Below are 132630 nucleotides of genomic sequence, written 5' to 3' on the forward strand. Positions count from 1 at the left end.
GAATATTGTCAGTGCTGAATAAAATTCAAAAGAAAAATGTGGGGTCATGTTTGATGCAAGAAAAATATTTTCAGTCAAACATACAAACTGCAAAATCAGCTGAAACATGAGACCCCAAATTGTAGTGGTGGTGTATGACCTAAGTATCCATGACAAATTCTTTTATGTTACTAGTATCATTTTATTATCAAAAGCTACCTACATGTCAAGCATAGGTCTGCCATGTCATTTCAGAAAGAAATGCAAAGAAAATAAGGAAAATAGCTGTGACATAGCAAAGCAACTCAAAAAAAATCTTAGGACTATTTGAATCCGCCATTTATTTTATACGACTACCATTTCTTCGCGCCATTTTCCAATTCAGTCTCTGTTTGCTATTTAGCTATTCCACTTAAGTTAAACTGAAATTGCTTAAATATTATGATCATGTTTAATTCAGTTAAACCAATGAGACAAAAGTTAACATGGACTTACAATCCCGCCTAAATTCATTCGGATGTACTTTATATCTATGCAGACAACAATAATTCTTTAAAAATTACATGCATTATAATAAAAATAAAAAAAATGAAAAACATACATATATTTGTTGCTGACATAGTGATAGTGTATGTAATGAGGTTTCTGTGTCTAAACACACGTTTGAGCCCAGTATTGGTCCTAACATGCGTATTAGTTTTTATCAGAAAACTGATCAGATATTGACCGAATGACCTCCAGGTTTTCATTTAAATTGAGTTAAATATACATTTCAGTAAAAAAGAAAAGCTTGGAATTTTCATGAGTTTTTTTACCAGTCCATATACCATATTAAAGAATATGGCTCTTCCTTAAAGTTTTAAAATTAAAGAAAATACAATATCTGAGTTCTTGTCTTCACATCGTGTTAATATACACCTTCAATACAAAGTTTACCGACAAGTTTGTGGGCGAATGACTTTAGTATAGTCTAAACATCTGTGATAAAACTGACAACTACATGAACTGGACCATCTGAAATTACAGTCAAACATTATTAAACTTCTAAACAAATGAGGTAGAAATAAATGTTTTACCAAAATTAAATAAATGATTACTCTGCCAAAGATATAGTTACTCAATTATCAAAAACTGTATTTAACTTCATTAGGTCTTTAACTAGTTATAAATAAATAGTATGGTGCACAAAAAGGCCTAAGATGCTTGTCTGAGGAGGATATTGACCCCAGTACCTTGCTTTGGAACAAGTTCAGAGAATCTACATCAAGCGAATTTACATCAAGCGGTTCGTGAAGAGGTCATTAAAAGTATTTCTAGTTTTAGATTTGGAGGCTCCTAACTGTTTAAACTATTTAAAAGTTCATACAAGGATGCTTCTGACTAAGTTTTGTGAACTTCCAGCATGCAGTTCATGAGAAGGTAATGTGTTTTACTTCTGGTGACCCGTATACCAATACAAAAGGATTAAAGGACGCATATGGCATATTTAATCAATATCACTAGTTCACTTTGAACACCTAGTTTAAATAAGCTAAAAATAATACCGAGCAGTTCAAACGAAACATGGTATAATGGTTTTCACCACGGAGATTTTCATGGCTGCCATCCATGTTAAAAAATAAGTGACATATTGCGGTGGCAATACAAAAGTCCGCTACTGGTGGAAAACTTTGTAAGTGTTCATCCCTTGTGACTGTTGGCAACAGATAATTATACTGTTTGAGTAGTTGCTGGATCCACTGCGGCCAGACAGGTGGACGGATGAAAAGACAGATGGACAGACTGTCTCATCATGGGGAACATCCATCAATGCATAATGGAGCTTAAAATATTTTTTCTTGACCTTCAATAGTGACCATGACCTATGACCTAAATGCGTAAGTCATGTACATGCATAATCTACATATTGCTTTCTATTCACATAGATCTACCAAGTTTATGAACGTACAGAACTACCTGAAATGTATTTTGTAATATTCAAAAATACAGAGTAACTTAATTCGATTGATGGATATAAATAATTCATACACAGTAATATTTTTGTAGAGTTGTAGAGTTTTGTTAACGTCTTGATATCCTAAAATCGAATGATTTCCTAAATTCGATTGATATCACAAAAGCAACTTATTAAAAGATATCCTTTATCCTATGGAATTATATCGTAAATTCAGCGACTTATTAAAAAATACATTTATGGAAATCTTACATTGGAATTAACGATATCCTTAATTGTTTAAGTATATTATAAAATAAAACTGATTTTAAGATATCTAATAATAGAATTACAGTAATCCATAAGTCATTTTGTGATATCTGTGAATGCATTTTGTCCAAAGGTAATTAACCTTCTTTCACTGGTGACTTGTGCCTTTTTCTGACATGCACATACCGGAGGGCTGGAGCGGATTGTGTGATGTGTTGGTAGATATAGGTAAAGATTATATCATGGTCTGACCTGAGGGTCCGGAAACTATGCTCGGTATATCACAGTAAAATACTATCAATGAATAGGACGGTAACCTAATAATATTGTTTCTAAATATTGTTACTTAAAATATTGTGGATTTTCTATTATTCAAACGCACATGGACTACTACTGCATAATCTGTGTCATAAACGGACTTCCATAGATAAAACGGAGGATACCGTTCCGTTTGCAGTTCTATGTAAGTTTTAGCTGTTTTATAAAATATCTAGTTTAATTGTTCAATTCAGTTACCCACATGCCGACAAAATCCGTCTTGCATCTAAGTCAGTTGTTTTCATATAAATGCATTCCTTTTCAACAGAAAATTTCAACGGATACATTTGTTTAAAGATTCATCATTTATGCTAAAAACAGGTAAATCAAGTAGTACCAAGTAGATGTACATGTAATACGTACTGACATGGTTAGAAAAGCACTACTTTTAATATTGTACATGAACTGTGATAGAGCCATAAAGGGAGATGATATAAAAACGACAGATTCAATAAAACATTCTGAAGTAGATGTATGTTCAGCAATATTCAAACTTTGACAAACGTTAATGAAAGTATATAATCATAAGAAATAGGATTTAACAAGAAATTAGCCACTGTAGGCCTATTTTATGTTCATAACGGAAAATCTGGCACGGAAAAAATTGATACAAAGTCATAAACTATTACGGACAGTTTTTAGTGAACATTAACTGCACATTCAAACGTATTTTTTTTCATATAAAGGGATGTAATATTTTATACAGGTAAGAGATTTTACGTATTAATACAATAAACAAATCTGCAGTTATACTAGTAGTTAGTAAACAGGTTCACCTTGGTGTATTATTTGATAATTTCTTGAATATAGATCTAATAGGTTTTTTTCAACAGCTCTGCTCTTTGAATTTTGCCACAAGCCAGCATGATAATAGTGATTGTGAAACAATTGTTTATCTGGTTGCATTTATATACATAGGCGTAGGAGCGACTTCAACTTTGGGGGGGGGGGGGGGGGGCAAACCATTGGGGGGCGCGGGGGGGGGGGGGGCAAACCATTGCGGGGCGGGGCAAGAGATCCTCATTCATGACAAAGCCTTGTCCAGGGGAAAAATGGGCCATAGGCTCCCTCAAGCCTCTGTGTTTTAGCAATCATTGAGTTATCTGCAACTTGTAACTTAATCGGGCAAAATATGTATTGTTCTTATCAAGCGTGCCACTTTTTACATTCTTCTGTTGAAGCCCTGGACATGCAATAAAATAGCGCTTATTTGTCTAATTGTGATATAATGTTGTGGAAGTATCATTTCCCTTGAATGGACAATGAAAAACGTAAATGCATAACGTTTACATACGTAAACAGGTTAAATGCGTACTTCGTTTTTGCAGACGCTCAAACCGGAACTGTAGTGATTGCGCTCAATATTATATTCTTTTTATAAAATGTAATCAAACAATCCTCGGCTCGTATAGGTTTTCAATACACATCTTATGGAAAGAGAGAAGTCAGTCTGAATGCAAGGAAAGGCCAAATGCAAATCAGAAATAAGGTTGAAAACAATTATATGATACAAAGTAAATGTTATAGGCCTAATAGACTGCAAGTTATATCTCCAAAATATTGGAGGGGCCAAACTATAGTTCGCCCCCCCATCCTAGCTTTGGGGGTGGGGGGGGGGCTGGCCCCCGCTGCCCCCCCCCCCCGGCTCCTACGCCTATGATATATATGTTTAAATGTTATATACTTTGTGGTATTATAATAAGTCTATTCTGAGAACACATATGAATTGTTCATAAAACCACAGGTGTTCGAAGCTTTATCAATAAAATATAATATGCAGTTTAGATCGTAGATCTCTGAAAGTGATCCAGTGTGGCAACTTCACGCCTCGGTTCGAGTTTTTGAACGGTGATTTTGAAGACAAATGATTAGATCTACGGATTATTATTGATCAGTTAAACACCATTTCAAAGACGGAAATTTTCCTTTTAAAGCGAAACATAATTTCAATTAAAATATACATATTTTAGACAAAAAATAGATCTAGACATATTGAAATGAAGAAAGGGACTGAGTGCAGAATAGGCCTACAGAATTAGCACATGTCATATAGTAGATCTAGATCTACAATTATGCTAGATCTAGATCTTATTGTGATATTAACCTGTCCCGCCGCAATCAAACTTTGACACATTTTAATACACATCTTTTTATTTGGAACCCCATAGGATAAGCTTTTAGTTTCAGCGTCTGATCATGAAAATAGAGCGTGCCAAGGAGGTCGAAAAATATTTAGACGATCAGCCACTGTAACACAACCTCATCAATCATCTACAAGTAATGACGTCACAAATTTTACGTCACTATTCTCAAGCAGGCCTAATCGAGACTGTATTTGCAGGTAGTCTTTATAGGGCTTATTGTTATTGTTCAATCACGTTTGTCATTTGGTAAAAATTGTTAATGATGGATTTATGTTTGTTTTCAAAAATGATTTAGATCTATTTCGGATTTTATAACCGGATGGCGGACTTCCAATGCGGTGGACTGGTCTATTGGTAGTGTCAGTGAACTGTTAAAATCATCGGCTTTAGTATTCTTCTTGCAAGCTCTGCTCTGTGTAACATGAGATGAATATTTTTACTTTCTTCCGAAATGGTTTTATTTTTACATTGATTACTGAATTTCTGTTCGTGTACCCAACGGTAAAAATGACTAAAAATACCGTGATTTAGATCTACTTGCCAACCATAGATTTCATAGATCTAATTAGTATCTATAGATCTATTAGGTGGCTTGGATAATTGTTTGTTTCGGTTTAACGCCGTTTTTCAACAGTATGTCAGTCATGTAACGGCGGGCAGTCAACCTAACAAGAGTCAAGCATAGGAACGCCCGACCGTAAATTGCACGTACGCAGGCATTTACCTTGTTTTCAGTATTCTTGTAAACAGAATGAGAAAATAGGTAGCCTGTAGTAGATTTAATAATACCCTAATAATCTATCTATGCCTAAATATTTCGCTCTCGCATTTAGACTGAGATTAAGGTTATTAATTGGTATTGTCGTTTTCCTAAGCTTAATACATCGGATTTAAACTCTCGATTTCGAGTATTAAGTCTGATGCATTCGATGCTAAGATAGTTACATTTTTCGGCGACGCCGTCTAAATTCGTTTTCGTTACCTATGCCACGTGACTTCAGTTTGCAAATCAAACTACTTGATAACGCATTATAGATAATTTATCAAAATGGAAGATTTATACAACACTCTGCCTGATTGGACGAGAGTGTCAATTTCTTTCACTCTGTTGATTGTGCTACGCTGAGTGAAATGTAGACAAAGCGTTTATCCTAAACGACGCTGTTCACAGTTTTAAAGCTAACTTTGGCTCAGTATATTTAGCAAGAATATTGATACATCTCAAAATGATAAGTAAGTTTAATAAACATGATAAAAACCTGTTCTAATACCAACATATATCAAATTAAAGAAAGAGTTGAATACGCTCTGCGTATCACATGAATAAGGGTGTAATAAGAGTCTTTTATGTAGAGAAGTGCTTTTTAAAAGATTTTCCTTGTTACAATTGTCGTCTGTATATGAAAAGGTTTCTTGCTTTTGTGACTTATTCAGATTGCATATTAAAATGAGTACTTGTTTGCTTTGATATATTTGTTATAAATTATTTAACTGATTTATTATATATGAATATTTTTCTTTAGTATGGTATGCAAATATTGAATTGAGTTGAAATCTGTTTTATTATGTATATGCTATATAAAGACAGAATCTCATTACACTGAAATGAAGGTACACTGCATACAGTTTATCTATGTGATATGACTACGGTCAAACTTTGCTTATGAAACAGAAATATTGAAATAATTACAGTTGTATGTTTTGCTTGACCTTCACCTTTTTATAGGTGTGACGTCATTGTCCAAAAATTCATGAATAGCGAATATGCATTTGTTAAAGCGGGATCAGTTGGCCTATTTTAGAAATAAATAAAAATAATAAATAAAAAAAATCCTTTAATTGATTTTTTTCTCATGTATTCTAATCAAACGTGATTTGTAGCATCTTTATTAGGCCCGCAGCCAACTTTGTTCAGCTGGGACATTTGACCCCTTTTAGGGGCTGCTAGAGCTAAAAATAGAAATGCCTTTATACAGCGTCTCATGAACAGCTTGGTGGATCTTTGTCATACTTGGTCTGGAGCATCATTATAAGGTCCTCTTCCAGATGTATTTATATAGGAACTTGGGCCCTATTAGGGACCACTATAGCTAAAAATAGATATGCCTTTCTTCGCATCAACCACTAAAATGTAATGGATTTTTATCAAACTCGATGTGTAACAATATCGTAAGGTCTCCTGCTATTTTGTTACAAATGGGGATAGGGACCAATTCAGCTAAAAATATAAACACGTTTAATGACCTCTTCTCATGAACCGCTTCATGAATCTTCATCAAACTACTGCTGTAATTATTCGTCTAAGGATAAACGAAACAAAATTGCAACCCTACGAAACCTTTGCGAAAAATTAAAAGGGAACCATTTAAATTGTTAAAGTGCGGTGTTTAGTTCTGCAATTTGAAAAATGTTAGATGAAAGATGAATGTTAGATGAAAATTCATAAACTTCTTTCCTTATTACAATTCGCCGACCATCATTTTTAAAGATATTTCTTGTTTGTTCTATGGTTGAAATTATTCTGTACTTTTCTAAAACGAAAATGTAAGAAAGAATCAATAACTTTAATTTACATGTATACCATTGTTTACAGTATATATATGTCGAGGTTCATGCATATATGGTTCTTTTGATTTACATTTACCTTGTATATATCGAGGATTGAACGCAATATTGTCGTAAGTCCTTCTTTATTTTATAGGAGTTACTACAGTATTGCGTTCAACCCTCGATATGTTATGCTCTTCTGAATGGGAGGAAACAACAGTTAAACATCTTTTCCTATAACAGCAAAGAGCAGCTTTGGTCAACACTACTCAATAATTTTTGCATAAGCTATATACTGAACTAATACAGATGCAGCCAGATAAACCATTGTTTCACATGCTATCTAGCAGTGTGCGACATTAACTTTTTAACACCGTAGCCAATGGGGCTACGGACTTCCAATTTTTTGTAGCCCGACAGAATTTTTCGTAGCCCCACTAATTTTTCGCTCAAGAATGAACAAGACTTTCATTCTAGTAATATTTAATTTCTTTCAATATACTGCTGTAGGTTGGTGAATATTGATATATTTCAGAAATTTGTATGAGTTTTTCAGAACTGATTTCAAAATCTGAAACAGTGTTCACAAAATTGTGCAGAAAGTCAAAGACACAGAGTCATGAAAAGAGATCTAAACAGCTTTGTAGACATGGTAGACAAGAAATAGCTTGGTAGTAGACTGACCAGGGGTCTCGCTAGGCCCATTATTTTTTGGGAGAAGTCAATTATCCCTCAAACTGATTTAAGGAGAAGTGGGGAGACTTTAGGGGGAAGTTGGAAGACTCCATTAATTTTTATATTTCTACCTCGACGCTGTGAATTGATTCAATGACCATTCATTTTCTTAGTTACATCATTTTACCATACACATTTATACCCAGTCACCATTTGTGTGAACAGTTTCTCATTCGAATAAAACTGAAAGTAAACTGTGTCAAACCTAGAAATACATACCGGTATTCAAATCAATTCATCCATCAAAGTTAGTTTTACGAAGTTAATACTTTACATGTCGTTCTTTTACCATGGATACCAAATAATTGTGTCGATAATTCCAATTTATCGCATATGTAATTGACAATTCTTTAGAAAACGACTCGCACGTGTTGACAATTAAATGCTAAGTGTCAAAGACGTAACCGCGGCGCTGATTGGCCTATTACAATTGTCTCTGGTGAAACCGATAATTTGATTTGCTTTCACACTTCTCGCGAAAATCTCACAAGTACCTGAAGTAGGCGGAGCTTAAATTATGCTATCGGCGAGTGTGTATGTGTATTCAACGCACATTTTGACATGGTGCAAATTGTCAAAAGATTAGCGGGTGCGCATCCAAAAAAAAATTCGGACGACTTGAATTCGCTTTGAGATTGGATTAGAGCGAAGTTTGAAGCTTCAAAGCAACTATTTTGCTCCCACGTTTGCATTGATCTTTTTGGTAAATGTATTCGTCAGAATTTTTCATAGCCCGACGGGCTACGGTCTGCCGATTTTCTGTCGCCCGAGCCGAATTTTCGTAGCCATTGGCGATCGGGCTACCGTTAATGTCGCACACTGTCTAGTATGTCTAGCTTTTTGTCCAACACAGAATCAATGAATCAGTAAAACATTCTGGTATTAGATCTAGACTTTATTAGACTTTATATGTACTTGAAGTTGAATGACCACGTTCTTTAATTATTTAATTTAAGTACATTGATAGTAACTGTCTCCCACGATGGAGTGTTGTACACGAATCTCATACGTACATATATTTCTGCCATTGCCTTTTTCATTCCCTATCAAACTTACGTTTCGTTTCGGCGTACACAGTATACAGTATTTCTGTATACAATGTGACGTATATTGCATATATTTATGTGCTATACACTCCCCCAATGATATCTATCTGTTATTATTAGATATTGAAATTGTGTGTCCCTTTTCAGATTTCAAGAATTCATTTGCGTTTATCCTAAAAATTAAAGAGAAATCAGTCAAGTTAATACAATTCTTGTTTTGGTTCCAATTTTATATTTATATATAAAGTATGTAACTGAAATTTGTTAAGTATTTTGAAATATATCGTAAAGTAGGCCTATATATTTAAGAAATGATAAGTTCCCAAACGTGGTTTATCGTAGAATAACCCGAGTTTTTCGTTCTTATGCGTAAGAATATATCACGAAGGCCATAGGCCTGAGTGATATATTGTTTCGTATAAGAACGAAAAACTCGGGTTATTCTATGATAAATGACACTTGGGAACTTATTATTTCGATTCTAACACGACATACTAGTATTAACAGTGTTAGAAAAAAATGGTAACTACTTTTTACGACCGCGCTACGCACCGGAATCGGATGACGTCATTGCACGCGAGAGGTATATTGCAGAATAACCCGAGATAGATTTTGCTCTACAAGTATGTAGGTTATTTGCTGGTCGTGTTAGAATAAACTGTAAATCGCTTGAAATATATCATAAATTTATTATACGTAGACACATATTGAATTAGAGCCGTAATTACACTCGGCAATGTCCGTATGATTTCGTACGTTTATTGTAAAACTCGGCATTTTTCGGAGGTAAATGTAGCTAAAGGTCATATGACTTTCCGTGAAAACCGAAGATTGGCGATATCGCATACGGAGCGTAAGTGACGATTATCAGAACGGATACACTGCCTTAAGACGTCTTAATCGGGCATTATTCACTCTGTATACTTTAAAATCGGATTTTAAATCGACTTATCATATTCTTTGTTGTGGATTTTCAGTCACATCGAAAAAAAAGAGAGTAGAATCTGTGAGGTTTTCAGATTGTATATTCGAACAATGATTTTGTCGTTGAATTAGATCGCAAATTAAATTATAGTTCAGATGCGAATCAAGGATTGATCTACATCTTTGACGACATCTACTAGCTATTTCCTGTTTTGTAGGCTATGTTTTCTTTCCCGTCGCCGCCACAACATTTGAGCGCTATGACATAATAATAGTGACGTAAATCCGAGTGATTTCACTGTATTATAAAATCACCCTTGTAATCTTCTTACATATATGGAAATAACAGACATGTGGACATGGAAGGATTAAAAGCAGGCCCGGATCCAGACATATTTTACTGGGGGGAGGGGGGGGGGGGGGGGCTGTCTAGAATGAGGATGTCACCGCTCATTTTTTCAAATACAGGTATGAAACGGTGGCCTCTGGTGCAATTACTGGTAGGGGTACACTCCTCATTTTAGGGGTGTCAGGGAGTCTCCCCTGGAAAATTTGATGGCATTACATGGGGGCTCTAGTGCATCTTATTTAAGGTCTAAGTTTTGAGATATCAAATTGGGGATTACTCTCCTCTTTATGGGCTCTGGTGCGTTTCTGGGTCCAAACTTTAAGTAAATATTCCTTTACCAAAATTGCATTATGCATCTTTGATGAATATAGGTCACTTCTCAGCCAACTGGATGTGTGTGGGGGGGGGGGGGGGGGGGGGGGGGGGGAAGGCACGAGCCGGGCCTGAAATGACTAACTGTTGTACATTGTTGTTATTTTAAACTCCCACTGTCTTAGAGGTTCAATGTTAGAATAAATTTACTAACTATGGTTTGAGTAAACATAGGCATTGCAACATCAATATCTATCATCGGCCTTTACTCTATCTGTTGCCTCCCCTGTGATCGATTTTTATTGTAAGAAAATATTCAGCTTTTATGCTAACTAAAATATCATGAAATCTTAAACATTTTGATTAATAAACGAATAAACTGAAAATTGAATGTTTAATAAATAATTTTAGAGACAAATGAATCTCATATTTACAATAGAAAGTACCCCATGCCCAATTCAAACCATGTTTCTTGAAAATTAATATTTGAAAAGAGATCATGTTGCCAACCTCGGAGTTATTCATACTAATGTATAAAATTTATGGTATAGAAATTAGGGAAACACTTGTTACGGAAAATCTGGATCAGACAGTAGATTAAGCGCTAATACTATTTATCAAAAATATTTAGTAAAAAGCTTAAAATTTAGCACGCATAACGTTCTGTGTTTACAATTCTTGTTTCAATATTCGGATTAATGTAAAGTCAAAAATATTTAATACGTTACACTAATTTGATTGTTTGCTTGTGTTACGGCATAGCCAGTTGTTTAATAAATAAATAAATATGAGTTGAATTGTTTAGGATCAAATTACAGGACGTGAATATTTTATTCAAGTTCCGGGTATTAAGCTGTCAAATTGAACAATTAGTTTTAAAAAAACAACACATAGAGCTATCACGCAAAATATTGTGCGGGCTGAGTTGTGAATATGAGATGAATTGTGATCTTCTTGGATAGTGAAATCAGAAAAAAAATGTCAGAGAAAAATGTGAGAGAATTAGATATAGCATTTTGACAAAGTATTAAAGGACTGAATTATATACGTTTTTTCTTCCTTGTGTTATACTGTTCCGGATAAACTAGAAAAACGAGAAGTATTTGTGAGCTCAATTTTGGATATTAAAAAAAGGAAACAACAGAAAAATGACGCAGTTAAAGTTTTGACTGACTACAGAGCTACATTGTAAGGTAAAGACGTTAAAATTGCCTGTTCAGTAGTTTAACATATGGGGTAACAACTGGCATGCATGCTTGTCACTGCAGTTGAGAGAAATTTGACACACATGAGAAAGGGCATATTTTGTAGTTTTAAGTTTAAACAGCGCTAAGCAGCGACCGCAGTATGGGAAGGTTGGACCACTTCTGACTGGGATTTCAGGAGAATTGTTTTGAGGGAGGGGCTCCGCCTTGTTGATTTTGCACACAAGGGCCAGTATCAAACTTTTTGGGGGTAAAAATGGACAATAGTATAACATAAGCCGGGGGGGGGGGGGGGGGGGGGGGGGGGGGGGTGTAAAAATGGCCTATACATACTGTTAAGTATTGAAAATAGTACATAACTGGGACCAGTATCAAACAATTTTTTGGATGAAAAGGTCTATACCTTTCATCAAAATTTTGATATGGTCCAGTTATTATATTTCAATACTTACATATGTATAGGATTTTAATCCACCCCCCTCACCCCCTAAAAAATAAGAGTTTATACTGCTTATGTATACTATATATATATATATCACATGTATTGCAGTATAACTTGTATACACTATTTTTATATATAAAAAATGTCCGTACGGACGGACAACACCAAAACTATATCCACCCCCCGTCCGGCGGGGGATGATAAGTATAGACCGTGCACTTCCGTCTTCTGTTTTGTCATCTATCTATTTTGATTCTATGATACATAGCGTGTAAATTCTTTCTTGTGTCTCCATCCAAGCGCTTAGTATACATGCATTGTAAGTATCTTTACCCAACAGTATATGACTATCAGATGTCAGGTATTCTTAAATACACTATCTTTTAACGAAAGAAAAAATCATTAAAGTTGTTTTTATGGATACGCTGAGGATTACTGATTTCAACTTCTGTGTGGATACATATGATATAACAGTGTCAATCGATGAAAAATAGTTCAGTTACAAACACTTCTCTTCGATAGTTCCTGTACTCATCAGAATTGTGTTTTACAAAAATCTAAAAAAGGCTATCAGGTTAGTAAATGCGAGACAAATTACGTCTGCAGTATTTTACATCTCGACAAAACGTCCTATTCAAAAGCTTTTAGGCTCGAAAATGTAATTTCGACGATTTTCTTTCATCAATATTTGAGATTGTGTTCTAGCTGCATTAACCCGTTAGCATAGACGGAGTATGAGTGTAATATTTCACATGTCAATCAAATAGTAGGATACTGCAATAAATTGCAAAAATGTACCTTTGCGTAGCAATTGGGGCATTACTCTGTACTAACGCAGTACACATTGATCCGAATAGAGACCACATTGTTTCAGAATTCCCCGTAAGATACTAAAATCGGCTTAAGCAAATATCGACAATAAAAGGTTGTTGCACTTGTGCTATGCAGGCGTAAGTAAGAATTAATATTTCTACAGCCTTGGCTATCATAAATTTGGACGAACTTGCACTGATCTTTTTTTTTTTACAAAAATCGTTGGAAAAGTTGACTTGAGCATGACTTGAACTAAACCGTTCAATAACATTTTTACGGCGCTAGGTACAGACTTGGGGTAAATTGTCGGGAGGAGATAAGGTGGCATGGTGCACTTCGAATTTTGGTCCCCTCAATATTTGTTATAATTAGAACTTCGTGATTTGGATGTCTGTAAATTAAGGTGAGAGATTGTTAATTCTTTAGAAAATTTAAACAGCCGATACATGTAGAATTCTGATGTAAGTTGTAAAACTAACTGCTGCTAGCTTTGTATGAATCGGCGAGTCACCTTGGCGCGGGAAATTCAAATCATGGAAGGGTTCCGTGCTTGTTGATTGATACTCAGGAACTTTTTCGCTATTTTGTGAAAAAAAAAAAAAAAAAAAAAACAAGCTGGATGGGTCCCCACTCCGTTTATATTCTGAAGTTCAGTAGGGACTATTAAACTGAGAAATGCAATAAAATTGGGCATTGTTCCTGCAGCGGGATCATTGCAGGCTGTTCAAAAAGTGCAAAATTGAGGATTTTGGCAAGCTATTTTTAATGGATTGTGTAAAACTTTTGTTTTGATAACTTTCTGTATTCTTGTATGAGAGTCCTGATCTTGTCATTAACTAAAAGCACAAAACATGCACGCAATTTATAAAATGGCCACCCTGATTCTGCTCATTAGGGAAGTGCAATATTGCGACTCGCTACATGTAAGACTGGCCGTGCCCAAAATTTTCGAATCTAAATGTACCCTGCTACCTAAATAGCGCGGTCGCAGAATGCACGCATGGAATGTTTCCAAAGTATAAGAAAAACTCACATACTTGGCAAAATTTTCGCCCTAGGGCGATGAACCCGATAAACACAATTTTCTCACTATTAAACGCCCTACCCCATCTTATAAAACAATTCAATCTGCTTTTAGTTTTGCTTGGTTTAAGATCCTGACCCCAATTTCACGAAAAATAAAACTTAAGTTATTACTTAGTTAAGTCTGTTATTTTAAAATCATGCTATTTCTTAAGTTTTGTTAATTAATATTGATATTTTCTATATAAATGTTTTTTTTATAGCTAAATTAAACTATGGTTAGTAGTATTTGTCTGCAGTACTTATTCCAGTCACGCAAATATGACATTTCTATTAAAGCACGATATAACGAACTTAAGTATTTGCTTAAGTATACTTCTTATTTTTATACTTCATTTTCTGTAAAATTCAGAATTGTTGTGCTTTGATCTAAGAAATAGTCATGTACGGGTCAGATATAGATGAAAAAGTCAACATTGAAGACGCATAAAGGGAAAAAAAGCATTTGAAATAACAGACTTAGCTAAGCAACAACTTAAGTTTTTTTCGTGAAATTGGGGTCAGTTTATCCTCTTGATTCAAAGTTCCTGCCAAGGTGTTTTGTCAATATGCCCACTCCACACTAGAAATGTATTGTACAGGAATTTTAATTTTGGGTATTTCTGGGAATTCCATATTGTAACTGCTCAAAATTGACAGCTACAACTGACTCAAAGTGTTAATGAACGTAACATTCTGAAAATACATGCAAAAATACATGTATTCGTTCATTAGCACGATATAGGCTACTGGTAAATAAGCCCTAAAGGAACTAATTAATCATAGGACGCATGGCGCAGTTTTGAGTGACTACAGCTTTTATGTCACTGACCTCAGTCAATACCACGCTTCTCGTGTATATAAAAAAAGCTGTAGTCACTCAAAACTCTGTCGATTATAACATAATATTCTATTGCTATAAGAGTAATAACATTTTTGTGCCGTTAGCGCCTATTTACCAGTAGCCCATATGAATGTATGCATGTTAGTTTGCAAAAATTCTGTGTTCTCCAAATACCAGATTTACTAAAACTTGACGTTCATATACACTTTGAGTCAGTTGCAGTCGTTTGTGATGAACACTTAGTATTGTTTAATGGTAATTAAATGCAAATTATCAACTTTAAGTAAAAACCACTTTTAACCGGTATCTTAAATTACTAAATTCCTGCATTTTACTAATCGGCGTAAAACGACAAAATACTTGTTATGTGGTTCTATCGATGATTGTTCTTGGGCATAGTTCAAGCCATTCAAACAGAACCCAGTGTCGGTGTGAAGATGTTATAACACGAAAAGAACATGCGCTAACACTATTCTAGAATAAAACTGGTAAAAACCCAGTAAATGAATATATTGTCCTCAACGTCATTAAATTTTCATGAAATGCGCTGCAAAGTCTACGTTGTTCACGTTGACTTTAAGTTTGATGTCACATTTGCACTTGGCTGTACCTTATTTCTGATGTTAGTCCACTGTCTTTCCCGAAAGGGATTATTTTACCTCCCCCCCCCCCCCCCCCCCCACCCAAACGACTAAATAACGGCCGGCATTAAATCTCCCGCATCCAGTGTACGCACGCATTGAATATCCACAATTAAGCCTATGTTAAACCTAACCCTAACCGTTATACAGTCTGTATTGTGCGCTCAGTACGTGCTAGTCCGTTTGTTTTCTTTTTTTAAATGGCGAACTTACAAGTTTATTTCGTTGTTTTTATTCATGATCGACAGGTAAAATCTTTTTTTCTCGTCATTTTCAACGTTCTTGTTTCTTTTGAAAATAGATGAACGCTACATCACGAATCTCGACATCTCGAAATGTAACTATACTGATTTAAATAGTTTAAATAGTTAACCCGCTTGTGATTGTTTTGGTCAGTACCAAACGTGGTGGAGTTACAAATGTTGATTGGTTCTTGGTGTTACTAACTAATATTAAGTTGATGATATTGTTTGATATTCATTTTTGCTATAAGTTTTTTTGTGTGTTTTTTTTGACATTGTCCGCAGACATATATGTCTAATGTTAAGTGAACATAAAAAATACAAAAGTGCAATATGTTAGATATAGAACGTTCTTAAGTTATTCTGTGTGAAGTGCTAATGACTTTCTATGACGGATAAGACTTTGCAAGTAAGCTACATAAACGGTATCCACTTGATTGCGTTGCATAGCGACCCACTCGAAACTGCGTTGCGTTAGGTTTTCGGCCGATTTTTCTAAAACAAACCCGAATAATTCTATGAAAATACACATGCTATGTTTTAAGAGGTAGCCCTTTAGAATGAAGTGTTTCAATAATTACTTGTTCCCGATAAGCATTATGTATGATGCGATAATTTCCTTCATCCGCCGAACTGTACAGAAGTGTTTGAATAAACGGCACACATCTCAGCTAAATGGACAAATGTGCTAAGAAACGGAGACATTTGTGCTCCAGGTGCACCCATCATTTTCATTTATTTCATTATATTACGGGTAGAAATTCCTTTGAATCAAACTTACAAAGACCGGAAATTTATAAAATCGGCCATATTTCACCATCTGATCTGCATAAAATTCACCGCTTGGAACCACTTGATCTGACAAAACTATGGCCAGTGTGATAGACGTATACGCTGATCTTCGTTTTAAACCCATACATAACTGGTGTCATTTTACCCATTGTTAGTATAATTGACATGAAACTCCAAGGTTGTATATGAAATATAGACTTGGCGATTTGTCGTGTTCTGAATCACCGTGTCCAACGTATACGTCGCATTTACGGTGGGTACGCTGCATACATGGTATATTGTACGATCCATTACCGGCATTTCCTGTTGATTTTGTCAACATCCCGTATAGTGAGGTAAGAAAAACTACTTATTTTCATTAAAGTTCAACGTGTTCAAAGAAGCGATATATTCAGTACGAGCTGCAGATCATTCAAGCTCCCCATGGTAATGTGATTTTGGTCAGTAATTCTCTAGTTTCTTCAAACATTCGAGTAAACCGACGTGTGAAGTCGGTTTTGAACTCGGATGTTCACTTTCAGGTTCATTTTCTGTCTCTTAAAATCATTCTGTTGACTTTTCATTGGTTTAACGCGAGAATAGTATCATAAGCTACAATTTGAAATATTTATCATGGCGTAAATTCATGTTTTAGGGGAGCTTTATGCCAAAATTAGCGATGTACGCCCTATAAAACGGTGCGTCTACAGAAGTACGCCACATAAAAAGGCCGTTATCTTTATCTAAAATGCAACAGTTACTGTCATTACTGTAAGGAATTTCCGGGGAGGATAACTAAACCCCACCTCTGTGTACTATGATAAATTCCTAGCAAAAAAGTATCTTTAAAATATTAATTTTGATGTCGAATGTTATCAAATAAACTTGACTAAATATATGAAATAACTGTGTTTGTAGAGTTACATTCACAATTAGATATCATGTATAATAATTTTCAGTCAGTTGTCCATAAGCATTTACCTGGCACTCATTAATCTTCGCCAATATTTTCGGGCGTTTACGTTAGCTTACGAAAGAATCGTATCCTGAAAATAATTACATATGTAGAAAAACACATTATACAATGGCGTAGTGGTGTCTCAGTATTACACAATGTTATTCTTATATTATTTCACGTGCATGTAACATATTTTACGAATTTTAATTGTTTTCATTTGTAAATTTGAGCCGCAACATCAGAAAACAAACATGCAGTGGCTTTGCGACAAGCATGGATACAGACAGCCTGCGCATGCGCACATTCTGGTCAGGATCCATGCTATTCGCTTATGGTTTCTCTAATTGCAATAGGCTTTGAAAGCGAACAGTATGGATCCTGACCAGACTGCGCGGATATGCAAGCTGGTCTGGATCCATGCTGAAAGCCAATATGTTGGTTGGCTCATTTTTACTTTCTGGAATCACTTACAACAGGAAATATGTCTTTCTTTCTTCTTAGATACTTTAAAAGAAAAATCGACAAGTTCTTCCACGGTTATCTTGGAAACAAGTGTTTTTCATTCAGGAAATGAACAAGAAATGATGATTATTAGTTTGATCAGATAAGTAGGGGAGAACTCTGTTGAATGTGCCACGGGTTGGTTGTGCCACACGTGACTTATAATATTTATTGAAGAGCTTATAGAAGTCATTTGCAAATATTTTAAAAAAGCCATTTTTTCAAATACTCTTCTTGGAAAGCACAAGCATTGTAAACAAAAGGACAACGAAACTGTGTTTGAAATACCGATTTTGAAAGCTATAAGTAATTTTTGACGTATTACACATTTGTGTTCTGACAGTTCGTTATCATGTAGATATATCGACATAAGATATATTATGAAATTCAGCATTTCCCTAAGGTTAAATGCCATGTACTTTCATACTGCTATACCATACTGAAAGGTAAGGGTGTACCCCGCACAGTGTACCCCGCACACTGTCACAACCTACCCCAGACGCGGGGCAGGTTGTGAAGTTACAGTCCATGTTCACACTAGCAGTATTCGTTTTGTCCGCACTCTACCTGAAAATACGACATTATGTTACTTGTGAAATACATTTTCAGTACTGTACATTTTCAGTTTTTAATTCGTTTTAGGTTCCGACAACGAAGATTACTTTACGAAAATTTATGGAATGTTCATGATTTCCAAGTAAAAACTTTAACGGGCAATTCTATACCGGACTGTTTATACAAAACAAGCATGTTTATTTTATCTTTCGAATAATTAATATTACTGTTACTACATTATGTAATTCCAAAACCGTTTATAATTGTTAAAAAGTGTAAATAAAATGAAAGAATAGATGCGAGTGAAGACATACGTAATCAGTTGCTATAAATATAACGGCCTTTTTATGTGGCGTACTTCTGTAGACGCGCCGATTTATGGGGCGTACATCGCTAATTTTGGCATAAAGCTCCCCTAAAACATGAATTTACGCCATATTTTTATTTGTAACTTGTTATACTATTCTCGCGTTAAACAGATGAAAAAGCAATAGAATGATTTTAAGAGACAGAAAATGAACCTGAAAGTGAACGTCCGAGTTCGAAACCGACTTCACACGCCAGTTTACTCGAATGTTTGAAGAAACTAGAGAATTACTGACCAAAATCACATTACCATGGGGAGCTTGAATGATCTGCAGCTCGTACTGAATATATCGCTTCCTTGAACACGTTGAATTTCGATGAAAATGAGTAGTTTTTTTTTACCGCACCACATAGGATGTTGACAAAATCAACAGGAAATGCCGGTAATGGAACGTGCAATGTACCATGTATGCAGCGTACTCGCCGTAAATGCAACGGTATACGTTGGACACGGTGTGAATGCAAACTGAAATTAACGTAATCAATATGCGAGAAAAAATAGGTGATATTGGCAAAATGTCCTATTCAAAAGCTTTTTGGATTAAAAACACAACTTTGCTGATTTTCTCAACCAACATTTTAACAATTATAATTGAGTGTAGAAATTTGCTTTTTTAAACCGTCAGGATAGACGGCGTATGATTTTAATGTACACATGTTCAGGATTATTACAAAATAAGCAATTAACTAGTGGGATAATGAAATAAGTTGCAACAATATATATTTTATGAAACTAAAAAGACAAGTGGTGACAATCAATGCTAGTTAAGGTTCATCAAAAGTGTTTGGAGACCACCCCTAGGGGGAATTTTAATTTTGGAAATTTGTACCTCATAAACCATTATCATGATTATGATTTTTAATAAATATACTGAATTGTTCAGATGAAGTAGGAAATACTTTATACAAAGGTAAGCGTTTTTAGAATATGCATTTTACATAATATTACATGTACTTTGACTGAAATGTTCTATTTTGTAGAAATTATCAAATTCCTTTTTCGAAAGTATTCTTATATTTTCTACTTATTTTGAACAGTTTGGTATACATTTTATGAAAAACTAAAGTCTATGAGCAAAACACTTTACATATATAACGCCATCCGAAGACTATAATCGTCTCAATGTTTGCCAGATGTGCACGGGTTTTTCATACAGTAAAAATGTCATGTCCTCATTGCTGGCAAACGTATTTACAGGTGCGTAGCAGGTTGGGCATATAATACAACAACGTTTTTACAAAATTAACCCGAAACCAATCTGGGTTATCTGAAGGAGCACGTCTGTTATTCTCGAAATAGGTGTGTATTGTGCATTGTGTCTGTCTTCGTCCGTCCTTCACAATTTTACTTTTAAGAGTTAGGCCCATGTTTCGGAGAAAAAAGTTCGAACATCATCAACTCATAGAAAGAAAGCATTGTTGTACATAAAAAATTAACAGCATATAAAAATTTATATTATTCTACAAAACCATTGTCAATTTAATGAATTTACTTATTTATGTTTTGAATTCCTGAAAGGGACTGCATGAAGGGGCCAAGCTTCTGGACAGTCCAGCACCTTTAAAAACCCACCATTTTTAAAAGCTGTTACATGTCTTCGTTTTGATGCAGTTGCAACAACGTACTAGTGTTTGAACTTAACATAACTGGGTAAAACATCGTTTTTGACAATTGTTTACATTTGTTTCTTTACAAATGGCATTCTTTTTAAAGGGGGACAACTCCTTTAGAATATTTTAAGTATCCAACTCTATGGGACAGAGCAGTAAAACATGTATTGGACAGATAAATTGTTTGTCAAGATTTTGTTTGTTTACTAAAATATTATGTTGTTTTGTGATATACTGCTAAACCTTAACCCTCATGAGCTAACAATTTTAGCTTAATTGTCATGAATTTTTGTCAGAATGTTTGCGTTAAGAAATTGTCAGCAGATTTTGAAGTTGTATCATTTTGATTCAAACACAAGGTGACAGGCCAAATCACAGAAAACATGCTAACACTCTAGATTCGTTTTTACAAAACCTGGTCAAAATGTTTGTCTTTATAAAAATAAAGTCTACATTAAACTTGAATCTGGATCATTTAGGGTAAAAAATGAAGGCCATCAGGTTAAGTTATAGAAAAAGAAACCAGAGGCGTTAATTGAAATCGATCTTTCTAAAACCTGGTTTGAATAATTGAAGTTATAACATTCAGATCTAGTCTGAAACTGGATTATCTTGAATTAAAAACTGGGTCATAAAAGAAAAAAAAAACATTGTTCACAGTCTGGAAGAAATACTTTCTACTGGATCTTAAAATCCATGGTCAGAATATTTGCCGTTATCAAAGGTAGGTTAACTTTGAAACTGGGTCCAAACCTAGGTCACTAAGACAAATAATTCAAAAGCCTTGTTAACACTCTAGAGACTAAATTGTTCACCTGATCCTTATGAAACATATCCGTAATGCTTGTCTTAATCAAATCTATAGATAACGTTTGAAACTTGGTCATCTGGTTCATTGGTAGATAAGTAAGTTAAATCATAGAAAAACATTTTTAACACTTTAGATGACATATTTTCTACATCAAACTTAGTCAGAACATTTCTCTTTATATATAGTTAAACAAATTTAAAATAGGGTTATCTGGAATATAAAGATAGGTCACTAGGTCTTATCATAGAAAAAAAAACATTCTTAACCGTGACTCTTAATGCATATTCTACCTGATATACATAGAAATTGGTAAGAAAGTTTGTCTTTCTATAAAATTGTCATTATAGAATTTATAGAGGCAATATTTTCTGATTGATCTTTGTGCAATTTAGTAAGAATATTTGTATACATGCAGCCTATGTTAATTTAAATACTGCGTTATCTAGAATTGAAAACTAGGTAACTATGTTTAATCACAGAAAAACTTTGTTACCAATCTAGATATTTAGCGGCCTGCTCTTGACCCAGTTTCAAACTCATCCGACAGTTTGTTAAAACAAACATTCTGACAAAGTCGCAATACAATTAGCCCACAATTGTGATCACTTGAGTGTTCAAAGCACACCAATTTACGTTGGCTGACGTACGAGTACACAGTGCGATCACACTAGGTCACTCCTACTACTTTGTTTTACATGTAAAACTTCTAATGTTGAAAATTATTTCTGTAAAGTGTAATGACGATAGGTGAAATACGTTTGGCGATATGCGTAACACATCTTTCCTCTGAATTAAAAACCGACGGACGGACAGACAAAGCCAAATTTATATCCAACCACAGCAAAGTGCATAATAAGTCAAATATTATCACTATTATGGACATGTTTTCCTACAGCACATAATGTAATTAAATCAGGTTCACATGGTCCCCTTGAAATATATGATTGATTGTCCTAGGTGTCCTCAGTCCACTGCGTTTTAATTCGCGAATATCTAATACGGTGAGTAATACCCCGTCTGTGTGACCATCAAATCGAGAGTTTGAGAAGAAAATCAAATCTACATGTAAATGAAATATTTCAACACTCACAAACATTAACTGCAAATTATTATTATTATATGTCCACACTAAACCTTCGCGGTACCTGTCAAAATTTCTGAAAGTAACATCATTGTTTGTTTTCAGTGCCAATGGAACCGAACCGGGCTTTAATGTGCTCTCGTTTTACTTAAGTGGCATGGTGATGCCCGTTCACAAATAACAGAACATGGTCCTGAAAATAATCAAATACTTCAGAAGTAAGTCATATTGCATTAACCTTTTTCTTCACTTCTTTGGTTAATAAATGAACATTCTTCTAAATTGACTAATTTGGAATACTAGATAGTTTGGCCATTATTCAGTGTTCATAAAGTGCGAGTTTTCTATATGATCAACGATGTGAACGCCTTTCCTAACGGAATGAAATTCCAAAACAGGGAAAAATACAGTACTTAATGAACTGTAAAGTTAAACCATTTTACGTAAATGACTTTTGATTCATTTTTATATTTTACGGAGACGTTCAACCGGGTAATTGCCGGGGATCGCTTTTTTTAAATTCTGTAATTGCTGTTTAAATAGTGTCTATGAGTTTTGGATGGAATTATACGTGTCTTTTACTTTATTTCAGGGAAGCTTGGATATAATGTACTGTTGGTATTTCTGACAGCAGCCTTTGTGTACGCAGTCCTGTGGAATTGTAAGTCCATACTATCTGCTTTCTCCCTAGACTGGTTACTATCTGCTTTCTCCCTAGACTGGTTACTGGTTACTATCTGCTTTCTCCCTAGACTGGTTTCTATCTGCTTTCTCCCTAGACTGGTTACTATCTGCTTTCTCCCTAGACTGGTTACTATCTGCTTTCTCCCTAGACTGGTTTCTACGTAATATTATTGCATGTCCTTATAGAACCTTTCAATCAGCATTATCCTTGTCTTGAAGTGTGTCTACATGTACATATACTTAAAATTGCAAAAAAAAAAAAAAAAAAAAAAAAAAACGAATTGAGGTAGATTGTTTTGCAGGAAAACCATGGTGACACAGACACAGGATGATACTAATATCTGAAACCGATTACTTACTCGGCACGTCCGCAGAGGTTCCCCTTCAGACATGTTCGCCAATAAAAATTGTAACTGGCATTGAAACGGGGGAAAGATACTACATGTATATAGAAATGAGAGAGTGGATCCGTATTTCTTATTTGACTAACTGTTGTCCTGACGCAATTTCGGCATTTTCAGTTAGGTACTGAAATCTCTGCGCTTGTTACCTCCGAATATTGCCGAGGTAGGTTAGGGATAATACGTGTCCACTATCTTAATATGGACTATGCACATTCAACTAAACCTCTGTTACCTTACACCAGGAAAGCCTAATACGTATCAATCGTTCCAGCGTACACCGCTTTCTACTTTATTGCTTAGCAAGTTTACGAATGTAGGCCTACATGTAACCCGTGTTGAGAAATATGTATATTGAAAGATTTGGCGATTAATGTTGTTATGATTATATTGTCTTAATTTTCAGCGATTCTCGAGCGGCCGGATGTGGCGGTAAATGGACAACTGTACTATTTAGATAAAAGGAATGGAACGCGCCGCATACAGGAAGATGGCCGCGAAGGGGTTTCGTACAATTCCACGACAGCCATGAGACATGCTAATAGTAAGTAGAGACCCTATGCTTCCGGAATATTTTCATCACATATTAAACGCCATTTTATAAAGAAACGAGATCTACAACTAATTTTTTTATTTCTTTAATTGTTCAAATTTAGCATGGTTTGTTAATCCCAAAATATTTTTGAACTATGTAAAGAAAAAAGCTTAAGATAATATAACTTTAAGTGGAACATTCATAAATGGGATAGCATCACATTGCGGTACAGCACCGCTGCATAGCAAACTAGTAATTTATGTTATGTGTTTAATTATGCTTAGACTACTAACATATGTTTGTTAATAAAGCTGGCTCAAATTGCTATAATGTCAGCATAAACTTTACTTTTTACGAGTTACAAATATCATATCATTGCCCGCACCGTTTATTTCACAAAAATCACAAAACACACAACTGCTCCTTCTCGCCACACAAATGATTTTAGATTGTGCGATGCCGCTACTGTTATGCTTAAATGTCTTTTTTTTTCGGTTAGAAGTTGACACTATTCAGAACAAATAATTATTATATTAAAGGGTGACGTTAATACAACAGCACTAGATTGAAAAGTGAATTAAATACACTACGTTAAATGCTTGTTTTTGCACTTTTTCATCAGAATCACATTTTTACTAACCGTGACTTAGTGAATATAGATCTACTTTGTTTTAAACAGTAATCACATGGCATGTTCTTCTTTTGTGCTCCTTTTAGAGAAGCAAAGACCTTTAGCATATTTTGCACCCATTGATTTTGGGATGAAAATACTGGCCAATGCAAATTTCGGCAAAAATCTCGGAAAACTATTTTGTCCGCCACGAACTTATGCATACGGGAAAGATGCCTCATTGTTTGAACTTCTAAAAGTTGTAAATGCACATATTTGCCAGCTTTTTATTTAAGAAATAATTTATAGCAAAAGAGCGCTTAAACACTATTTATGCACAATGGGCAGTTATACGTCTGGCGTAATAATTTCACGAGGGTAGTCCGAGTGAAATTATTTGTAAGACGTATTACCACCCGAGTATATAAAAAGTGTTAAAACACGGTTTTGCTATAAATTACCTCAATTCTAATTAATCTAAAACAGTAAATGAAATATAGTAGCGCTCTTTCTTAATCGCAACAAAAACGTTGACGTCACCGCACGTTAACGTGACGTTATTCTAGCGTAAGTGTGTTTTAAAAGAGGCAAGCATATTAGAATTGTTAATACGAGTGCATTGCTGTTTGCACAGGCTACATAACTAGCATATAACTGCTTCTGCATCAACAACGATTTAGATCTAACGCAAAAGCAAGTTGCAACGTTTGATCCAGTACATACATCACGACATAGAGGCCCTATACAAATGTTACCGGGTATAACCTGGAAACATGCCAGCGATATAAGAAACATCGTTGCAAGGTTTCAGAGGACTTGACTAACTACGAAAATATGTAACATTGGACAATCTTAATTATTGTAGCCCGTATAGGTAGTTATATTATGAACTTTACTTTTGGGTTAAATCTGTGTTTAAAGTGCTCGGATTTACGAGTCTACTGTAGACTTCACTCTTAGGAACCGGCCATTATGATGCACGATAGTACGTGTCTGTTTCAATAGTTGCCTAAGTCGAATAGTGTGTCGATAAGAAAAAGTATACAATCCTGGATGTTAAAAGACACTTTCAACGATCTGGCTAACATTGCCCTGCTAAATCATTAGAATTCGATGAAATATTAATTACAGTCTAGGAATATGATCTGTTTGATTTATAATAATCTATAACTTACTCAGTTGATAATCCAGAAAGTAGTTTTGTTATCATTCGCCGAAAATTAAATATTTAGAAGCTTGGAGGAAACAAAAGATATTATTATTTCACGCGCCTACAGTTACACAAAATCGAACAATAAATAGTATTCATATGATCTATGCAATAACATGATATAACCAATATTAATATAGTGTGTAATCTGATAGACTTAAAAGTTTTTGCTTTGTGATGTTTTTAGAAAAATGCACAAAATATTGTGAGCAAGAATGTTTGGGAAATACAAGTTTTACGATGTTATGTTCTGCGTATCTGAATATACATATAGGCTCCCTACAAACAATATGAAAAGTTAATATTGTTATTTAAAACGAAAATCACCTATACGAATATTTAAATTGTCTTAGGGAACATGTTTCCCAAACATGCACATTTTAACAGTCAAAGTGACTTTGACTTGACTTTATTTTGAACTGAGTGTTCTCCTTTGAACTACTAAAATTAATAATGGTCAGATTGAAATTTTCAGTGTATTCATTTCCACCAAGTTTGGCATAGAATGTAAATAAAACGCTGAAAAATGATAAAGTCGCTGAAAATAAAGTTACATCTTGGTTAAAATGCAAGTAAAATGTATTTTTTGCATTATTTCAAAAGCGTTTAAACGGTTTACTACCTTTTGCACAATATTTTTGGATATTCTTTGAATATCTTAAGTCAATAAATTTGCGCCAATACTCACCTTCATAATACATGTACTCATTTTATACGGATTTACTGAGAAAATACTTTTCGCCTAAAATGTGTGGGTTAGTCCCTTTAATTGTACTTTTATTGCTAATAGTGGCATATGTAAATGTTGAATTCTGCTGTGCTCAGCGTGGACGATAGCATTGATTTCCACTAACGACAATGAACAAGCTGTATCAAACGGAGCCATGCAATAACTGTAGGTACCTAAAACGGAGCCATGCAATAACTGCAGGTACCTAAAACGGAGCCATGAAATAACTGCAGGTACCTAAAACGGAACCATGCAATAACTGCAGGTACCTTAAACGGAGCCATGCAATAACTGCAGGTACCTAAAACGGTGCCATGCAATAACTGCAGGTACCTAAAACGGAGCCATGCAATAACTGCAGGTACCTAAAACGGAACCAAGCAATAACTGCCGGTACCTTAAGTTTGTCATGAAGAGCATTTATCTATTTATCTCGAAGACACAGAGCTGAAGGACAACTGTATTGAAGCCAGTAGCCTTAACGTCCCGGCCACGAAGGCTATTTTAGATATATCAATAGTTATATTCTACGTAAAATATAGGCAAGAAATAAGCTGTATAGCCAGTAAGTTCTTTAAAAAAAGAGATTGCATTCAAACCTCATTGTTCGATAGAAGTTCCCATATCCACCAATACTGGTTGATAAAACATCAGACATTACTTATTAAAAAGTATAAAGGTGTTTCCGACAGTTAGTCTAGATACTAGAAGAAATACTAGACTAGTACTTGAGTAATGCACAAAACATGTAAAGCTTTATCGTAGTGCTAAAGCAATCTTTTAGCACCGCAACATTTTTTGGCCAGCACCAAAACATTTTTGGCCAGAAGAAATCCCATTTACGGGATCTTAAGCCGAGGGATTGTCTTTGCCCTTTTGGATCAGTAGTTAACTACTGTTGCTTTAGAAGCCAGTGGGTCAAATGTCCAGGTCACAGTGACATTAAAAGTGAGACGTTTTAGATCATTTCTCTACTTTTTTATGTTATGTGGTATTGTTTGAATTGGCCCCCGTGGCTAAGTGGCTTATAAAAGTCTAAGTGGTTTATAAAAATCACTGACTTCGAATCATTTGCCCCTTACCACTGTGGGTTCGGTACCTCGCATAATGGGGAAGAAGCCACCCAGTTAACTTACAAAAGATTGATAGTTATACCCGGGAGCCCACCCATACCTGAAAAATGCTCGCAGGCTCACCTTGGGACTTCCTCCTTCACCACGGAAAGCTATGATCTATGACTATGTCAGTGTGCCCTTAAACCCAACAAAAAGTCGTTTAACTTTTCTGTTTTGCCTGTCTTCAAGCACACGTTGTGATATTGCACGATATTGCATACCATTTTCAATTTCCATTAAATGACATTTACATTAAATGAAGAGTTATGGGGACAGACACGCGAATTTTCAAAAAAAAAAAAGGAAAATCCCATCCTAGATTATCGGTTTGTTGTTACTTTGGCGTGCATCAAATTTGTAGTTTACCAACTATCCATTCACTGTATGCCATCAGACTTCATTTTAATGCCACAGAATTATCTTTTTGCTGGCAGTTATTTTGGCTCCTCTATATTATATTGATAAATGGAGTTGAATTTACACATTTTTGTATAAGGTAGCTTATGAAATTTGGGAACAGAATGTTTTGTAAACCAACTTTTGTAATAAAACAGCCATTCTAGCATAAAACTGTTGTTATTGTCACTTTTCGGGGGTATTTTAACAGGAGAGAAAACGTGTGTTAACAAGGAGATTCTCGCGCTCGCGTGCTGTTATAACACCTTTTTATATGTGCGTTCCGTGGCAAAGCGTAAACGCCATTCGGCCCCAAAACAGATAATTCAAAACGAAATGACGTCAACGTAAAAAACAACTCGGATATTCCCGCGCATTTCGTGGAAATTTAATGACGTTGAGTGACATTGTATTCATTTATCAGTTTCTTTTACGCATTTTATGCTAGAATAGCGTTAGCGCATGTTCTTTTCGTGTTATAACATCTTCAGAATCCCTCGGGAATCGTTGGTACCCTCGCCCTTACGGGCTCGGGCACCAACCAATGCCTCGGGATTCTGCAGATGTTATAACACGAAAAACATGTGTTATCCCTACATTGCATTCACTGTCGCTATTTTGCGATTCTCCGAGGAGCATGTTGTGTTTTGTTTACACATTACCCCGTATATTGCAGAAAGTGTCGACAAACATGGATGCGAAGAATGGTTCGAAGATTCGCTTGAGGAGAACTTAAAACATATTGCACGGTATCCACGTGGATCTGCCGACGACTACATGCATAAAATTGCTGAAAATTTGAACAAACCAAAGAGTTTACTGGAAACGTTTCCTGTTATTGCAACAGCGGCTAATTCCGGATTTTATGGCGTTTCCCAAGGCCTCATCAAGTCTGTGTATGAAATTCTATTGCCGAAATACCAAAATATAACAATTGTTTATTATGACATGGGACTTACTGTATACCAAAGAAAACAAGTAAGTTTTTTTTTTAAATTTCATTTTATAATACTATGGTCCTTTACCTTTACAATGTTTACCAAAACTTCCTAAAAGTTTTTTTTCAGGAACAAATACATTTTAATTCTCCATATTATACATCATATATTTACTAACAACAGAAACAAGAGGCCCAAATGGGCCTTAATCGCTCACCTGAAGAGGACATTAATCATCTGGCCCTATAAGGAGCCAAACACCCTAAACTGAACAAAACTATAAGAGGAACTTATATTGATGCCACAGACCAGGTTTGATTAAGATCCACGATAGGTAGTCATTAAAATGTTGTTTTACTTTTAGTCCTGGCAATCCCTAAAAGGGACCAACTGTCCCCATTTGAGAGAGGACCTTATAAAGCTCCTTCAAGACAAATTGTTTAAAGGTATTTCTAGTTTTAGCTATAGCAGCCCTTAAAATGGGGAAGGTGTCCCAGTTGAACAAACTTAGGAGAGGACTTTATAATGATGCTATAGACCAAGCTTGATGAAAATCTGTGTAGCCATTCATTAGATGAAATTGTTTAAATGTATTTCTAGTTTTAGCTATAGCAGCCCTTAAAATGGTGCTGGTGTCCCAATTGAACAAACTTGTGACAGGACTTTATAATGATGCTACAGACCAAGTTTAATGAAGATCCACCAAGCGGTTCATGAGAAGAAGTTTATTGAAAGGTTTTTCTATTTTTAGTTCGGGTTGCCTCTAAAAGAGGCCAAGGTAAACTATTTGAACAAACTTGTTGGAGGGCAATTCCAGGATGCTACTGATCAAGTTTTTGTAATTCTAACCGGAACTTTCAGAGGAGAAGATGTTTAAGTTAAAATTTGGACGACGAACCACGAACCTATATTAATAACTTAACCTGAACCTTTGGTTCAGGTGCGCTAAAAAGTTTCATTAAAATCTATTTTGTACAAAAAGTTGTATGCGCTAAAAATGTTTTCAAAACTATTTTTCCAATGTGACCTTTTTTTCAAATCAGTCCAGCGACAGATTAAACATCTAACATATATTTGCCAAATTTTCTAAGTACATTCTAAAGTTTTAAAAATTTAATCAAATTCTATAATGTAGAAAAAAATGGATCCCATTGTGCAAAACTACCTTAATGTTTGATTAGCAGGACCGAAATGATGACATAATTTCTTTTAGCAGCAAAACCAAGGAAAATGCCTCATTGTTGTTATACAGGTAATACAAAATATTGCCAGGAAATTAATATACTAATATCCCAATGCCATGTATTGTTACACAGTCAGATATTGTCTTTCTGAAGTTAACTTTTTACCACAGAAGTCGATGGAGAATTGAGTGGGGACACATATATTCAAATTAGTCCAACAAAAAGTGAAGCACAAGACTATCTTTTTCATTGATCGGATTTCCTTTTGATTCAACGATGCTTTGAAAGAAGTATGTCAATAAAATACATGCTGAACTACCGAGCATTTATACCTCTGTCAATGATTGTAAATATTTTATATGTTACATACAAATTTCTACGAGTACAGATATTTTGCTTTATCATATAGTTATTCATGTTTCTGTTGTGCTTGTGATAAATCAATAAGCTAAACAAAACAGTTAAGCTTGAATCTACCATGAATATTATATAAACATTATGTCAAACAATATAATGAATAGTGAATTCTTAATAATGTGAACAAGGCTACTATTAAATCCCAATATAAAGGTTATCTACAGTAGTCTCTGTCTGTCACCAGACTCAGTTAAGAGACACTTGTCTTGAACACTTCAAGATGAAATATAACTAACAATAAAATCTGTAAAAAGATCCTTTGGAAGCAAGGAATGCAACCAAGCAGAATAATAGCAGACTCGGTTTGATTGAGTCAACAATCATAAACAAATTTCTTGCAAAATTATTACAAAATTAATATAGTGTAGTATATTGCGTAAAATAAAATATTGCAGTATTTCAACCTGTTCATAACAAACAAGAATACAAGCGTGTGTTAGATAAATGGGTTTGACCACTGGCACCAGATCAGAAAGAAAATGCCTCCGTACGTGTTATACCCTACCCCTAGGTATTCTATAAGAACCATGGTCGTGAACGGGAAAATATACTAACCCATTTCAATCGCGTATTTCATACCTAGAACACGCAGTTCAGTAAATGTGTACTATTGATATTAAACAAGCGGTAATTTATCTTCCGTTGTGTACCGGTCACATTTCTTCAATACTTCTTATCTTAGAAAAACAACGTGTAGTTTACAGTTTTTTTAAAGTACACAAAAAACTTGCTTGAACTTCCCTGGTGAAGTTCCGTTCTAGATTACAGACACACTCTGATTGGCTGATGTGAAGATGTATGTCAGTCGTCATTTTACTACACGTGTACGCTAAAATGTTTATACGCAGCATAAATGTGCAAAATGAATTAAATAAACAGAATAGATGTATACCAATGTATGATTTCAAGTTCAAAATCATATACAAGATGAATTCCATTCATCATTTCGAGTCTTATCGTAAAACTGTGAATATATTGCATTCTGTTTTAGTTTGTTTACATTTCGTTTAACATGTGCACACTGCCGTGACCTCTAGAGCGGATGTTTATTAGGGGAGTTCACGCAAGTTTTTTCTGTAACGTTGACTAAAGCATAAAATATATGGAGCATCTCTGCAATATGGAATATTGAGACAATGTGACTGGTGCACGATGGAAGATAACTTATCGCTTGTTTAATATCAATAGTACACATTTACTGAACTGCGTGTTTTAGGTATGAAATACGCGATTGAAATGGGTTAGTATATTTTCTCGTTCATGACCATGGTTCTTATAGAATACCTAGGGGTAGGGTATAACACGTACGGAGGCATTTTCTTTCTGATCTGGTGCCAGTGGGTTTGACAGTAGGTTATTTTCTGTTGTTGTAAAGGTTAGTATTGAACAAAACTAATGAACAGCTAAATCACTCTTTGAAACTATACAAAATGACGGTTTAACAATAGAAACTGCTGATTCATCCGGAAGAGTGTTTTGTTGTTGTTTTTTTTTCAGTGGAAAGATAATTATAGATAATCTAATTCTAGAAGTTCCCCTGGGTTTTAAGTGCACCATGTGTTAAGCGTCAAAAGACTGTATTCTTATTCAAAAGAATGTGCATAAATTTTGTTGAAGGGACTTGAGATCAAACCTTTTTTGTAGGGGATAATGTTTTATTACAGATAAGTTCAGTGGCTTTTCAGAGTCTACATTAACATCATATAAAGAAACTACATGTATTCATTATTCAATGTAATGTACATTTTGCAAATTTTGAAGGATGCAGATTCATTACCCCCCCCCCCCCCCCCCCCCCCCACACACACACCCCTCCATCCCACTTCGGTGCAGAAGGGAGAAAAGAAAAGGCATGATAAATATTACATATATTGTGAAAACAATAAAGAATGTTACAGATTTTCGCATTACTGTAAAATGTTGGTAGGTTTTTTGGGTATATATATATATATATTTGGTTTTATATCCGCTGTGCAATATCCCGTGTTATTTAGTTTGAAAAAATACCATTCAAATGTAGTTAAGATAAAAAGTATGCCTGAAAGATTTTATACGCCCTTCCGCAAGGGACGTGTTATGTTATGACGCCGGTGCCCGTCTGCCTGCTCGTCCATCTGTCCACCAGTTTCGTGTCCGCTCTGTAACTCTTGAACCCCTTGAAGGATTTCAAAGAAACTTGACACAAATGTTCACCACATCAAGACGACGTGCTGAGCGCATGTGTTGCACGCTTCAAGGTCAAGGCCACACTTAAGGGTCAAAGGTCTTGTGACTTTGTTTAGTGTCCGCTCTGTGACTGCTTGAAGGATTTTAAAGAAACTTGGCACAATTTTCACCACATGAAGACAACGCGCAGAGCGCATGTTACGGGCGGCTCGCTTTAAGGTCAAGGTCAGACTTAGGGGTCAAAGGTCGTACCTTCGGGCGTATATTGCTCCGCATTGCAGTGCTCTTGTTTCTGCTAGTACGACCTGCAAGGTGAACTAAATAGGTTTTATTATAAGAACAAGAACTTGAGCGATCGACTTACCATCTCTAGCGCACGACACAATATCTCGAGCGCACGACATTCTTTCTCGAGCGAACGACATCTTATTTTGGTCACACAACATTGATCTCGAGCGCAATACATACTATGTTGAGCGCTTGAGATATTTCAATCTAAATAAAAAGTATGCTCTAAACATACCGCCGTAAATTTTTGTTATTCAGTCAAAGAAAAGAAAGGAAGTTTTCGTTCTGCAATGATAGAAAAAAACTAGTTTCTGTGATTTAGTGATAGAAAACAACTAGTCTCACTAATGCACAAGCTTGTTTCTGAGGTCCAGTTCATTTATTTCGTTAAAGAACAAAAACCGTTTTAACTATTTCATTTAAAGAAATTCTGTCTTTTTGTTTCAGTTAAAGCAATACTGCACTATTTGCGAGGTGAGGATATTTCCATTTGACGACTTCCCAGAGCACGTGAGAAAACTCAAAACATACGCATGGAAACCAATTATAGTCAAGGTAAAAGACTAATTCGCCTATTTTTTCTTCTTTGTATGAAATGTAACCATATTAGGAAATTAAAAACGTACTCATGAAATCGAATCATATACTATGTATTCTGGTTTATTTGAAATGGTAAATTTTAAGAAACAGTGTGACAGAACAGTTTACATGTTAAGGCAGTACAACGTTAATCCATGCTTAAAATGCGGTTATAAGTTTTAGGATATTAAGCATTATAATCTTTATCAAATTATTGTATATTAGGGATATTATTAGAGGATAAGTACTGTAAAGAGATTTAAAAAGTCTATAAGGTGGTTATACGACCGTTCTATAACTGTTAACATGCTGAACTCCAACAGATCCAAGGCACACCAACAAGTTTTTCTTAATTCTTCAGTTAATGCAAGTATTCAGGTAATAAAAATTGTAGGGGTTTGTCAGCGGAAGTTTTTTTTCTACAAGGTGTAGCCTAGCTAAGAAAGGTGCAGATAGAAATAATGCCTTTCTAGATCTGTATTCTGTAAAAAATGAAACTTAGTGATGTTTTCGGTACTTTTTCGACCCACATGTCCCTCACAACTGATGGTACGAAACCTCGCTTTGGATGACTTTAGATAATTTTATCACACGAGGAAACCAGGAAGGTCGGTGGTTCTGAACAGGTGTTGGGGCGCCTGGGGTCTTGTTCCCTCATCAAAAGCTGGGAAAGTCACCATTTGACCTATAATTATGCCACTGTGATGTTAAATTCAACCACAGAATAGAGCCATTATCCACAATATTGTGTTCTAAATAAAAAAGTAAGCGGTGTTAGAATAGTCTGCTGTTTCAGTTCTTCAGTTAGTTTCATGTGAACCGTATTTACTCTGAGTTATAGCAACTCATTAAAACCGTATAGTAGAATAATAGCCAAATTGGCAATATATGCTTAGCATCTTTAATGCATATTCATTTTTTTACAGACTTTGTTGCTGGAATTCGGATGGGTATGGTGGATGGACAGTTCTGTTCGTTTTATTACCAACGACCTAGATCGTGGTCTAAAATACAGTCAAGATAATTCTATTCTATTTTTTACCTATGGTGTCGTGTTCGCTGTCGCAAGACACACAGACATTCAGACTATGCAGTACTTTGGAGAGGACCGATGCAAATTCCGCCATTTTGGTGAGGTGGAAGCCACGTTTGTACTTTTCCATTTTGATGACGTCACAAACATTTTAGTTGACCAGTGGGCTGCGTGCGCACTCAGTAACGATTGTATTGCCCCTGACGGGACGGACAAGAAGTTGTCATGTCGAATCAGTAATCGCTATGACGGTCGATGTCACAGATTCGACCAGGCCGTTCTCAGCATTTTATTACGAAGGCTGTACCACGAGAAAAATGATTACCCTTTGGTGCCTACACCGTTCCATATTCACGAAATAAAACGAGGAAACGCAATTTCCTACTTCCCTAAATGAGGAGAAGTGAAAAATATGCGATAAATATGGTGCTTGTTGAGTTTGAGATTTTCAGAGATAACATTGGAGTGTAATGTCTAATAACCAGGAATGGAGACAGTTATTTCCCGGAAATGAGACAGATAATTCTCGGAGTGGAGACAGTTAATTACCGGAGTGTAGACTTTTGTTTTCCCGGAACATACACCATTATTATGCCACTGTTTATAGTATGTCCTAGAAGATAAACAGTTCAAAAGAGTAAAATTTATTTCAGACACAACGCGGATATATTCAGGAATGAATTTTTACCGGAATGAAGATGATTACATCTTGGAGAAAAGACAAGGATTTGACGATTGAGTATCATTATCTGCCGAAATGGAGATTTCTTTCAAATAGTACTGCATTCCAGGGTGACATTTTTCCTTATGTTGGGAAAATATATTTTCTTGTAGTGGAGAAAGTTTTCTGATTAAATATTAAAGTTTCCATATTAATTTATATTATGTCGCACTAGGTAGCGCTGTTCACACTGTTGGCCAACCCATTTGCCATTTTCGTAGGTATGTTTTATATACTGAACAAAACAGCTAAATTGGCCGCCATTTGCTATCTACCTATTTAATATTAAGCATGCATATAGATTAACATGTTGTTATAAAAATCAAACATGGCACGTTCAAATATAATTCTTTAATGAGAATACAGAGTTGTATGTCTTTATTTTACTAGAAAATGGTTAATATCATACAAACATCTAATGTTCGTTTCTATAGGGTTATTGATATGTGAAAAGACGGCTGGAATCTGCAACTCCTTTTTTACCTTTACTCCAAAGTATAAGAAAATGAAGAAATATTTTAATTTGTAGGTAATACATTTAGCTCATGAACAGAATTATTCTTTAGAATGTTCTAGAGTCCATATAAACAGCTATTACATGCATGCATGAACGTACAGCTTTTAGCACAATGTAAAGTAGTTCTAGTGCTCGGTTTGTCAACCGAAAGTTTATCACGGGTATTCGTGAAAAGACAAGCACAAGGAAATAAATATATGAGCCGCCCCATGAGAAAACCAACATAATGCATTTGCGACCAGCATCCGCGCAGTCTAGTTCAGGATCCATGTTGTTCGCTTCCAAAGCCTTTTGCAATTAGAGAAACTGTTAACAGGCTGGTCTTGATCCATGCTGGTCGCAAATGCACTATGTTGGTTTTCCCATGGTGCGGCTCATACACGTATAGCAAATGTTGCCAGCGGATGTTAGGTCCTTGTGAAAATACAATTTCTATTGAGCTATATTAATTTAGAATTGTGCTCCCCATTGACTGAGTGACGTCTACAATGGTGAAAAGCAATGCGATAATACAATGTGTGTTTTCACCACGTACTGCAAAGTGATCAGTGACATTGCATATCGTTTTATACAAAACCAAGCTCTACGGAAAATTTTCTATTTGGAAATGCTTTTCTGTTCGAAATTAGATAACCTATGTGCTAACAATCATTTCTGGGAGACTGAAGAAACACTGAAAATTCTGGAATTCCACAGCCCTGTCAACATTTCACCATATTGAAACTAGCTAATTATACTATAGTTTATAGTCGTATCCGTTTACTAGAAGCAGTTCAATTCTACAAATGTTATACTATAGTTACAATAGTAAGCGATCAAACCAGTCCATTGTCTATAGTGATATAATCTCTAAACATTGTAGATTTAAAAGCTATGCTGGACACTTTACAAATTTGATCTCGAAGCATACTTCTTTTCAGTACGAATCAACAATAGCAATTTCACTTTTTAATGAAAAAGAATATAAACTAAGTTCTGTATTTAAAGAATCACTAATACAAAACTCAGGTTTCAAGGCTGGAACTACTGTTTCATTTATTTTTTTTCCGTATAACAAGAGATTTCCCTGATCTCATGAGCCATTCATATATAAGTCATCAGAATATGGAATTTTTATTCATCAATGTAATAATAAGCGTGAACTGAAACTGAAATGATCAAAACTGCGACAGCTCTTGCGCTAAACAAAATAAAGCACGAGCTCTCACTCAAGTTACCAGCAAAGGTAAAAGTACATGTATAAAATCTAAACATGTATATATCTATCACTGCAAAGTACTATAATTCAAAGGAAAACAAGGTATTGTCAAACACTACTAATCACTGTTAAAAAAAGAAGATATTTTACCTGTGGAAAAGGCTTCCTGTAAAACATTGTTTTTATCACTACACTTGATTGAATACGTTATGTCATAATGTTCGTGTGACCTCACTGTTGTCATGAGATTCTTCTTTTGTTTGTTTGTCTTGGATTTTTCAACAGTATTTCAGTTATGGAACGGTGGACAGTTGACCAAACAGTCTTCCTGGATTCTGTACCAGTACAAACATGTTCTCCGCTTAGTAACTGCCAACTTCCCCCCATGAATCGGAGGTGGAGGACGAATGATTTGTGGAGGACGAATGATTTCAGACACTGTCTTTTATCATATCGTCACGGAGAAGGTACGCCTCGCTCAGGGCTCGAACTCACGAATCCGCAGATCTGCGCTTTCACTACCGAGCGAAGCGGGCGGGCGGGCTCGAGATCCTTCTTTAACGTTCTTCAGCTTTTACATTCTTAAGCTATTAAAATTTTCAAACAATTTTCTTTTCGTAAAAAATTAAAAATCGGTATATTTATAAATGACTTTGATTGCCTACATGACGGCACATTTTTGCCAGATTTAACAAGATCTGGAAACAGAATTTTTATGAAATTCATTCACGAAATATTTTTATTATAAAACAATTAAGAATTGAGAAAAATGAAGTACATTTATAGGGGAACATTCAGTTCATACACGCCTTTTTAAGTATAGAGATTATTCTTACGAAACCATACCCGCGTTTTATCTAAGAACGTACTTTTACGTCACATTTTGTTCGTCGGATAGGGGACACAATCAGTGATTAAAAAGAATACTAGAAGGTAAAAGTTCTCAATTTTTTAAAATTTTATTAAACATAATTTATGTTAAATATATAAAATTTTGGCAAAAAAATTTCGAGCCGTTTTCCCGTTAATTTAACGAGTATGCGATTTTTCAATAAAACTAAAATTTTGAGAATGTCGTTTTAGTTCATTTTTTCCATCGTGTTGAAAACAAAAGTGACAACTACTATCCAGCGCCGTAGACCTTTGTATGATAACACACATAAAGATGTAATTCCAGTGCCGTAAATTGAAAAATAAACAAATGAGAGAAAATAAACCGATTTTTTATCGCTTTTTAACGTGGCGCCAAAACAGACGTGCATGGTGACGTCATAGCTAAAAAGTTTCACTAATAACCAAGAAAACAGTTGCACATGCATGCCGGGGATAACTTCTACTTTAATATGATATCAAAATCGTATGCGGGTTGTAAAAAAATTACAAAGTGCTATTCAATCTTAACGCTACGCTTTGGTATATGAAAGTCAGATTACGATCAATGCAAACTACGGTCGGTGCATATTCGCCAGAAATGGTGGATGAAACGGAAGAGTTTTCAAAACGAGGCTGTGAGCAAGTTGCAAAATACTAATTATTTCCTTCTTTATTTCTTATAAATAATTCTATCTACAGACATCATTTTCTGTACTTAAGGGCATTTCAGTGATAGAAAAACCATAAATCAGCCTTAAGATGATGTTTACACACCAAATATCTAAAAACTACTATGTAAACTAAAATACTATGGAATATCAATGAAATTTTACCAAAATCAAAACTCCTGAACAGCCTTAATCAGGGCATTAAAGATATCATTAACCAAAATTAACACAGATATCAATGTTACGAACTGACAAATTGAATATATAATGAGAACTTGTAAAAAATGTTTAACAAAGTATTTTATTGATACCATATTGGCTGACCAATGATAACACAGAACGACATATAAATATTCTATACTTTAAAAACTTATGAGGACTACCCGGTATGACATCACTAAAGTATTAGACTATTTTCCTTAACTGACAGACCACATTTTACCACACTGTTTAGTGATTGGAATACAAATTTCTCTCAACTGTTTGTACACGAACAATGACTAGACGGACAAAAACCTCGCAAACAATTATTGCAGCACCATGTGGCCATACCAGGTACACTCGAGTAGGGAGCCACTGCTATACAGGACAGATTCGACGAACAAGTTAAAATCGTGTGTCCGTTTGACGTTGTTGTTGTTGATGATGATGATGATATGACGGATGATAGCGATGATGTTTGAGAGCTGGTACTTGATGAAGATGATTCTGTGCTTGCTGCTGATGAGGTAGTTAGTAAGCTTGTTGAAGACGTTGTAGCCGGGGTTGTTGAAGCTGTTTTCGGTGCAGATGTAGTTTTTGTCGAACTGAAAGCAAACCAAAAGGAAAATTTGCCATCTGAGCAGTTACAATATTTTCAATTTACAAATGGTCAATGAAATATAAATCAGTCTGAAAAGACTTTTTTGACATTTATGATAAATCTTTGCTCATTTGTGATTAAAATTAATTAAGTATTTCAACTTTATGTGAACCAAAACATGTCAAGTGAACAATAACGTGATACAATAAAGTCTTACTTTGTTGAAAATGACGTGGTCGATTTTACCGATGATGTTAATGCGGTCATAGTAGCTGATTGGCTGGCGGACGAACTCCTTTCTGTTGTGGACTGTACGTCAGAAATTTTAATATCTGCGCAATTGACGAAGTTCTCTTGCCTTCCGCAGCCGATACAGCAACCTTTAGACTCACAACCCCAACTGTTTCCTGTATATGACAAATAAACAACATCCAAATTAGTAACAATTTATGGTGGCAAATTCTGCCGTCACCTTTTAAGGTACGCGAACAGATTCGGGTTAAACACTAGAAAAAAAATCAAGAAACTTAACTAGATAGGCTGATCACTACCGAATCAAATGTAAGCATACACAGGTCACAAGTAGTTCAAATATAAATAGTCCTGTATTTGTTCACCTTCCTGGTGCCCTTTTTGAACAGCATTATTTTTTTTATTTTACTCTACAGTGTTTCAATATGTATTGATATCGTTCTATGGAAATCTGCATTCTCCTATCACATACCGTTGATAAAATTGCGGCGTAAGAATTTTATGTCTTGAAAGGAGACATAGACCAAAGCGAAAAGGAGTAAAGAATAAAGAGAGTTGTATTTAGTTAACACCCCTTTTTCGTTTTCCTTTTCTATAGTAGAAATGAGCCGCACCATGAGAAAACCAACACAGTGCATTTGCGGCCAGCACGGATCCAGACCAGCCTGCGCGGTCAGGATCCATACTGTTCGCTAACGGTTTCTCTAATTGCAATAAGGTTTGAAAGCGAACAGCATGGATCCTGATCAGACTGCACGGATGCGCAGGCTGGTCTGGATCCATGCTGGTCTCAAATGCGCTATGTTGGTTTTCTCATGGTGCGACTCAAATATAGTTCTTCACGGAAATATCAACTAGTTGGGGTGCTCTATACTTTGCCTTTAGTGAGGTCATAGGCAACTGAACGCCTGTTATTTTTCCGTGACTGCATTGATTTTATTTCTTTAAAAAACGGTAAAAGAAACTTTACCAGTATTATACTTCCACTGCAGCACGCATCTTTCACACGTTATAGTGGGAGGCAACTGAAGGTTGATGTTATATACTTCCACTCCAGATCCGACTTTAACATCATCTAAAATTATCCTGGAAGTGTTCGAATTTTCTACCTTAAGTAAAGTCTGGTTCAAACATTCCTGTGTCACCTTAGTGTTTGGTGTCGCCAAAGGACAAAGTCTGGAAAATATAATCAGTTCAATCTGGTAAATACACCAGAGTATAAGACTATTATTATTTGGTGTTGTTTTACTTATTTTATGGCTTACTCATTGCTCAACACATTGTAAGCCCACCAGTTCTGAACAAAGCAGAGCGGGAGTCTTTTAGTCTTGTAATGTAATGGCAGAAAGGTTTTTTAACATTATGATGGCTACATATGTCAAACTTATAGCTTAGCATTGCTATTATTTCTTTGCGGATGTACACCTGACATTTTGGTAGGAAAACAATGAGAGAGAATGTTGTATTTGTTGTAAAGAAAACTCAATTTCTGTATAAGTAGTAATACAAGATCACAGCAGCGTGGTCTTTATGTGATTTTACATCGCGAAATATGGATGGAAAAATCTCTCTAAGAAGATATATGTCCCCTACCTTTAAATTTTTGTTATGTCGATTTAAGGACATATTTTTCGAAATGATTTAAAGAATTTTACTCTGAAATGGACCAAGCTATGTGTGATGTGTCAGTTTGATATAGCGTCTATACGGAATAATATTTAGGTATGTACAAACAGTAAACATACAAAATGGCACGTTATCTGTCGGCTATGAACAGAAAAGTGTGTTATAAATATTTGTATTATATATGATGAATGACTTAAATATCATTTATGAATGAAGATATAGGCTCTATAATGTCCTCTTTCCTTGAAATTTAATGTATTTCTGTTATGTAATACTTTTTTGCTTTTTCAAAGCTGTTCATCGCCTTAACTTCTTGAGTGAATTTTAAATCTGCGTGATTTATATACCGCGAACAGATTCGCATCAAATAAATTAAACTTCATCTAAACCTCGAGATCTGTTCATGTTATATTGACTCCCGCATGTACAGACACCACGTTGTAGTACCCTGAACATTAGAGAATGCAATTTCAACAAGACATTTTTGGCTCTTTAAATATGCATTTTTCTGCTTAGTATGATTTGCTTTTCTTGAGGTTCACTGTTAAATGAAAAGAACTTATTGGATGGGAAAGGTTTACTGTATGGCTTCTTGAGCCTCTGAGAGCTACATGTTAAACATCTCAAATTAGATCATTTGTTTTGTCACTTATGCTTGATGTCATTAATGTTATTTGCACTTTTTCAAAATTTTTAGTTAACTGTGAATTTAAATCATTGTGTTGTATTAATAGAAACAAATCTATGATAGTAAACTTTGTAATAATTCTTATCTCTATATCTTTTTATAAGGACTCAAACCAGTGATTGGTATGTGTATTATACCTAAATTCGAACCAGCCCCTATGATAAGCAGTGATGTCAACCTTTGTGTTTAAAACGTCCCCTTTGACGTAACTTCCGGTGATGACGCCATTTTTGACGTATGTGCCATTTATATCTTCATTCGGTTTAACTGCGGCGTTAAAAGGATCCCCACACACACCGCAGCGACCATTATTTTCAGAGTTCCATTGTACCTGAAAAGGAAACAAGTTTCTGTTGCTTTGTATGTCCTACGTAGCTATAACTTGAAAATGTCGATCAGATATGCAACAGAATATATAGAATCTATACATTTTATTTCTGTAAGTAGATCTACAAACAGTTTTTCTCAGAATATGTAGTTCTGGTTACCTTTACCTTTAACAGATTTGACTTTGTGAAGACAGCGCAATTAGTGTTCGATTAATCATTTTTAAAAAAATATATTTATCGTAATTTACTTTAACACAATGATTAAAGCAGATGAAATAAGTAAGAACGAGAAAACTATGTCGAATTTATTTTGATATTTTATCAGTGTCATATCCTACTGTTATACTGATCTTTGACCTGTTCAATTATATGCAAGATGGTATCTCGTGCAAAACGCCCGCAGTTAGTGGTCACTGATATATATATATAGTACCTTTAGCATAGTTTCTCGAGATAATAACTTAATTTCATTTTATATACAAATGAAGGTGAATTACTCTGGTACATGTCTGCATGAATGCACCGATTGACATATATTTAGCAAAGTTTTGTCAAATCTTTCCATGAGATCCAAAAACAATAAAATATTATCTTAAAAAATGTTGAAGACACTTCTTTTTCTGTTTTGTTTAAAAACTTCTTTACTTGTCATAAACTCCGAAAAAACCATATTCTGATATTTGAGCCGTGCCATGAGAAAACCAACATAGTGGGTTTGCGACCAGCATGGAACCAGACCAGACTGCGCATCCGCGCAGTCTGGTCAGGCTCCATGCTGTTCGCTTTTAAAGCCTATTGGAACTGGAGAAACTGTTAGCGAACAGCATGGATCCTGACCAGACTGCGCGGATGCGCAGGCTGATCTGGATCCATGCTGGTCGCATACCCACTATGTTGGTTTTCCCATGGCATGGCTCATTTATTGTTACAAACTTACCTTTACTGTATTGCCCTCAGACTACTAGCTTAAAAGATAACGCAGCAGAAAAACGAACGCATCTCGTTCAAAGCCATCAAATTATGCATTTTGAAAATAATGTTTTATTTTTGGTACTTTTTAATAATCATAAAGAATTGATCTGTAAATTTTTTGTTCTTCTACTTATATATACTTTTGAAGAAAATGAAATACAGTTATGAAAATTTTCTCGGGATCACACTAAAATTTGTCTTTCGCCGAAATGAATTACTTATGAACTAAGTTAGAGACGGTCTGTAATTTTATGTGTAAATTTAAATGAAAACCATAAAATTGTCAACTTTCAGTTCCCCGAAAGCTGAATTATAGTTATTTCATTTTGTACGATTAACTGTCCCCAGGAAAAATAACTTTTCTATGCTTAAAAAAACCCACATATTGTTGAAACTTTTTGCTTTGTTTTGTCATGTTGTTACCATGTTGTAACCTGACTGAAAATAAAAGTATTTGTTGTTGTTGTTGTTGTAAAATTTTTGTTCTTCTGCTGAACTTATATATACTTTTGGAGAAAATGAAATACAGTTATGAAAAGTTTCTCGGCATCACGCTAAAATTTGTCTTTCGCCGACAAAATGGAGTCAAAAAGTTTTATTGTTCTTTTTAAACAATTTAAACAAATCAGTGAACTTACCCCAGCCCCTCCACAGAACAGCTCATTGTCGTTGTAGTTTATGGGGTTATCATATCCGAATCTCCACGCAGACGACCTCTGTGCCGGCTGAATCAAGCGTCCATGTGATGTCACGTGACCTGTCTGGGACAAAAGCGCCGCGATTCCAATCCAAACAGCTCGCAAAGAAAACATTTTTTTGTTTTATCTTTTTTCTATGTTTTTATTTATTTCTTCTTAATTTTCGTTTTACCCAGAGAGTTGTAGGTTTTAAACCGTATACGAATTGTATTCGATATTATTCTGTTGACTGTATTCTTTGATCTACAGAGTTAATCTAATTTTACGGCGATTGCCCCAGCCATTTTATACGCGACTTACACTGTCTGTACTCCATAATACTTGTTGACGAACCCAAAAAGTTAGTCAATACCCGGATAATAAAAAAGATAAAATTGTACGTCAGATGCTTTAAAGATAGATTATAAATATCAGAGTATTGTCGTAAAGACCAGTCATTGGTAGATAAATATTTAGGTTCAGTGACATAATATAGGTGGGTCTTAAGAGCACACCAAATTTGACAAATACACACTGTGGCAATAAATAACTTTACAGTATAGATCTACAAAAAAAAAGCGTGATTTAGAATCTCCAAAACCATTGTCTAAGATTTAAATTATAATATTATGATTATAATGTCGAACTAGAAGATCATAAAAAATCAACTTATAGGAATGAAAGCACAGTACATTTTCAGTATACATAGACACCTGAGCCAACTTGACAACAGTTTTTAAGTTGAATATAGACCTCGTTAATATATTGGAAAAGAACTAATTTTTTTTTTCATGTGTTTACAAAAAAAAAACTGCTTGCTTTACAAGTGAGTATCTTTCAGTATTATTCATCAACATTGAAAACTTGATATAGTATTTGGATTGGTAACAAAATCTTTCGAAATGTATTTTTTCTTACTATCTTCGAATAGTAAAGATTGTTCAGTGTTTCGTCATCAGTTGCCGTATGTCATCACCTTTTGCGACAATGCAAGCAAATGTTTGTCGATGTTATGTAGGGCCTACAGTTGTAGAGCATGGCCAGATCTATATGTTCTATGCATTTGATTTCCCAAAAGTAAACGTAACGATTTATCTAACAATTTTTCATTTCGCACACTGCTATTTGGGCAAGAAAAATAATTACAAAGGCAGTTTGCAAAAAAAAAAAAAAAAGAACAAAAACAAACAAACATAACATAAAAATAAATAAACAAATAAATAAATATTTGTTCGGGTGTGACAAGTGGTATATTTTCGCACTAATAATTCGTAAATCATAAAGGAGATGCCACTTCAAAAGAGTCAAGTGCGCGTGCGTAAACACTATTCGCGTTCTAATCTGTATCTTGAAGATGTACTGTCAATTTCAAGTGTTTCCGATTAAATTCCTAAGTTATAGTTACGCATTATTATGACGTCAGGAGGAAGTCCAGTTCGCACTTTAATTAAAAGCTGTGCACTTAATAGTCTCATAATTTTAGTAATTAGATATCAACAAGAGGGTCATGATGACCCTGGATCGCTTACCTGAGTTATATGAGCTACATAGACAGGTGTAAGAGATCAGTTAAGAAAATCAAACTATAAGTAAACATTGAAATCTTTTTCCAGTTGTGTGAACATGTTTCAAATGTAAAATATTTACGCTCTGTGAATCTCGGTTTAAGAGAAGAACATTTTTCCCCTATAGAACTCTATGTAAATTCAAGGGTTTCAGAGAAAATTTTTGAAATTTACAATACAGTCATATAGAGAAAATATGCCATGTTTTTTTACCGAAATAAAATAGCTTAAGCAGATTTGGTAGGTAGTGACCTAGAGAGCATTTCTACAAAATAGTTTTGAAATTCGGCTAAAAGTTTCTGAGAAGAAGCTTTTTTAAGAGTTTCCTTTCGGTTGCCATGACCACCACAGTTCTCAATGAATTCCAATTCTTTGTGCAATTTCGAAAGGGGGTCACCCAAGGATAATTTCTGTAAAGTTTGGTGTAAATCTGCCCAATTGTTTTGAAGAAGAAGATTTTTGAAATTTACAATATAGCCATTGAGGGATAATAAGCCCGGACCCTGGCGGCCATGTTTATTTTACCGAAATTGGGCGGCTTAAGCGATTTTGATAGAGGGTCACCTAGAGATCATTTCTACAAAATAATTTTGAAATCCGGCTAACAGTTTCTGAGAAGAAGATTTTTACAGATTTTCCTTTTGGTTGCCATGGCAACCACCGTTCTCAATGTATTCATTTCTTTGGGTAATTTTGAAAGGAGGCCACCAAAGGATCATTCCTGTGAAGTTTGGTGTAAATCTGTCCAGCAGTTTTGAAGAAGAAGAATTTTTTTTAGAAATTGCAGACGGACGGACGATGGACATCAAGCGGTCACCAAAGCTAATATCAATTTTCAGGTATTCAACACGACTTTATACTGTATTGCATATGTTCGATTTATTCAGCTTGCTAGTAAATACATGTACATTATATTTGAAATTACAGTAGCATTAGCGATGTCCTTATATGTAAAGAGCTGTTAGTGAAGTTAATGGCTTAGATAATAATAGCAAATATTTGAAATGAAATAGAAAGTATAGATAATAATTAGAAAAGAATGAACTCTGCATAAATATTTCTGGAGAAATATGGGTCTACTTTTCTCGAACCTTTTGTCCATATCATAAAAGCAAAGGTTTTGAAATACTTATGTCTCTGCATGAACGAATTCGGGGTTTTAATGAACCCGAATATTATATTGTGTAGCTCTTTGAAAGAAATTACTGTAGTAATCAAACCTTAAAAAACAAGAAATCAGATGCTGGATAATGTGGTTCTAAATGTGAGCTGGACATATATGACACCCTCTATTTTTAAATGTGTGGTTATTTTTTAAACTTGATACTCACATCACTCATGGAAGTGTGGTTATATCAAGCCAAACTAGTATAACAAGGCGGTGATCCAAACAAACCATTTTATCAAATAAGCATAAAAGAGATGCCTTGTTTGAATAAGCTGTCAATAGTGTCTCAATAGTGTCTCCACCCTTACCCTGCTAAATTTCTGTAATATAGTTTGAAGGGGTGTTTACTGAAAATGTACTAACTGAATAGCGAACAGTGCAGGCTGATCATGGTCTACACTGGTTGCAAAGGCAGAATCAATCGTGTCCATCATAGTTAGGGTTAAATAACGGTCTCCAAAAACACATTGATTCCAACAAAATTGTTTAAACAAACCAAAACTGCTATAAAAAGATCTGTGTAAAAAAAACTGAAGAGAAAAACGTCAGTCGTGTATGGCTAGAAAATGGTTATAAAAGACCTATTATCACCCTAAATCAGATGTGAGGAGAACTGACATGCAACTCCCTCATAGACGTACAATTTAAAAAAAATAAAAAACATTGAAGGATAAAACAAAGGCAATAGACATTTAAGAACGAACACAAGAAGCATAATAGGCTGTTTAAATGATACAAGAAGTTGTGACGGGAACGTAGGCAAGCACATTGAAAGCAATAGATAAAAAGAACATTAATCAACCAAATAATAATGATTTATTGCATTAGCATAGAGCACACAAAAACAAATCAGCAAATAAATGAGAAAAATGCCAGGAAAATAATGCACAAAAAAATAAAGAAGGTCACAACGACAAAAATCTACACTGAAATACCGGTATTGGCAGCAACCCTAGCTTGTGCTGTGTCTCTCCTTATGAACATGCAACACACTTACAATCAGTTCCCGTCCACGAGGACACCAACTGCTTGAACTGATTGAAGTTTGCCGCAGTTCTGTAATAGCGTCTGGTAAAGAGTTCCACAGCACCGGGGGATGGTAGAGGGGGGTGGGGGTGCAGCATACCTTAAGCAATTCTTACCATAGGTTGTTGTTTTTACTCTTGGAACCTGCAAAATATTTGAATATCTGAAGTTGAAAGATGAATTCCTTTTTATAACAAGACCTGGAAGTACAACTGGATAAATTTCATTTAGGATTCTATATGTTTCCATCACCATTATTCTCATTCTTCTAATATGTAAAGTTGGTAAATTTATTTTTGTTACGAGATCTTTATAACAGGAATAGTAGTCATTGTATACAAATCTTAATGCCCTTTCTTGCAGTTATTTCATTTTTTTAGTATTGTATTCTGAGTAAAAATGCCATGCCATTGTACAGAAATTAAAGTTCGAAAGTATAAAAGTATGAAATATTGTAAATTTTTTAAGCTTATTCAAGTTATTTCCAAGTCTTTGAAGAATATTTAATTGCCTACTTGCTTTTTTGCAAATATTGCCAATATGGAAGTTAAGGTTTAGCTTAAAGTCAATATCAATACCTAACAATTTAACTGTTTCTTCACAAGTAATGCTACTCGAACCAATTTTAAAGACCGATTTTTTTGCAAAAGTTTTTTTTTTCACCAACTGCTATTGATTGAATTTCATCAGGATTTGCTTGCATCTTATTAAAATTAGCCCAATCTATGAGGATATTACTTTCACTTTGTGAAGTATCGATTAAATTGTCCAAATGTGGTGAATGAAAAGATAGGGTATTATCGTCTGCATAGTTATATAATGTGCTTTTATCTATAAAGTAGAAAATATCATTTACAAAAATGTTAAATAGCAAAGGTCCTAATATAGAGCCCTGGGGCACCCCCTTATTTATTTTTGCCCATGAACTGACAATGTTTCCAATTTTAATTTGTTATTTTCTGTTACTAAGATAAGACTGTAGGAGAGTGTAGGCAGACCCTGACAACCCATATGCCGCTAACTTTGAAAAAAGTATATCATGTGAAAGGCAGTCAAAGGCTTTAGATAAATCCATTGATATGGCCGCTACATGGTCATTGTTGTCAAGAGCCTGCCTCCAGTCCTCTAACAGTCTAAGAAGAATTGTCTGGCAACCATGACATTTTCTAAATACACACAGAAAGTTATCAAACATGTTTTCAAAATATGCAGTAAGTTGTTCTGCTAGCACTTTTTCAAAGATTTTGGATGGTACTGGTAAAATACTAACAGGTCTATAATTTGATTTTGTTAAAGCATCGCCTTTCTTAAATAGCGGGTAACTTATTGCTTAAGCCTAACAGGAAATATGCCGGTTGTTATTGAGTAATTTATTAAATATGTAATGGGTTTCAAGAGAGAATGCTTGCAATACTTCATTAGTTTGACTGAAATTCTATCAGCACCTGTAGCCTTTTTACTATTAAACTTTACTATTATTTTTTGACACTGTATTTTGGCTAGTATACATAAATTCAAAATTATTTTACTGGAATTGTTTAACTTTATTATTTTCCAAACTGGGGTGATTTTACTTAAATAAATGCACTCAAATTCTAAGCCCTCGCAGATGTACATCCTCTTTGTTGTGTATTAAAGTCGTTAAAACACGATTTTTTATAAACTATTTCTTCATTCATGCACTGTTTACTTCCAAGAACAATTCGTCTGTGGAATACCCGCCCAAGTAATCTACAGTGCAACCCCAGCCTTGGTCTATTTATTGAAAGACAGGCTACTGTATCACTTATTTAAGGTCTTTATTTTGTTTAACCATAACACTGTAGTCTTATTATTATTTTCACCTTTATGATTCGTGAGATCTTTCCCACTTTCACAACTCGTCTACATCTACAGGTTACTCCCCAACAATCAACAAAGATTATGACTGGGAGGTGCTAGTCAGGGAAAGTTGTTAGTCTAAAATAAAATAGTTAAGTGCATTGGTTAAAAGATAATAAGATAAAAGGAGAGTGCAAAGTTAGAATTAAAATGGAGATAGTGCACTAGAGATTGACCGTCGCCAGCCTCTCTGTAAAGATATTGAGGCTGGGACTAGCTTGGATGTGACCTGGGAGAGTATTCCAATAGCGGATAGCTCTAGGAAAGAAAGAGTTGAGATGGTACTGTGTTCAAGACTGGGGTATGAGGAAATTCAGGTTTCTAGTGTGGGTCAGGTGATCATGATCGACAAAAACTAACTGGTGTTGTATTTTGTAGAGGAATGTTACTGAGTTATGGACCCTTCTTTGGTATAATGTTTTCCAATATAGTTCTTCTAACACCTGAGTAACACTGCTCGTGAAGTCATAATTGTTACAGACGTACCTGGCCGCAGCTCTCTGTACACTTTCTACCTTATTGGCAAGATGTTTCTGCCAGGGGTGCCAAACAATTGAACAATATTCCAGCTGGGGTCTAACGTAAGTAGTGTAGGCAGCCTCCTTAACCTTTTTGTTTGTTGTTTTGATGTTACGTTTAATAAATCTAAGTGACTTGTTTGCTTTGGATGTGATGTTATCTATATGCTGTGACCAGTTTAAATCTTTTGAAATGGTAACCCCAAGGTATTTTGCCGAGTCAGTTGCTTTGAGTACTGTGCTGTGCTAGGTATAAGGGAATATTAATGGTTGTTTTTACCTAGTAATTCGAAGGACCTCACACTTGTCAGGATTAAACTCCATAGCCCAGTCTCGTTCCAAGTCTTCTAGTTTGTAAAGGTCATTTTGTAGGGTATTTGCGTCGGTCTGTGTGCTGATTGTTAAGTAAACTATAGTATCATCAGCAAATAGGCGGGCCTTACTCTTGATGGATTCAGGAAGATCATTAATGTATGTTAAGAAGAGACAAGGACCAATAACCGAGTCCTGTGGGACACCTGATAGTACTGGGAGTTCCTCAGATAAGTGACCATCAACCGCTACTCTTTGAGAGCGGTTGTGTAGAAATGACCTAATCCAATTGACATTTTCTGAGTTAACACCATATCTGTGAAGTTTATGGATAAGCTTATGGTGGTCTACTTTGTCGAAGGCTTTTGAAAAATCCATGACTATCACGTCTGTTTGTTGACCTTTTTCTAAGCTATCAAATACTTCTTGTGTAAAGCTGACTAGTTGTGTCTCACAGCTGCGTTTTGACCTAAATCCATGTTGGAATGGACTAAGAATGTTATTGCTATCAAAGTAGTTCATCAAGCTGGAGACTATTATATGTTCCATGAGTTTGGAAGCAATACAGGTCTGTGAAATAGGCCTGTAATTGCTGGGCTTTGACTTTGGGCCTTTCTTATTGTCAGGATACTGATTATATGACCCAGGGAAGTGCCTACGCCTTTAGTATCTTGAACAATGGTTTGTGTCCAATCGCTAAGGTGACTATGTCTTAGACTAGCTGACAAACGAAATAGAATGTCCTTTGTTAAAACGTATAGCTCGTGAGACCAAATATCTCATATATAGAATTTTCCTCTGGCTACCTGCCTAAATGATTCGTGTACCAATGATTCGCAAATGATTTCTATTATGAGCTAGACAATTTCAGGGATCAGGCAAATCACTAAATGTTTCAAACTAACAATCTTCAATTAAAAATGATTAGCTCAAACTCCTGGAGTTTGGAGACTCTATACTTGACTGGTCTTTTTGTTGAAGTTCCCGTCAGACAATGTCTTTGAATCAACAACATACGAGTCCTATCGCATAGATGCTCGGCCTCTGTCCTCTCAAACTCTATATGATTGCCCTGACACCTGGATGCTCAGCGCCTATATGCTATCATATGTATCATTCAACTACCATATAAGTATATCCCGATGCCTTGGCTGTACTTTGCCAGTAATGCTGAACCGTCTATAAGCTGGAACTCTCTTACTATCTCAGTAGATTACCAAACTCTGGGTCTCTGTCTCAGCTTCCCGATGCTCAGCCTATATATGCTATCGTATATAGCATTCAACTACCATTAAGGTAAAACTTCTATGCGCTGGCCCTATAGCTCGAAACCTGGTTGAAATTCTGTAACTCTTCTTTAGTCTACGAACTTCCAAAGTCTTCTTTTTAATAATTATCCGCCCCGACAGGGTAACTGCAATAGTCTCCTTATCAAGGTACTGGGATAAATTACTAGCTGAATCCTTGATGTTTCTTCTTCCACCGCTGGATACCGAATGAGCTCTCTGTCATCCATTTACCTATTTATACCCCAGCAGACGTGCTATTTTTAGAACTTGTTTCTGACTGGTCCAAATTTTAATATAACGTTTTTACAACGAGTACTTGCTCTATCAAATATCTGGTTCCCTTTAACTTTTGTATATGACATAAAGTGCGAAGCTGGGACCCAGGCATCCATATAATGAACCCAAATCAGCCATAAATGACCCAAATTCTATTATTAACAGCAATTCAACAATGATTATAGCAATGACTAGTCTGTTACATTGATCTGTCTTATCGGATACAGAGTCAGTTACAAGCCGATTGAAAACGTACAGATTTCTGTACGAATACCATAATCCACCGCGCGAATGCTAATCTAAAAATAGCCAAGCTTTCCCAAAGAGAAATGTGTAGCTCAGGCCATGTAGGTTAAACCTTGGTATTTAATGCATATAGTACATGTACATTGTCTTATTAATCCTGAAAGGATTGTTCAATCACCTAACATAACAAGTTAAACCTACAACTATGAAGGTTTAGACAATACACAACTGATAAGCGCTTCCAGTCAGCTATATTTTCCATGTTGTAGAATAGGTACAGAAATCTAGATCTACTGGTAACGTACTGTAAATCATTCTCTTTCTACGCAGGTATCTATAGTATTGATAATGGAATTGTAATAAGGTATAACTAATTGAAATATTCTGCAAAACTTCATAAATTAATGACTTTCCATATCCAGTGGGTCAAATTACTAATGTATCTCCATCATTTGTTTTTTCTAACACATTCAACTTTTTGGCTTTAAGGATAGTGAATGGTGTGTTACTTTCTTTATTTTTATTTATTTATTTTTTTGTTTACAGAAATATCTAATGTTTTTGTAAATTCCATCTTGCAGCTGACACAAAAAAGATCTAAAATAAAAGGGAGCTCTGCGTGACGTTTACATCGATATATACACTCAGCCAATCAGCGATTGCTATCTTTCACTAATTTTATACCTGGCGCGTCATAGTTCTTGGGTTGTTACAGTCGTTAATATGTAATATCTAACGCGTGGAAGAGTCTAAGCAATGACAACCTGAAAAGGGAGTCAAGCACTATCTGTGCTTATGTGTTACGCTATCAATATATTAGATATACAAATTATTCTGACACTTATAGACAGGGGCTATTGTTGCCTTTTTCCAATCCTGAGGGACAATACCAGTGCGAAGAGAAAAATTGAAAAATTCACAGAGGATGGGAGCAATTTCAGAGTGCAATTCTTTGAGGACTCTTGGTGAAATTTTATCAGGGCCATTTGCTTTATTTGGCGAGAGAGCACATAGTAACTTATCTATACCTTCAACAGTAATAGCAACTGGGGGCATGTGACCTCTGTTCACGTCACTATAGCTCCTTCACCATACAACAGCTACAGAATAATGTTGATGTAAATCTGGGTATTTTACCAATGACTACTATGAAAATAACATATAATGCAAATATTCAAAACTCAGTGAAAAGTCCATTTTTGTCCGGTAGCTGCAAATATATTTAGTGGTTTTATACCTAAACTGTTTAAGTTAATCACAATCTGAGATTTTCTCAGACACCGATTCTACAACCGGTGTTACCTCGTCTCGATTATCCTTATTGCGTCAAATGCTAAGAAAATTGCAAAATTGTCTTTCATAGCCCAAAAATATGTTTAACCGTAAAGTTGTGGGTGTTTCTGTGGGTTTTAGTAGTTGTTTAGCAGCAGGCGTAGGTCTCAATTTCTTTAAAAAGAACTCAAAACTGGACAATAACGAAAAAGGCACCCAGAAAACTGAAGCAGAAAAGCGCAAAATTTTGCTGGATGGGTATGAACTGAAACAAGTTCAGGTCATAATCAGGCATGGAGCAAGAACCCCTATTCACACTATGCTTAATACAGAGCAGGTAAATTTGTAATAATGTCTTGACTGACTAAGGTTCTTGTCAAGTCTTTTGAAATTACACCCCCCCCCCCGATTAACTTTTGATTTAGATTTTTTTTACAGTTACACCACATATACCTTTGTTTATCATATACAATATACCAAACTATTCAAAATAAGTAGAAGAAACTTTCAAGATGAGTTATATCTTATTGAACAGCACATTTTGTCCTATATTACGTGTACTTTGACTGTTCATGTTCAGTTTTGAAGAAGATATCAAGCTTCTTTTTAAAAAGTTTTTCGTCATTACTTTCATGATTATTGTGTGTCAAACATATCTCCCCAGGTACTCTGGGAGTTTAAAGTGTTACAAACAATGTACATTTTAAAAAAAATACAAAAGTTGCAAAATGAAAGTGAAAGTAGAGCTGTCAAAATGACCAAAAACTGCAAGTTTAATAATGAGACTATAACGTCTTCCGTGCACAGCCCATCTACCACAACCACTTACCATTCAAAACAATGCGGAAAGTTTTTCTCATATATGTAATTTTTTTTCATATGTGTAATAACCAGTGCACCAAATAACGTTAACTTTGGAGGCTTCAGATACATATTTCAACCCAATTTTTCACACTATAATTTATAAAATACATGTCTGGAAAGCTCATTCCATATACAATCATCATGATCATTATACTTTATATATCAATTACCAGGATATACATATTACCATGAAAGTCCTGTTTTGACACTTAACATGATAATTGCTTTACTTTTTTTTTCTCTCATTATGTTAATTAATGTGCAGATATTAAAGGAAAGATTTTTTTTTTGAATATTTTTACTGCAGTTATGGCTTTTGATAGACTAGTTTTTACTATACAGAGGATGGCACAGTATGTGGAAGCGTCCCTGTCATATGGACAATTTAGTTCTTATATAAATGTGAAGCTGCTAAGGGAGAATAACTGAAATTTTGAAAAGCAGTATGACTAAGTGATATATGAGCCGCGCCATGAGAAAACCAACATAGTGGGTTTGCGATCAGCATGGATCCAGACCAGCCTGTGCATCCGCGCAGTCTGGTCAGGATCCATGCTGTTCGCTTTCAAAGCATATTGCAATTATAGAAACCGTTAGCGAACAGCATGGATCCTGACCAGACTGCGCAGATGCGCAGGCTGGTCGCAAACCCATTATGTTGGTTTTTTCATGACATGGCTCATATGTCTGTTGTTTTCTAGGTTGACTACAGTAATCAGATGTTTATAGGCGACCTACCATACACAGTATACAAATACCAGGCTGTGAATTTAGATGGTGGCCCGAGACCTATCTCTACATACGATGCACATTACAGCAAACCAGAAAGGTTATTGAAGGTAACTGTGTTGATTTAGATAAATACATTTGGAAAGCACATTCTATTAAAACAGAAAAGCCATTAAAGATAATGTGCTGCTTTGTTTTATATAGTGTATAATTTATTCACATTGCTTTATAACTGAAAGACTCTGAAAGCAGGCTGTCTAGCATCCCTAAAATTCCTACTTTCTCCTATTTTTTTTCAATTTGGCTAAAGTTCCTATTTTTTTTTTTAAAAATCAAAGGAAATTCCTAAAAAGGCCCTATTTTTTCACAAAGATTCCTAATTTTTTAACTTTTTTGCAATGATCAAAAAGAGAAAATGTTTTAAATGTTGTTTAAAAGTTCTTCTAATTCAGAAAAAAACAATTTAGCACAGTTCAAAACAGTGGAAAGCTAGGAGACGTCTTTTCTGTAAATAAAGCACTATTTCTGAGTTACTTTTATGTCAATCACATAAAGGTAAGCACATTACATGGTCTTTAAGGTCCGTATTTTGATTTGAAAATTCCTAAATTTAGCCCTAAAATTTCCTTAAAATTGTACCAAATTCGTAATTTTAGCCCTATTTTTTTGTACAAATTGCCCTAAAATTAGCCCTAATTTTTTGTCGGGGTATGCTAGACAGCCTGTGAAAGGTAGAAAATACGATTGCCAGAAACTGGCATAGTACTTAGTTTTATCCATTTTGAGCAAAAGGAAACTGTGGATATGTATGGCTACCATGGTCTCAGAGGAGCAGTTACTGTAGAGGGCCACCATGGCCTCAGGTGAACATTAAAGGCCAACATGGCCTCATATTAACAGGAAAGGACCATCATGGCCTCAGATGACCTCATGGTTAAGATGAGCAGTAAATGGTTGTCATGTTCTCAGAGGAAAGATAAATGGCCATTGTGGCATTATCTTAGGGGAGTGATAAATGGCCATCATGGCATTATCTTAGGGGAGTGATAAATGGCCATCATGGCATTATCTTGTTCTTAAGGGAGTGATAAACGGCCATCATGGCATTATCTTGTTTTCAGTAGAGTGATAAATGGCTATCATGGCATTATCTGTCCTCAGGGGAGTGATAAATGGCCATCATGGCATTATCTTATTCTCAGAGGAGTGATAAATGGCCATCATGGTATTATCTTGTTCTCTGTTGCAGGGTGGAGCAAAACGAGGATGGCTCACAAAACTCGGACAAGATCAAATGTATCAAATTGGTCGGTTGCTACGGAAACAATACATACAGGAAGCTAAGATGATAGACAGTGAATTTAATCCAACCCAAATATAGTAGGTTACTTATGTTTTATTCTTTGGTCCAAACTTTGGGAGACAGATAATTGTAATTTATTCATAACTCAAGTCTTTAACAGAAAATATTCCTCATAAACTTACTTGTTCAACAGTTCTTTTTTGTGAAGAAATCTAAAAGTATCTAATCAGTTAAAGGACAAGGGTAGAGAGGGAATTTCTCCTAGATTGCTAAGATGAGGCATGTAATTAATATTAACCCCCCAAGTCAATAAAATGGACATTAACACTCAGCAGTGGGGCTATAAATTACAACAGTGGTCAATTCTGGACAATGTGTGCAATGATAAGAAGGAATGTGTAAAACAAAAAACTACACATGTATATGGCAACAGCACCGACTCTTTTTAAGTCCACAGTTTTGATGGCTTAGTTTTCTATTTCTAGTCTCAATATTTCAATGTTGCATAATTTTATTAATGTATAAAATGCAGTGAGATACATTTTTCTATCAAAAATGTGTGCTCAGCTCAGCTATGTTCACAATGTAACTGTATACAACAAAAGCATTGATTTGTTTTTATTATTAATGAAAATCACACGGCTCTTTTTCAACAAGTTCAGTGTCTGATTTCCTGAATTATTCCTTTGAATTTACATGTTTGTGGAGGTAAATATCATTTACTACACTTAGCTGAGAGTTATTCCTTGCACTGAAAGCAGTCTTCTCATCTTTAGATGGACAACTGCTACACACTTGGTCATTGTATGGTCAACAGACTTTTATTTACCAAACTTCACATAAGAGTTATGTTTTGCACTGAAAAGTAGTCTCATTTTTATCAGTCATCCATGAAAGTCATTGTGAGTTAAGGTATGTTTTTCTGCATTACTGTCATAGTCATTCTGGATTTATTCTGAATTAATGTCACTATCATTGTAGTTACTTGATTTAAAGTCATTCTGAATAAAGGTCACAGTTATTCTGACTTGTGATCGCAGTCATTTTGACCTAAGGGCATAGGCATTCTGAACTTAATTCTAAGTCATTCTGAATAAAGGTCACAGTTATTTTGACTTGTGATCGCAGTCATTTTGACCTAAGGGCATAGGCATTCTGAAATTGATTCAAAGACATTCTGAATAAAGGTCACAGTTATTCTGACTTGTGATCGCAGTCATTTTGACTTAACGGCATAGGCATTCTGAACTTGATTCAAAGTCATTCTGAATAAAGGTCACAGTTATTCTGACTTGTGATCACAGTCATTTGACTTAAGGGCATAGGCATTCCGAACTTGATTCAAAGACATTCTGAATAAAGGTCACAGTTATTCTGACTTGCGATCGCAGTCATTTTGACCTAAGGGCATAGGCATTCCGAACTTGATTCAAAGTCATTCTGAATAAAGGTCACAGTTATTCTGACTTGCGATCGCAGTCATTTTGACCTAAGGGCATAGGCATTCCGAACTTGATTCAAAGTCATTCTGAATAAAGGTCACAGTTATTCTGACTTGTGATCGCAGTCATTTTGACTTAACGGCATAGGCATTCCGAACTTGATTCAAAGTCATTCTGAATAAAGGTCACAGTTATTCTGACTTGTGATCGCAGTGACATTCTGAATAAAGGTCACAGTTATTCTGACTTGCGATCGCAGTCATTTTGACCTAAGGGCATAGGCATTCCGAACTTGATTCAAAGACATTCTGAATAAAGGTCACAGTTATTCTGACTTGCGATCGCAGTCATTTTGACCTAACGGCATAGGCATTCCGAACTTGATTCAAAGACATTCTGAATAAAGGTCACAGTTATTCTGACTTGTGATCGCAGTCATTTTGACCTAAGGGCATAGGCATTCCGAACTTGATTCAAAGACATTCTGAATAAAGGTCACAGTTATTCTGACTTGCGATCGCAGTCATTTTGACCTAAGGGCATAGGCATTCCGAACTTGATTCAAAGACATTCTGAGTAAAGGTCACAGTTATTCTGACTTGCGATCGCAGTCATTTTGGCTTAAGGGCATAGGCATTCTGAACTTGATTCAAAGACATTCTGAATAAAGGTCACAGTTATTCTGACTTGTGATCGCAGTCATTTTGACTTAAGGGCATAGGCATTCTGAACTTGATTCAAAGTCATTCTGAATAAAGGTCAAAGTTATTCTGACTTGTGATCGCTGTCATTTTGACTTAAGGCGTAGGCATTCTGAACTTGATTCAAAGTCATTCTGAATAAAGGTCACAGTTATTCTGACTTTAGATTGCTGTCATTTTGACTTAAGGCGTAGGCATTCTGAACTTGATTCAAAGTCATTCTGAATAAAGGTCACAGTTATTCTGACTTGTGATCACAGTCATTTTGACTTAAGGGTGTAGGCATCCTGAACTTGATTCAAAGTCATTCTGAATAAAGGTCACAGTTATTCTGACTTGTGATCGCAGTTATTCTGGCTTAAGGGCATAGGCATTCTGAACTTGATTCAAAGACATTCTGAATAAAGGTCACAGTTATTCTGACTTGTGATTGCAGTCATTTTGACTTAAGGGCATGGGCATTCTGAACTTGATTCAAAGTCATTCTGAAGAAAGGTCACAGTCATTCTGACTTGTTATCACAGTCATTTTAACATAAGGGCATATGCATTCTGAACTTGATTTAAAGACATTCTGAATAAAGGTCAAAGTTATTCTGACTTGTGATTGCAGTCATTTTTACTTAAGGGCATAGGCATTCTTAACTTGATTCAAAGACATTCTGAATAAAAGTCACAGTCATTCTGACTTGTGATCGCATCATTTTAACTTAAGGGCATAGGCATTCTGAAATTATTAGTCCCAGTTATTCTGAATAAACGTCAAACAATCTGACTGAAGGTCTTTCAGGCATTCTGACTTAAGATCGTAATCATTGACTTAAGAGCATAGGTATTATGAATTATTGTCAGGTAGAGTCACTAAAAAGTAATATTCTGTAAGTAAATTTGAAAGACCTTTAAATATTTACTTATTGTACATAATGTTAAAATATAAATTGAATATTAAAGTACTTATGGTATTTCTTCATTAAATGTACACACAGTTTTATAGAAAAAACTGGAAATATATGTGTGTACTAAATAAACATTGGCATATTTAATTTTGGAAAGAGGCAGTGCAAAAAATATATCAATATTATACACTGGCCATGCATTCCCTTTCCAGTGTTTTAGTCTGCAGCATCGATGATTTAAACACCGGAAAGGTTACAAAATGCGCCAAAACGCATCATTTGCATTTAGAAATTAACTAAGAATGCAAAAATTTTCATCTAGAACAATTGCTTACACTTCTATTTTGGCCCAGCTACACTGACACGGGTGTACTTTCTTTGAGGTACAGTATTTGCCCCCCCCCCCCCCCCACCTACACTTCATTAGGAAAAATGTTGAAGTCCTGATATACACCAAACCTGCACCACTTTGTATGTATAATGTAAGAATTCTACAGGGAGCATGCTTCCAAACACTCCTTGTACAGTGGCTTACACTTCCATTTTGGCCTAGCTACGCCCCTGAATTATGAATTTTGCCTAAAAGCACCATATTTTGCATTTAGAATGTAAAAATCTTCCGGGGGAGCATGACTGCCAACTCCCCCACTAAACACCCTAAAACAGTGGCTTACACTTCCATTTTGGCCCTGCTACCCACTTGAAACTGGTGTACTTTCTATATGGTACAGTAGTTCCCCCGGGCCTACACTTCATGAAAAAGTTTAAAGGTCCAGATATACACGAAAAACGCACCAATTTGTATCTTTAATGTGCAATTTTTCCTGACCCGGTCACCCCCTAGGACAGTGGCCTACACTTCCATTTTGGCCTTGCTAAAATCCGGAATTATAAATTTTGCTAAAATACTCCATTTTGCATCTAATTTGTGCAATTTTTATAGGGGAGCATGCCCAAGAGGCATATACTTCCATTTTAGCCTAGCAAAGCACTTGAATTATGAATTTCGTTAAAACGCATCCTGTTTTATCTGGAATGCATTTTTTTCTGGGGAAACATCCCCCCTATCACCCTTAGAACAGTGACTTTTACTTCCATAACGGTCCAGCTACGCCTTTGACACTGGTGTACATTCTAAATTGTACAATAGCTATCCCGGGTCTACACTTCATTTTGAAAAATGAAAAACATAAAAGTCCAGATATAAACCAAAAAGCACCATTTTGCATCTATAATGTGAACATTTCTGTGGAAGCATGCCATACCCTCCTTTGACAGTGGCCTACAATTCCATTTTAGCCGAACTACACCCCTGAATTATAAATTTCAAGCTTTAGGTCTTGTAATTCAAAGTTGCATTCATATTATAGTATTATAAAACATTGCCATTTACAATGTAAATTATATTTTATCACACGCTACAATATAAAATGATTATATTGTTTATTCTTAATTTCGTTAAAACAGTTTCAGTACAGATTTTTAATAAAACACATCTCAAAATAAAACAACTATTGAGTTATCACATTCATTCTTGTTGTGAGACACAAAATTTAAAATTGACTGAAGTTTTACAATCATTAAACATGTTCTAAAATTCTCAAACCACCATTAGAACAGATTTCAAGCTTATCAAATTGGTCAGTGCCATTAATTCACTTTATCTGATTCTTAATGGGACATCATGCTGACAAGACAACAAGCCTGAAAGTTCCAAATCAAAATTGATTCTCCAGCTACCCCTTGTCCTATAACTGTAATAGCATTTTACTTTTTTATAATATATCTATTATCATTGTTACAGGATTTTTAAAAGTTGTCATCATTAGAGAAATTTTCACATAATGGCAAATATTATGAAAATGGACCAAACTGTAAAAGAAACACAAAAGAGTTAGAAATTAGGAACATGTACCTTTATAATTTCATACTGAGGATTGAATTTAATACTGTCATAACTCATGTTAAATGAAAAAGAAAACAGTTGCATTCTACCCTTATTATGCCCCCAGATACAAGATATATGGGGGCTGGATTGGATTCATCTGATTCCATCTGTTGGTCCATCTATCTGTCATTTATGTTTGCTCCATATCTTCTTAACCTCTAAGAAGGTTTTCATAAAACTAGCATTAACTAATATGAAATAAGGCTCTGCCTCAGTTGGGAATCAATCCGACTTCAACTCACCCCATAAGATTTGAAAAGAACTGTCTAATGACAGCACGGAAGGACACATTTTTTTAATTCGATAGTAAATATCTCATTCGGTATATCGCATGTTGCCGTAAAGGGATTGGTTCCGTATCATTTTAAAGGTAGATTTTGGAATAAAAACAACACTGCCTATATTTGTACTGATGTACAATATGTTGCGGTTCGGACAAGTTATGTGGAAGCTTATTATGCACAAGGAAAAAGCTTATTCTTCCGAAAAATCCGAAGTTAGACGCTCTGTGCATGTGCCGGAAGGACACTTTCAATAGTATATATCTCATTTGGTATATTGCATGTTACCATAGCTCACGACCTGGTCAATCTTGTTTGCCCCATATCTTCTTAACCAGTAGAAAGATTTTTGTAAAATTTGCATCAATTATTAACCTCATTGAGACAACATGCAGAGTGCACAACCCAGGTCTTAAAATCCAAGGTCAAGGTCACACTTAGAGGAGAAAAATCAGATAGTGTAAATTTGTGTCTGCTCCATATTGTCTTAACCCTTTAAATATTCTCATAAAATTAGCATTAATTGTTAACCTCATCGAGATGACATGCAGAGTGCACAACCCATGTCCTATGGTCCAAGGTCAAGTTCACACTTAGAGGTCAAAAATCAAATAGTGTGAATTTGTGTTAGCTCTGTGTCTTCTTAACCACTAGAAGGTTTTTTTTGTAAAATTAGCATCAGTTTTAAATCTCATCAAGAAGACTTGCAAAGTGTACAACCCAGGACACTAGGACCAAGGTCCAGGTCACTCTTTAAAGTCAAAGGTCTTGTTGACAACATTTTACTTTCAGTGTATCAAAGCAGCATCTAGGGGTAATAATAGCATTTAGTGGTAGCTCTAGTTTAGGTAGCGAACCCATAATGACACTTATGATTATGTATTATTATTTGGTAATTTGACATAAATGTAGCTCAGTGCGCATATGTGTAAAAAAACAGTGGATGCCAAAATCACATAATTTGGAGAATAACACAAGTTGTTGATTGTCATAAAGAGTCCGCTATTTTAATTACACAAATTTTAAATCGCACAGATGTATTTATATTAACAATTATCATTATACAGTAGACTAACAATTTTCCATTGTCAAAATTGAAAGTTGTTGGATTAAAAGAATGTTATGTCAAAAACAATTCATGGCATGAGCATGAAAATTAGACTTATTTTGCCTGGTATATTTAACTTGACAGTGTACGATCAACCAATACTGACCGGACTGTCGGAACAGCAAGATGTCTCGTTGCGGGGATGTTTGGAGCAGAAGCCCTCAGTAAACTACAAGGTACATGTCATCAGTTGTCTTTCGAAGACTCAGCTTTCCTGAAGACTTTTGAGCACGCTTGTTTGTTTTTTAGATTTGATTTTTTTCTCTACATTGCTGTAGAAATACAGTGGAGCTACTTTTCTCTTCTCAAGATATCAGAAACAGAGAGTTACCCACAATGCAGTAGTTTGACACTCTCTATTAAAGGGACATGCTTCCAGATGAACGTAGATATTTTAAATAAATTAAAAAAGATGTCAACATAAATTTGACATAAAAAGATAAAAATCTTGGTCATTTGTTTACCTTGACTTTTCAAAGAAAAGGTAAAGCTATTGCACTCCCAGTTTGTTAACGTCCCGTTTGGTTAAATTTTTGTTTGTTAGTAGTTAGTTAGTTTGTATGGTATCTCAGTTCCTACATTTGGGAATGGATTGGAACTTCACAGACTTTTTCACTGTGATGATCTGACATGCAGTGTTCAAGTTTCATAACTCTACTTTGCATTTTTACAAAAATATGCCGCATTTTCGACTTGGCAATTTTTATGTTTTAATATGTAAGCTGGTATTTCAGTATCCACTAATGGGAATGTATTGAAACTCCACAACCTTATTTACTGTGATGATCTGACATGCATTGCAGTGGTTTCATACTCTACTTTTTGACCAAATTTTGCCGTTTTTTATGCCCCGAAATCACACTGACCGTCCATGTGTATGTCAGTGCGTCCATGTAAATTCTTGTTCAGGCTGTAACTCTGCCATCCATTAACGGATTTTGAAATAACTTGGCATAAATGTTCACCATAATGAGATGACTTGTCATGCGCAAGACCAAGACCCTTAGTTCTTAGGTCAAGTCACACTTAAAGGTCAAAGGTTAACAGGGTCTGTTTTGTGTCTGGTCCATAACTCTGCCATCCATGAAAGGATTTTGAAATAATTTGGCATAAATGTTCCATAATGAGACATTGTGTCATGTGCAAGACCCAGCCCATAACTCCAAGTTCAAGGTCACACTTAGAAGTCAAAGGTTAACAGGGTCTGTTTCATGTCTGGTTCATAACTCTGGCATGCTTCAAGGGATTTTGAAATTACCTGACATAAATGTTCCCCATAGAGACAACATGTCATGTGCAAGATCCAGACCCCTAGCTCTAAGGTCAAGGTTATACTTAGAGGTTAAAGGTTAACATGGTCTATTTCTTGTCCAGTCCATAACTCTGCCATTGATGAAAGGATTTTAAAATTTCTTGGCATAAATGTTCCCTATAATGAGGTGACATGTCATGCGCAAGACCCAGACCCCTAGCTTCACGGACAAGGTCACACTTAGAAGTCAAATGTTCACAAGGTCTGTTTCTTGTCTGGTCTATAACTCTGCCATTTATCAAGGGATCTGAAAATAATTTGACACAAATGTTAACCATATTGAGAAGATGTGTCGTGCTTATGACCCAGGTCTCTCAGGTTAAGGTCACAAAATGATTCATCCCTAAACTATTCTGGCATATTTTGCACAGACAACTATAGCATTCTTGGGCTCGCTTCAGGGGCATTTATCACTAATAGTGACAGCTCTTGTTTGACCTTTGTATTCATTCAGTTGACAAGGCTGTTGAATAGTCGACCATTCTTGTCCTCTAACAGCTCTTGTAAGTTGATTGATATTTGATTGATATTAATATGATTCATAGTATAAAGAGTAGCTTTTAATTGTGACTAAATTTTTTGTTTTGAGATCCTTTCTACAAACAAGAGGACCATGATGGTCCTGAATCGCTCACCTGTCCCCACATGACCCAGTTTTAAACCGAGTATGATGTCGTTTTTTTCTATTATTTGATATTGTGACCTAGTTTTTGAGCTCATGTGACCCAGTGTTGAATCTGATCTAGATATCATCAAGATAAAAATTCTAACCAATTTTCATGAAGATCCACTGAAAAATATGGCCTCTAGAGAGGTCACAAGATTTTTTATTATTTGACCTACTGACTTAGTTATTGAAGGCACGTGACCCAGTTTCGAACAAGACCTAGATATCATCAAGGTGAACATTCTGACCAATTTTCATGAAGATCCATTCAAAAGTATGGCCTCTAGAGAGGTCACAAGGTTTTTCTATTTTTAGCTCACCTGTCACAAAGTGACAAGGTGAGCTTTTGTGATCGCGCGGTGTCCGTCGTCCGTCGTCCGTCCGTGCGTCCGTGCGTCCGTGCGTCCGTGCGTCCGTAAACTTTTGCTTGTGACCACTCTAGAGGTCACATTTTTCATGGGATCTTTATGAAAATTGGTCAGAATGTTCATCTTGATGATATCTAGGTCAAGTTCGAAACTGGGTCACGTGCCATCAAAAACTAGGTCAGTAGGTCTAAAAATAGAAAAACCTTGTGACCTCTCTAGAGGCCATATATTTCATAAGAGCTTCATGAAAATTGGTCAGAATGTTCACCTTGATGATATCTAGGTCAAGTTCGAAACTGGGTCACGTGGGTTCAAAAACTAGGTCAGTAGGTCTAAAAATAGAAAAACCTTGTGACCTCTCTAGAGGCCATATTTTTCATGAGATCTTCATGAGTATTGGTCAGATTGTTTACCTTGATGATATCTAGGTCAAGTTCGAAACTGGGTCACGTAGGGTCAAAAACTAGGTCATTAGGTCTAAAAATAGAAAAACCTTGTGACCTCTCTAGAGGCCATATTTCTCAATGGATCTTCATGAAAATTGGTCAGAATGTTCACCTTGATGATATCTAGGTCAAGTTCGAAACTGGGTCACGTGGGGTTAAAAACTAGGTCAGTAGATCTAAAAATAGAAAAACCTTGTGACCTCTCTAGAGGCCATATTTTTCATGAGATCTTCATGAAAATTGGTCAGAATGTTCACCTTGATGATATCTAGGTCAAGTTCGAAACTGGGTCACGTGGGTTCAAAAACTAGGTCAGTAGGTCTAAAAATAGAAAAACCTTGTGACCTCTCTAGAGGCCATATTTTTCATGAGATCTTCATGAATATTGGTCAGAATGTTTACCTTGATGATATCTAGGTCAAGTTCGAAACTGGGTCACGTAGGGTCAAAAACTAGGTCATTAGGTCTAAAAATAGAAAAACCTTGTGACCTCTCTAGAGGCCATATTTCTCAATGGATCTTCATGAAAATTGGTCAGAATGTTCACCTTGATGATATCTAGGTCAAGTTCGAAACTGGGTCACGTGGGGTTAAAAACTAGGTCAGTAGATCTAAAAATAGAAAAACCTTGTGACCTCTCTAGAGGCCATATTTTTCATGAGATCTTCATGAATATTGGTCAGAATGTTCACCTTGATGATATCTAGGTCAAGTTCGAAACTGGGTCACGTGGGGTCAAAAACTAGGTCAGTAGATCTAAAAATAGAAAAACCTTGTGACCTCTCTAGAGGCCATATTTCTCAATGGATCTTCATGAAAATTGGTCAGAATGTTCACCTTGATGATATCTAGGTCAAGTTCGAAACTGGGTCACGTTGGGTCAAAAACTAGGTCAGTAGATCTAAAAATAGAAAAACCTTGTGACCTCTCTAGAGGCCGTATTTCTCAATGGATCTTCATGAAAATTGGTCAGAATGTTCACCTTGATGATATCTAGGTCAAGTTTGTAACTGGGTCACGTGCGGTCAAAAACTAGGTCAGTAGGTCTAAAAATAGGAAAACCTTGTGACCTCTCTAGAGGCGATATTTTTCAATGGATCTTCATGAAAATTGGTCAGAGTGTTTAACTTGAAGATATCTAGGTCAAGTTCGAAACTGGGTCACGTGGGGTTAAAAACTAGGTCAGTAGATCTAAAAATAGAAAAACCTTGTGACCTCTCTAGAGGCCATATTTTTCATGAGATCTTCATGATTATTGGTCAGAATGTTCACCTTGATGATATCTAAGTCAAGTTCGAAACTGGGTCACGTGGGGTTAAAAACTAGGTCAGTAGGTCTAAAAATAGAAAAAACCTTGTGACCTCTCTGGAGGCCATATTTCTCAACGGATCTTCATGAAAATTGGTGAGAATGTTCAGCTTGATGATATCTAGGTCAGGTTTGTAACTGGGTCATGTGCAGTCAAAAACTAGGTCAGTAGGTCGAAAAATAGAAAAACCTTGTGACCTCTCTAGAAGCCATATTTTTCACGAGATCTTCATGAAAATTGGTGAGAATGTTCACCTTGATGATATCTAGGTCAAGTTTAAAAGTGGGTCACGTGCCTTCAAAAACTAGGCCATTAGGTCAAATAATAGAAAAACCTTGTGACCTCTCTAGAGGCCATATTTTTCAATGGATCTTCATGAAAATTGGTCAGAATTTTTTATCTTGATGATATCTAGGTCACATGTGCTCAAAAACTAGGTCACTATGTCAAATAATAGAAATAATGACGTCATACTCAGTTCAACACTGGGTCATGTGGGGATAGGTGAGCGATTCAGGACCATCATGGTCCTCTTGTTAGACCTACTGACCTAGTTTTTGACCGCAGTTGACCCAGTTTCAAACCTGACCTAGATATCATCAAGATGAACATTCAGACCAATTTTCATATAGTTCCCATGAAAAATATGGCCTCTAGAGAGGTCACAAGGCTTTTTAGTTATTTGACCTACTGACCTAGTTATTAAAAACACGTGACCAAGTTTCGAACAAGACCTAGATATCATCAAGGTGAACATTCTGACTTATTTTCATGAAGATCCGTTGAAAAGTATGGCCTCTAGAGAGGTCACAAGGTTTTTCTATTTTTAGACCTACTGACCTAGTTTTTGACCGCAGTTGAACAAGTTTCGAACTTGACCTAGATATCATCAAGATAAAAATTCTGACCAATTTTCATACAGATCCCATGAAAAATATGGCCTCTAGAAAGGTCACAAGGTTTTTTTGTTATTTGACCTACTGACCTAGTTATTGAAGGCACGTGACCCAGTTTCGAAACTGACCTAGATATCATCAAGGTGAACATTCTGACCAATTTTCATGAAGATCCATTCACAAGTATGGCCTCTAGAGAGGTCACAAGGTTTTTCTATTTTTAGACCTACTGACCTAGTTTTTGACCGCAGTTGACCCAGTTTCGAACTTGACCTAGATATCATCAAGATGAACATTCTGACCAACTTTCATACAGATCCCATGAAAAATATGGCCTCTAGAGAGGTCACAATGTTTTTTTATTATTTGACCTACTGACCTAGTTTTTGATTGCACGTGACCCAGTTTAGAACTTGACCTAGATATCATCAAGATGAACATTCTGAATAACTTTCGTGAAGATCCCATGAAAAATATGGCCTCTAGAGAGGTCACAAGGTTTTTTTATTATTTGACCTACTGACCTACTTTTTGTCCGCAGTTGACCCAGTTTCGAACTTGACCTAGATATCATCAAGATGAACATTCTGACCAACTTTCGTACAGATCCCATGAAAAATATGGCCTCTAGAGAGGTCACAAGGTTTTTTTATTATTTGACCTACTGACCTAGTTTTTGATCGCAGTTGACCCAGTTTCGAACTTGACCTAGATATCATCAAGATAAACATTCTGACCAACTTTCATACAGATCCCATGAAAAATATGGCCTCTAGAGAGGTCACAAGGTTTTTTTATTATTTGACCTACTGACCTCGTTTTTGATCGCAGTTGACCCAGTTTCGAACTTGACCTAGATATCATCAAGATAAACATTCTGACCAACTTTCATAAAGATCCCATGAAAAATGTGACCTCTAGAGTGGTCACAAGCAAAAGTTTACGCACGCACGGACGCACGCACGGACGCACGCACGCACGGACGACGGACGACGGACGCTGCGTGATCACAAAAGCTCACATTGTCACTTTGTGACATGTGAGCTAAAAATGAAACATTCGCTTGCTTGAGCATCAGGGCTCACTCAAGCATCCAGGCTTGCTGAAGCATCTGGGTTCACTCAGTCATCTGGACTCACTCAAGCATCTGGTCTAACTCAAGCATTTGGGCACTCTCAAATCTCAGGGCTCACTCAAACATCTGGGCTCACTCGAGCATTTGGGCACTCTCAAGCCTCAGGGCTCACTCAACCATCTGGGCTCACTCAAGCATTTGGGCACTCTCAAGCCTCAGGGCTCTCTCAAGCATCTGGGCTCTCTCAAGCATCTAGGCTCTTTCAAGCATCCAGGTTCACTCAAGCATCTGGGTTCACTCAAGCATCAGGCTGAATCAAGCATATGGGCTTTCTCAAGAATCAGAGCTCGCTCAAGAATCAGGGCTCTTTCAAGCATCTGGGCTTACTCAAGATTAGGGCTTACTCAAGAATCAGGTCTTGCTCAAACATCTGGGCTGACTCAAGAATTAGGGCTTACTCAAGAATTGGGGCTTGCTCAAGCATCTGGGCCCAATCAAGAATTAGGACTCACTCAAGAATCAAGGCTCACTCAAGCATCAGGGCTCATTCAAGCATCTGGGCTCACTCAAGAATTAAGGCTCACTCAAGAATCAGGGTCTAGGCTCACTCAAGCATCAGGGTTCACTCAAGCATCTGGGCTCACTGAACATCTGGGCTCACTCCAGCAATTCATATGGTCCCAAGCCATTTTCTCTGTTTGGATCGCTGGAAACCCTAGATATCTCTCCCATAGTGACCACAAGCTATTGGTATTTTACTTTATTTTACATAAAGTAGCAGACTACATTCTTGAGTTTATGAATAAATATTGTGTAGAACTCTGACACTGAATCCTTGTATTTACATCTTATATTTACAATTACTTACTAATGAAAGCACTGGACGTATGCCCCTTTGATAAAGGGAGTTAATGGTGTTTGTGTATACTGATTATATTGTAAATACAGGTACAGTTTTTACCCGTCTACTGTGAAATCATTAATTTTCGTGGATTTCAGGGTTGAGTAAATCCATGAAATTTAATCCCAACGAACAAGTAAAATTCCCATTCATTTTATGTTCAAAAGTTGAAATCATGAATTCATATCCCCATGAAATTGCTGTTTCGGCCAAAACCACGAAATTAAATGATTTTACAGTTATAAAACAGTTTTTGTGTAAGACAGGTTCTTTAATTACTTCGACACTGGCAGTATCTTACAGATTTTTTATATGACAAGGCAACACACTAGATCTGATTTCCAAAAGTTTTGTCTTATAGGCGAGTAAATATGGTACCTTGTTTCTGCTTCACATGTTCTTGCCCCTAGGTCCACATTCTGAGTGGTGGCCTGTGCATATTAATGAAATGGAAATCCTTTTAACAAATATTGCAAGTTAGATGGATGTATGCAAAGTAATTATGATGTATACTTTTAATTCTATGATTTCAGTTGTGCTGGACAAACAAAGACATCTGTTAACTTTTTAGCTCACCAGAGCCAAAGGCTCAGAGTGAGCTATTCTGATCACTCACCGTCTGTCGTCCGTTGTCCGTCGTCCGTAAACTTTTACTTTAAACGACATCTCCTCATAAACCGCTAGGCCAGTTTCATCCAAACTTACAGGAATGTTCCTTGGGTGAAGTTCTACAAAAATTATTCAAAGAATTGAATTCCATATAGAACTCTGGTTACCATGGCAACCGAAAGAAAAACTTTAAAAATCTTCTTCTCAAAAACCAGAAGCTCTAGAGCTTAGATATTTGGTGTGAAGCATTGCCTAGTGGACCTCTACCAAATTTGTTCAAATCATGACCCCGGGATCAGAATTGACCCTGCCCCATGGGGTCACTTGATTTTACATAGTAAAATCTTCAGAAATCTTCTTCTCAAAAACCAGAAGCCCTAGAGCTTAGATATTTGACATGTAGCATTGCCTAGTGGACCTCTACAAAATTTGTTCAAATCATGACCTCGGGATTAAACTTGACCCCGCCCCAGGGGTCACTTTATTTAACATTGGAAAATCTTCAAAAAATTTCTAAAAATAAACCAGAAGGCCTAGAGCTTAGGCAAAGAATTGAATTCCATGTAGAACTCTGGTTGCCATGGCAACCGAAAGAAAAAATTTAAAAATCTTCTTCTCAAAAACCAGAAGCCCTAGAGCTTAGATATTTGGTGTGAAGCATTGCCTAGTAGACCTCTACCCCGTTTGTTCAAATCATGACCCCGGGATCAAAATTGACCCCGCCCCATGGGGGTAACTTGATTTTACATAGTGAAATCTTCAAAAAATTTCTAAAAATAACTCAGAAGGCCTAGAGCTTAGATATTTCACATGTAGCATTGCCTGGTGGACCTCTACAAAATTTGTTCAAATCATGACCCCCGGGATCAAAATTGACCCCGCCCCAAGAGTCACTTGATTTTACATTGGAAAATCTTCAAAAAATTTCTAAAAATAAACCAGAAGGCCTAGAGCTTAGATATTTCACATGTAGCATTGCCTAGTAGACCTCTACAAAATTTGTTCAAATCATGACCCCCCCCAGGGTCAAAATTGACCCCACCCCAGGGGTCACTTGATTTTACATAGGAAAATCTTCAAAAATTTTCTAAAAATAAACCAGAAGGCCTACATGTAGATCTTAGATATTTCACATGTAGCATTGCCTAGTAGACTTCTACAAAATTTGTTCAAATCATGACCCCTGGGGTCAAATTGCCCCGCCCTATGGGGTTATTTGATTGTACATAGAAAAATCTTCAAAATTTTCTAAAAATAAACCAGAAGACCTAGAGCTTAGATATTTGACATGTAGCATTGCCTAGTGAAACTCAAAATTTGTTCAAATCATGACCCAAGGGGTCAAAATTGACCCTGCCGAGGGGTCACTTGATTTTACATAGGAAGATCTTCAAAAATTTTCTAAAAATAAACCAGAAGGCCTAGAGCTTAGATATTTGACATGTAGCATTTTCTAGTGAACCTTTACAAAATTTGTTCAAATCTTGACCCCTGGTATCAAACTTGACCCTGCCCCAGGGGTCACTTGATTTTACATAGGAAAATCTTCAAAAATTATCTAAAAATAAACCAGAAGGCCTAGATCTTAGATATTTGACCTGTAGCATTGCCTAGTAGACTTCTACAAAAATTTTTCAAATCGTGACCCCTGGGGTCAAATTGACCCGGCCCCATGGGGTTACTTGATTGTACATAGAAAAATCTTCAAAACTTTCTAAAAATAAACCAGAAGACCTAGAGCTTAGATATTTCACATGTAGCATTGCCTATTGGACCTATACAAAATTTGTTCAGATATTGATCCCCCAGGGTCAAATTGACCCAGCCCCAGGAGTTACTTGATTGTACATAGGGAAATCTTCATAAATTTGCTTAAAATAAACCAGAAGGCCTAGATCTTAGATATTTGATCTGTAACATTGCTTTGTAGACTTCTACAAACTTTCAAATCATGACCCCCGGGGTAAAATTGGCCCCGCCCCAGGGGTTACTTGATTGTACATCGGAAAATCTTCCAAAAAATTTCTAAAAATCATCAGTTTGACATTTGAAACATGTAGCTCATATTACTCAGGTGAGCGATCCAGGGTCATCATGACCCTCTTGTTCTTTTAATTCTGATTGCCACAGTGTGCTCCATTGTGTTATGTACTTTGTGCTGGTGTGTTGCAGCTTATATTCAGCAAACATATGTCATGTTGTTGCAAAAGCACACTTTATTGTAATGTGAGTTACAGCATACGTACAACAAAAATTGCAGAAAAAAATTGTCACAGCACGCTGCTTTGTAATGCAATATGTTTGTATATTACAGCATACGGTCAACAAATATTGGCAGAACAATTGCCACAGCACGCTGTATTGTTGGCGGCATGTTTGGCTATCAAAATTTAAATAAGTTACCAGGTAAATTAAGTGTGAACCAAATAACTTACCCAGAAAAATGACTTAGGCTGTCAATTTTTGTGCCCCTAGAATTTTTGGGGCACACTTAACCCTTACCCTGCTAAATTTCTATAATGAACTTGTCAGTCTTTCAATTTGGTCAGTACCATTAAATGTTAAAGGGGTTGCATACCAAAAAGATACTGACTGAAAGGCAAACAGTGCAGATCATGATCAGACTGCATGGATATGCAGGCTGATCAAGATCTACACTATTAGCAAAGGCAGAATCAGTCGTTCCAGCATGATAAGGGTTAAATATGCTTTTGTCTGTCTGTCTGTCCATCCGTCCATGCAAACAATGAGTAGTTATGTGGCTAGGACAATAGACAACAGTAAATCTGTTTATTCCAGTGGGTTTATGTAGCTAGAACAAGACAGCAGGGAGAACTAAAGAGTAGCCACATAAAAAGACGGTTTGTAGAGACGTCCTTTCGTCTGCAGTCAATTACTCTGTGTCATGCATAGTTCAAAAAGTATTTGACCTACAGACATCAAACATAAGATTCTTATTCAGCATTTGACATTGCCAAATATACATGTTTTTGCACTTAAACAGTTTGTATAAATTGGTAAAAACAATTGAAAAGACGTGAAATAAAAAGAAAATTTGTTTGTTTTACATCGGAAAAGCTTCCACCTGAACACAAGATGTTAAATTCATATTGCATCTAATATGCAGTCATTGAAAGATGTTTCAATCTTACACTGAAAAAAGAAACAAATGTCCTCTATACATGTATGAGTGTAGTTTGAACACATAAGGCTGAATTTTTTCCAAAAATTGTAATGTTCTGAATTTTGGCATCTTATCTGTGTCTTGAAATAAAGACTGAATCCTACGTATACATGTACCCACATACATTTGAAATCACAGTCTCTCTCATGTCATAATCAGTAGAAGCTATAAGATTTATATAAAAATATGTAACATGAGAAATTGAATTGAAATAATGTAAATATTGAAAATATAAATAGAAGTGAAGTATGATATATACATGTTTATCACATGTTTGACGTCGCGGGAGTGTTATAAAGCTATTAAATAAAAATGATAATACACTAGTGTAATAAAGCTTTGACGTCGACGTCATTTATTGTATAAGCGACGTCTTGTTTATGTAGTAAAGGAAAGTCGAATCTTTGATGTTTCGACAAGAAAGGCTAACATGTGATAAAAAGAATATTACATTTGTGACGTTCAACATTGAATTTATTCAACTCCTTGAATAAAATTGATAAAATGCTCGGCAGAGCCTCGCATTTTATCATTTTGTTCAACTCGTTTAATAAAATCAATATGAAAAGACACTCATGTAATATCCTCTATATATATGAGCCACGCCATGAGAAAACCAACATAGTGGGTTGGTGACCAGCATGGATCCAGACCAGCCTGCGCATCTGCGCAGTCTGGTCAGGAACCATGCTGTTCACTTACAGTTTCTCTAATTGCTATAGGCTCTGAAAGTGAACAGCATGGATCCTGACCAGACTGTGCGGATGGGCAGGCTGGTCTGGATCCATGCTGGTCGCAAAGCCACTTTGTTGGTTTTCTCATGGCACGGCTCATATATCTTGTAACAATTCGATTTCATAAAAAACTATCTTGTTCTTGATGCATATGTATATACTGCTGTTCACAATATTTTCATAAAAAAGGTGACTTTTTGTAATTGAAGAAAACCAAAAATTTGCCTTTATTTCAGAACCTGTAAAAATCCATGTTCGTCAACAAAGCGAGGATGAGTTGCTGCCGCGGACGGGGGTATGTCGCGTGTTACGTCAGATTAATCATTATGCTATGATACATGGCGGGGACTTATCAGGATTGAGAGAAAACAGACTTCTCATAGAGGATTTACTTGGTATGTGTTAATTTTGTTGGAATGCCTAAAGGCCTCCGTGTTTTGATGGTTAAGGCCCTAGATATTGAATCATTTAAGTGTGATTGTTGTGGGTTTGTGCCTCATCAACTTGTGTGCTATGGGGCAGCCATCCAGGTGACTTGCTAAACATCACCTCTGCTCTAGTTCCTACCTGAGATTGAAAAAAAAAGACTTGAGTTGCATATGATATTTAAGGTAATGGAATTCCCCAACCGATTAAAGTATTCCTGAACCACTTAAGGTATTCATCAACCACCAAAACGTATTTCCCAGTTATTCCTCGCAAGTTACTCCCCAACCACCAAAACGTATTTCCCAGTTATTCCCCAACCACTAAAAGATATTTCCCAGTTATTCCCCAACCACCAAAAGGTATTTCCGAGTTATTCCCCAACCACCAAAAGGTATTTCCGAGTTATTCCCCAACCACCAAAAGGTATTTCCCAGTTATTCCCCAACCACCAAAAGATATTTCCCAGTTATTCCCCAACCACCAAAAGGTATTTCCCAGTTATTCCCCAACCACTAAAAGATATTTCCCAGTTATTCCCCAACCACTAAAACTGGAAAGGTACTGTAAGACCTTAGTTGCCAATGTTTCATAAAACTGAATGAACTAGTTTTAAATATTGGATGAATACTATGAAATTGGATATTTTCATGAGGCTAAAAGTCTACTTTTTTAAAAATGAGAACTAGTTTACAAGTGCTTTAAATTGACCATTTTCCTAAATTTCTCAGTTTTTGTGCCTTCTAAAATATTTATGGGTACACTTTAGATTTTTTATGGGCACAGATTTACCCTTGTCAATCCAAATTTGTGTTGCGTATATCTCTTAAAGAATCTGATCTAGAGACATCATTCAGACATCAATGGATTGTTATTCAGCACATGCACCTGGGGCTTTGTTTGGAATTTCACTCAGCCAGACCAGGATTATGGTCCTGGACTTAGTCAAAAATATACAAAAAGGGCCTAAAAGGTTTTTTTCACATACATCTCAAAAAGTATTTGACCTTGAGTCAAATAAAGGATTGTTATATAACATCTGAAGTTGTGCACCTGAGGTTTTGTTTAGGATTCCACTCACTTAATTATAAAATTTACAGCAACCCAAAACAGACTTACAAGTTAATATAGTATGTTAGAGATATTGACATGCTTGTTTAACCCTTAACCTGCTATATTTCTATAATGGACTGTTCCATCTTTCAATTTGGACAGTACCACTTATTACTCAAAGGGGTTTTCACTGAAAATTTACTGACTGAATAGCAAACAGTGCAGACCATGATCAGACTGCACGGATGTGCAGGCTGATCTTGGTCTGCACTGGTCGCAAAGGCAGAACCATCTGCCGCCAGCAGGCTAAGAGTTAAAAAGTAAAAACATTCAATGACTAAATCATCAAAACATTTTTTGAAATGAAAATTTATTATTTAATGGAAAATATCAATACCAAATGTAAAAAAACAACAAAATATAAGTAATATTTAAAAAGAAACTTGAAAAAAAAAAGAAAATCTGAAATAAATCACATTTTTTTTATAGGTAAAGCTATATAAAAACACTGAAAGCAACATTTCCACAATAGCTGATCTGCACTGATAAAGCTTAGTGTACAAATGATTTTGCCCACTTTCATTTTTAAAACCTCATGGTACATTTTTATGCCCCCCTTTGAAAAAGGAGGGGTATATTGTTTTGCAGATGTCGGTCGGTCGGTCGGTCGGTCGGAATGTAGACCAATCCGTTTCCGGATGATAACTCAAGAACGCTTGGGCCTAGGATCATGAAAGTTGATAGGGAGGTTGGTCATCACCAGCAGATGACCCCTATTGATTTTGAGGTCTGTATGTCAAAGGTCAAGGTCACAGTGACTCTGAATAGTAAAACGGTTTCCGGATGATAACTCAAGAACACTTTAGCCTAGGATCATGAAAGTTCATAGGGAGGTTGGTAATGACCAGCAGATGACCCCTATTGATTTTGAGGTCAGTATGTTAAAGGTCAAGGTCACAGTGACCCTGAACAGTAAAACGGTTTCCGGATGATAACTCAACAACACTTGAGCCTAGGATCATGAAAGTTGATAGAGAGGTTGGTAATGACCAGCAGATGACCCCTATCGATTTTAAGGCCAGTATGTTAAAGGTCAAGGTCACAGTGACCCTGAACAGTAAAACGGTTTCCGGATGATAACTCAAGAACGCTTAGGCTTAGGGTCACGAAAGTTGATAGGGAGGTTGGTAATGACCAGCAGATGACCCCTATTGATTTTGAGGTCAGTATGTCAAAGGTCAAGGTCACAGTGACCAGGAACAGTAAAATGGTTTCCAGGCAATAACTCAAGAACGCTTGGGCCTAGTGTCAGGAAAATTGATAGTTAGGTTGGCCATAATCAGCAGATGACCCCTTTTGATTTTGAGGTCATTAGGTCAAAGGTCAAGGTTACATTGGCCAGGAACAGTTAAATGGTTTCTGATCTTTTTGTCCAAAACCATAGGGCCTAGGGCTTTGATATTTGGTATGTAGCAAAATCTAGTGGTCCTCTACCAAGATTGTTCAGATTATTTCCCTGGGGTCAAATATGGCCCTACCCCTAGATTCACATGGTTTATATAGACTTACATAGGAAAAAACTTTGAAAAACCTCTTGTCCAAAACCACAGGGCCTAGGGCTTTGATATTTTGTATATGACATCATCTAGTGGTCCTCTACTAAGATTATTCAAATTTTTCCCCTAGGGTCAAATATGGCTCCGCCGTGGGGGTCACATGGTTTACATATACTTATATAGGGAAAAACTTTGAAAATCTTCTTGTCCAAACCACAAAGACTATGGCTTTGGTAATTTGTAATGTAGCATCATTTAGTGGTTCTCTACCAAGTTTGTTCAAGTTATCCCTCTCGGGTCAAATATGGCCCCGCCCCAGAGGTCATATGGATCATATAGACTTATACAGGGAAAAACTTAGAATCTTCATGTCCATAACTTACATCATTCAAATTTGGACCACATGTATAGTTTTGAGTGGCAAGATGAACCTTGACATGAGTTGACCTTGATCTTGACCTAGTGACCTACTTTCACATTTCTGTACCTACAGCCTTCAAATTTGGATCACATGCATAGGTTTGTGTACTGAAAAAAACTTTGACCTTGTTTTTGACCTAGTGACCTACTTTCACATTTTTGAAGATACAGGCTTCAAATTTGGACCACATGCATAGTTTTTTGTTCCAAAATAAAATTTGACCTTGATTTTGACCTAGTGACCTACTTTCACATTTCTCAAGCTACAGCCTTCAAATTTGAACCACAAGCATAGTTTTGTGTACTGAAATGAACTTTGATCTTGAGATTGACCTAGTGGCCTACTTTCACATTTCTGAAGGTACAGGCTTCAAATATGGACCACTTGCATAGTTTTGTGTTCGGAAATGGAATTTGTGTTTACAGTGAGCATATAATTTCTGTTCCTTGTGCAATTACTGAATGCATCAAGGGGGGCATTTCGTGTTCGACGAGCTCTTGTTCCAAAATTTTCTGGTGCTAATTTCTTTAACAAGAGGGCCATGATGGCCATATATCGCTCACCTGAGTTTAATTGCTTGCTTGAACAAATTTCTTTGCTTAAGCTTCAAAAACAGGAAAAACAAGGTGAGAAGGTCATGGTAAAGATTCTTCAAGATAAGTACTGGAATCTGTTAAAAAATTATACAGGTGGTCCAAATCTCTTTGCTGTAGCTTCAAAAACAAGAAAGTATGTCAGTTGGTCAAGGTTTATTTATATCTAAGATGAGTATTGAAATCTGTAAGTTCTACATGTGGTCCAAATTTCCATGCTGTATCTTCAAAAACAAGAAAGTAGGTCAGAAGGTCATGATTAAGACTATTCAAGATGAGTATTGAAATCAGTATAAAAAATTATACAGGTGGTCCAAATTTCTATACTGTAACTTCAAAAACGAAAAAGTAGGTCAGTAGGTCATGATTAAAACTATTCAAGATGAGTATTGAAATCTGTATCAAACATTATACATGTGGTCCAAATCTTTTTGCTGTAGCTTCAAAAACAAGAAAGATTAGTATTGAAATCTTTATCGAAAGTTATTGACATGGTCCAAATTTCTATGCTGTCAAGATCGGTGTGCAAAACTGTATAATTATGTCATCCAAATTTCAAGGCTGTATCTTAAAAAACAAAAATGTAGGTCAGAAGGTCAAGGTCACAGTCAAGTGACCCCTAATTACTTGGGGTCATCAGGTAATTATAATTAAACAGTCTAGGAAATATGATCAGATAATTTTTTAAGTATATTTTCCTATATAACTCATCATATACAAGTGACCCTCAGGCGGGCCTCTTTTCACCCCAGGGGCATAATTTGAACAATCTTGTTAGAGAACCACTAAGCAATGCTACATACCAAATATCAAAGGCTTAAGCCTTGAACTTTCAGACAAGAAGATTTTTTAAATTTTTTCCTATATAAGCAATGTAAAACTTGGGGCCCCCGGGACAGGGCCTCTTTTCACCCCAGGGGAATAATTTGAACGGTTATGGTAGAATACCACTAGGCAATGCTACATATCAAATATCAAAAGCCTAGGCCTTGCATTTTCAGACAAAAAGATTTTTAAAGTTTTTCCTATATAAGTCTATGTAAAACTTGGTACCCCCGGGGCAGGGCCTCTTTTCACCCTAGGGGCATAATTTGAACAATCTTAGTAGACCACCATAAGGCAATGCTACATACCAAATATCAAAGGTCTAGGTCTTGTGGTTTCAGACAAGAAGATTTTTTAAAGTTTTTTCCTATATAAATCTATATAAACTATGTGACCCCCGGGGCTGGGCCATATTTGGCCCTAGGGGAATAATTTGAACAATCTTGGTAGAGAACCACTATATGATGCTATATACCAAATATCAAAGCCCTAGGCCCTGTGGTTTTGGACAAGAAGATTTTTTAAGTTTTTCCTTTCGGTTGCCATGGCAACCAGAGTTCTGCTTGGAATTAAATTCTTTGAACAATTTTGAAAGGGGGTCACCCAAGGATCATTCCTGTGACTGTGAAGTTTGGTGTAACTCTGCCCAGTGATTTTCAAGAAGATTTTTTTAGGAATTGTTGACAGACACATGACAGACGACGGACATTGAGTGGTCACAAAAGCTCACCATGAGCCTTTGGCTCAGGTGAGTTAAAAAGAAACTCAAACTTTAAAAATATGCAGAGCAGCAATAGTTCTTAAAGAGACATGAGAATTTTTGGAATGTAATTTAAATATTTCAACACTAAATTAGGCCAGATCAGAGAAACAGTATTACATAGAAGTATGATGTTATATAAACTAACAAACTGACTATATGATTTTCTAGTTTTCTCATAATTCAATGTTAAAATCTTGTAACTATAAAATACAATCAAATACATGACTGTATGTCTTAAGACCCAGTATTATCTCCAATGTGGAAGAGATAGCAAGCAAAAACTATTCAAGTAACAGCATTGATTTTAATACTAGTCTTCTACCATTATCTAGTATTAAAAATACAACAAACTGTGTATCTAAAATGCACAGTACTATCTACACATGCAATCGCCATATCACAAAGCAAGCTTTATACCTAACGTTATCCCCAAATGATTTTTCAAAAGTATATGCTTTCTTGTTATTTTCTACATTTTTCATTGGCCAATTTCAAAATTGTCCTCTGAATTAACCAGTCAGATGTTAGAAATTTGAGACTTGTTTCAAAGTTCAATTTTTGCAAATAAATGATCAATTTTGTGCAATTTCACAGCCATTCATACTCTATAGAGTTTTCAGACTGGTTCCAAACTTGGTTTTGTAATCTTGGTTCATGGGAGTGAAGTCACCGAAATTTATGCATAGACTGTAAAAGGCTATTTTTTCACTTTGTTCTTTTTAGCTCACCTGTCACATAGTGACAAGGTGAGCTTTTGTGATCACCCTTCGTCCGTCTTCCGTCATCAGTCCGTGCATCTCATACGTGCATCAACAATTTCTTGTCTGCACGATAGTGGTTTCATTTATGATTTTATTTTAACCAAACTTGCACACAACTTGTATCACCATAAGATCTCGGTTCTTTTCTTGAACTGGCCAGATCCCATTACAGGTTCCAGAGTTATGGCCCCTGAAAGGGCCAAAATTAGCTATTTTGACCTTGTCTGCACAATTGCAGCTTCATTTATGATTTGATTTTAACCGAACTTGCACAGAACTTGTATCACCATATGATCTTGGTTCCTTTCTTGAACTGGCCAGATTCCATTATGGGTTCCAGAGTGATGGCCCCTGAAAGGGCCAGAATTAGCTATTTTGACCTTGTCTGCACAATAGCAGCTTCATTTATGATTTGAATTTAATCAGACTTGCACAAAACTTGTGTCACCATAAGATCTAGGTTCCTTTCTTGAACTGGCCAGATCCCATAATGGATTCCAGAGTGATGGCCCCTGAAAGGGCCAAAATTAGCTGTTTTGACCTTGTCTGCACAATAGCAGCTTCATTTATGATTTTATTTTAACCAGACTTGCACAAAACTTGTATCACCACAAGATCTTGGTTCCTTTCTTGAAATGGCCAGATTCCTTCACGAGTTCCAGAGTTATGGCCCCTTAAAGGTTCAAAATTGGCTATTTTGGCTTTTGCAGCCATATAGAGACTTCATTTATGGTTTTATTTGATACAAACTTCCAAAATATCTTCAACAACAATAAATCTTGGATTCCATGACAAATCAGGTCCATTCGTAGGTTCCAGAGTTATTTTATATTTGATTACCTCCCCTGATTGTAATCAAAATGGATTTATATCAGTAAGTACTTATAGGACTTATTTGAAATTTCATTATTGTCATTAGTTGGACTGAGCCAATCAGGTTAGATAACTAAGGACTGATTTTATGTCAAATTACCTCCCTTTATTTCAAATTAAAATGGGTATATCTCCGTAACTAATGAAGATACTTATCTGAAATTTCATTTATGTCAACAGATTTATTTGGCAGATGCTTCTTTTGTTCACTTACAATAATTTTTTTTTTAATTACTTTCCTTTTACGTTACTATAAATAGCTTATATTTAGTAACTTTTTTATTATTGGCCATAGGGAAAAACTGAGACCACTCTTCTGTGGTACAACATGGATTGTACCTCCAATTTTTAGGTGTATTTTGACATATCTGTACCTTGTAAGAATTTTTTTTTCTTTTTGGTTTAATTTTCTTTCCTTTGTTGTTACGGTCCTTTGGACTTAGATATTTTTTCTGAGGACCTTCTTGTCCTCAAGTGCAATGATAACAGGTGAGCGATATAGGGCCATCATGGCCCTGTTGTTTATTATTAAATGACTACAATTTTTTATTAAAATTTGATGGTCTCTGAAGCAATGTCTCATAGGGAATTTTCTATTTAATTTGCAAATGAAACATAAGACTTAAAGTTATATTATGCTATTAAAGCTCTTTGAAACTCAAACTTCCAATATGAAACAGAGATGGAAGAGAAACAGCCTTCTGTCAAATTGTTGAAGAGAATTTAGCCCCACAAAGGGATCAAGACTGAAATTCCAAGTATCTAGCCAAATGGGCTCCAAATTTAAAAAGTAAATAATTATCTGTTAGGTGACCAAAGGAAATTTAGGTTAACACTGCTTCACAGCTTAAAAATCATAAATTGAAATAATGAATTCTCAACAAAGGCTGCAAAAGGGTACGACAAAAATTCTATAATACTGTTAGAAATTACAATAATGACAGCCAGACGAGGATTTATCCCCCTCTTTCCAGTCGTATCTCTGCACCCCCCCCCCCCCACCCCCACCCCCAGAAAAAGAACAATGTTTTACGCTTTCAGTTTCTTTCATCTTGTGTTTCTTGATGATGTTTTGCTGTATCCACATCCCATATTGCCCTTGAATTACTCAAATTGCAAATAGTGACAGAGTTGCACACTTCTTATCCAGTGGTCACCAAACTGGGTCTCAGTGTTAATTGGCATACTGTTTTGACCAAGTTTTATAACTAGCTGGATCCTCCAAGCCTTTCTGGAGTTATTACTCTTGAAATACTCAAAGTTGTGCAAATTGAGTGCGTCTGCTCTGTTACTTGAGCAGTTTAGTGGTACTTTAATTGCACAAAATTTTGACAATTAACAGTGTCCAATTAAATACTTAAACAGTTTTATTCCAATGTTTCTCAAACTTATCTTGGCCATGTTAGTTAACCAGCCAAATAGTCTTTGTTGCTCTGGAGTTACGGTCCTTGAATTAGTCAAAATTAAGAAATTACACAACTAGTTTGCTCAGTAAGTAGAGTTTTTCAAAAGTCAAAAGTAATTTGTGGTGACTGGCTTATATTGTGACAGTTTGACAGTTGTTGTTCTTTTATGTGACTACACACAATTAAGTGACATCATTTGTGATGTCACTAACCCAGCATGAAATTAGAATGTCAGTATAAAAAAACAATGCTGTTTCAGGTTCCACTGCAACTAAAGAGTATGTAATAAGATATTTTACCGAATACTTTGAAATAAGTGACTTTAATGTAAAACAAATTGTAACATCAATACGTTTTCTTTTTTAGGCTTTGAACCTGATGGTACACCTGGGAAACATAAGCTTAACTTTATAGATGTTCGGGACGACATTGTAGCCAGAGAGGTTAAATTGTTTTACCTCTTTATTATCTCATATTTTACCCTTTTGTTAAATTTAGCTTATCTGTTTATTCACTACTTTGATCACCATTATTTTACCCTTTCATTATCCAATAGTTTACACTTTTTCTACCATGTTTTACCCTTTCATTATCCAATATTTTACACTTTTTATACGCCTGAAGGGACGTATTATGTTATGAAGCTGGTGTCCGTCTGTCTGTCTGTCCATCTGTCTGTCTGTCCATCCGTCTGTCCGTCTGTCCGTTAGCAATTTCGTGTCCGCTCTGTAACTCTTGAACCCCTTGAAGGATTTCAAGGAAACTTTACACAAATGTTCACCACACTGAGACGATGTGCACTTAGGAGTCAAAGGTCATATCAGTTTGTTTCATGTCCGCTCTGTAACTCTTGAACCCCTTGAAGGATTTCAAAGAAACTTGACACAAATGTTCACCACACCAAGACGACATGCAGAGCGCATGTTACGGATGACTTGCTTCAAGGTCAAGGTCACACTTAGGGGTCAAATGTCATATCAGTTTGTTTCGTGTCCGCTCTGTAACTCTTGAACTGCTGGAAGGATTTCAAAGAAACTTGGCAGAAATGTTCACCACATTGTAACGATGTGCAGAGCGCATGTTCCGGATGACTGGCTTCAAGGTCAAGGTCACACTTAAGGGTCAAAGGTCATATATGACTTTGCTTTGTGTATATTGCTCTGCATTGCAGTTCTCTTGTTTTTATTTGGCAGATCTCTTTTGTACTTACAATAATTTTTTTTTTGAATTACTTCCCTTTTATGTTACTATAAATAGCATATTTTGAAACTTTTTTATTATTGGCCGTCCAATTTTAAGGTGTATTTTTACATACCAGTACCTGATAAGGATTTTTTTGTAGACTTTGAATATTTTTTTGTGGACGTAGATTTGTTTTTTGAAGTTTTCCTTTTTGTTGTTCCAGTCCTTTGGGGCTACAACAGTCAAGTTTTGCTCCCATCCTATGATGTAAGCCTTTGGGCGTATATTGCCCCGCTTGGCGGCGCTCTTGTTCTACCATGTTTTACCCTTTCATTATCCTATATTTTATCCTTTTTATGCTCCCCCCCTTCCCCCCCAATGGGGACTTATAGCTTTGCTGCTGTCTGACCATAAATAATAGACTTTTTTCTGTGGATATTTTACTAAAATGATGGCCCTTTCTTAATAAAAACGTTGCTATTTAGAGGATGGCAGTAATTTGAGTCGTGTGGATACACAGCTAGTTTAAATTAATCATTTTATCCTTTCATGTACCATTATTTACTGGAATATCTTCAATTCAAGACAACATTTTCATTTGAATAAGTAAATGATTAAACCCAACTAATTTTAGCTCACCTGTCACAAAGTGACAAGGTGAGCTTTTGTGATCGCGCAGCGTCCGTCGTCCGTCCGTGCGTAAACTTTTGCTTGTGACCACTCTAGAGGTCACATTTTTCATGGGATCTTTATGAAAGTTGGTCAGAATGTTCACCTTGATGATATCTAGGTCAAGTTCGAAACTGCGTCACTTGCGGTCCAAAACTAGGTCAGTAGGTCTAAAAATAGAAAAACCTTGTGACCTCTCTAGAGGCCATACTTTTCAATGGATCTTAATGAAAGTTAGTCAGAATGTTCAACTTGCTGATATCTAGATCGATTCGAAACTGGGTCACGTGCCATCAAAAACTAGGTCAGTAGGTCAAATAATAAAAAACTTTGTGACCTCTCTAGAGGCCATTGTTTTCATTGGATCTGTATGAAAGTTGGTCTGAATGTTCATCTTGATGATATCTAGGTCAAGTTCGAAACTGGGTCACGTGCCATCCAAAACTAGGTCAGTAGGTCTAAAAATAGAAAAACCTTGTGACCTCCCTAGAGGCCATATTTTTCAATGGATCTTCATGAAAATTAGTCAGAATGTTCAACTTGATGATATCTAGTTCGAATTCGAAACTGGGTCACATGCCATCAAAAACTAGGTCAGTAGGTCAAATAATAAAAAAACCTTGTGACCTCTCTAGAGGCCATTTTTTTCATGGGATCTGTATGAAAGTTGTTCTGAATGTTCATCTTGATGATATCTAGATCAAGTTCGAAACTGGGTCACGTGCGGTCCAAAACTAGGTCAGTTGGTCTAAAAATAGAAAAACCTTGTGACCTCTCTAGAGGCCATACTTTTCAATGGATCTTCATTAAAATTGGTCAGAATGTTCAACTTGATGATATCTAGGTCAAGTTCAAAACTGGGTCATGTGCGGTCCAAAACTAGGTGAGTAGGTCCAAAAATAGAAAAACCTTGTGACCTCTCTAGAGGCCATACTTTTCAATGGATCTTCATGAAAATTAATCAGAAGTTTTACCATGATGATATCTAGGTCAGGTTTGAAACTGGGTCATGTGCCATCAAAAACTAGGTCAGTAGGTCAAATAATAAAAAACTTTGTGACCTCTCTACAGGCCATATTTTTCATGAGATCTGTATGAAAGTTGGTCTGAATGTTCATCTTGATGATATCTAGTTCAAGTTTGAAACTGGGTGAAGTGCGGTCCTAAACTAGGTCAGTAGGTCTAAAAATAGAAAAACCTTGTGACCTCTCTAGAGGCCATACTTTTCAATGGATCTTCATAAAAGTTAGTCAGAATGTTCACCATGATGATATCTAGATCAAGTTTGAAAGTGGGTCACATGTCCTCAAAAACTAGGTCAGTAGGTCAAATAATAGAAAAACCTTGTGACCTCTCTAGAGGCCATATTTTTAATGGGATCTATATGAAAGTTAATCTGAATGTTCATCTTGATGATATCTAGGTCAAGTTTGAAACTGGGTCGCATGAGCTCAAAAACTAGGTCACTATGTCAAATAATAGAAAAAACAACATCATACTCTGTTCAAAACTGGGTCACATGGGGACAGGTGAGTGATTCAGGACCATCATGGTTCTCTTGTTTTCTGAAACAGACATAGGCCTTCATATATACATATCTTTATCTTGTCATCAAAAGATATATTTATGACTTAGTTTTTATAATTGTTAAGTATTTTATATGTTTGCTGATTATTTGAAGTAAATATTAAACATGTGCATAGTATTTTGTTGTTAAATGATAGACACACATTTATTTACCTGTCTACAACACAGTCTTTCTATAAGACAGGCTCCTTTAATTAGTTCAAAATTGCAGTATTTTGCAGTCACATTGATAAATTCTTTAGGTCAGTGACATTGACTCACTTATTAGATAAGGCAACACATTAATTGGTCTGATTTTTAGCTCAACTTTTCAAAGAAAAAGTAGAGCTATTGCACTTGCCCCAGTCAAATATCTCTGTTATTATTAAAGCTATTGACTAGAAACTTAAAATAGTTATTTACTATCAAAGTCTACACCAGGAGAAACAATCCCCATAACTCTGGTTTGAATTTTGACAAAGTTATGCCCCTTTTTAACTTAGAACTTTTTGGTTAAAGTTTTATGAAGTTTTTACTTGCAAAGCTCTAATTCAGTGTCAAGCACTGAGAAAAGTTAAGGAGAAAAATCTCATATTTATGATGAGTAAACATAGTACTTCCAGTTTAGTTTAATCCTTTGCAATAAAAAGATGTTATTATGGCTGAATGTGTATTACTAAGCAATGAATTTTGTAAAACCATAAATACTTGAATTTGTTAACTGAATGGTTCTTAACTGCAAAATCAATGCTGTTAATTTAAATGTTTTGTGCTGAAGTTAAATCTTTATATTACAATAGACACATGGGTATCCTTACCCCGAAAAGTTGAAGCCACACCGTCCAATGATAGAGGAAAATGCTTCAAAAGTCATGTACTATGCTTTCTGTGCACATCAAGAGTAAGTTCCATTTGATAAATCTCTACAGTAATATATGCTTAGCAGTTGAAGTTTTCAAAAGCTCTTTTCCACAGGTAAGTAGACTTTTAAAAATGAAAATTGACTGAGTCTTGAATATTTATAGAATAGATTTTTTAGTTCATTTGAAAATACATGTTTTGTTTTCCTTTTCAAGATGTTGTTATAAATTTGTAAGACAAGGGTAAGAAAAGCTGCATTTTTAGTTGCTTAAATTTGCTGACTCTAACAAATAGTTATCTGGCTATGGTTCAGTTACCATAGTTTTGGTTTTGGATTAGTTAGTGCAAATGTTATGGTAACTGGTCACAGATATTTAAGAGCTTGACATTTTACGTTTAATTATGTCTTCCCCCACTGGGGGAGACATACTGTTTTTGCCCTGTCCATCTGTCCGTCCGTCACACTTCATTTCTGAACAATAACTGGAGAACCATTTGACCTAGAACCTTCAAACTTTATATGATGGCAGGGCTTATGGAGTGGACAACCCCTAACGTTTTTGGGGTCATTCCATCCAAGGTCAAAGTCACAGGGGCCTGAACATGGAAAACCATCTCCGATCAATAACTTGAGAACCACTTGACCCAGAATGTTGAAACTTCATAGGATGATTGGCCAAGCAGAGTAGTTGACCCCTTTGGATTTTGGGGTCACTCTGTTAAAGGTCAAGGTCACAGGAGCCTGAACTTAGAAAACCATTTCAAGTCAATAACTTAAGAACCGCTTGAACGAGAATGTTGAAACTTCATAGGATGATTGGCCATGGAGAATAGATGACCCCTATTGATTTTGGGATCTTTCTATTAAAGGTCAAGGTCAAAGGAGCCTGAACATGGAAAACCATTTCCGATCAATATGTTGCGAATCACTTTACCCAGAACGTTGAAATTTTTTATAGGATGATTTGACATACAGAGTAGATGACCCCTATTGATTTTAGGGTCACACTATTAAAGGTCAAGGTCATAGGGGCCTGAACATGGAAACCCATTTCCGGTCAGTAACTTGAGAACCAGTTGCCCCAGAATGTTGAAACTTAGTAGGATGATTGGACATGCAGAGTAGATGACCCCTAATGATTTTGAGATCACTCTATTAAAGGCCAAGGTCATAGGGGCCTGAACATTGAAAACCATTTCCAGTCAGTAACTTGAGAACTACTTGACCCAGAATGTTGAAACTTAATAGGATGATTAGACATGCAGAATAGATGACCCCTACTGATTTTGGGTTCACTCAATCAAAGATCAAGGTCACAGGGGCCTGAACATGGAAAACAGTTTCAAATTCATAACTTGAGAACCATTAGGCCTAGAATGTTGAAACTTAGAGTGGAATGATTGGACATGCCAAGTAGGTGATCTGTATTGCAGCCAACCATCAGTGTCTCTTTGACTTTTGCTTCTGTCCCCTATTGACTTCTTGCCTATACGACTATGCATTGGGGTAGACATGCGCTTTTCTACAATAGCATCTAGTTACTTTCTGAGGGCGGGGCGTATGTTCTCTGTGACGATTTGATAAAAGACATTGGGTCTGACATCATTCGTCCTCCACCTCTGGTAATTCATGCGGGGAAGTTGGCAGTTACTTGCGGAGAACAGGTTTGTACTGGTACCGAATCCAGGAATACTGGTTAGGCTAACTGCCCGCAGTTACATGACTGAAATACTGTTGAAAAATGTCGTTAAACCCAAAACAAACAAACAAATTCATATATTTATACATGTATATATTTCAGGTCTGAGAGAGAACTTGCAATGAAATTGTCTACTGGCCCTTTACTCAAGTTATTAATAGACACAGCAGAAAACGCAGAACAACTTGGGTAAAAAGTCTTGTTTTTTTTTTCTTTACAATATTTTAGAATAGAACAGAGTAGAATGGACTTTTAAATTCAGACTTGTACATAAAACATTGTCATATATAGATACTTTCCACGTAGCACAAATTATAATCTCCTTTAGCCACCAATTTAGGGGTCATACCTTATATACTTAACTTCAGCTGATCATAATATGTTCGTAAAGTGTGTGTTGAATGGAATATCTTTTTTTAACCAGAAAACCTTTTTAAGAAAACAGAGACAGAAGCTTTATTTGATGTTTGTTAACCTTTACCCTGCTATATTTCTAAAATGGACTGGTCCATCATTCAGTTTAGGCAGTACCACTAATTATTAAAAGGGTGTTCACTGAAAATTTACTGGCTGAATAGCGAACAGTGCAGGCCAGTGCAGATCTTGGTCTGCACCTGTCGCAAAGGCAGAATCACTTGCCGCCAGCAGGTTAAAGGTTAAACAGTACACAGTGTTTGAACAAAATCTAATAAAAGTACATTGTGGTAATATCAGATCAGTTACATAAAGTTGAATATAAGAATAGTATGTCTATGATGGTTTATGTGTTTAAGAAGAGCAAGTGATTTTAAATCATCAAATTTTACTACTCTGTCATAGAGTACTTAAATTATGGTAGTTAACATGAATAATCTTGATAAAGGGAGATAATTTATGCTATATTAATTGTCTTTTTTGTATTACAGGACAAAGATGTATTTATATTCATGCCATGACTCTACCCTGGTAGGGCTTCTAGGGACATTGGACGTCTATGACTTTAACTGGCCTCCATTTGGATCTCATGTGATACTAGAAATGTATGAAAATAAAGAAGATAAAAAGAAATATGTCAGGGTATCATACAATGGAAAGGTATTATTTATTGTTCAGTTGATTCACTTAAGAAATGATAGCTTAAAATACATTTAGGGGCCTCTGTAGCCGAATGGTTAAGGTCGCTGACCTCAAATCACTTGCCCCTCATCGATGTGGGTTCGAGCCTCACATGCCGTTGAATTCTTCATGTGAGAAAGGCATCCAGCTGGCTTATGGAAGGTTGGTGGTTCTACCCAGGTGCTCATTCTTGATAAAATAATGCACAGAGGGGCACCTTGCATCTTCCTCCACCATCAAAAAGCTGGAAAGTTGCCATATGACCTATAATTGTGTTGATGCGACGTTAAACCCAACAAAAATATACATACAGGATGTTTAAAGTTGTTCATATTCATACTGTGTACTAAGAGGCCAGTACTGGTTCTTCCCAGGAAAGATAGCTTCACATGTATGGGTGTTATACACCAGACAAGTTAAAGAACCAGATTGTCTATTTGCAAAGAGCTAGGCTAGGTTAGCTGGACAGGCCTGTATCAAAAGGATTTCTATCTTTCTGTTCTTGGGGCTTCCACTCGCACTGTCCCCCTGATCTGATCGGCTACATTTGTGCTATGTAAAGTGCCTTTGAACGTGTTTATCATGAAAAACGTGCTGTATAAACATGGTATAATAGATTATCTCCAAGTGTACTGAAAACATACAAGATAAATGAGGATGCAGAGTCTCTTTTCCTACATTTTTGTTTAATGTACAACTTTGTTGTCATTTGATAATCCTTAATTATTCATTAAACGTTAACACATGTTTTTTTGTTTTGTTTTAATACTTTCAGGATCAGATAGTAAGAGGATGTAGTTCTGAGTTAACTTCCCTTGAAGATTTTAAGAAAAATGTAGGACATTATGCAATAGATAAAAAGGAGTATAACGAAGTTTGTTCTTCCAATATTCTAGAAGTTATTGCCAAAGGTTGGTTACTTATCTCTCATATTCTATACCGCTTTTTAGCTCACTTGAGCACATAGTGCATCAGGTGAGCAGTTCTGATCGCACTGTGTCCGTCATCCTTCCCTTCAGTTGTGTGTCATTTCTCTTCAGCAGTTTTACTGTGAGCACTCTATAGAGGTTTGTGTTTGCCCAACCTTCATGAAACTTAGTCAGAATGTTACCCTTAGTAAAAACTTGAATGAGGCCGAAACTGGGTTATTGAGATCATAAACTGAGTCACAAGATTAATTAACAGGAAAACCTTGCTAACACTCTAGAAGCCACATATATTCTATTTGATCTTCACAAAACGTTGTCGGAACATTTGTCTCTATGAAATTTAGGTCAAGTTCAAAACAGAGTTACCTGAGGTCTAAAACCGGGCGGCTGGTCAAATCATAGAAAAACTTTGCGAACACTGTAGAGGACACATTTTCTTTGTGAATGTTATAAAATTTTGTTAGAATGTTTTTCTCTATGAAAGCTTGGCCAAGTTTGATATTGGAATAAGTATTTGTTTATAATCATCATCTGCATGTGTGGTTACATACCCCATAACTCTAATTGTATTTTTGACAGAATTATGCCCCCTTTTGTACTTATATTTTTGTTGCAATCTTTGCTTTCTGGATATTACTTTAATGCAATATAAGATAACGACTTGAAACTTTAAATGTATCTGTATCTCCATCATCTGCATGTGTGGTAACAATCCCCTTAACTCTGATCTGTATTTTTGACCAAATTATGCCCCTTTTACACTTAAATTTTTTTAACAAACTTCATTTTCTGGACATAACTTTGGTACTATGTAAGATAATGACTTGAAACTTAAAATACATCTTTACCATCCTCATCTGCATTTGTTGTAACAATCCTAATAACTCTAATTTGTGTATTTGATGGAATTATGCCACTTGGTGTATCTTCCTTTTATAGTAGAGGTCTCTTATTCAGACATATATTCATTTTACTGTCAAATCCCAAAATAGTGGAGTGCGCGGTCTTACGGACAGCTCTTGTTAAGTAGATTTGGAATTTTAAAAACCGTTTCCTCCTCATGAATTGCTGAATGATGGCTTTTGTATAAAGTCAAATTAGGTTTAGGCATTTCCTCCCCTTTAATAGACATTGTCATCTGTTTTTGAAAAGCATTATATTGTAATGTCTATCTGGAGGTGTGCCCCTTTAAAGATTTAATAGCTTAAAAGATGTAATTTAGTAGAAAGTCACTAGTCAATACATTGTAATCTTTATCTCCTGGCTTGAAGGTAATAAACTATGTCACCAGGTTAATTGTCAGGAAAACCATGTTAACACTCTATAGACCATATTTTCTGTTTGATCATCATAAAATTTTGTCAGAATATTCGTCTTTATGAAATCTTGACTAAATTCTGAATTGGGTTATTTGAGATTAAAAACCACTAGATTACTTGATAGGAGAACCTTGTTAATTCCCAAAATGCCACATTTTCGGTTTGATCATTATAAATCTTTGTCTTAGTGTTTGTCTCTGTGAAATCTAGGTCAAGCTCATAAGTGGGATGATTGAGTTCAAAAGCTTAATTTCAAACTGCCATATCTTCTTTAGTAGAGTTGGAATTTTAAAAACTCTTTCCTCCTCATGAATTGCTGAATGATGGCTTTATACAAAGTCAAATTAGGTTTAGGCATTTCCTCCCCTTTAATAGACATTGTTATCTGTTTCTGAAAAGCATTATATTGTAATGTCTATCTGGAGGCATGCCCCTTTAAAGATTAAATAGCTTAAAAGATGTAATTTAGTAGAAAGTCACTAGTCAACACATTGTAATCTTTATCTCCTGGCTCGAAGGTAATACAACTAAGATTTTAAAATCTGAGACCAGTCTCAAAATGCCAGCATCTGATTGGTTGTTTTGGGGTACAATTTTGAAATTGACCAATGACAAGGTCTCATTCTAAGACTGGTCTCCAAATGCAAAGGCAGGGTTGAAAAATATTTTTCATGAGAAATTGAACAGAGATGTTGGAAGAAATTTGGCCTTGGCACTTAGTTTCTCGCTGGGAATAAAATACCACTAGTAGTAATTAAAAAAATAATTTTCATTTATAATATTTAATCTAAAGAATTTTTGGATCACTCTTGAGTCAACTTGTGTGGAAAACTATTTTTGGAAGTTATAAAACTGTCTCAAATTCCTAGAATCTGATTGGTTGTTTCTGAGCACTGTTTTGAAATTAATCAATCACAAGACTGTATTCTTAGACTGGTCTCAAAGCTGAAGCCAGAATTAGTTTTGTACAGCAAGGCTTTAACTAGGGACCTAAAAGTTCTGAAGATTTACTGTAAATGACATTATTCCTCTACAGCAAAGCTCCACTTAATATTTCATCCAGTCGATTTATGATTGAAATCTTATTTCCAAAAATAAAGAACTACTTTTATTAAAGAAATGATACTTGTAAACTTTCAGATGTGATGGCTCAAGAGAAAGGTGAGATCGAGGATAGCGAAGACAAGGAGAGGTCAGATACTCCTGCAGGAATGTAAAATGTGGGGAATGGGGGAGGAGCAAATGGTGTTATCCCTGCCTGGGTGTGTCTGTTTTTACATATCTGTGTAGATACACGAAACTTTATAAACAGTGGGAGTATTTTCATTTTCTATAAACAAGATTCGAGGTGAATAGAAAAATCAATGACTGCCAATCAGAGTGACATTGATTAGGCAAAGCACCTGCCCTCATGTTTTTATGCCAAGCAAGGGTATTTAAATAACAATCCTTGCCTTTTGACGGTGTTAAGGTTTTTTTTCTGTCATAAGCACATTTCACTTGCCATGTAAATTCTGCATTTGGTGGAAAACACAAGAAAAACCCTGAACATAGTGCACAGAAACTAGTATTGAGAGTCAAATACTTTGATATTACAGTGTTTTGCCTAACAGTATGAGAATGGTATCTTTTAGTGTTCTTTTTGTTGAAGTATGTATCAGAGGAAATTTTTTTTTAGAGCCACATTTGTAAGTAATTCCATAATTTTGAGATTTAAAGATACTTTTCTTTTTCTTTTGATGAACTAGAAAGAAAGCCAGTCTTTTCATTTTATGCAGGGTATATTGTGTATAGGATGGCATAGTTTTCATGACAGTTTTTAAACTGTGTTCTTCCTCATTGAACAATATTCAGGATTACATTCTTCAATTTTTACCAAAAATATTAAGCAGGGATTCCAATACTTAACTGATACCAAATTTTCTTGCTGCATCTGCGCAGTCCGGTCAGGATCCGTTCTGTTCGCTAACAGTTTCTTTAATTGCAATAGGCAAACAGCATGGATCCTGACCAGACTATGCGGATGCGCAGGCTGGTCTGGATCCATGCTGGTCGCAAATGCACTATGTTGGTTTTCTCATGGCGCGGCTCAAATGTTTGCTTTCTGAGAGAGATCTGTTAAATCAGTCGACCTCTAGATTTGTGTTGTTTTTATTATGCCCCTGAAGGGTGGCATATTAGTTTTCAACTGTCCATCCGTTCGTTCGTTCGTTCATTAGTTAGTTAGTTAGTTAGTTGGTTAGTTGGTTGGTTGGTTGGTTGGTTCGTTCGTTCGTTCGTTCGTTCGTCACAACGTTAACTTTTTGCATGAAGGCACTTTACTCGCGAACCACTGCACCCAGGACCTTCAAACTTCACGTGCTGATAGTACTTATTGAGTACACCCTCTCTACTGACTTTGGGGTCACCAGGTCAAAGGTCAAGGTCACAGGGGCCAATGTTAACTTTTTGCATGAAGGCACTTTACTCTTGAACCACTGCACCCAGGACCTTCAAACTTCACCTGCTGATAGTACTTATTGAGTACACCAACCCTACTGACTTTGAGAGCAAAGGTCAAGGTCACAGGGGCCAACGTTAACTTTTTGCATGAAGGCACTTTACTCGCGAACCACTGCACCCAGGACCTTCAAACTTCACGTGCTGATAATATTTTATGAGTACACCAACCCTTCTGACTTTGGGGTCACCAGGTCAAAGGTCAAGGTCACAGGGGCCAACGTTAACTTTTTGCATGAAGGCACTTTACTCGCGAACCACTGCACCCAGGACCTTCAAACTTCACACGCTGATAGTACTTATTGAGTACACAACCCCTACTGACATTGGGGTCACCAGGTCAAAGGTCAAGGTCACAGGGGCCAACCTTAAATTTTTGAATAAAGGCACTTTACTCGCGAACCACTGCACCCAGGACCTTCAAACTTCACACGCTGATAGTACTTATTGAGTACACCACTCCTACTGACTTTGGGGTCACCAGGTCAAAGGTCACGGTCACAGGGGCCAACATTAATTTTTTGCATGAAAGCACTTTACTCGCGAATCACTTCACCCAGGACCTTCAAACTTTACGTGCTGATAATATTTTATGAGTACACCAACCCTACTGACTTTGGGGTCACCAGGACAAAGGTCAAGGTCACAGGGGCCAATGTTAACTTTTTGCATGAAGGCACTTTACATGCGAACCACTGCACCCAGGACCTTCAAACTTCACCTGCTGATAGTACTTATTGAGTACACCAACCCTACTGACTTTGAGAGCAAAGGTCAAGGTCACAGGGGCCAACGTTAACTTTCTGCATGAAGGCACTTTACTCGCGAACCACTGCACCCAGGACCTTCAAACTTTACATGCTGATAATATTTTATGAGTACACCAACCCTTCTGACTTTGGGGTCACAAGGTCAAAGGTCAAGGTCACAGGGGCCAATGTTAACTTTTTGCATGAAGGCACTTTACTCACGAACCACTGCACCCAGGACCTTCAAACTTCACACGCTGATAGTACTTATTGAGTACACAACCCCTACTGACTTTGGGGTCACCAGGTCAAAGGTCAAGGTCACAGGGGCCAACGTTAAATTTTTGAATAAAGGCACTTTACTCGCGAACCACTGCACCCAGGACCTTCAAACTTCACATGCTGATAGTACTTATTGAGTACACCACTCCTACTGACTTTGGGGTCACCAGGTCAAAGGTCACGGTCACAGGGGCCAACATTAATTTTTTGCATGAAAGCACTTTACTCGCGAATCACTTCACCCAGGACCTTCAAACTTTACGTGCTGATAATATTTTATGAGTACACCAACCCTACTGACTTTGGGGTCACCAGGACAAAGGTCAAGGTCACAGGGGCCAATGTTAACTTTTTGCATGAAGGCACTTTACATGCGAACCACTTCACCCAGGACCTTCAAACTTCACACGCTGATAGTACTTATTGACTACACCACCCCTACTGACTTCGGGGTCACCAGGTCAAAGGTCAAGGTGCTGCGGGGGCATTTGTCACCATTAGTGACAGCTCTTGTTGTTATCTTGAAGTTAGGAAATATTTTTATTACTTAGTAATTGCAAGGAAAAAGTAAAATAATAATAAGTGATTCAGTGACTATAAACTCAGCAAATATATTTTTAAAAAATGGAAAAAATATATTGTGGAAGGAAAAGACATTGTTACATCTTGAGGTGAGCTCCTTCATTACTCAGACTGGAATGCTGAAAAAATAAAATATTGTGCTTTTATTTTCCAGGTAATATAAGTTAGCTTTCCGTGTTCTTAATATAAACATGTGTTCTCTTATTACTCTATTTAAAAGTCTTTGCATCCAGCACTAACATTTAAAATAAATGTAATATTTTACTACAGGTGTTATGTTAGAAGAAATTGTAAAACGTTTGTTTACGTTAATGCATGCAGCCAGTTGTAAGTTTAATAGTATTATAATGTTATAACATTTATCCCTTCCATACCTAAAGCATGCTAAAATGTATTGGTGTCTGATTGTCCTTTCACCCTTCTGTAGAATCAACATTTATTACACAAAACTTGTTTTGAACATATTTCTGAAATATCTAGGTCTGCAGCTATCAAATATGGAAATATCTGACATCCAAGGCATATACTGACACTTTTAGACAACATCAAAAAGGATTTTTTGATTGATTTGACGAAGTTCAAAAAAATCTCCATATACCCTTGCTCCGTTACAGACTCCTGTGGGATTTTGTGTTTTTTTCCGTGTGCAAATATTTGAAATATTTTGAAAATGCTGCATGACAGTGTAGATAAAAAACCTTGATTGGACTTGGTTTGCTATTTTACACTGTCCCTGTGGTTTTGGAAAACCCTGCCTTACACAAATGAGCTGTGCCATGAGAAAACCAACATAGTGGCTTTGCGACCAGCATGGATCCAGACCAGCCTGCGCATCCGCGCAGTCTGGTCAGGCTCCATGCTGTTCGCTTTTAAAGCCTATTGGAATTGGAGAAACTGTTAGCGAACAGCATGGATCCTGACCAGACTGCGCGGATGCGCAGGCTGGTCTGGATCCATTCTGGTCGCAAAGCCACTATGTTGGTTTTCTCATGACGCGGCTCAAATGGGCATTTAAGATCCTTGAAGTCTTTCCTTGCTAGGCAGGGAATCTTGTCTTGAATATGTTTGTGTACAGTTTTGTTTATAATGCAATATCACATCTAATAACTGAGGCATAGCTGTCAGTAACCCAATGTACTACCTCATCATGGGATAAATACTGCAGGAATATGAACAAATAAATGTAGTAACTTAAAAAGTAGTTCCAGAAGTCACCTTGTAGGGTGGCTGAATGTGTTAGTGAGTTGTTGAAAAATAATTTTCATTAACCCTTACCATGCTAGACATGATTGATTCTGCCTATGCGACCAGTGTAGATCATGATCTGCACTGTTCGCTATTCAGTCAGTATCTTTTTGGTATTCACCCCTGTACTGTAAAAATTGAAAAATGGACAATTCCATTATAGAAATTTAGCAGGGTAAGGGTTAAAGTTAACATGTTGCAAGTGGAGTGTTGTATTCCTTGTATATAGGGAACATTGTTTTATATAGATATTGTAGATATCAGCTTGCTGTGATAATTATTTTAAATTCATCTTTAAATGGACCTGCCTCACTATTTATGTTGATTGTTTTCTAAATTTATGCACTACTTTCTTTTGGAATAGTAAATATAAAATGAAAGGAAGTGATTCAGTAAGTACTACGTTGTGTCTATTTATTAGAAAACATCTGTGTAAGTCTTTGGAATAAAACACATTTGAAAGCATTAGACATGCAAAAATGTTAAATAAAAAGAATTAAGCTGTGCTTCAAACTCCTAAAATAGTAAACTTACTGTTTGATCTACCTTATTTGTAACCAGGTTTTTACTTGAAATGCGTCTTTGTTTTCACGATCATGATCATTCAGACGATTGGAGATGGCACATGTTGCAGAATTATAATAAATTATATATATATATACATATGTATATATATAATGATGCCATTTATACTGCCTAATATGTATAGCCTTGTGTAAAAAATGGGCAAAATTATAATCTAAAAAATATCGAGTTTTTACAGAATTTTTGCGTGGAAATATTGTTTTCATGCCACTTTAGATATCCTGAAATTCAAAACTCATCAAGATATTTTGAAAATTCAAAACATAACACACCCTCAGACCTGTTTGCAGTGATGTATAACATCGGTAGTATTGTACTGAATTGAAAGAAATATCAAATTGAATGAAAAAGCTTTGTTACAGAAAATTTAGATCAAACAGTAGGTAGTATTGTGTATGGTATTTGATATATAAAAAATATAAATTCTGCTCTTCATCTGGACGTATTAGTATAATCACTATAGCTAGAAAGTCACTTTGCAATACAACTGTGTAATTGTTTATTGTTCTTAGTTTACTTTTAATAATATACAAATTGAACAATAACACAATGTCTGCTTTTCTTTTTACCTTATCTGAGCACAAAGTGCTCAGACTGAGCTATTGTGATTATTCACAGTCTCTCATTTGTCCTTAGTCCAACTGTCCATATTTTTAGCTCACCTGAACCAAAGGTTCAGGGTGAGCTATTAGTATAGGGTGTATGGTCCGGCATCGGCGTCCAAATTTGGTCTGTAGCATCCTCGTGAGGTCCTCTATCAAGTTTGTTCAAATGGAGGCAGTTGGCCCCTTTTAGGGGCCACTAGAGCTAAAAATAGAAATATCTTTAAACAACTTCTTCTCATGAACCTCTTGATGGATCTTCATCAAACTTGGTCTGTAGCATCATTATAAGGTCCTCCCCCAAGTTTTTACAAATGGGGGCACATGGCCCCTTTTAGGGGCTGCTAGAGCTAAAAATAGAAATACCTTTTCATGAACCGCTTGATTGATCTTCATCAAACTTGGTCTGTAGCATCATTATATGGTTCTCTCCCAAATTTATTTAAATGGGGGCACTTGACCCCTTTTAGGGGCAGCTAGAGCTAAAAATAGAAATACATTTAAATGACTTATTTTCATAAACCTCTTGATGGATCTTCATCAAACTTGGTCTGTAGCATCATTATAACGTCCTTCCCAGAGTTTATACAAATGGGGGCACTTGGCCCCTAGCTAGAGCTAAAATACCTTCTCATGAACCGCTTGATTGATCTTCATCAAACTTTGTCTGTAGCATCATTATATGGTCCTCTCCCAAGTTTGTTCAAATGGGGGCACTTGGCCCTTTTTAGGGGCCACTAGATCTAAAAATAGAAATTATCTTTAAATGACTTCTTCTCATGAACCGCTTGTGGATCTTCATCAAACTTGGTCTGTAGCATCATTATATGGTCCTCTCCCAATTTTTAGCTCACTTGTTATATAGTGACAAGGTGAGCTTTTGTGATCGCGCAGCGTCCGTCATCCGTGTGTGCGTAAACTTTTGTTTTTGACCACTCTAGAGGTCACATTTTTTGTGGGATTTTATGAAATTTGGTCAGAATGTTCATCTTGATGATATCTAGGTCAGGTTCGAAACAGGGTCAACTGCGATCAAAAACTAGGTCAGTAGGTCTAAAAATAAGAAAACCTTGTGACCTCTCTAGAGGCCATACTTTTCAATGGATCTTCATGAAAGTTGGTCAGAATGTTCATCTTGATGATATCTAGGTCAGATTTGAAACCGGGACACGTGCCTTCAAAAACTAGGTCAGTAGGTCAAATAATAAAAGAAACCTTGTGACCTCTGTAGATGCCGTATTTTTCATTGGATCTGTATGAAAGTTGGTTTGAATGTTCATCTTGGTGATATCTAGGTCAAATTTGAAACTGGGTCAACTGCGTTCAAAAACTAGGTCAGTAGGTCTAAAAATAGAAAAACCTTGTGACCTCTCTAGAGGCCATACTTGTGAATGGATCTTCATGAAAATTGGTCTGAATGTGCATCTTGATGATATCTAGGTCAGGTTCGAAACTGGGTCACATGCCCTCAGTAACTAGGTCAGTAGGTCAAAAACCTTGTGACCTCTGTAGAGGCCATATTTTCATGGGATCTGTATGAAAGTTGGTCTGAGTGTTCATCTTGATGATATCTAGGTCAAGTTCAAAACTTGGTCACGTATTATTAATAACTAGGTCAGTAGGTCAAATAATAAAAAAACATTGTGACCTCTCTAGAGGCCATTGGATCTGTATGAAAGTTGGTTTGAATGTTCATCTTGATGATATCTAGGTCAAATTCGAAACTGGGTCAACTGCAGTTAAAAACTAGGTCAGTAGGTCTAAAAATAGAAAAACCTTGTGACCTCTCTAGAGGCCATACTTTTGAATGGATCTTCATGCAAATTGGTCAGAATGTTCACCTTGATGATATTTAGGTCAGGTTTGAAACTGGGTCACATGCTGTCAATAACTAGGTCAGTAGATCAAATAATAAAAAACCTTGTGACCTCTCTAGAGGCCATATTTTTCAATGGATCTTCATGAAAATTGGTTAGAATTTTTATCTTGATGATATCTAGGTCAGGTTCAACACTGGGTCACATGAGCTCAAAAACTAGGTCACAATGTCAAATAATAGAAAAAACGATGTCATACTCGGTTTAAAACTGGGTCATGTGGGGACAGGTGAGCGATTCAGGACCATCATGGTCCTCTTGTTTTCAAATGGGGTAATTGGCCCCTTTTAGGGGCTGCTAGAGCTAAAACTAGAAATTCTTTTAAACTACTACTTCTCATGAACCGCTTGATTGATCTTCATCAGACTTGGTATGTAGCATCATTATATGGTCCTCTCCCAAATTTGTTCATATTGGGGCACTTGGCGCCTTTTAGGGGCTGCTAGAGCTATAAAAAATAGAAATACCTTTAAACAACTTATCTTCATGAACCGCTTGATGGATCATCAAACTTGGTATGTAGCAGAATTATATGGTCCATTCCCAAATTTGTTCAAATGGGGGCACTTGGCCCCTTTTAGGGGCCGCTAGAGCTAAAAATAGAAATACATTTAAATGTCTTTTTTAATTTTATTTTTTTTTAACTTATCAAAATTCTTTTTTAAATTTAATACTTTGTCACAAGCAAGATCTAAGCAAGGTCTGTCTCGGGTGAGTGACTTAAGCCCATTTGGGCCTCTTGTTCTTCAAGCAACACTTTTTCTAAAAGCATTTGGTGGAAGTTGATGAAATTTGGTCGGATTTTCCTTGCCCAGTCCTCAACTAAAGTTGTTCAAAGAACTTTATTCCCTGCAGCACTCTGGTTGCCATGGCAATGAAAAAGAAAAAACTTCGATAGTTCGACAGAAATGTTGCTTCTGTAAACCTCTACCAGGTTTGTTCCTATTCATCACAAGACATGGCTGCTAGAGGGTGTGGTCACTTTTCCCATATAATTATAGTTTATACATAATTTATTTTAGGTTGATTGTGAAGTGATAAGTTCTACAACTTATATTAATCCTTTCGACACCTCATTCCTGATGGAATCCATCGCCACGAGGGTATGAGAGAAGAGGCCAGTTCCCTTTTAATGCTGAGCGCCAAGCAAGGGAGCTACTGGTACCATTTTTCACGTCTTTGGTATGACGCGGCCGGGGATCGAACCCGCGACCTCCCGCACTCGAAGCGGACGCTCTACCACTAGGCTATCGAGGCGGCCATATAATTATGTACAGTGGGAACTTTGAAAATCTTGCTGTTAGAAACTGCTGGTCCAATTTTCAAATAATTTCACAGAGGTGTCTCGGGTGATTCACTACCCAGATTATTTAAATTATTCTGTTTTGTTAAAAACATAGCCATCAGAAGGCATGTCCACTTTTCCATCGCAACTGTAATCAAATGATTCAGCTTGGCCCGGAATAGAGGCTGCCAGAGTTAAAAATAGACAGTTGAGTAACTTCTCATGAATTCATCAGTTCTTGGCAGAGTTATGACCCATTTTTTACTTAAATTGGTTGCTCATTCAATACCTTGAAAGGATTAAATGGACTAATTCAAGTACTAGGGTATGTAACTATGTACAGGCCAAGTTCGATTTCAATAATAAACTACCAGTTTTTGGCAGAATGACTCAGAATTGTGTAAAATGCATATGTCCATTTGATAACATCTGGAAGGATGAATGGATTGAATTTATTTTTGGAGCACATGTTACAGGTCAAGTTAGGTTTTAGTTACAGTTCACCAAGTTTTGGTAGAGTTATGGTCCCTTTTCCACTTTTTTGACCATTTCATAACTCTTGAATGAATGGATAGATAGATTGAATTCATTTTATGAACACACTAAGCAGTGATAAGGTGGCTTTTATGAATTAAAAACAAAAAAAATGTCCGAAGAATGACAGTTCATTACTTATTGAATCCTTAAATGAGCCGTGCCATGGGAACACCAACATAGTGGCTTTGCGACCAGCATGGATCCAGACCAGCCTGCGCATCCGCGCAGTCTGGTCAGGATCCATGCTGTTCGCTAACAGTTTCTCCAATTCCAATAGGCTTTAAAAGCGAACAGCATGGAGCCTGACCAGACTGCGCGGATGCGCAGGCTGGTCTGGATCCATGCTGGTCGCAAACCCACTATGTTGGTTTTCCCATGGCACGGCTCAAATACAAAAGTATATGATCATAAGATACAGGCTTAGTTCAATTTTAATGACAGTCAACCAGTTCATTAAACTATCTTGAAACCAAACATTTTCACATGTGACTTGGCCACACGTGTGATATTGCATCTGTAGACGAATAAATATATCATAGAACAAAAAGTCACCTTTTTATGTTTTTATATTTATAAGGTAAGGGTGAAGCGGGGGAGTTCGGGTGTCCCCTAGGATAGACAGACAGACAGATTTATTTCGATAATTGAGCAAACATAACATAGTTACAATACATGCATATAATAAAATTTATAATCACATATAAAAGTTGTCATATGAAGTAATGTGTTATGAACTATGTCAGTCACATCAATATCAAGCATGACACAAGAAAGAGAAAAAAATCTCTTATTTCCATTGTGGTCCTTGGTACCAATGGTTTGACATAGAGAGGCATGAAACATTAACATGAATATATATAGAAAAATTACCGAGTTCATTATTATAAAATAACGTATATGTTATGCATATGTAATTATAATTGCTCAATTTATGATTCTTAATTAAATGAAAGACATATGAATAAATAGACACCAATATCACATCAATATCACAGTACATTGTAAAAATATAATTTCTTAAAAAAATGCATTACAACCAGGGACTAGATAACAGAAAGAACACATAAGTTCAGCAATGAAGCTTATCGTTAAGAAAGTGGTCCTTTACCGCCCTTTTAAAACTAGATATGTTGGGCAGTTGTCTTATGTGGGGACGCAGCATGTTCCATAACTTGCAGCCCAAGTAGGAAAAAGATTTTAGGCCAAAGCCTTTAACTTTCGGTGGCACAAATGGCCCATTTTGGCTAGATCTAGTTTGGTATGGGTGAACAGAATCCTGTTTAACGATATGATGACCCATGTAATCAGGGGATTGACCATTTTTTATTTTAAAAACATGACAAAGAGTAATTTGTTCAACTCTTCTGGAAACGGGTAACCAGTCTAGGGAAATAAAATGATGTTGTTCAATATGACATCTGTGTTCCAAGTTCAATACAAATCGGATCAGTTTATTTTGTGTAACCTGTAGTTTGTCCTTCCAAAATTTTGTTAAACCAGGATACCAAAATGAACAAGCATAGTCAAAATGGCATTGAATAAGGGATAAAACCAAAAGTCTTTTAGTATGTTCATTAAGATAGGCCTTCTTTCTATAAAGAAATTTTAACCTGGCATTAGCTTTCTATATAATGGAACTAGCCATAGATTCACCAGTTAAACTCTGATCTAAGGTTGCACCCAAGTATTTGACAGCTGAGGTAGGATTAATAATTTGACCATTACACTTTGTATTAAGGTCCCTATTAGTCCTAAGTTTAGGCTTGGAACCAAATATAATAAATTCAGTTTTACCCAGATGTAGAGACAATTTATTATCAATTAACCATTGACTAACCATTTCAAGATCTTTAGCTAGATCATTTTCAATAGATGACTTAGTTTTACCAGAGGCCATTATAGCAGAATCATCAGCATAGAGTAACAGGTTATTTTCAACCACTGCAGACATATCATTCACATAAATTAAAAACAAAAGAGGTCCTAGTATTGACACTGGCGGAACACCAAAAGTAATTTTACAAGGCTTAGAAAAGGTTCCAGAGACATCTACAAGTTGTTGTCTGTCAGATAAATATGATCTGAACCAACGTAATACATCAGGGCCAAGACCAAGGCCTTCAAGTTTCATAAGAAGGATAGAATGATCCACAGTGTCAAATGCCTTCTAGAGATCAAGTAAAATCATGCCTATGAGATGACCTTTATCCATTTCAAACTTGATGTAATCAGAAAGATGTATGAGACATGTATCAGGATGGGGGGATGGGTGGTGTGGGAGGGGGAGTTAACAAGTCAAATTTAATTTGGAACATTCACCTAGAAGTTATGTAAATGTTATTGTATAAAAGATACAATAACAACTGTACAACTAAAAAAAAATTGAATAAATTATTAAATGTTGAATTTGCTTGATCGACTCTGTTTATATCAAGAAATTAGGACTTGATTTACTTGGTCATATTCATGTAAACATAGAGAAAGCTAGAGTTATTGCTGAAGCTGATTGATACTCACAGACGTAGCTTTTATACAGGGAAAATAAAAATATAAACTTCAGGAACTTTGACTTTCAAGTGTGACCTTGACCTTTGACCAAGTGGCATGGGTTGTGCATTCTGTCGTCCTAATAAAATTTGCAATTTGATAGCTCAACAAACATCCTTTCAGTGGTTAAGAAGGTATGAAGCGGACATTAATGTTAGCTACTAGTATTGGATCATTGACCTCATAAGTGTGATCTTGACCTTGAACCTAATGACCTGTGTTGTTTACTCTGCATGACGTCTGGGTATGGTTAACAAATGATGTTTATTAAACTGATTTAGAAGATACGGAATGGACACGAAATTAAGCTATTTGATCTTTGTCATTAAATATGACTGGCATTTGACTTTGTGACCATGGACATGTGCTCAGAAAGTGATTTTGATGAGGTAAATAGTTGATGCCAGTTGCTTAAAAAATCTTTCCAGCAGTTTAGATGATATGGAGCACACGTGAAGTAAAGCAGTTTGAACTTCGACCTTTAAGTGTGACCTTGACCTTGGACGTATATACCTGGATTGCAAGCTCTACACGTCTTCTTCATGAGGTTAATAATTGATGCTGATCAGCTTCATAGCGGTTTCGGACACGACTCTAAACTATTTGACATTTGACCTCCAAGTGAGACATCGAACACGGGTGTGTGCGTTGCACGTCGTCTTGATGAAGCAAATATTTGATGCTTAGTTTTATAAAAATCTTCCTAGTGGTATTGAAGATATATGGCGGACACGAAGTTAAGTATTTCGACCTTTAAGTGACATTGACCTTGAACCTAGCGACCTGGGTTGTGCGCTCTGCACGTCGGCTTGATAATGTTAATAATAAATGCTAGTTGTGTGAAAATCTTCCCAGCATTTAATGAGATATGGACCGGACGCGAAATTAAACTATTTTACATTTGACGTCCAACTGTGACCTTGACCTTGGACCTAGTGACCTTGATTATGTGCTCTTTATGTCGTCTTGATGAGGTTAACAACTGTTGTTTGTTTTATGAAAATCGTTCAAACGGTTTAGACAATATTTAATGGTCACGCACGTTAAGTTATTTGACTTTTGACCGCGAAGTGTGACTTTTCTTTTGGTCCTAGTGACCTGGGTTGTGCGCTCTGCTTATGGTCTTAATGAGGTTAATAATCAATGCTCTTTTTATGAAAAGAGTAAAGAAAATATGGAGCGGAAACAATGGACGGGCGAACAATGCTTGACTCTAATATAGACCCATATACTTGGGGAAACAAGTTAGCCATTCTTCATATCTCTGTAATGGGCCGCCGTGACCAAGTGGTTAAGGTCACTGACTGAATCACTTGCCCCATACCGATATGGGTTCGAGCCTCCCTTGGGGCTTTGAATTCTTCATGTGAGAAAGTCATCCAGCTGGCTTACGGAATTTCGGTGGTTCTACCCAGGTGCCCGCCCGTGATGAAATATGAACGGAGGGGCACCTGGGTTCTTCCTCCACCATCAAAGCTGGAACATCACCATATTATCTATACTTGTGTCGGTGCGACGTTGAACAAAGAGATAATATCTCTGCCCGGTGTTTGTGTGGACTCGTTCTGCATCATGTTGATAGAATCAAATTGACTCATTGTGCCTCAATGTATTTATGGCTATGTAATACATGTGTCGCTTTTCGTTCTCAAGACACTATTGCCTTTAATGGCCATTTACATTTGTTTCTCTAGACAAAAATTGTACTGAACAGTCTTCTTAGTCGCAGGTTGACTGTTTTCATAAAATTTAATCACCATATTGTTCTTTTATGTTTAGTGTATGGTTTGGTTCAAATGTGACCTTTCAAGCAAGATAAAATGGAAAATGGTATTTTAAATATATTTTACTACATTATGGACAATAGAAGTATATATAAATAATATATATATGAACAATTGAAAGAGCTTTTTAACCGAACAAGAAATATTTTTGTTACTATGCACAAACATATTTACTTACTATAGTATTGGCGATATTTGTTTATAAATTTCACATAAATTTACATAGGCATTAAAGAGGCTTGCCTCACAATTATGTATTTTTTTTAAGTTAAGAAATCACTTTTATTGAATTATATTAATTGAAGTGATCAAGTACCTTCTATTTATGTATAAACCTGGCACCCGTGTAAATATGTAGAAAAGCTGCCTGCTGCCACACAGTAAAAACTTGATGTACAATCGGGAAAAAATTTCAAATATCAACTTAAATAAAATTGAATTTGATATTTTTCATGTTTTATAAACATTGTGATTCATTTTGAAAATTTTGGTATCCTGATATAGATTTAGAGACATGCGACTCCAACAAGAAACGAAGGGACCTCCGTGACCAAGTGGTTAAGGTCACTGACTTCCTGTCATTTGCCCTTCAATTCTTGACCTCGAAAACTTACTTACCGTTAAGAATTCTTTCATGTGAGGAGGCTAGAAAGCTTCTTTACGGAAGGCGGGTGGTTCTATCCGGGTGGCCGCTTGTGTCTAAAAAATATGTCCGGAGGTGTACCTTGGGTCTTCATCAAAAGCTGGAAAGCCGCTATATGACCTAAATTTTGTCGGAATGAGATAAAACCAACAAAAAAAAAAAAAACAAAACAAAAAAAAAAAAAAAACAACAAAAACAACAAAAAACAAGAAATGGTAGATAAACGCTGATTTTATAATAGATAGAATGTAAAATTATAAGATCCATATTTGATTTTATTTTTCTTCCATTCCTTTCCCCAGTGTGTATGTCAGCCGCTATATACAACTTGACAGCTAGTTTGCTGTGCAAACTGATACTGTGCGATAATGATATTGGCCTAATCGGATCTTGGAAGTGTACAAGTGACTTACTTCGCAGTATGTTATACATTTCTCATGACGTTTTTGCTAAAAGAATAGTTAGAAATGAAAATTACGAAGATATTCTTGGCATCGCTCTTTTAGTGAATATCAAATGATGAAATATTCTTTATTTTTTCTGCTTTTATACGGGTATAAACCACATTGGGACTTCTTGCATATCCATGAATCGCGCTATCGATTCTTGGATGATTTACAAGAAGTCACGATGTGGATTATACCCGTATAAACGCAAAAAAAAGCTTTTAATTCTTATATTATTTTTTACAGTAGCTTGCAACAAAAATAAGTGGTTTACTTTCCATGAGTACCAGAAAATAAAACAAATGTCAGGATATTGATCTTTTCAACATCTAAACAGAACAGCCAAAAAGACCCATCCACGTTCAGTTGTAATTCATTTTCCGATCCAGTGAAAACCCATATAGTCGTGTCGATTCAGTTTTGATCTTTAAACTGGGAAAAAAACGTTTGAGCTGAAATTTACTGTTCTTTTGAAATTTTGGTGTCCAATTTTTAAAGATTTTCGAACGACTCAATTTTGTTCATGTTTCTTGTAACGTGAAATATCGCGGAAAGGACCATCCTTGATATCGTTACACCAATGTTGTTTATACGAAAATAAATGCTTTTTCTTTCCCTACAAAATATGTATAGTGAATGTAAATATCCAGTGTTAAAATATTCAGTATTGGAATATTCATTCTTTGAAAAATTAAATGTTAGAATATTCTTTGTTGAAATATTTATTGTTAGAAATGTTCAGTGTTGAAATATTCGGTGTTGAAATATTCAGTGTTGAAATATTCAGCGTGTAATCATTCAATCTCGAATCATTCAGTGTTGACTAAATTGGTGTTGAAATAATCATTGTTGAAATATTCAGTTTTGAAATATTCAGTGTTTGAATTGTCAATGTTGATATATTTAGTGTTGAAATATTCAGTGTTGGCAAATTTACTGATGATGAAATATTCATTGCTATGTTTTAAAATGTTCAAGCTGATTCATATTCATTGTTGAAATAATCAGTGCTGAAATATTAAATGTTGAAATATATATTGTTTGAAATATTCAATGTTTATCTGGATTGTGATGATAACAATGGAATGATGTATGAAAAGGTTCACTTGTACGAATAGATTACTGTCGGTAAATGGCTAAATTTGAACTTTTGATGTCTATTCGGTCAAATGTCATGGACATACAGGCATTTGGACTGAACATGGTTTTCAATGAATTGTTAGAGAAAACATGTCTGCAATCCTGAAAATTGACCTGTTATTTACGTATGGTCTGCAGATACGCCATCTTCATGTATAGTTTGAATTTTAAAAGTTCAAAGATGTAGACGCCGAGCTCAGTAGCTGAAAATCTCTTGTACAGTACTTACAGCTGCTTAATATTCAGTGTATATACCCAGTACCAGTAATCTCCAGTAGATAAATGTATGTGCGTCTGATGTGTCGTAGAAGTGCAAAACAATTACCATACATGAAAAAAAACATGATTATTTACGTGAGCAATAATTCTCAGTAAAGTACTATCTTTTGAGGCTTGAGCCCACATTTTCACAGTTAATGTTGTATACCAGATTGGAGTAATCAACACAAAGTACATTTGTGAATGGAAATTTATACGTACAGATCGTTGGTTTATTTTGTCAGTATTACTATGACATTAACACAGGAACTTTTGTGAGACAAGCCCCAGGTGCATACTGATGGAAGTCTGATGAAACAGCAACCGAAACTTATTTCAGTGATTGCTATCAGGTGTTTTCTGATTGTCACTCCGCCATTATTTATCTTTTTTCTTAGATCTTACCCTATAACACAATAGTGATTTATGTGTTTATTTTTGTGTTTTCTATGCAGTTAAATATCACGTAATGTTTTCACCTCCTAAAAAACCAGAAGTTTGTATAACTTACCACAACCCGCCACAAATTCTTTCCACTTCAAGGAAATGTTCTTCATGTTACAAATATTTCTTCACTGTTTCGCAAAGATTTTAAATGTCAGTCTACAAGAGAAATAATGTAAGCACCTGTGTATCTTGAGCATTCCAGACTGCGCATGCGTGCAATACATTTTCCGGTGTATGATATATAAAATATAAAACGAAAACATAACAAAGGCCTAAGCAACAGTAAAACACACAGAAATTTTCACACCATGATATACACAACAATACCAGGGATAACACATATAAGATAAACCAAAGGTTTCCCTTATTTCCAAATTGCAATCCCTGTTATTGGTTTCATGACACAGCCTTGAGTCATGTTATCATAATAATACTATCAAATATTGCACTAACCTATGCGGTATATATCAAAAATATAATACAGACAAAAAATACCATTCTACTTACAACTAAAACTAATTTAGAATACCAAAGCATAAAAGAATAGTTCAATGAATTACAAGAATTACTAATAAACACCCAGGCACTGCAAACTGTACATTGAATGGACTTTAGTTTATACTAATTTGTTTTAGCCCGATTGCGATGAAAGCTTGAAGCATCTTGGAACCACTTTCGAGTCCGCTTCCCGGAAAAGCCAGTACTGGTGTCAAATGAGAAGTCATGGTCGTGACCCTAGTTGAACTCGAACCCACGACCCCTGGATTGAGCGGTCGACACATTGTCTATAAGACCACCGCTCCATAAATGGGCTTTCACGGCCCTTGCAAATTTGAAAGAGAAAGTAATATTTCTATGGTCTTGTGAATTTTATTCCATAAAGATATACTCGATAGAGCAAATGGAAGACTGCCGTTTAGGTCAATACAAGACGTAAAAAAAATTGTTTAAATCATTATAATTTATCATGCATATTAAAAAATAAAATAATTTGCAGTTACTGTAGCCAAATGGTGCCGAGAATAAGTCCTGGATTTTTATGACAGATGTTTTATTTCAAATGTTTATATTGACATCAGTTGAATTTCTAAAGGTAAAACCGTATTCTTACTTTAAGATGCACTTAAACAGACTCTTATAAATAATTAGAGTTTCAATAATGGGGACTATGGAAAGTATACATTCAGATGACATTCATTTTACACGTATGTTTAGCTACTCTGCGTCCGTGGTCCGTCCGTCATTCCGTCCGCCCGTCTGTCCGTTAACAATTTCTCGTTATCGCATCTCCTCAGAAACTACTGGGGGGATTTTGACCAAACTTTGTCAGAATGATGTAATGGTACTCTAGTTGTGTCCCCCTGAAAATCAGACTGGTTCAACAATTATTGAGTGAGTTATGGCCCTTTGTTTATTTTTATAATTTACATAGATTTATATAGGGAAATTTTTTGAAAATCTTCTTGTCCAAAACCACAGAGCCTAGGGCTTTGATATTTGGTATGAAGCATCATCTATAGTCCTCTACCAAGATAATTCAAATTATATCCCTGGGGTCAAATATGGCCCCGCCCCGGGGTCACATGGTTTATATAGACTTATATAGGGAAAAGCTTTGAAAAATCTCTTGTCCAAAACCACAGGGCCTAGGGCTTTGATATTTTGCATGTGACACCATCTGGTGGTCTTCTACTAAGATCGTTCAAATTATCCCCCTAGGGTCAAATATGGCCCCACCCTGGGGGTCTCATGGTTTATATAGACTTATATAGGGAAAAACTTTGAAAATCTTCTTGTCCAAACCACAAAGCCTAGGGCTTTGATATTTGTTATGTAGCATCATCTTGGGTCTCTCAAGTTTGTCAATGGTTAATATTTTAGCGAATGGTTCAATACTTACAATCACAAATCGCAAAAGCTTAGGATAGGATCGAAAGCCTAAGGCTTATATAGATCTTTTCCTGGAAAGTTTGTTCAAATTATCCCGCTAGAGTCAAATATGGCCCCGCCCCCGGGGTCACATGGTTCATATAGACTTATATAGGGAAAAGTTTTAAAATCTTCTTGTCAATAACCTACAACATTCAAATTTGGACCACATGTATAGTTTTGAGTGGCAAGATGAACATTGACATGAGTTGACCTTGATTTTGACCTAGTGACCAACTTTCACATTTCTGTAGCTACAGCCTTCAAATTTGGACCACATGCATAGTTTTGTGCACCGGAAAAAACTTTGACCTTGACATTGACCTAGTGACCTACTTTCACATTTTTTGAAGATAAGGCTTCAAATTTGGACCACATGCATAGTCTTGTGTTCTGAAATGAAATTTGACCTTAATTTTGACCTAGTGACCTACTTTCACATTCATTTCTCAAGTTACAGCCTTCAAATTTGGACCACATGCATAGTTTTGTGTACCGAAAAAAACTTCGACCTTGACATTGACCTAGTGACCTACTTTCACATTTCTCAAGCTCAAGCTACAAGCTTCAAATTTGGACCACATGCATAGTTTTGTGTACCGAAAAAAACTTTGACCTTGACATTGACCTAGTGACCTACTTTCACATTTTCGAAGGTACAGGCTTCAACTTTGGACCACATGCATAGTTTTGTGTTCCGAAATGAAATTTGATCTTGATTTTGACCTAGTGACCTACTTTCACATTTCTCAAGTTACAGCCTTCAAATTTGGACCACATGCATGGACCACATGCACAGTGATGTGTACTGAAATGAAATTTGACCTTGAGCTAGTCTTGAAATTTGGAACAATCAAAAATGGCTCAATGGGGGGCGCCAAGATCACTCTGTGATCTCTTGTTACCACATCCATTTATTGAAATTTCTTATCAGCATCAAAGATATAATCATTTCTTGTGCATAAGGGCTTAGTATATGAAGTGATAAATTTACCAGATCTCTGTTATCACCTTAAGATGTGACACCAACAAACCAACATTTTCCGAAAACAGCTGCTTCCCGGAGAAGAAACTATTCAGTGAGCCACGTCATGAGAAAACCAACATAGTGCGTTTGCGACTAGCATGGATCCAGATCAGCATCCGCGCAGCCTGGTCAGGATCCATGCTGTTCGCTAATGGTTTTTCTAATTGCAATTTGCTTTGAAAGCGAACAGCGGATGCGCAGGCTGGTTTCTTCTTAAGATGTAGAGATGTTTGCATGTACGGTTATAAATACATAATTTCTATGTAATTTTAATCTCGTTGTACATACTCATTCAACACGAAGGTACGCCTACTGGTTCCATTGCGAAAAACCTACATACATACCTATAGAGCAAAATCTATCTCGGGTTATTCTGCAATAACCCACGCGCATGAAATGACGTCATCTGATCTAGGTGCTTACAAAGGGGTCCGACACGTGTGGGTCACCTTAATATGGCATAATAAATATTCCTAAGGCACTGGGGGCAAAAACATTCGGGTCAGTAGATATATAACTGTGACCAGGGAAATTGCTCTTTATGGACCCTTCAACTACCTCACTCAACAAAACCCCCAAAATGTTTAACACGCTTCGTTGCATCCATTGTTTCTCTGTGTGAATTACAGGGCTATGCATTGCCACTCAACTACGTGATATATTTTTACGCATAAGAACTCAAAACACGGGTTATTCTACGATAAACCACACTTGGGAACTTATTATTTCTTAAATATTGTCTTAGGATTTTGTTCAGAAATAACAAAGTTATCACTGTTCTTTGAAGTTTGCTGCTGTCAAATTCAGCTAAGATACAACACTGAAATAGATTTTTTTTGCCACCGAAGAGGCTTTATGTAAAATGTGTGCGTTTTATTGGTAGGATTTTCACATGTATGAACACCAGAAATTAATTCTTATAGAAATTACCTACCCGCAGAAATAACCAGTTATACAGTAATTCACATTAAACTTTTCTAAAAATCTTTCGTCGTCAGTATCCATTGACTGGTTGATGATTAATAAAATCTGTAAAAAGATCCTTTTCAAGTTTCTTCTTGATTGGAACTCTATTGTTTTAGTTTAGTTCCATAGATAACAGTTCTGTGCGGACGATGTATAGACAATTTAAAGCCTCATTTGGTCATAAATGTTATCTTGATTTTTACGAAGAAGCCTAAGATTTTTTATAGACTACCTATACGTCTGGCCCCATGTGGTTCTGGGACGGTCTGTGTATGAAAAGAATTGGAACCACTGTCTTACCCTTGCATGATCGTAAGAGGCGACTAATAGGGTCTTAACACTTGGTTTTGCTGTAACTCTGTGATTCCAGCAGGTATACAAATTTTGATTCCATACCTCATGTTTTTATTTCGATGTAAATGAGATGTGAAACCAAAATTTGTAGTCCTGTTTGGCGCCATATTACCTATACTGTATTGGTGCGCCGTAAACCCCAAATCAAATCAAACGTATACATCTGTGCATCCGTTACGAATACAGACTGGTAGATATAGTGGTAATAGTATACCCAAACACGAACGACGTTGTTTAGTTTGTAATACAAATGAGCCATGCCATGAGAAAACCAACATAGTGGGTTTGCGACCAGCATGGATCCTGACCAGCCTGCGCATCCGCGCAGTCTGGTCAGGATCCATGCTGTTCGCTTTCAAAGCCTACTGGAATTGGAGAAACTGTTAGCGAATAGCATGGATCCTGACCAGACTGCGCAGATGCGCAGGCTGGTCTGGATCCATGCTGGTCGCAAACCCACTATGTTGGTTTTCTCATGGCACAGCTCAAATGATTTAGAACCCTGTCAATAGACTATATCATGTTAGACCATTATTTAATTGTTAACTAGTACCAACAGAACCGAACTTCTTTATTTGGCTTTATTTGTGAAAGAAGCATTTTGTACACGTTGTTGAAATTTAAATTTGTTCATCTCCATCGAATATCCATATACAATGGCTATAAAATTTTATACAATTTCTTATTCATTTTCAATTTATATTTATATAATCTCTTGTCCAAACTGTTTATAATTGCAAGTTGATACTATTTACGAAATCTATGTGTAGTTTCACGTTGATATTATTTATGTAGCTTATATCAAGCACATTAAGCCGTAATCAAATAGACCTTCCCTATAAATGCAACGCACCTAGTAATTATGTGAATATATCAGCAAAATCGGCCATGGATGTTCAATCAATGCACCCTATAATAATGTCCGCTAATCCGTTTGCACTATTCGTTAAACACATATATACCTTTAACCTTTGGAGGAAAGGTTGTTACAAGATATCAGAGTAATTAAAAGTGCTCGTTAAACCAGTTCCGTTCGGCGTTTCGTCTTATGACGTCATTAACTAATATGCAGATATCGTAAAAAATGATAAAATGTCAATCTTATTAGCGTTACAGTCTAAATCATTCAGTCCAGATGAGGAAAAAGGGTAGGTGATTATACATATATTGAAGGTGACTTTAACCGTACGCCTAATCATATCTAATCGGTATTATCCGTGCAGACGGAATATCATGTGGTCTTCTCGATGTTTTGCGGAAACATTACCAGGCAAATAGAGAAACACTTTAACAGTACAAAAATAAATTTTTATTGAGCATCTAAAGAAATACTCAGCGAAGAAATTTTACTTTTCATATTTTCTTGATTAAATTATGTACAAATGATACCGAACGAGGCTTCGAACTCAAACATTCTTGAAAAATTATTGAAGATTTCTGGAGATCTTCAAGAAACAATATGTCGTCATACCCGTAAGAAAATATGTGGTGGGACATAAAATAAAATTACTTTTAATAGAGCTCTGTTCAGTTAGTTAACGTTGATAAACTGGAGACAGATTACATTTATTAGTAACAAATGCTAAAGATTTGGAATTTGTTTCAGAAATCGCTGAATTTTTACGACAAATCTGACGATAATATAAAAATACACAAAATGCTGCAAAAATTAGATCTAAAACTAAACATTCATGAAAAACCTTCATCTTACTCATTCTCTCTAAAAAAAAAAAAAAAAACTAATGGTAAACGAAAGCTTTTGTCAAAGACAAAATGTGAATCGGGCGAAATTAAATATGGCATTGACAATATCCTAAATGAACGGTGTAGTTTTATTTTTATAAAATTTGTTCACATTGTGAGGTATAGATACAAACAAAGTAACCAAGTTGTGTCTCGCTAGAATTTGCAACTACTAATCTTCTCAAATCTTATATCACACTCCAAGAAATGGTATGTGCAAATTTTCAATTTGTAAACGGCAATCTCATGGAACCGGTGGTTTGCAGTTTGAATTGTCAAACATCTGATATCCAATCGAATTCTTAGATAAAATAGCGCTTTTAGAAATTTATTCTAAAAATATTTGCAAAATGTTTTTATCTCAGACTAAGGTCAATTTACCAGATATCATACACCGAGGTCAAAATGGCTATGTAGAGTGGCAAATCACCTTATCCCACACTTGACTGATTATGCAATTACAGAAAACCAAGAGGGCTTTATCTATTTTTCAGACTAGACAGATGCGTATGGTCTTGATAATACGTGTGGATCTGGTATTTTGAGACTGGGTAAATATATTGCTTAAGAGCTCTCAAACGGCAATTCAAACTAATGGTTTCATTTCTACTTTTTTTTCAAATGCATTTTCAATCGAATAAGGATATCCGGTTGCGCCGTTTCTGCATATCATTCAAGCCGGACTGGTTTCATTCGCTTTTCGAAATGACAACAATATAGAAGAAATACATCTTCCGTCACCGATTGCTCTTGAAGCAAAGTTCAATAAATTTCTATTTTTGCTAAAAATACAAACTCCATTTCAAAACTTTGTGATGTTTTAAAAAAATATGAACTTGCGTCAGGTGCTGAAATGAACGAAGACAAAATCATGAAAAGCTTTAATGACTGTAAAACTAACAAGAAATATCTTTAAAAAAGATGGTCGGCGAATTGTAATAAGACAAGAAGTTTATGAGGTTTTCATATCATTTGTGTTATTCTATCATCTATCTAACATTTTGCAAATAGCAAAATTAAACACGACACTTTAACAATTTAAATGGTTCTCTTTTAATTTTTCACAAAGGTTTCGTAGGGGTGCAATTTTGTTTCGTTTTTTTTCTAGGACGAATAATTACAGCAGTGGTCTGGAAGACACTTCTCTACCTAAAAGACTTTACACACCCTTATTCATGTGATACGCAGACCGTATTCAGCTCTCTCTGTAAATTGATATCTGTTGGTATTTGAACAGGTTTTTATTATATTTATTAAACTTACTTATCATTTTTAGATATAACAATATTCTTGCTAAATTTGAGCGAAACGTAGCTTTAAAACTGTAAACAGCGCCATTAAGGATAAACGCTTTGTCTGACATTTCACTCAGCGTTGCACATTCAGCAGAGTGAAAAAATAGACACTCTCGTCCAGTCTGGCAGAGTGCTGCACAAATCTTTAATTTTGATAAATTATCTATAATGCGTTATATATATCAAGTAATCTGATTTGCAAACTTAAGACACGTGACGTGGTTTAGTCCAGGTCACGACTTCGTTCTTAGACGGCCATGCATTAACTAGTTAAATTGTTTAAGCAAGAGTACCTGCTATGAACATTATGTTGCTTTGACAAGATAAAGTAATTGTAAAAGATATTTCAAATCGATTATTGAACGACTGGATATAATGGGCGTCACTACTCACGTAATTCACGTATGATTAACATACTTATTTTGATGTAAAGTGGTACAGATAGAAATATCAAAATGAAACAAAAGTTTCAGCAAGGAAACCGTCAACGATCTTTAAAAAAAAATCAGTGCAAAGAAACATTGCTAGAAAAAGGCAGTCATATCTTTTTCGCTTTTACGTAAAGCCTCGACATCCTTTCTTTCTAAACTGATGTCCTTTCATATAATATTAATGTTAAACCTTAGTTCATCTTACTGTCTTCGTTTTAGATTTGCAGACATCGTGAAAATGTGAAATGTCAACGTTATCAATGTCGCTAATTACTATGCTTTATCTTATCACGAAATATTTCTTCCTCCCACGATGTTTCAAGTTTTACTACTTTGTCAGCATAAAAGACATGCACTTTCTGAAGTACTTTTAAGGTACTGGTTGACAGGCAGTTATGACATTAGTTTATCATTGTGATAAATTTGCAAAGAATTCTCCTACGCGAACAAGGATGCTTTAGGCACGTAGATGTTTTCCGTTTCGTAATAATAAATTTCTAAGACACACATGCCATTGACAGAAATAAATTTTCTTTTAGGACAAATTTATGGCAAAGTTATGGCCCAGAGAAATTTATAGGTTTTGCTAAGTACGAAACGTCTGACAAAACCCGCATAACATTTGCTATAGAATTGTTTTAATTTAATTGATCAAATTATTTGAAACTACAGGGAACTATATTATTTTATTACGCGTGAGGTTAATACGTTGACCATTGACCTGACGTTGACATAAAAAGTATAAAAATTTATGACCTAAAATAACAAAAAGCAATATTTTTAATGGAAATGTCAAAACTTATGGTCTATTTTCTTAACTAGACAAAAAATGCTGATTATTAGTTCGACTATTCAAAAAACAATTAAAGCTACAGCATTCTTGTGATGGTCGTCGTTTGCGTATGTATCTACCTTCGCCTCCAAGTAGGTGTTTTTGCTGCTATCTCTGTAACCACTCGTCACTTCACAAACATGTTCATGGTGATGATATGGCCTGCAATGCAAAGATTACATGACTCTAGTTCAACGTTATACCCCTTTTTGCAACAGCAGTATTTGGTTAAATTGTTGCACGTAGCGGTGTCTCAATACAATGTATTGAATTAATATTGATTGTTTTCTTCGTTGAATTATGTCAGAACAGAACAGAAAAAAACAGAACATACCATTATTAACTCAAAATCTATTACATTTGATACGAGTATACATTGCAATATATTTATAATACAACGTTGAATTATGTCAATTTGTTTGGTTTCAGGGAGAAATTGACATGGGTTACTTTTTTAACCACGCCTCCTGCACAAGTGATCTCGTCGTAAATAATATTGTATATGTTTTTCGAGATCTCGATTACCTATATAATTTCGTTTTCAAAATTTTACTTTGATCTCGTAAGAAGAGTGCAAGATTAGTTTTTAATGATTTTTTTGACGTTTTGGGTCCTAATTCGGCGTTACGTCATTTGAGAAAAACTTGATTGAATTTACTTCACAAAAATGGTGCAGTTTAGGACGTGTTTGCGGGAATTAATGCATTTTTATTTTCAATAATACTCTATCTTGGCATAAGAAATAAATGAAGAGACAAACAGTATTGCTCAAGTATGTATTTTTGACCAAATTCGCATTTGGATCCAAAATTCCATTATCTGTCTTTTATATAATTTATATGATTGTATATATATATATATACATCATTTATATCGCCAATAATAAGAGGACGGTAGAACAGGCCTTACTTCCAGTAATTAAACAATAATGTTCAAAGGTCACTGTTGTATGGCTTCTAACTAGAATGTTATTGCAAAACAAAGACAGTGTTTTTGACAGTTTTGTTCGGTACATTAGGAAAGAACACTTTGAACAGACAAAAACGTTATCTTGTTCACAGTAATATCGTACACGAATCAACCTTTTATGGAAACCCTGGAGAGACAATTGATTTCCGTACTTCCCTCTTCTCACTTCCAACTTCTTGACTTCCTACTTCCTACTACTAACTTCCGCACTTCTGACTTCTAACTTCCACACTTCTGATTTCCAACTTCCACACTTCTTACTTCCGACTTCTTACTTCTTTCTTCTAACTTCCGCACTTCTAACTTCCAACTTCCTGACTTTCGACTTCTGATTTCCAACTTCCACACTTCTTTCTTCCGACTTTTTGACTTCTGACTTCTAACTTTCGCACTTCTGACTTCTAACTTCCTGACTTTCGACTTCTGATTTCCAACTTCCACACTTCTTACTTCCGACTTCTTGACTTCTTACTTCCCTCTTCTAACTTCCGCATTTCTGACTTCTAACTTCCACACTTCTGACTTCTAACTTCCTGACTCCCGACTTCCAACTTCCGCACTTCTGACTTCCAACTTTCCCTCTCTGGAAGTCGGAAGTAAGAAGTGTGGAAGTTGGAAGTAGGAAGTAAAAAGTCAGGAAGTTGGAAGTCAGAAGTGCGGAAGTTAGAAGTCAAAAGTGCGAAAGTTAGAATAAGGAAGTAAGAAGTCAGAAGTAAGAAGTGTGGAAGTTGGAAATCAAAAGTCGAAAGTCAGGAAGTTGGAAGTAAGAAGTGCGGAAGTTAGAAGTCAGAAGTGTGGAAGTTAGAAGTAGGAAGTCAAGAAGTTGGAAGTGAGAAGTGCAAACGTTAAAAGTCAGAAGTGGGAAGTACGGAAATCAATTGTCCCTGCAGGGCTTCCATATCCTTTAGTTTTGTTCTGTATACATTGGTAAGCAGAACAGACTCCAGTACTAATTCTCCAATGGAAAGACAAGTATACAAGTTCAGCAGGAAGAGCCACGTAAAGCAGTCAGTAGATTATTTAAGAAATAATTTATAGCAAAACCGTGTGTTAACACTATTTATGCACGATGGTTGGTTATACGTCGGGCGTAATAATTTCACGAGGGCTGCTCCCTCGTGAAATTATTTGTACGACGTATTACCGCCCGAGTGTATAAATAGTGTTAAAACACGGTTTTGCTATAAATTATTTCGATTCTAATATGCCCTTAATCTAAAACAGTAGATAAAATATAGAAGCGCTCTTTCTTGGTCACAAAAAAAGCTTTGACGTCATCGCACGTTAACGTGACGTCATTATAGCGTGATTGAGTGTTTAATTAGAGACAAGTTTATTATAATATCGAATAGAAGCTTCGTTGAGTATATATGTGATAATCTTGTTGAAATGCTAATTATTTGAAACAACTCTTTCAAACAAAAGTGGATTATTTCATTATTTAACGACAGTCATTGTCCATACGATGCATTACAGGTCAATCTAATTTATATCCTTTTGAAACGTTGTATTTATGAAACTGAAATCCGGGAAGGAATAAATGTCATTCTAATTAAAGCGCGTACCCTTAAACAAGAGGTTACACCAGTACTAAAAGCGTGACCTTTAAGTTCTGGGTAATGAGCATCATCAAGAATCAAAGCAATTCCATGTAATTTTTGTACAGCAATTGAATTTGTATCTCGGATCAACATATCACAACTTCAAAGTTTTCGTGCATACTTTTGTTTTATGATTTAAAGTTCTGTTTATAATATATGCATTTGGTATTCCGGAATATTTTTGTGAAACCAGATTTAAAAAAATATATCTGCCAAATCAAACTGCGTTGTCCCAGTTATGTTGTCTTTTTTTCTCCACTTTTACAGCCGACAGGACAATATATTTTGGCACAGAAAAATATATTATGTTATATAAATAATATTATATGTACGTTTAAGGCAGGAGATATCAGAAATTAATGCTTGTTATCCAAGTTAAACCTTTGGATGTTTCTCGAAAAGAAGTCTTAACTGAAATTAAACTGCTATCATTGTGATATGCTTCGATTGTGCTGTTTTTGATATAAGAAATCAACACTTGCTCAGACTTTTCACTGATTGGTAAAGTAGTCATTAAGGGAGTTATTTCATACGAGACAGCCTACACCTACTATAATATTGATTCTCTAACATTTAGACATGAAAGTTACTTGACTAAATTACTGCAGCTAACAGTTACCAACAGTGTTCGTGTGATTTGAAAGTAGAAATGTTTGTTGGGTTTCGAGTAACATTGACACAACCTAAGGTGCCCTTTATGTCTGTACTAATCACAGTCTACGATTATATCTTGTTCAAGCAACAACTTTTTTATACACTTTGATTGTACTATCCATTCAAGCCATTTTCTAATCATATTATTTCTTAATAATTATGCCTATAACGTTTATTGATAAAGTCATTAGTAAATATAAAAGTACTATGCTCATTAAATCATTTCTGCTATGAAGTAGATTTGAAGATACCGTAATAGCGCAATGGCACCTTATTTCGACAGGTCCGTAACTCCGACATACTTATACAAGTATTAACAAATCTAGCTAATTGCTTTGTTTCATTTAACACTTTGACAACCAGATGATGTCAATAATGCATTGACGTCATGAAAAAATCTTTGTCCAAAAAAAAAAAACAACCGCATTTCTTGTTGAAACTTTACTGTTCAAAAGTTTTACAGAAAATTCCAAGAAACGCAAAATCCCTTTTTACGGAAGCCGGTAAGGAGCATACCTACAAATTGGTAAAAAGGCGGTTTAAGTTTTACTAAATTTTGTATTGTATATATTTGAAACACTTTTTCCTATGTTGTTTTTGGTAATTGTAAGTCCGAGGTATGCCTCTAGTCTGATTTGACCTTGATGCCGGGGTTGTCGAAATTAGGAATCTAAATATCGTCAAGCTCGTAACTTCGACATGTTTTGGTACGATTTATATGTACCCCAAAAAATTCTAGATTACATGTAGTCCCATTGAGCGCCGCTATATATTTGTTTTCCGTTTTGTCTTTTGACGCAGAGGTCATTGGTTCGAATCCCACTGTTCACAATATTTTTATTGGTTCATTACAGTAAATATTGTTTCTGGTTTTCCATTAGTTGGTTGAAATCCTACTGTTTGCGATATTTTTACATATATACATGTATATTTTTTTTCTGGAACTAAACAAGAGATCTATATTTTATTAATAAATATAGAGTCTAGACTTTTGTTATTTGCTGAATATTGAACTAGTTTCGGCACGTCATTAGAAGTAAAACTTATGCGGTAAATTTTTCATGACTAGTACTATGCTGCGTTAAATATCTTGACGCAATTAATCACGAGTTATATGAGCAAATAATGGCAGATATTCATATATTTTATTATATACCTATCAATTCTGTAAAAAATCGGCTTGTATTTCACAATTAAATATGAACAGGCAGAAAAAATCCGCGAATCTTTAAATTTCGTATTGTACCCTGACTACTTTCATTAATATGCATGAGCTTACACAGTTCAATAAATAGCGCACATAAAAAAACTTCGTTTAGTTCCATTTTGATATCGATAAGCATTGAAACTTTCATTCAATAACAGAACAAAAACAAAAAGGTAAAGGTATCATTATAAAAGAAGCTTGATCTGGGATTTTGTATACTGCTCTCGTGTCATGGATTTTGCAAGGTCGGATCACACTCGGCGCTTGCGCGCTCATGAGATTCAATCTGGCAAAATTCCACTCGAGCCGAGTACAGCATCCCAGATCAATCTACTGTTATAATAACCCTATTACATCTATATTTTGCATATGGAGAGAAGGTTTATGCAAGAGCCATGTGTGTGTTTTAAATTGAACACATAACGACATAGATCTTATGTAAATTATGCAAGATGGAAGCAGAAATCCGAGGACTGTTGACTTTGTCTAAATAAATACGAAACGCGTTGTGAAATATATTTAACAGGTATCTTTTCCGGCATACACTTATATGCTTATTGTTCATTTCTATGTTTAAACAAACAAAATGTTGTTAAACGTGTTTAAATTCCTTGTGTTCCATATGTTTTTAAAACTCCCTTAGGATGTCGAATTTACGGCACCCTGTCGAAATAGTGAACCCAAAGTGGACGTTAGTCAGTCACGTATTGCACTATGAAATTGAACTTGTATAACAGCTACACTAGATGAAATGCGCGGGAAATAATAATTTTCTCTAATGCCATGTCGAAGTTAGAACACATAGTGATTGTAATAATTATTACCAAGATTTTATCTTAACCTGTCGAAATATGGGTCCTTTGTAAATGCCAGTCTTACTAGCGTTAGAATCTAACGCAGTTCAGATGACAAAAAGATACTAAGTAAGAAAATATATGATATCTTACAAATGTTTTTCAGTTGTCAATAGAAACACTTCCTCAAATAAAATTCTAATTTCTGTTTTCTCTTTGATAAAACGCTGATTTATTCTATTGTCTTTAGTTTCATTCGTGTACTCGTACAGGAAACAGTCGTCAATAAATCTTTATTTCGAAAAAAAAAAAAATAGCGACGAGGAATTTCACAGTTCAACTTAATTTGGAGTTATTAAATTGATTTATATATTTTTAGGTATTGGACCCATAATAGAGTATCTCCTCTTTGACGAGTATTCAATTCCTACCATAAACCTACTTTAACTGCAATTTTCAGGGGGGGGGGGGGGGGGGGGGCGTAGGTTCAAACCCCACTGGGACCATTTTTTTCCCATGTTTTCCTTTTTTTCTAATAAGTTTTTACTTCTTTCAAGACTAATTATGGATGAATTGTACAAAAATAGAATAAAAAAAATATTTTATAAGCGATTTTTTGCTGTTCAATGTGAATTTACCTCTGAATCAGGAGGGGTAGAGTTAGACATCTTTAAAAATACTGAGTTACGTGCGGTAAAAGTTCTCTATTTTGCCTTCATTCTTAAAATTACATATTGTGGAAGAAATGCGAGTAGGTTTTACTATTGCCCCAGGGTTATTTCTGAATGAAGTGAGCAAAATTCAAAACAGACCCACAGGATTCGACCTTAATTTTTCAATGTTGAAGTTAGAATTCTGTCTCATTAAATCTGTTTACTTGAGGCACCCTAGACAAAAATGATTTTTACAGTTTTATTTTGTATTTTATAATTGTTTAACAATAGTTTGATGTTTCTTTTATCAAAATTAATTCTGTAATGAATTCTCTGCAAACATTTTTGATAGTGGCCATCACATTGAATTTTGTCTCTCCTTGAGCGTGAGGAAATACCATAAATTATATAAAATTTACAAAAAACGGCACGGTAAAAGTTGTTTAAAATTTGCAACACAGTGTGAAACATGGTCAACTTCAAAAATATACCAAGCAAATGCCATTTTTTAAACATTGCTATTAGGGGTCCAATACCTTAAGTTTAATCAAATATCTGAACGAATGACTTGGTGCCGTTATATTGTATCAACCCTTAGCCTGCTGCAGGCGAATTTAACAGCCTTTGCAAACAGCTTGGAACCAGATCAGATCAGGTTCCAAGCTGTTTGCTACTCTGACAATATTTCTTCCAATTTTGGAGCAAATTGAATGAACTTTACAATTTTAGCAGACGACATTTCCAGCAGACGACAATTTATCTAGCATGCTAAAGGTTAAGTGAAATCTTTTTGAAACAGACTACGAATATTGATGTCCATAACTTGTTCATAACTAGTATTTAGAGTTGTCTTTAGTTCTTTTGTTAACAATTTGAATCTCAGTATTATCTCACTCAATAAATAACTAAAGCAAAAGAATCAAACATACTGATCTTCTGTCTCTCAAGATCGATATGTCACAGCCGCTTGTGTTCATATGTTTTTGAGAAAGTTTTTTATCATATCCTGCATGAAAATCCATTTCTTAAGTGTCAACGCGGTACGTATATATATTCTGCTCATAGGGGTGGTTATACTATCTTCTAAAAATATTAGAGGGGAGGTAAAGTTTCACTTCTACCAGTTTCTTCTCCAGCTTTTGGTTTCAGTAATTATCTGACGGTCAGTAAATATATATATATATGTCAAATAATGTCAACAATAAGGAGTTCATAAAAAAGGGTATTCATTTTGCCGATACTACTTTGCTATGGGACCATATGCGATCTTATTTTGCATATTGTTCTGTGTAACTTGTTACGGTATCTTTCACTCTTCATAGAATTATTATCTATAGATCTCCATCCAAACAAAACAAAAAAAAAAAACTAATCAACTTGAACGCCACTCATTAACTTTATCCACCCACCCACATTTTGAGCAATTGGCTAGCCTGACATATCTTCCTTTTTATATTACTGTCAAAAATCTTACAACAATCTTACATATGAGCCGTGTCATGATAAAACCAACATTGTGGCTTTGCGACCAGCATGGATCCAGACCAGCCTGCGCATCCGCGCAGTCTGGTCAGGATCCATGCTGTTCGCTAATGGTTTCGCTAATTATAATAATCTTTGAAAGCGAACAGCATGGATCTGGCTGGTCTGGATCCATGCTGGTCGCAAAGCCACAATGTTGGTTTTCCCATGGCACGGCTCATATATCAAAGTAATTCAATAATAATGCTCATTAGTAATTGAATATGCTCATTAAACTAGTTCCGTTTGGCATTTTATCGTGTGACGACATTAACCAATTTTCAGATCTTCTGGAAAAGGGTAAATGTCAGTCTTATTAGCGTTGCTGTCTAACACATCCAGTCCAGCTGAGAGAAAATAAAGAAGAGACTAAGGCCATGCCAAATTAATTAGTAGTTAAAAATATCGGAAGGGCGCGCTGAATTTTCATTCTGTTTTCCCCCTTACTTTTGACTTTTGGAGAGGTGGTTTCACATTTAATGAAGCTGTTATTTTTGATTGTTATTTCAACATTTTTAATTACACAAAAAAAGTCATGTTAAAATAATACCACTGTGCATGACTTATTCAACTGCTTAATGAAGGCCGGCTTAAAGAAAATATTCTATTCAGTTTCAACATGCATTCACTGTTTGTTATTATAAGAATGGTGGTTATTATATTTAACAACAGGTATTTTGTAATAAATATCCCATTTTGTCAAATTCAAGAGCAATAACTCTGCACTTACTGATTGAATGACTGAATCCAATGCCAAATCTGCGTGTGCACAATTGACGTTATGTAAACTAGAATGAAATTTCGTCTTTTCAATGCATATTTTTTATATAATTAAATTACAACATAGAGTTCTGGTGCTGAAGGCCATTGCCTATAACTTTGCTCTTAATCTTTGGCTTAATATTCAATTTTCATTATATATTTTTCAAGAAACACTTAAACAGAGTTGAAGTTATGTTTGATTTTTTTTTCGCTTCCACAGGAGAATGGGAGAGTGATGTAAAGTCAACTGCAGTAATAATATAGCCATAAAAAGTCTGGAAATTGTCATGTATAGTCATTTTTTTTTTCAAAATTGTATACACTTTATACCTCCTTTTAATTGACAAGTTAAGTAATAAAGTTGATTTAATATGTAAAATTATGAGAACAACAAACTACTTGCTCCACAGATCAATGTGTTAATGAAAGAGAAAAATAAGTTTAAATCAGGGTGACCTAATGTTCAAGTCTATAAATGAATTGCTTTGAAATTTAAAATTCCACAGTACGGAAATTGCTTTGACTACAGAAGGGGTCCATACTTTCAGAGATCGTGTTTGAAACCTGTTACTGAACATTTTACTGTTATTGACTAGCCGCCCAATAAAATAAAAAACCTAAAAAAGGAAATAAAATATAAAATCGCTACTAATCAATTTGGCATGGCCTAATTAAGAAAATATAGAATGTCGAACCAATGTCTTCTCGGCAGTTCATGTATACAGTCCAAAAAAACTTGTTTTGGTTATAGTTTATCAATGGCAATATTCTGTTATATTAAGTTAGGGTCATAAACATGCACTCGCACATGCAACATAAAAACAGTAAGACTCTAAACGAAATAATGGCGACGTGGACTTTCACAGTTTAACGTATATGAGACTCAACTAACTAGATGGGTTTGCTGAAATGCTTTAGATATCAGACACTTGTTAGGCAATATGATCACGTGTGTTTTTATATTTATGCGAGGAATACAGATACGAAAATTTCCGATCTTTCACGACTCCTTGAAAATGTTTTTTTTTTTTTCAATTATCATCTTTGTTTCGACTTTTATAACACCTTGACATTCTTTCTGAACGGATACCTTTCAAGTTAGTTAAATCATTGTTGGGTGATGTGAGGTAAGAAGCAAAATGTCAAAGGAACCAAGACGGATTAATCTAATTCCGGTAGGCAGTGCACGTTACGATGTTCACATCTGATTAGCAGTCATCTTGTATAATAGTAAAATGTCAACCTAATTAGCGTGGTTACAAGACTAATGCAGTCCAGCTGTGCTACAGTTACAAGCCTTTAACGTATCATAAATACCGCTCCAATATGCCAATTACATTTTCTTCTTTGTCAGCAGTATAAGACACGTACTTTCCGTATTGCTTTAAGAAATTAGTTTTCTGGCAGTTACATCTTTATCTCGATAAATCTGCAAAGAATTCTCCCACGCGAAGTAGAATGTTTTTGGCATGTAAATGTTTTTAGATTCCTTATACGTTAATAACTCTCTGAGAAAAGATTAGATATTCCTCCCCCGAATAAAAAGTTTTCTATTAGGACAAGTTTATGACAAATTTATGGCGCGGTAGAATTTATAGTTTGATCAAATTACATCATATATCCCGAAAAAAAAACACTGGCCTGACACAACTGTACATGAATTTGTTCTATCATAAAACAGACTACTTTGAATTGGAATGGCACACGGTATTAATTTATGACGAGATTCCATTGCCGAAGTTGGTAAAACTCCACATTCCTTATCAATTTTCCTGTCTGTCTTTTGCTGTAGCAAAGGCTATAAACATATTCTAAATATTGTTGCAAAAGAATTGTGCCCTTTTGTTTCCCCCCCCCCCCCCCCCCCCCAAAAAAAATGTTAAACTTCAAAATTATACAATTTTTGCACCAATATGACTTCTACGTGTTTTTATACAAATTAATGCACAAAGGAACAAAATATTGAGAGAGAATGTTCCCTGTTTGTTCGAACAGATGATTACAGTTCCTTAATCACTGTCGCAGAGCACACTCCTACGAAAAAAGTCCAGGAGGATGATATAGATAAAGTGGAAACTCCACAGGTTGCTCAACACGACAAAATCGAAAATGTTGCAGGCTCGGTTTGACTGAGCCTGTTTATGGAGAGTAGGTGAAGTGCATGCTACCAGCCATATTCAAAGACTGTAAATACAGCACTCCATATGGAAGGAAACAAGATTTCGCTAATTATATCTGCGTTGTCTTTGTTAAGAAGCTGTGATATTGAAACGTTTCATTCATCATTCACATTGGTGTCAGTGGAGATATTCGTTGTCTGTAAGACGTCTCCTTAAAAGGTCACTGTAACTGATATCATCTATACATGATATAAGAAACGTATCAGCGAAAGAATAAATGTCACCCTAATAAAAGTATCTTTAACTTAAAAGATGAGCATTTGCTCGATAATTGAAAAAACTGATATTAATTAAATCCTGACCTTTAATTAAGTTCGGATTCCTATTAACGAAGTAGAAAGAAGAATATTAAAAAGGTAAGGGTAAATTTACCGGAAGCACAGAAGACAGCAAACACATCTGTGTAAGGCAGACCCGCCACAAAAAGAAATTGTATTGGAAAGTACATAAAAACAGAAATGTGAATAATTCCATGTCAATTTATAGATCCAATGCATATTTTACTCTGACCAAGTTAAGGGGACGCATATTCCTACATTCACAGTTCATACAGAAATGCGGAAGGGGTGCATATTCAAGAAATCGATGGTGGGAAAATAAAAAACATATTCCTAAACTGATATAATACTGATGGACACCTGTAATATTCAGTATTTTGTGGATAAGGATGTGGTACTATGAATGTAATAGGAAAACAGAGGTCTTTGTGAAAGTACATTCAACACAAAATATTAAGCTTTTGTATAAGGAAAAAACAGGTTTTTTTTACAATAACAGTGTTCCAAATAATGTTGAAGGGATGAGATTTTCTTTCTAACACACCAGGTTTGCTTAAACATGTAAAAATTTAACGCCACGTCATTTCAGCTCGGGATGGACGCCATTTTCTCATTGATAAAAATGTAAACAAAAAAGTCAGAGTGGGATTAGCATTGCAAGGGCATAACATGACATTCTACACAATGAATACCTTAGAACAGATATCTAAGATGCTACACAGGTCAGGCGGGTTAAATGCATAATGACGATCACTTGAAATTCATCTTGAAAAGGTGGTTAATTTTAGTTTATTTACATTGTTTTTAATTTTCCCACGACTTCTCGGCGATTCACTGCAAATGTATTACTGCTCCGGACGAAAGGTAACTCTAATAAACAACGGGAGACAACTTAGGTGTCAGCACGTGTACGATTTTCAAAAAAAAACATGTCGATGATTATAATTTCTTATCAAATAATGAATCCTATTCAGATATTCGTCTTTAATATTAGAAAATTATTAATATCTGTGGACATTTGTCAAAAAATATTACTTACATTGGACTACTTTGCGCATCAAACTAGTTTCCGCTTCAGTTGTGAGGCACTTCCGTTATACTTTTTGACAACAATAACAAATCAATAAAATCACTTATAAACCGACTGCTACTTAAATCAGTGTAAGTAAAGTTGTTGTTACATTATACATGTTCGTTACGTTATGAGATAAAGTTTATCTTGAACTGCATAATCCATTAATTACGTTTAGATGATATTGCATTTTACAACTTATTTGACCCCATTTTTTACGTGAATGACAGCATTCTCGTGCAACTCGTGCAAACAGAATTATGAAAAGTATGGTGGAGAATTCAAGGACAAATTATAAATGACATTAAAGTGAGGATAACTGTATATTCGTCCAGTTTTGATCATTGACATGCCTGCTGTGTATTAGTAACTTTTGTGAACAAGATTAGAATGTTACTTTTGCACATATACACATTGATTGGACCTCTCAACCAAATTCCATACCTTATTTTAGGGATTTTTAAGACAATACATTTTCAAAAGTTTGTTGAATGTGTTTTGATATTTAAGTGCATTGTAGTTCATGAATACCAAGTTAAAAATTAATAATGGCAACATTTCTAGGCCCTTATTGTAAGCCACTAGACTTCTGTAACGATAAATGTTTAATGTATTAAGGGGAATATACTCTTTTAGTTTTGGAATGTGGCATTCCTTGACCACCGTATCTTTTCTTAGGCACTTCTTAGTAAACAAACTAAATAATGTATTTCAGCTTAAATATGCAAAATGAAAAGCAAGACAGTGACCATATTTCACATTCTTTCTTTAAATTAGAATCTGTAGGACATTGATAAATGTTTGGACAAGGTGAAGCACTATTATTTTCACACCAAAAAGTCTTAATTGTTGACTTTGAATGTACACAGTAAGTCTTATGTAATTCAACAATAACTTTCTTGTTTCAGTTTTCTCATTTTTATTTTAGTGAGCAATCCTTTGTGTACTTATAACAGTTGAAACAGTGTCCATTTCATGTACCAAAACCTTGTGCTTTTTTGCAGGGAAATTTTATCATACCCCACCCACTTTTTTCTAATTTCAAAGTATGCGTCCCCTTAAGATAAAAGAACGTCAATGTTAAAATTCTGCTCCCTTCGCATACGTTTGTCTTGTTGTTTAAAGTTTCGTTTGTAATGTACATGTAACAGCTCCCAGTATATTGTTGTGAAAGCAGATTTTTTTTACCAGTCGAAGTAAGTAGGGCTATCCCAATAACTATGCTAAGAAGGATGTTTGAAATAGATTTTGCAAAATAAAACCAGTGACAATGCAAACACTTTAATCTTCGTGTTTAATACATGTTTTATAATGTAAAACTCATCATTACAAGTTTGCGGATAGTTAATATATTGCATATACTGCCAAAGTATTTTCTGGTCGGCTTTGACTTACAATTGTATTATCATATTACTAGTACTCCATGTGCAGATATCTTAAAAAAATCTTAATCATGGTCAGCCTCAGTAGAGTCTTCACCTGACACATGCAGTCCATTGGAAAGAAATTTATATTATGTTTATAGCTGGTACATAAATGAAAGGAAGAAATTAAAACCCATATTTGCTTTTGGCATTTTTTTCTTTTTTTTTACCGACAGAAAGAGCAGATAAGAAATAAATTCGGTCCATCAGTATAAAACAATCAAATTTTTGCTACTTGTTGCCCAAGTTATCGTTGCGGAAGGCAACGTTTTTTTTTTTTTAATTAAAAGCGTGATATAAAGACAAAACCGTTTTCAGTATTTTCTTGCACACCTTTTTATCTATATCCTGGCAGAAAAGGTACTATGATACCTTTATATCTGCTTAAACTTTTGTAAATATAGAACGTCAAAAAAGCATCATACATTAGGTTCATTTTCAGACAAATTGTTGCATTAAAGGCCTAGATTTTGGCAGTGGGCCAAGGGATTTCTGTCTTCACCAGCACAGTTGGGGGCTAATGACCATCACAGTATGATTCCAATAAACAAGGGTCATTGTTTATAGAGTCAGTCTACCTGACAAGTGTATCTATTAGTGAGAAGGGGAAACAATGTAATTTATTTTAAATTAATGAATAATTGATAACTTTTAAAGTTATACTAGTTTTTTGGGGCATTTCTATGTAAAGTAAAATATTTGTTGATCAAACACAATAAAAAGTAAGCAGAAACTTATTTTCACAAAAAATGAAATAATGAGAAACTTAAAGAAATATGCAAGTTTTTATTTTTTCAAATTCTCTCTGGAGAATTGTGATATTTCAGAAAACTGTGACTTTCACTCATCTAAAGCCTGCAGAATACTGTAAATAACATTTGTCTAAAATTGAAAACAGAATGTGAATTTCAAAGTTACAAAGCAAGCATGAAAAAAGTCTCTTTTGGCAACATACTGAAAATGAAAACTGAGTGTAGATGGAACACAATAATTGATTACATAACACAAGAAGATCAATTTCCAATTCGAAAAATATTG

At 35.7% G+C, this 132630-nt stretch overlaps 3 protein-coding genes across 7 annotated transcripts; 2 read left to right on the plus strand and 1 right to left on the minus strand.

The window, feature by feature from the left end:
* Positions 1-4821: 4821 nt before the first annotated feature.
* Positions 4822-35828, plus strand: LOC123542163 (uncharacterized). 4 transcript variants are annotated; one of them, XM_053530872.1, is made up of 7 exons: positions 4822-4841; positions 22566-22678; positions 23053-23121; positions 23952-24089; positions 28818-29119; positions 33582-33689; positions 34640-35828. In XM_053530872.1, exons 2-7 carry the CDS (start codon positions 22648-22650, stop codon positions 35141-35143), a joined length of 1152 nt encoding a protein of 383 aa, XP_053386847.1. In that variant the 5' UTR covers positions 4822-4841; positions 22566-22647; the 3' UTR covers positions 35144-35828. The 4 variants fall into 4 exon arrangements, with proteins under 4 accessions (XP_053386847.1, XP_045183782.2, XP_045183783.2 ...); XM_045327847.2 differs by lacking the exon at positions 4822-4841 and adding an exon at positions 11322-11750; XM_045327848.2 differs by lacking the exon at positions 4822-4841 and adding an exon at positions 12618-12778.
* A 1256-nt stretch (positions 35829-37084) lies between these two features.
* On the minus strand, positions 37085-44492 carry LOC123543096 (uncharacterized). Its single transcript, XM_045329160.2, has 5 exons — positions 44031-44492; positions 42229-42422; positions 40748-40953; positions 39743-39932; positions 37085-39529 (listed from the first exon to the last, which is right to left on the minus strand). The coding sequence occupies exons 1-5, from the start codon at positions 44202-44204 to the stop codon at positions 39199-39201; spliced, it is 1095 nt and encodes a 364-aa protein (XP_045185095.2). The 5' UTR covers positions 44205-44492; the 3' UTR covers positions 37085-39198.
* A 9143-nt stretch (positions 44493-53635) lies between these two features.
* LOC123542523 (lysophosphatidic acid phosphatase type 6-like) lies at positions 53636-98884 on the plus strand. 2 transcript variants are annotated; one of them, XM_053530870.1, is made up of 11 exons: positions 53636-53959; positions 55188-55325; positions 56465-56595; positions 62978-63069; positions 74631-74789; positions 83438-83514; positions 87289-87389; positions 89152-89238; positions 89955-90123; positions 90920-91055; positions 93533-98884. In XM_053530870.1, the coding sequence occupies exons 1-11, from the start codon at positions 53723-53725 to the stop codon at positions 93607-93609; spliced, it is 1404 nt and encodes a 467-aa protein (XP_053386845.1). In that variant the 5' UTR covers positions 53636-53722; the 3' UTR covers positions 93610-98884. The 2 variants fall into 2 exon arrangements, with proteins under 2 accessions (XP_053386845.1, XP_053386844.1); XM_053530869.1 differs by lacking the exon at positions 62978-63069 and adding an exon at positions 72791-72882 and having other exon boundaries at positions 53637-53959.
* Positions 98885-132630: the final 33746 nt, after the last annotated feature.

This window comes from Mercenaria mercenaria, chromosome 19, assembly GCF_021730395.1.
Source record: "Mercenaria mercenaria strain notata chromosome 19, MADL_Memer_1, whole genome shotgun sequence".
NCBI lineage: Eukaryota > Metazoa > Mollusca > Bivalvia > Venerida > Veneridae > Mercenaria > Mercenaria mercenaria.

Excerpts from the sequence above, each read along its gene's own strand:
- LOC123542163 (XM_053530872.1), top strand. The coding sequence starts at position 22,648 with ATGGTCCTGAAAATAATCAAATACTTCAGAA. Across the intron at positions 23,122-23,951 it reads GTACGCAGTCCTGTGGAATT|CGATTCTCGAGCGGCCGGAT; the intron begins GTAAGTCCATAC and ends CTTAATTTTCAG. Across the intron at positions 24,090-28,817 it reads AGCCATGAGACATGCTAATA|AAAGTGTCGACAAACATGGA; the intron begins GTAAGTAGAGAC and ends CGTATATTGCAG.
- LOC123543096 (XM_045329160.2), bottom strand. The coding sequence starts at position 44,204 with ATGTTTTCTTTGCGAGCTGTTTGGATTGGAATCGCGGCGCTTTTGTCC. Across the intron at positions 42,423-44,030 it reads TGTTCTGTGGAGGGGCTGGG|GTACAATGGAACTCTGAAAA; the intron begins GTAAGTTCACTG and ends TTTCCTTTTCAG. Across the intron at positions 39,933-40,747 it reads GCAGTGGAAGTATAATACTG|GAAACAGTTGGGGTTGTGAG; the intron begins GTAAAGTTTCTT and ends TGTCATATACAG.
- LOC123542523 (XM_053530870.1), top strand. The coding sequence starts at position 53,723 with ATGTTTAACCGTAAAGTTGTGGGTGTTTCTGTGGGTTTTAGTAGTTGT. Across the intron at positions 56,596-62,977 it reads TTTAATCCAACCCAAATATA|TGTACGATCAACCAATACTG; the intron begins GTAGGTTACTTA and ends TTAACTTGACAG. Across the intron at positions 90,124-90,919 it reads GGGTATCATACAATGGAAAG|GATCAGATAGTAAGAGGATG; the intron begins GTATTATTTATT and ends TAATACTTTCAG.